Genomic DNA, 144,179 nt, shown 5'->3' with positions numbered 1-144,179 from the left:
CAATTCCTAATGAGTTCAATTAATAGGCAATAATAAGGTATTAAGCAAAATATTGTTAGTTCTTAGGATCTAAGATTTAGAGGGGTAAACTGGAGGTTGATAAATGCTACTTTTTGGTCTGATGTCTGTTCAGTATTCTCTGTGAAGGACATCTAGGAAAGTCTGACTTAAAACTAATTTACATGTGTACAATATTAACTTGTAAACAGAGTGTCTGTCAGTATCAGGAGGAAGGTGACATATTCAAAAAAGTGTCTCCAGAATGTCACCCAATGAGTATTTCGGGAAAAAAAGATCTTCAGATAGATGAGTTAATTTCTTTAACAATTATAACACAGGGATTCTCACAGGGAAGGACCACCTGTTCCTATAACACACGACTTGAAATTTAGTTTGTCAACTTTTAACATCTATTTTGGCAGTTCAGGGATCTGTTTTGTTTGTTGATATCCTTCTATATTTGCAACTATTGTTTCCAAAATAGTTGAAACAATACTTAGATAAATGGACAGATGGATGGATAGAAAACAGATGAATGAGGTGTTGTGTAATGATTTATGTACAGGTCTTCAAACATAACCTTGAAAATATAAAAAGTAGATATTAGTGTTATTAGAGAATAATTCTATCCACATACAATTTTAATTGGCACAGAGCAATTGTCCACATTTACGGAGATACAGGGAAAATGTTTTGACACCTGTCATGATTGTAATGATTGAATCATGGTATTTATCATTTCCATCATCTCAACCATTCATCATTTATTTGTGGTGAGAACATTATAAATCCTCTTTTCTAGCTCTTTGGAAATAAATCATACATTATTATTAATTATATTCACCCTCCTGAAAAACGTTTAGCACAACAGAATTTAGTATTCCTATTAACCATGACCTCATACCCATTGAACAATCTGTCTTCATTCCTCCTTTCATCTTCCTTCCCCTGGCATCTGGTAACCACTATTCTAATCTCTAATTCGATGAGATCAGCTTTGACAGATTCCATACATGAATGACATCATTACGTATTTGTGTTTCTGTACTTGGGTTATTGTATTTAACATAATATCCTCCAGGTTCATCCATGTTGCCTCAAATGACAGGATTTTATTTTTTATGGCTAAATAGTATTTCAATGTGTATACATATATACTATGCTTTCTTTATCCATTCATCTGCTAATAGACACCTGGATTGATTCTGTATCTTAGCTGTTGTGAACAATGCTGAAATTAATACGGGAGTGCAGTTATCTCTTAGATATAATGATTTTATTTCTCTTTGATCTATACCCAGTAGTGGCATCGCTTTTTCAAATGGTAGCTCTATGTTTAGTTTTTTGAAGAACCTCTATACTGTTTTAGATAATGGACTTTTTTGGACTCTGACAAACAGTGCATAAGAGCGTCCTTCTCTCCACATCCTCACCAGTATAAGTTATCCTTTGTTGTTTTGATAACAGCCATTTTGTCTGGAGTGAGGTGATATCTCATTGTGGTTTTGATTTGCATCTCCCTAATGTTTAGTGATACTGAGCATTTTTCATATACCTGTTAGCCATTCGTATGTCTTCTTTTGAGAGAGGTCTATTCAAGTCTTTTGTTCATCTTTTAATCAGATTTTTTTTTCTATTAAGTATTTTGGGTTTCTTATATATTTTTGATATTAGTTTTTTTGTCAGATACATGGTTTTTAAATACTTTATCCTATTCTGTAGGTTTTCTCTTCACTATGTTGTTTTCTTTGTTATGCAGAAGTCTTTCAGTTTGATAAATCCCATTTGCCTATTTTTGCTTTTGTTGCCTGTGATTATGAGTTATTGTCTAAAAGATCTTTGCCCAGAACAATGTCATGGGCAGTGATTCTCCAGTTTCCTGGAGCATTTTCCCTTTGTTTCCTTCTATCAGTTTTATAGTTTCAGGTTTTAAGGTTAAGCATTTAATCCATTTTGAGTTGATTTTGTATGCGTAGGCCTCACTTTTGGGCCTTCATTTAATCAGTATCAGATTGCACCTGCTGGGCTTTATTCCTCACTTGGGCGGCAAAAACACTTTTGTGCCCTCACCCACCTAAACACAGCTGAAAAAGAAAACAAAAAGAGCCATAGTAAGCAGTCTTTATCTCAGGAGCAGATGTTACCTCTAGAAAGTGCTCCTGTGCCAGTACCTGCCTTCTATGGACCTCCACACTGAAGAATTCTCCCCATCTGAGCACTTACAGAGCAAACTTATAATTGGTCACTTTCCTGTTTGTTTCCCCCACTTCCTATAGATATCAAGGCAAAGCTGGTGCCAGGTTTGTCTCTATCCCCCACACCAAATATAGAAACCAAAAGCAAAAAAAAGGCACTTGTCATTTTTCTCCTGAATGAATATTAGGGCAGTAAATGGCTAGAGATCCTACTCACGTTTTCCCCAATGCAAATGCACCTTCTGGTTTATTATTGTTTAAGTTCTTTGTTTTTACTGATTCTTGAGTCAGTCTGGACTGAGATTGGGAAAAGGGGACATCAATAAATTTGTCTTTGGCTGAGAATATGTCTGTATTGTGTGGGCTGAAGTTTGAAACCTGTTGGTCCCTAGATCCAGAACTCTCCATCTCCCTTGCACATGTGGCTTCGAGGCTCCTTTGCAATCTGACAAGGTTCCATTTTTCTTGCCCACAGTAATTTTGTTTCAACTACCCAGGTCTTGAATGCTTTCCCTCAAGTCTGAGAAGGAAAATGAAACTGAGGTTCTTGCAGTATGAGACTTTTATAAGAAATACAGCTTACATGGGATGGAAGATTAAATAACAGAATACTAACCATAAGATAACAACAGGTTTCTAAGAAAGTGAGGAAAAAGAATACAAAGAAAGCAGCATGGAAGTGCTGGGAGCTCCTGACAAGAAAGTTGAATTTACTGTAAAGAAAGATACTTGACTTAACATTTTTTAAAACCAATGGGGAAATAGAGGGCAGATTAAGATAAAACCATTAGCTAATATTTATTGAGAATTGCACTTTCCCTACATTAATTGTTTAAATCCTTATATTAACCCTGAGAGCTACGGTTATTATTAACATCATTATTACTAGCACTTTCTCAGTAAGAAACCTAAGGCATAGAAAAGATAAAACAATGATTTGCTAAAAGCCACACAGCTGGATGATGCCAGGATTAGGTCCCAGAGCTTATAATTTCAGCCTCTAATTACCTTGCCTTATAAAGGATTAATTCTGAGAAATACATATTGCTAAATATAATGGTTTATGGTTTCTAGTTCAATCATTCGCTTGCTGTAATACTAACACCATTACCAAAACGACAGGAATTCAAATGTGTCATTGATGCAGGATTTCTCTTGGCCGCTTGACTGGACGCATGGCAGGGGCACACCCTGTACTCGGCCCATTGTGCTCAATCCCTTGGGATAAGGAGCACATGAGCAAGTCAGTAAAGGATCCAGTTGGCCGCTCTGGGCACTGACACAGAAACAAGCTTCAAGCAGGGGCTGCAGCCACATCAAGTGTGTCACCTTGAGGGAAACACAGCAGCACCCATGGGAGGGGGCCCACAGCCCTGAAGCCACGGAGGAGGTGTTACAGTGCTCCTTTAGTTCCGCCATCTGTGGGCTGTGGTGTGTTAGCAGCTCAGTTGGTCCCTTGCCTCATCACATGAAATGGTTGACCTCTCTGGCAAGGGAAAGGGCTGATGTGACAACCTTTTTGTGTACTCGCACTCAGTGGGTCCCAAGCTCTTTCCTGGTGTCCAAGAAAAATAAGATCACAGAAACAGTTGAAAGATGCTGAAAACAGATAATTTTATTGAGTGATAAACACAGCTCTTAGCAGAGAGGGGACCTGGAGAGGGGACTGGAATGGCAGGTTGTGAGTTTGCAAAAAAAGGGTAAAGCAAAGACACCACTCAAAGATGCACACGACAACATAGAAAACCTATTAGGAAAGGATAGGTATATGTAATATAGGTGAAGGGTGGGAATCCATCGGAGGAACACATGTCAAACAGGAAGACAAGTTCTCAGGCCAATCTGAGGATTTAACTGGTAGCTTGGCTTTCAGGCTTTCAGCTGTCTTCAGCTTGGAGGTGGGGTTTCCCCAGGTACCCACCACTATCTGCCTAGGCATTTGGCTGCCTCCTGCTACTATAGCCATTTCCCTGTTTTAATGACTCCTCATAAGGATTCTTGTTAAACATCTAAAACGAGACTACCACCACGCTGGGTGCAGTGGCTCATGCCTATAATCCCAGCACTTTGGGAGGATGAGGTGGGTGGATCACTTGAGCCCAGGAGTTTGAGATCAGCCTGGGAAACATAGCAAAACCCCACGTCTAAAAACAAGCAAAAAAGTCAAATCATCTGCCACTTCACCTCTCCCGACGTCTGCTCCAACCACAACAAATACTGACTTTGCCAGGCTTTATAGCAATTTTGTTCTTTCCCAAAACGTAGGGGTTCTGCCTAGAATTTCTTAACCACCCTTTTTGCCCAATTCATTCCTGAGTTAGCAGGTAGTCAAAACATTTTCTTAGAACTCCTAATGCATGTTCACTTTTGTCTTAGCTGTGTTTATACACTATCTTTGTATTCAATGGCCTGTATCCCTTTAAAGATAATGTCCAGTTTTACCTCTCTAGAGATTATAGTAGGTTCTCCCTAGATGTTCAGCATTAAATGAAAGGATGCTTGGGAGCCTGAGACTTAGGCATTTTTCCTAAAGTAAATCCTCTGAAGTGTCATGAATCTCAATTAAAAAGTAAGGTAAGCAGGATTTGCAGGCAATTTCCTGTACTAGAACTTCAAAGTGACTCTAATTATTGTTGAATATGCTGAAATACTTTGAAAAACAGAAATTCTGGCAGTTTTACTCTATTTGCCACGATTTTGAATGCACAGTTTAAAAACCAGGCAGAATAGCAAAGCGAAATTATCAAATATTATTTCAAAACAGATTAATGAAATGAGAAAGTAAATTAACTAGATTTAATTGACTGAGGATGTAAAAAATAGCTGTCATTAGGTAATTTACCAAATTTATTCAAATGATCAGCTCCTGGAGCCTACACAGAGGCACAGGAATGTGCTGACAATGAATAGCTGCCCATAAATATACTTCACTCTCTAAAATAGGTGATATGTAAACATACGGAATTACTTATACCTGTCAATAGAAGGAGGTAGAAAATGAGATATTTTATTGTTCCCATTTTCATGTAATGTCTTTTTCCCCTACAGACAAACACTAAGGAAACTATAAAAATAAATCTATCCACGAAACGACTGGCTCACAGGATTCATTTTCACTGTAGCCATAGTTCTCCATCTCAGGACGCCATACAAGGTAAACAAAGCAATAGGATACAGAAGTACCTGTGTAACTGCCTTCTCCTGTTTTCTTTACTTTGTGCTTCCACAAATCTTGGCTATATTATACAATTCTTTTTTAATCAACTGAAAGGACTAACGTAACATATCTTTCTTCTAAAATGGCTTGGTTTTACTGATGACAAAAGTAAAACATATTAGAAAATCCCAACAATACAGAAAAGTGTAGGGTTGAAAGTAAGGTCCACAAATAATCCAACACCCAGAAACACTGATTATTTAACAGTTTAATGTGTCAGCTTCTAAATTCTTAATGCACACATGTAATGAGCACCTATATTTATTTTAAGAAAAATTGATTTCTTCTACATGTATTTTCTGAAACTCGTTTCTTCTTAACAATATATAGTTACTTCCCATGATAACGCAATGCATCTACCAGGTTCCATTAATAGGTAAATGCCATTTCATCTTATAGATAAGGCTATTTGTTATAACCATTGCTCCCAGATTTAAATAACGTTGCTGTGTTCGCATGCATATGTGTGCATGTATGTGTGTGTGTGTGTGTGTGTACCTATAAAAATATTTTTAAAGGATAAATCCTTAAAAAGGTATAGGTTAAATTATATTTCAATGTAATTTTTAAAACGTGATGGAATTTGCCAAATGCCCTTCATAGAAAGCCATATAAATTTATGCCCCTCTAAATAGTTAATATCAGTGCAGTTTTACTCATTATCCTCCAGCTTCTAGAACGTCCCTGGATATTTATAGGCTTTATTGTTCCCAGTGAACGCAATTTTCTATCGACTTTAAAATAATTATTTTATTGTTTTTCTATTTTTTTGTGAATACATTCTCAAAAATGAAATATGGAGTATAGTTAACATCCTTTCATAACCAGAAATCAGGTACATGTCTATTTCTCAGGTTTTATTATAGTAGCAGAATCAAAATATCCTTTATATAAGAATTATAGGTATCTCATAATTGAACCATGTTGATGTTATTTTGTTCATGATACTGCTGAAAATAAAATGATTTCTCCTATTACATAATAAATTAATATATATTATATGTTTTTATTCTATCCCATTCTACTGTTGTCACTGTTTCTTTATAGAGAAGTGATTGGGTTGCTATCTATATATTTGTTTGCAATCAGCAAATTTGATCAGCTTTAATATCCTGACAATATTTTCATATGTTTCTTATGTATATTTCCAGGTACAATTCCATGCTTCCTTCACATCATGCTACATTTATCTCCTGGCATTTATAATATATGAGACACTATATTTTTATAATATATAAGATACTATATTATAATATATAAAACAACATAGAATTCTATTTTCCATAAAATAATATATAAAATGTAATGTTTTTAAGCTGTTTTATGTTCTTCCTCAATGCTGTTGACTAATGGCATTTGGAAGAGTAACTGGTTTCATTGAGGATTTTCACTCTTCAGCATTATATAATAAACTGATTTGTCTTAATGACTTTTGGTTTGTATTGATCTGTGTCTTATATTAATATTTTAATATATAATTTATGTTTGCTAACCATCAGCCTTACATTAAAGACATATCCAAAACAGCAAAGGCTTTCACTTTTGCTTCAATATGTTCAGGTACCATTTAAGCGTGTGTGTATACATCTAGATATAAAAGGCCACATACAGTTCTTGCTTCATCATACAACTAATCTTTTAAAGGTAAATTTATTTCAGTTATCCTTATTGTATCAGAAGGCTTTATTTCTTCAACACATATAGTCCTGGGTTTTGTCCAATATTTTCCTATATATGTAATATCTGCATATAATAGCATGTAGGCCTGCGTTTTCTCCAGGAGAACTGCCACACAGCTCTTCTAATATTTAGACTACCAAAATTTAGAATTGTAACCTAGTTTTACTAGTGACTACTGTTAGAAAATATTTTCTCAATTATAGAAATGAAAATTAGAACAGTCAGGGTTCTGACAGGAAAGCAAAAGTTACTTGTTTGTGGTAGAAAGAGTGTTAATACAGGAAATTGGAGGTTCATTCAGCACTGGATAGAATGGGTGATAGGAAGTGAAGCAAAAGAAGGTCATCTCAGCTACCTGCAACACCAAAGACTCTTAAGACTCTATTAAAACCATCTTCATCATCCCAACTGCCAACAGACAAGAAACAGTAAATTTCAAGAACTTCCTTGAATTTCAAGACTGGTAGGAGAGCTGCCACACACTATCCTAGCTGCCTGAAGCACCCAGTCAGGCGAACTCTAGAGTTTGCTATCTGACAACCTGCCACTGTCAAAGAAAAATAAGGAATTTTCCTTGGCTTTTTCTTTTTCAGCAAGTTCTTCTCATTGAACGACTAACCCAGAACTAAACTCAGAAAGGTATTCTGGGAAATTTATCTATAAGCTCTTCTCTGATATACAGAATAATGAAGGTGAAAAAGTACATGGGTGAAGAATGAGCAAGAGTCAGGAATATCTAATGTCAGAAACAAATGATATGCTTTCATTCTGTGTTCCCACCCAAATTTCATCTCAAACTTTAATCTCATGGTAGAATTATAATTACAATCACTTTGTGGGAGAAGACTGAATCATGGGGGTGGTTCCTCGATGCTGTTCTCATGCCAGTGAGTGAATCCTCGCAAGGTCTGATGGATTATAAGGGGCTCTTCTCCTTTGACCTTTCCTCTCTTCTGTTGCCCAGTGAAGAAGGTGCCTGCTTCCACTTCTGCCATAATTATAACTTTCCTGAGGCCTCCCCAGCTACACAAAACTGTGAGTCAATTAAACCTCTTTTGTTTATAAATTACCCAGTCTCCAATATTTCTTTATAGCAAAGACCTGGAACCAACCCAAATGCCCATCTATGATAGACTGGATAGGCAAAATGTGGTACATATACACCATGGAATATTATGCAGCCATCAAAAACGATGAGTTCGTGTCCTTTGTAGGGACATGGATGAACCTGGAAACCATCATTCTCAGCAAACTGACATGAGCAGAAAATCAAACACCGCATGTTCTCACTCATAGGTGGGTGCTGAACAATGAGAACACATGGACACAGAGAGGGGAGCACTACACACTGGGGTCCGTTGGGAGGGAATGGGGGAGGGACGGCGGGGTGGGAAGGTGGGAAAAGATAGCATGGGGAGAAATGATAGATACAGGTGAGGGGAAGGAAGGCAGCAAACCACACTGCCATGTGTGTACCTATGCAACAATCTTGCATGTTCTACACATGTACCCCAAAACCTAAAATGCAATTAAAAAAAAGAAAATAGACTAATACAGAAAATTAGAAAATTGTTACTGGGAGCTGAGTACTGCTATAAAAATAAGCTGAAATGTAGAAGTGACTTTGGAACTGCATAACAGGCAGAGGTTAGAACAATTTGGAGGGCTCAAAAGAAAACAGGAAGGTGTGGGAAAGTTTGGAACTTCCTAGAGACTTTGGAAAGCTTTTGACAAAATGTGCATAGTTATATAGACAATGAAGTCCAGGCTGAGGTGATCTCAGATGGAGATGAGAAACTGATTTGGAACTGAAACAAAGGTCACTCTTGCTATGCTTTAGCAGAGACTGGTGGCACTTTGCCCCTGCCCTGGATATCTGTGGAATATTGAACTTGAGAGAGACATCTTAAGGTATCTGCTGGAAGAAATTTCTAAACAATAAAGTGTTCAAGAGGTAACAGAGTATAAAAGTTTGGAAAATTTGCAGCCTGACCATATAGTAGAGGAGAAACATCCAATTTCTGGGCAGAAATTAAAGCAGGCTGCAGAAATTTGCATAAATAATGAGGGGTCAAATGTTAATAGACAAGATAATAAAGAAAATGTCTCCAGGGCATGTCAGAGACCTTTGCGGCAGCTCCTCTCATCACAGGGCGAGAGACCTAGAAGGGAAAAGGGTTTCATGGGCCCAGCCCAGGGCCCCACTGCTTTTTGCAGCCTTGGGACTTGGTACTCTGGGTCCCAGCTGCTCCAGCTACATCTGCGGCTAAAAGAGGCCAAGGTATAGCTCAGGTTCTTGCTTCACAGGGTGTAAGCCCTAAGCCTTGGCACCTTCCACATGGTGTAGGGGCTGAAAGTGCGAAAAATTCAAGAATTGAGGTTTGGGAACCCCTGACTAGATTTCTGGTTGTGCCATGCAAAGCCACAGGGACAGAGTTGCCCAAGGCTGTGGGCATCAGCGCACCCTGGATTTGAGACATGGAGTCAAAGGAGATTATTTTGGAGCTTTAAGATATGGCTGCCCCACTGGATTTCAGATTTGGAGGGGCCCGACGGTCCCTTTGTGTTGGCCAGCTTCTCCCATTTTGAATGGGAGCATTTATCCAATGCCTGTAGACCCATTGTATCTTAGAAGTAACTAATTCGCTTTTGATTTCACAGGCTTCTAGGCAGAAGGGACTTGCCTTGTCTCAGATGAGGTTTTGGAATTGGACTTTTGAGTTAATGCTGGAATGAATTAAGACTTTGTCTTTGGGGGACTATTGGGAAGGGATGATTGGTTTTGAAATGGGAGGATGAGAGATTTGGGAGGACCCTAGGGGAGAATGATATGATTTTGCTCTGTGTCCCCACCCCCATCTCAACTCAAATTAAAATCTCCATCTGTCAAGGGAGGGACCTAGTGGAGGTAATTGGATCATGGAGGTGGTTTTTCCGTATGCTGTTCTTGCAATAGTGAGTTAGTTCTCACAAGATCCGATGGTTTTATAAGGAGCTCTTCACCTTTACCCTTCTTGTATTCTGCTGCCCTATGAAGACAGTGCCTGCTTCCCCTTAGACCATATTTGTAAGTTTCCTGAGGCTTCCCCAGCCGTGCACAACTCTGAGTTAATTAAACTTTCCAGCTTCAGATGTTTATAGCAATGTGAAAACAGACTAATACAGACATTAAAATGAAGAACAAACTAATACCAGATGCCTCTTTATCCCTATCTTCCTGGAATTCCTCTTCTTTCTTGAAAATTCTACAAAAAATTTCCAAGCTATTATCAATAAACTATTTTTACATTATGAAGTTTACATTTCAAAAATTGCATTACGGAAAATACAGTCTGTTTGTTGCCAAAACTACCTTCATGCTTATGTTTTAAATCCTATCTTTAACTTGATTGATATTATACATATGGCCACTAATTTGTCATTTTATTTCTCCATTTCCAAGTTGTTTTTATTAAGCTTCATTTTTTGTTGACTGGATTATGTCTTCAGATATATCTATTTATTGCATAAACTATTTTGTTGAAGATACTGGGAATATTTATTCATAATTACCATTGTCTGTTCTCATGTCTATAATATTTTATCTATTACTTTCAGTAGTTTTTTTCTGTTTTTACTTATTTTGTGTGATTTTTTCCTCAAATATTTTAATTATATCATTAATACAGATGTTTAGGACATTTGTTTTGAACTTTGTTGGCTCTATTATGACTTTTTTTTCATTTCTGTCTGTAAATCAAAATAATATTATAGAGAAAGGATTATACACACATAATAAAATACTTTTTGAGATGTGATGACATATATAAGAATTCGTGGATCTAATTTAGAAATGTAACTTTCCTAGATTTCCATTTTTTTTCACTTATTTTTATCTGAGAGGTAAGGTAGTAAATAGAAACAGAAAATAAAATTGGATGAGTTCATAGTTAGGGTCAGAGAAGTTATCATAAGCAGGCATTTCACTTAAGTTAGAACTTAAATCAAACATAGGTAGTATAGATGAAGTCATTCTGAGTTATTTTGTAGAAAAAGCCACTGAAAGACCTTTTACATCACATTTAAGATAAAATTAGGTAATAGTCTATGCATTATAAAACTTAATTACAAAACATATATTGTGTATACTTTAAAATATTTAATAGTGGAATCAAAGGTCCAAAGACTTGGTTTACTAAAGTGAAAAAAATCATTAATCAATGGAAGTGTTTTATTCTTTAATCGCCCTTTTAGAAGGATATGCTGACTTATAAAGTTATTGACTGTGACTTCTTTAAATTAAAACATTAAATGCCACCTTAGCTGATACAACTTAAACAGAAATATCGGGCTGCTCATCAGCAATACCATTCTCTAACATTAGTTAATGAAATCTAGGGCAAGGACAATCATGTAAATGCTAAAACAGGTTATGCCAATTATGTAGCAAACAGGAGGGCTCTCCGTGAATATTTAAATTGTGAAATACTTCAGCTCTCAAGACCTCTCAAACCTTCTGTTTTCCAACTGCTACCTATCTGTATCTACACCATATATATGTATGTATATGTATGTGAGGTAAAATTCTGGGTTTTTTTTGGTTGTTGTTGTTGTTGTTGTCATGTAAACTACAGAAGAACTGACTGTTGGAGAGGAGTGTGCAGCAGAGAGAGCTGAGTGAAGGACATGGTTCAATAAACTAAGCCTTTGAAATTTTGCAGGGTGTGGTGGCTCATGCCTGTAATCTCAGCACTTTGGGGGGCTGAGACAGGTGGATCACTTGAGGTCAAGAGTTCAAGACCAGCCTGGGTAACATGGTAAAACCCCATCTCTAACAAAAATACAAAAATTACCCGGGCATGGTGATGTACACCTGTATTTCCAACTACTCGGGAGGCAAAAGAATCATTTGAATCTGGGAGGCAGAGGTTGCAGTGAGCCAAGATCTCACCACTGCACTCTAGCCTGGACGACAAGAGCACAATTCTGTCACACACACACACACACACACACACACACACACACACACACACAAATTTAAAAGTTGTTCCATGTAGAAATGGAGTTAAACATATTGTTGGTGCCCTTATGAGTATTTGTGAGGTTAAAGAGGAAGAGGAGGCTGGGCATTGTGGCCCATGCTTACGAATCCCAGCACTTTGGGAGGCTGAGGCATGCAGATCACTTGAGCTCCAGAGTTCGAGACCAGCCTGGGCAACGTGGTGAAACACGTCTCTACAAAAAATATAAAAATTAGCCAGGCATGGTGGAATATGCCTGTGGTCCCAGCTACTGGGAAGGCTGAGGTGGGAGGATTGCTTGAGTCCAGGAGGTGGAGGCTGCAGTGTGCTGATATTGTGCCAGTGCACTCCAGTCTTGGCAGGAGATACAGATCTAATCTCAAAACAAAAATAGAAAACAAAACAACAACAAAAAGGAAATATCCAAGTGAGTGCTGTTCATAAATTGTTTTGCAAGTCTGTGTAGGTGGAATTCTCACTTTAATGTCACTTAGCGGTGAAATGAACCTAAGTAGAGAATTTTTGAATTTTTGGCAAATATGAACCTATAATATTAGGTTAACAACCTTAACCATTCCAATATAGCATTTTTCAAACAAACACTGTGATAAGAAAGTGATAATGTGTTTCAGTAATTCTTATTATCCCTATTTCTGAGTTCGATATAAGTTAAATCTTGCTTGACATGTGGGGCATTTCTATCCTGAGAACTATTTCTAAATGATACTTCCAATATTTTTTTCTTGAAGATTCAATATAATACCTGATCAGCACTTGTTTCAAAAATCTCACATTAATAGAGAAAGGTTTTATACGTCACTAAACTTGGAATCCTTTCTAGTTCAACAGACTCGAAAAATATCTGTCACATTTCTATGAAGATTATGTGTCAGACTCTGATCTTATCCCTATTTACCATGCTTTTAGATAAAAAGTCTTCGTGGGATTTTGGATTTTTGTTTTAAAATGTTTTCTTTTACCATTTTGGCCTGACCCATTCTGCTACATTTGATCATATGTATTATGAATATTTACTTCCCTTTCTAAAGAAGAGATGAATAAAATTGAGGCATTACTCATTATCAGCACCTGCAGAACTGGCCAGATTTCTCAAGCCAAGAGCAGAGTTGAACACTGATGCAAATTCACTGAGTGCACTAACCAAGCAGTTAAGTGCAGAAAATGAACGCCAAAGGCAAGCTGGTGACCCATGTGAAAGGAGAAGTGGAGTCCTAAGACTGAACAATTCAGTTTGTAAGATTTGTCATCATAACAGAAGTAGGTGTCTATGGGCCAGGCGTGGCGGCTCCTGCCTGTAATCCCAGCACTTTGGGAGACTGAGGTGTGCGGATCCCCTGAGGTCTTGTGAGTTCAAGACTAACCTGGCCAACATGAGGAAACCCCGTCTCTACCAAAAATACAAAAAGTAGCCTGGCATGGTGGTGCAAGCCTGTAGTCCTAGCTACTAGGAAGGCTGAGGCAAGAGAATCACTTGAACATGAAAGACAGAGGTTGCAGTGAGCCAAGACGGCCCCACAGCACTCCAGCCTGGGCAATAGAGCCAGAACTTGTCTCAAATGACTGACTGATCGAATGAATGAATGAATGAATGAATGTAGGTGTCTATGAAGGAATAATGAGAGAGGCCAGCATTATCATTAGTGATATTAACAAACAAGTAAATTGGACAATAGTCATTCAGAAACCACAAACTGATTAGTAGTATAAATAGCTAAGGGTAGAGCTATGTTAGAATGCACAGATGGAATGGTAAGTTGAGAAGCACTTTCTAAATTCTAATTGAAAGGCAGACATGCTCTAGTATGAAGCCCAATATCCAATCACTTGGTAACTGTGGTGCTCACACTTAAACTACATATTGATATCACCTGGGCAAATTAAAGACAATCCTGAGCCTTCATTCTAATTAGGTCTTGATACCCTCTGTATCAAGACTTTTAACTTCCCTAGTTCATTTCATTACACAGCCAATGTTAAAATCACTTTTTTTTATGGTGATCTCTCATCATCCAGAAATAAGAAATATCAGTTAAAGATAATTTTGACATTCTCTTAATGTTGTTTCCTTATTAGATTTTGAAATCTAATTATTGTTATAGATTAAAAATCCAGTGCTAGCTATTAAACATATTGTTTATCACTCATGTACTTATGTGAAGAATGATTCTGTTAATTGAATTTATACAGAATCTGGAGTCAAACAACTTGGATTTGAGAGCAGCTTTGGTTCCAAAATTTTGGGCAAGTCATTTACCATTTTGCGTTTGTTTCCTAATAGGGAAAGGATGCCAAAAATAATACCGAGCCTGACTTCCTTATGGGGCAATTGTGGAGTTTCATAAAATATATGTCTGTAAAAGTGCTATGTAACCTGTAGACTTCCATAAAACATGTGTTATGATTACTCTGTATACCAATGGCATCTTTATGACTAATCAGCCTTTATTTTGAAATGGAAATTATTTTTATTTCCTCTAAAATATTCAATATTGTACTGAATTTTTTTTAGAAGCTTCTAGTGCATTTTGTAAGAAGAAAGTATTTATAAGGAAAGCTCCTATTTTAAACATCAAATTAAATGAGTTAAAATTCACATGCAGTAATTTTCACAGCAATAAATTTACGGAGGACTTTTTTGTTGTATTTACTCAGGTTGTCTACCTGAAATATGTAACCAAGCTGTACTCTTTTTATCTCTTTCTATTTCTATCTGTCCAGAAATTTTTTTCTATTGTAATTTTCTCATCCCCAAGCAACCACTGATTTGATTCTGATCACAATTAGTTTTCTATATTTTAGAATTCATGGAAATGGAAATATATAGTAATCATTGATTTGTGTCTGGCTCATTTTGCTCAGCATAACGTCTGTAAATTTATCTATGTTGTGTTATGCATGAATAGTTTGCTCCATTTGATTATTCCATATTATTCTATTGTACTTATAAACCAGAATAGTCTTTCAATTCACCTTTCAATGAATATTTAGATGGTTTTCTAGGATTTTTTTCTACTTTGCATTAGGTTATTAGGAGCAATCGTTTGCAAATCTTTTTGTGGACATACGTTTTTCTCGAATCCTGCAAATTCCTTTTGAAATCTCCAGGTTATGTGTTACATGCATATTTAAGCTTTAAAACAAACTATCAAACTGTGAAAGTAGTTGTGCCATTTTATATTCCTATCAGCAATATATTAGAGTTCCAAGTGTTAAATGTCTCTTAAAAGTTTACCAATGTTAGGTTTGAGTTTATAAGAATTCTTTATATATTCTTAATATAAATCATTTTATATATAATGGATATAATTATTTTCATTCTATGGCTTGTCTTTTTACTTTGCTGAAAATGTTTTTATAAATGAGAAATTTTCATTTTTATCAAACATACTTTGTGAGAAAGATTTTAAGTGTAAATTTAAAGGGTTTAGTAGCTACAAAGTGATTCAGAGTTTCTATTTCACTTTCAGCCAGGTAAACTGTTTCTCAAGGATTTCACCCATTATATTTAAGTTGTAGCATTTACTGACATAAAGCTGGATAGAGTATTTCTTCATCTGCTTTTATTGTCTGGAGAAATTGTAGTGGCAAACACATTTTCACATCAGATATTGGCAAATTTTGTATCTGTTCTTTTTTTTATTATTTTTGGCTATAGATTATGATTTTACTAAGCTTTATTTTTCATATATTATTTATTTCATTGATGCCTACTCTGACATTTACTACTTTTCCTCCATATAAACAACCTAAGTTTTTTTGATATGTATATCAAAATCTAAAAATTTTGCACTAATCACTACTTTCTACATCTCACACATTTCAGAATATGGTTTCTATTATCATACAATTTATTATGTTATTTTTTTGAGATAGAGTCTCACTCTGTCGCCCAAGCTGGAATGCAGTGGTGCAATCTCAGCTCACTGCAACCTCTGCCTCCCAGGTTCAAGTAATTCTCCTACCTCAGCCTTCCAAGTAGCTGGGACTACAGGCACACGACACCACGTCCAAATAATTTTTTGTATTTTTAGTAGAGACATTGTTTCACCATGTTAGCCAGCATGGTCTCTATCTCCTGACTTCGTGATCTGCCCACCTTGGCCTTACAAAGTACTGGGATTACAGGTGTGAACTACAGTGCTCGGCCTATGTTGTGTTTTTATAATCAATTAGTTCAACATTTTTTAATACCTTTGTGACTTCTTTTTTGATTCATGAGATCTTTAGAAGTGTGTCATTTAATTTCCAAATGAGGGGACTTTCAGATAGCTATTCATTACTGATTTCTAATCAAATGTCTTCAGTCAAAAGTTACGGTATAATAAGATTGTTGTTTTAAACAAACAAAAAAATCTTATTCTTGGTGAAAGTTCTGTGTATACTTAAATACATTGTGTATTTGGCAGCTATTTGGTGTATTATTACCTAAATGTTAATTTCAGCAAGTTAGTTGTATTTTTCATTTAATTTATATATTAATTTTTTTCCTATTTGTTCTATCAATTACTGAGAAATTTGCATTAAAATACCTGTGTATCTAGAATTGAGAAAACTTACGAATAAAGAGCCTTGGATGTAATTTTAAAGAGTTGGAAAACATTAAATGCCATTTGAATATGTGTGCATTGAGTTTTGGTTATAGGAAAAAAGATTAAGTCCAATAAAAAATAGTCCATATATGTATACACACACACACACACACACACACACACACACACACACACACACATTTTTTCTTTAGAGTAACACAGTATGGACATATAAAATCCATATATATGTATTCTATAAGATATATATGTCTTATTACAGGTGTGAGTGTTGGCTCATTCCTGAAATTCTAGCATTTTGGGCGGCTGAAGCAGGCAGATCACCTGAGGTCAGAAGTTCAAGACCAGCCTGACCAACATGGGGAAACCCTGTTTTTACTAAAAATACAAAAATATTAGCCAGGTTCAGTGGCAGATGACTGTATTCTCAGCTATACAGAAGGCTGAGGCAGGAGAATCACGTGAACCTAGGAGTGGGAGGTTGCAGTGAGTGGAGATGATGCCACTGCACCCCTGCCTGAGTGACAAAGTGAGACTCTGTCTCAAAAATAATAATAACTATAAATAAAAAGAATAAGAAATCCCAAATCTTCAAGATAGTTCAAATTTGACATGCTTTGAAAAAATGGGATGTATAGCCAGCCACCATATTCTCTCACTCTTCAAATAAAATCCAAACTCCTGCCTACCCCTTGACCCTATCTCCTACCATCTCCTCCCTCAGCCTGTTCAGACCACACTGCTCTTCTGGCTTTTGCTGAACACTCTTGGTTTCGGCCTTCCTCTGCCTCCGATTCTCAGCTCTTCCTGGTCCCTCTGCTCAGATCATGACACCAAATCTCCACAATTACCACCTGATTTGAAATTATTGTGTCTATTTGTTCATTTATATATTATTAATCTTCCCTGCTAGCAAGTCAGCCTTCAGATGGGCAGGAACAGTGTCTGCCTGCTTCACTCTTGAATCACCACCATCTAGTACTCAGCCTGGTGTAAGCGGGCACCAAATACATATTTCTTTCATTGAAGGAACATGAGAAGGATATCCATCAAAGGTGGCTAAAATCAAAGTGTAATAAAAACCTAAAATGCAATTTAAAAAAAAAGTGTAATACTTACTGCCGAACTAAGCACCATCTCGACTTAAAATGGGAAAAACTGGCAGATGGGAGTGGAGGCTGAACAGAAATTAGAGTCAACGAGGTCCAAAAGAAGCTATGTTAATAGTGCAACAAAGGTATAAAATGTTAAATTAAGGTAGGAAATGGAGAATGAAAAAACATCTGACACATTATATTTGTAAAATAATATTAGACTGACTTAATGATAAATAACTTAGGGAGATGTGTTCAAAACATTGATGTTGAGGAACAGGTTTTTAATGCATGCTATTGTAACAGATTCCAGAACAATTAGAGAAAAGGGAAAAGCAGGTTATGGGAGCCAGTGCTAACAAGATAATGGCTCATTAAGTTTGTGTTAAATCTGTTGCATCTATTGAATAAGATTTTGGATTGGGGGCAGTGGGTCATGCTTGTAATCCCAGCACTTTGGGAGGCGGAGGTGGGCAGATCACGAGGTCAAGAGACCATCCTGGCCAACATGGTGAAACCCCACCTGCACTAAAAATACAAAAAAATTAGCTGGGCATAGTGGTGCAGACCTGTGGTCCCAGCTGCTAGGGAGGCTAAGGCAGTAGGATCGCTTGAATCCGGGAGGCGGAGGTTGCAGTGAGCCCAGATCGTACCACTGCACTCCAGCCTGGGTGACAGAGTGAGACTCCATCTCAAAAAAAAAAAGAAAGAAAGAAAAAAAAAAGGAGTTTCTTAGCAAGCAACCACTGTAGCTACCGAAGTGTGTGTGTTTGTAAGGCCTTGGCAACTCTGTCAGAAGAATAATGCTTACAAATTGCAGAACGGAGTGAGAATAAGCAGGGTACTATTACATTTTTATGTACGATGCTTTTTTACATGGTATTGATAAACAGTAAATGGGTGCATATAGGTGTGCATTTGTGTGTGCGTATTTTATAACCATGCATGTATATAGCACAGACTTTATAAAAGCCATCATACAGTTCTCTTGGCCTTTGGTAATTTACCCTAAATAATAAAATGTTGACAGGCCACATTTAGGGGGTAAGAAAATGAAGCATTAGCTCTGTTATTCATTAGTAAAACCGTTATTTCACAAATAAGATACGTAAAGGTTAGAACATTGCATTAAGACATAATTAATAAATTATCAGGACTAAGATGCTGGGTTTTTTCCCCCTTTTATTTCATTGCTTTTTAATTATGTTAAATATAGCCTGAGAGGAAAGCAGCTGAATCCCTGATGCCACTCCAAACAGTTTCTGATAAACTAAACATGGCTAAGTGGTATTTAAAAACATTTAAAATGATATTTATATTTACTAAATGATATCTGAAATCAGACACTTTGTTAGGAGGCAGAGCAAAACAGCCTAGGGAATAGTAGATATCTGTCTCTAAGGAAATATCAGCCCCAGGAATGAAATTAGAGAATCATACTGTAATTTTAGTTGAAAGTGAAACAAGAACTTGTAGCTTTTATATTATTTAGTACGATTGAGCAATCTTGTTAGGGCTGTATTTCAGTCCCATAACCATATATTTGTTGTATAATTTCAGAAACAGATTCCAAAGCAATTTAGATGATTAAGGAAATTGCTTAATCTAAGCCCGGTGTGTGATGCTCTCTTCCCTGTGTCCACGTGTTCTCGTTGTTCAACACCTGCCTATGAGTGAGAACATGTGGTGTCTGATTTTCTTTTCTTGTATCAGTTTGCTGAGAATTATGGTTTCCAGATTCATCCACGTCAACTTGCTCTAATTATTAACGCTAAATTTCAACATTTCAAATTTTAAAAATTGCTCATTCTAAAAAAAACAATCAATATTAGTTATCTACATTGCCTTTTGGATTACACATGAAATTAACATCCTGTTATCTGATTCATTCACTCTATCTCCAAATTCTTCCAAAGGGTATTTGAATTAGCGTACATAAAAGGAGATGGAATGGTAGAATGAAAACTATTAATGTAGAAACATAAGAAAATAAATGAAACATATGTGCCAAGGGTGACAAACGTGACAAATAATATCCAGATACGTAAGATGCTTATGAAAATATATAAACAACTTAGACATCCTAGTAAGGACATAAGATTAATATTTTTTAATGCATGTACAGTTTCATTTTTACTTTTTACTCTGTTTTACATTAGGAAATGGAGGCCCCTGTGGCAGAGTGATAGGAAAGGATTTAAATTACAGGCAGCTTGACACCAAAGCCCCTGTTTCTCCCTCTGTAATATGGCGACTGCTCCTCTCCCCTACTCTTCTCAGTAGCTTTAATGTGACTTCTCTTAATACATAACACCAACTAATTCATAAAGTCCAATGTTTATTAATGTCACATTTGTTGAAGATGTATTTGGAAACTTGTTTTAACCCCTCAATGATCTTAGAATATTAGAACTTCAGAAAATAGAAGCTAAGAACTTGAAAATAACATGCTAAATGTCATGTAGCAAGATAGAAAATGAAGAATATTTCTCAAACTTTGACTCCTGAAGAAAGTAGTGAATTAACTGGGGTGTAATCTCAAATATCGTCAATCTGATAATCAGCTGGCATATTCTGTGTATGAAGTCACTTGATACCATACAGTTGCAGGTGTTCCCTGAAAAACACACGGCATGGAGATCAGAAAATACCTACTCTTGTAAAGCTGACTTCAAACATTTGTTGCATGAAATGACGGCAGTGATAGTAGAAAGAAAAGGGAAGACAGGTAGTCATTGTAGTTGAATTTAGTTAATATAGATATGACCATTTGTCTGTAGAATGATATCTGAAACTTAATATATTTAACAATGCCTAGTTACCTATATCTAAATAACCGCTATCCACTCCCTCTCTTTCTTCCATAGTGTAGAAAATTAACAGAAACAGTACAGAACATTTTACTGAATCATATGGCTAATAAAAGTCAAAAAAATGTATCTGGTAGCCAGAGATTAAAACTAGTTTCTTTTGAACCCTGCTGTATAAGATCAGCTACGTAATTGGTGGAGCCAGTTACAAAATGAAAATGCAGTTTCTCCCATTCAAAAGTTATTAAGAATTTCAAAAAGATGAAAGCAGATCCTTGAACTGGTCCCAAGCCCCTGGGTGACTGTTCAAACTTTCAAACTTTATGCCCTTATAGTTTTCCCTGCTCTTGGGTGAAGTTTTCTATTATTAACCAGGTTTCCATTACACACACTTATAAACACTTCTTTTTCTTTACATTATCTGCCTTGTAGAAGTGAATTATTTAGTGTTGGGAGGTTGCACAGTTTGAGACATACATTTTTAATTTTTAAAATGCTTTTTATTGAATTACAGAACCAATTTGCTAATGAAAGAGAGCAAAGCTGCATCCAAATTTGCCATGTACAAGGCACAGCATTAAGAAAGTAATTATAGATCTCTATTCCCCTAATTACTCTAATTCAACCTCTTGAACCACATCAAAGCTGCTATAATTTATCATCATCTTACAATCTAGGCACTGAGATTTCCTTCATTGGAAGATGTCTTTTCCTTTGCCTAAGGATACTGCTTTAACTAAAGACCCTTCTTATTTCTCCTTACCAGAGATTAACACAACTGTAAAATCTCCCATTTCTGGAAATGTGCCTCTTACTACTATTCTTTTCAAGAGAGTTTTGGACTATATTGAGTGACTAAATTTTTGTATGTTGTTGAGTAAAAAAGGCTTCGTAAAGAAGAAAATTTAATGGGGACATAGAATCTGACATTAAGTTTTAAGGTTGGAAGAGAGAATAGTGCATATAATCTGTGTTACAATTCCTTACAATTTTCATTTTGAATAGTGCAATGCTCACTTTTACATGTCAACTTGACTGACCAAGGAATGCACATTTCAAATATTATTTCTATGTGTCTATGAAATGTTTCTGGATGATATGAACTTTTGAATGGTTGGACTAGTAAAGTAGATTGCCATCCTCAGTGTTAAGTGGAAATCATCTAATCCACTCAGGGCCTGAATAGCACAAAAGGCAGAGGAATTCATCTGTTTGCTTGAGTTGGGGCATGGATATTCCCCTGCCTTCTGCACTCCTGGTTCTCTGACTTTCAGACCAAGACTGAAATCTCTACTACTGGCTTTTCTTGTTCCCAGGTCTTTGGGCTCAGACTGAATTTCACCATCAGTTTTCATGGATCTCCAGCTTACAAGGACGGATCATGGAACTTTTAACCTCCTAAGTTATAGGAGCCAACTGCTGCTAATAAATCCCTTCATATATGTACCTGCAGGTTCTGTTTCTCTAGAAAACTCTAATATTATAGAAATAGCTAATGAATACGTTAAGATGAAACTATCATGGTCTTGAGTTTTAATACATGTACAAAAATAAATAATATATACAAATAATGGAAATAAAGTTTCCTTTCTGGTTGGAATGCAAAAAGCTAGAAAGTACATCATTCTCATCTTAACATCTTAAAAAGACACAACTGGTTTTAAAGGCAGAGGAAAGTTACTCAGTTTTATAACTTAAATTACTGTGGATGTATATGGCGGGGTCTAATAAAGTTTGCTTTTATTATTTAATTCACTCCCAGATAAATTCTATGTGTGTATTTTACTGGTATAAATTGAATTAACTTCTCTATATATGATCAATAGCATCTTAAATATGGGTTAGTCTATTAAAAAGCAAATTTCACAGTAAGTGTTTAAGTGCTATGGTTAGTTAAAATGAAAGGTTGTTTGTCATTTTTTTTCTCATGAAATTAGTAACTTCTGAAATAGAGAAATACCTAGAGAATTTTTTTAATTCCAAACCTTTTCACAGCCCATAAATTAATGCTCCTCATCTTTTTTTTTTTTAAATGAATAATTAACTGCCAATGTGGACCTCCTCTGATTCCTTTATTTTTCACATTCTCTTTGTTGAGGTAGATTTTACATAGTGAAAATTTCTTTTTTTTTTTTTTTTTTTTTTTTCTTTTTTTTTTTTAATTGCATTTTAGGTTTTGGGGTACATGTGATGAACATGCAAGATTGTTGCATAGGTACACACATGGCAGTGTGCTTTGCTGCCTTCTGTCCCCTCACCTGTATCTGTCATTTCTCCCCATGCTGTCTCTTCCCACCTCCCCACCCCCCGCCCCTCCCCCATTTCCCCCCAACAGACCCCAGTGTGTAGTGCTCCCCTCCCTGTGTCCATGTGTTCTCATTGTTCAACACCCGCCTATGAGCGAGAATATACGGTGTTTGATTTTCTGCTCTTGTGTCAGTTTGCTGAGAATGATGGTTTCCAGGTTCATCCATGTCCCTACAAAGGACGTGAACTCATCGTTTTTGATGGCTGCATAATATTCCAAACACCTTAATCTTCATATGGAACCAAAAGAGAGCCCGCATAGCCAAGTCAATTCTAAGCAAAAAGAACAAAGCGGGAGGCATCACACTACCGGACTTCAAACTATACTACAAGGCTACAGTAATCAAAACAGCATGGTACTGGTACCAAAACCGAGATATAGACCAATGGAACAGAACAGAGGCCTCACAGGAAATACAACATACCCACAACCATCTGATCTTCGACAAACCTGACAAAAACAAGCAATGGGGAAAGGACTCCCTGTTTAATAAATGGTGTTGGGAAAACTGGCTAGCCATGTGCAGAAAGCAGAAACAGGACCCCTTCCTGACACCTTACACCAAAATTAACTCCAGATGGATTAAAGACTTAAACATCAGACCTAATACCATAAAAACCTTAGAAGAAAATCTAGGCAAAACCATTCAGGACATAGGTGTAGGCAAGGACTTCATGACCAAAACACCAAAAGCAATGGCAACAAAAGCCAAAATAGACAAATGGGACCTAATCAAACTCCACAGCTTCTGCACGGCAAAAGAAACAGTCAGTAGAGTGAATCGGCAACCAACAGAATGGGAAAAAATTTTTGCAGTCTACCCATCTGACAAGGGGCTGATATCCAGAATTTACAAAGAACTAAAGCAGATGTACAAGAAAAAAACAAACAAGCCCATTCAAAAATGGGCAAAGGATATGAACAGACACTTTACAAAAGAAGACATACAGGAGGCCAACAAACATATGAAAAAATGCTCATCATCACTGGTCATCAGAGAAATGCAAATCAAAACCACATTGAGATACCATCTCACACCAGTTAGAATGGCGATCATTAAAAAATCGGGAAACAACAGATGCTGGAGAGGATGTGGAGAAATAGGAACACTTTTACACTGTTGGTGGGAATGTAAATTAATTCAACCATTGTGGAAGACAGTGTGGCGATTCCTCAAGGACCTAAAAATAGAAATCCCATTTGACCCAGCAATCCCATTACTGGGTATATATCCAAAGGATTATAAATCATTCTACTACAAGGACACGTGCACACGAATGTTCATTGCAGCACTGTTTACAATAGCAAAGACCTGGAACCAACCCAAATGCCCAACGATGATTGACTGGATAGGGAAAATGTGGTACATAGTGAAAATTTCTATTCTTTAAAATAGGGCTCATTATTTCCAATATTCTCCCAGAAGATTTAAAAATACTCTTGATTTCAGAAAAAGAGATCAGAGATCACCTCCCAAAGTATTCCCCAGAACAGTAATTTAACCAGAACACATTCTCCCCTAAAATAGCTGGAAGGCAATATGCTTTAGTACAGAGCCACTAGTCTAGTTGTCAGGGGATGTGACATGTTATTTCAGGTTGAGAGCTATAGAATTTGTTTTTCATCTCAATCCTTTTTTTTTTTTTCCCTCATAAGTTTTATTCAAGGAAGAGATTATTCCTAGCTTGTCAAAATAAATTTGAAATGTTCCAGTAGAAATATCTACAAATAATTTAAGCTTTTAAATAGGTGAATTTGTACATATAGATGCTTAGTTTTTTAAATCTTAACCGATTAATTACTTTTTGATATTTCGGGGTAACCATTTTCTGCTGTTCTGAGGCTTTAATTTCAGGATTAGTTTTTCAAGTCTAATTAACCATGGACACACAAGGAGTATAGTTAGTAACCACACTATGTGATTTTGTTTGCAAACAATTAAAATACTTTTTTTTTTCTTTTTTAAGTAGATAATATTAAAAGGACATTTAAAAAAATCACTTAATTGGTGGGAAGATCATGGAACAGTCTCAAAAAAGAAGAACGAGTACATGGAGGCAAAAGTCATGCCACAAGACTAGTCTGCTGAGGAAAACAGTAGCACCAGAGGAAACTAAAACAGCACTTTGCTCCACTATGACCACTTTTTGTGGAAACTACATTTGGTGGCTACCACTTCTGCCTCTTCCTGATTCCACCGTCTCTGCTTCTTTCATCACTGGCTTCCAATTTAGAATCTTGGACAAACACAGACAGTTACCTATCTCTTTCTGAGTGGTGCTTGAAGGCCTCCTGCTGAAATGATAATTTATGCAAACCATGAAACTCCTATTTTTTTCCTTCAATGGAGGATGCAACAGTCCTGTAGCATGATTACATCTGAAAATACATTTTATCTTTATTTCTGGGCTACTAGTGACACATTAGGCTACAAATTACATGATGATGAAATGGCAATAGTTTGTAGGTCTCTGAATGGTGTTTATATTATAATCTGACCTGTAATTTGCATAATTAATATGTAAAATGTCTAAGTATGGTAAAGCAATTTAAGTTACAGGATGCATCATGGCAATAATATATTTCAAGGGTTTATTTCACTAGACATATAATAATTGTATATATTTACAAAGTACAATGTGATGTTTTTATACATGCAGGTATTGTGGAATGATGATGAAATTAGGCTAATTAGTATGTCCATTACCTCCAACATTTAAAATTCTTTCCTAGTTATTTGGAAATATTTGATACATTATTATTAACTATAGTCACCATGTTACACATTAGAAGACCAGAAAATATTCTTCCTATCTAACTGAAAGTTTGTACCCATTGACTAATGTCTCTTTCGTCCACATCCACTCTCCATCCTGGCCTCTGATAACAATCACTCTACTCTATACTTCTATGAGTACAACTTTCTCAGATTCTACATATAAGTCAGATCATACAGTATCTGTGTCTCTGGGCCTGGCTTATTTCACTTAATATAGTGTCCTCTAAGTTATCCATGTTTTACAAATAACAAAATGTTCCTTTTTAAAAAAGATGAAAAATTTTCTATTGTATATATATATATATATATATATATATATATATATATATATATATCACACTTTAAAAATCTGTTCATCATTCATTGGTAAACATTTAGGTTATTTTCACATCTTGGCTATTGTGATAATGCCGTTGTGAACATGAGAGTGCCAACATGTCTTTGACAAACGGATCTCAACTCCTTTGGGTATATACCCAGTAGTGAGTATCATATGGCAGTTCTGTTTTTAGATCTCTGAGAAATCTTCATACTATTTTCCACAGTGGCTGTACTAATCTACAGTACCATCAACAGTGTATAAGGGTTCCCTTTTCTCCATATTCCCGCCACCACTTGTTATCTTCAATCTTTAATATAATAGCTAATCTAATAGGTATATCACTGTGGCTTTAATTTGCATTTCTCTATGTTGAGTATTTTTTTTTTCATCTATCTGTTGGTCATTTTTATGTCTTCTTTTGAGGAATATTTATTCATTAATGTCGACTAATGTCTTGCCAATTAATAGGGTTATTTGTTTTATTTTTATTGAGTAGTTTGAGTATCTCACCCGTTTTGGAATATTAGCCTCTTATCTGATCTATGGTTGGTAAATATTTTATCCCAATCTGTGGGTTGTATTTTACTCTATAAATCATTTTCTTTTCTGTGCAGAAGAGCTTTAGTTTAATGCAATCCCATTTATGTATTTCCATTTTCAATGTCCATGCTTTTAGGGTTATATTCATGAAATTACTGCCCAGACCAATATTAAGAAGACTTTCTCTTATGTTTTCTTCTAATAGTTTTTATAGTTCCTGGTCTTACATTTAAAACTTGTCAGTCCATTTTTACATTGCTGTAAGAAATGCCCCAGGCTGGGTAACATATAAGTAAAAGAAGTTTAATTGGCTCACAGTTTTGTAGGCTGTACAAGCATGATTCCAACACCTGCTTCTGGCAAGGGCCTCAGGAAGCTTACAATCATGGAGAGGGGGAAGCGGAGATGATGTGTAACATGGCAAGCGCAGGAACAAGGCAGGGGTGGGGTGCCACACTCATAAAACATCAAACCTTTCAGGCACTTGGAGAAAGAACTCTCATCATGAGGACAATCACAAACCACTCATAAGAGATCTACCCATATGACCCAAATACCTCTCTCCAGGCCCTACCTCTAACACAGGAAATTACATTTCAACATGAGATTTGGAAAGAACAAACATCCAAACAATAGCCTTTTGAGTTGATCTTTGTATAAGGAGAGAGAAAAGGCTCCATTTCATCTTCTATAAGTGAATACCCAGTTTTCCCCAACCTCATTGTTTTAAGAGATTGCCCTTTCCATTTGCGCCTTTGTCAAAAATCAATTGATTGTAGATGTGTAGGTTTATTTCTGGGTTTTCTTATCTTATTCTGTTGGTTGACATGCCTGTTTTTATGCCAAATATTACTATTTGGAGCTGTTTTTATTATTATTATTTTGTAATAGATTTTGAAATCCCACAGAGTGATACCTCAAGCTTTGTTCCTTTTGCTAAAGATCATTCTGTTCATGCAGGGTCTTTTGTGGTTCCATATAAATTTTAGGATTTTTTCCCATATTTATGACAAATACTGGAATTTTCCTAGAAATTTCAGTGAATCTGAAGATCACTTCAGGTAGTACGGCTATTTTAACAATATTAATTATTATAATTCATGAACACAGGACAGGAAAGATACATCTTGGCCCTATAAATATAGTAATTCCATGAGCAATAGAAGCCTTAGAAGAAAAAATGCTGCTCATCTATTTTCCACGTTGACTAGATAATAATGATATTCTTCTTCATTCATTAAGTTTTGCCCTAATAACTTAAGTTGTTTGAATTGATATTAAAGTCAAATATAAAAATAGGCACATTACTTTTTATTCTTATTGTAATTCTATCTTATTTACATAGATGGTAAAATATCTACCTTTTACCATTTGCTGCCTTTAATCATGAAATTATTTTTCTACCATCAGATAATATTATATGTCATGTGCATAGGTAAACATTAAGGTATGACATGGCTATAATTGGTACTTTTTAATAAATAATATAACATCTTTTCTATAGCAGAACATTAAGAAAAAGAATGGAAGTCTGAAGGACAAGAAGAATATTGGAAGATTAAATAGGATTAAAAGGGATTTCCTGTTTTTCTATATCCAAGAGAAATGGAAAGAGATACAGTAAGGAATTATAGAAAAAGAAATTGAATTTCCCTTTCACTAATTTATGACTTTTCTAAAAAGATGGTTCCTCGATCAGAAATAGGCTAGACTGCCACCATATAATTCATTTCCTCAGATAGATGTTAGGTAATAAAAACCAGTCAAAGACATAGCACTTCAAGTTAAAAGGGAGAAAATTATTTTGAAGGTATTGAGAAGAAGAAAAAGAAGTCTTAACATTTGATTTTTGGAGTAGCTTACCATTGAGGTCACTTCCGCTCCACTATGGAAATAAAGTACTAATGGATTAAGAAAACAGATTTTGCAGGCTGAAGTCACTCAAAATTTTTTGGTGTCTAAGCATGCAGTTTATGTATTATATAGACTTTTCTGTTACTCAGAGTTTATAAGACGCTTTATAAAAAGGGATTTATTTCATTTTCAGTCCTTCCCAGAAATGCTGAGAAAACAGAAATATGAAACCTACAGCAACAAAAATTCCACAAAATCAATTTGCTAGTGTTTTCCAAACTTATAAATATGAGGTTGTGACATTTACATAAATGCTTTTGGGGGTTAAGAGGAGACTTCAACTATAGTTAGAAAACATTAGACTGTGAGAATATTGAATGAAAGGTGATAAAACATGACGTGTGTTATCAAAGAGCAGAGCCTTCTCACGTGGAAATGCCAGAAAAGCAAGAGAACAGACTAACCACCAGAACTTGGGTTAGGTCTTCATAAAGCTATGGATACGCCCCAACCTGCAGACGTCTGTTTTCTTGTGTTACTCAGTGAACTGGTATTTTTAATTTTCCCGATATTCTTAGGTGGCCATTATTGCTATTATTCCAGCTGTGATACCAACAAGTGATAGCAAGGTTTTTGCCTTTGGGAAGCTCTCAGTGACGAGGTCAGCTGAAGGATATATTACGTGGTGGGCATTTGCCTTTCCTTTTCTGTTAGGGTCTGTTAGACTCCAACCCACTATCATTTGGTTGACTATAGAACTTAACACTATTTAGATTTGAATCCCTCAAATTCTCGTTATCTATTTATTGCCCTATTAAAGAATGTTGTTAACAGGTTTTACCTTTGACTAAGGAGTAAAATGGCATTTACATTACATTCTAAATATTATTCCACCAATTAGCAAATTAGAATATTTCATTTTCTATAAAATTGTTATGCTGTATTTCTTCTTATACTCTAAAAAACAACAACAGGAACTGACACCTAAGTTAGCCAAATTTTTGGCTACTCTTGATGAAATATCTCTTGTGGAAGTGCAGGAAAAAACCCAGAGACTGCAAGACTTTCCAAGATAAGTCACAAAGTACTCTGTCTCTGTTTTATAGAAAACAAAGGCCAGTTAATTTAACAATTCTTGATATAAAATTTAGGCAGTAATTATGTCCTTGATTACTATTTGGAGTATAATGAGATGCACAGAAGTATTATGTATAATTTTATATTTAAATCTATGACTTAGATATAAAAAGTACTCTTCTGTTACATTTTCCTCTGGAGTCTAACTATCGTCCTTCCAAGATAACGCAAATAAAACCTATTATACTTTAACAATGAGTATCCTGAGGTTTTCTAAAGTCCAAACGATTAGAAAATTTAACAAAGGGAAAATTTTCAACAGAACTTGGAATAATAATGAGTAGTATAAAAAAAAGACTATATTAAAAGTGAGAGTTTAGTATCACATTAAGCCTTGGCAACTCAACTAGGGATTTACAAAAAGATAAACCAACTCTGGGTGTAACAAAGCCACACTATTTCTTTTTGTCCTTACAAAATTGCTGCATTGTAGTTCATCTGTTATTTGAAATCAGACTGACCAACCTGGGAAAAAAGGAACATATCCTCCAATTGAAACAGAATACATTTATCTTCTACTTAAAGATACAACTGAAACATAATAGCACAAGGATAATCTCCTTTGAGAGAGGAGCCCTGATAAATACTGAGAACAGTTAAGGGCTGCAGTTATGTGTTATAGGGGGTGGAGCTAGTAGACAGATTACTGGGCTGGGCGTTGGAAGATTGGATTCTATTTGTGTGTCAGGAATTATTTTACTTTGTGACCTTGAGCAAGCTGCTTAAGCTCATTTTTCATAATTTTCCACAAGCATAATGAGTATAGACTTACTTGTTCCTCCATTCCAAAGACTTACTGAAATGCTCTTTCAGAAGAGTGATGGTTTACTAATTTCATTACTATTACTTTTAATATTTCACATATTCTCCCTAGAATACTTATGACAATAATTCAACAAGGCTTTCAAAGAAAGTTATACACTAATATCCTGTGGTTATCACAAGTGATAAGAGTTGCTGTTCACCTTAGTAGTTGTATAAGTAATAATAGGATCAGTCATGAATGTCTTATACAGCAATTTTGCTCATTAAATTAAACAGTTCATTTCCCAAATTTCACACTTCATAGAAATTGCTTTTCTGCCTAATCAATCTTGTCATCAACCAAGCAATTAGCTTGTCCATGGATATTCTGGGAGTTGATCTGTCAGGGTGTTAGGTTTTCTTCTGATAGATAAAATATTGTTGATTAAAAAATCTATAGTTCTGTAATTATGTTTCCTCCCAAGGAATCAATAACAGGCGTGGCTTGACCACTTAATTATTTGGAAAGATTTCCATAAAGTAACTTATGTAATGCTCTTTTCCATTACAAAGAATAAAACGTTTTCTAGTTCATATTATAAATATCAGTTTTAGAATATTATTAACATTAAACAGTTTGAATCATGTATGCTTTGCTGCCAGAAAGGGTGAGACTAAAAAATATTAGCCTTGAAACTTCATGGCTGGCCATGGGAATGGCTCCAATCTTATTCTTTGTTATTCTTATTCTTAAATTTGCTTGAAACATAAATAAAATTACAATGTGTATTTCTGGGGCTCTAGACTATTTACATACAAATTGTCCAATTTGTTCTAGATGAAAAAAATGGTTCCTTTATAATTCTGATTTTAGAAGTTGAAGTACTAGACTTCTAAATGAAATTTAAATCTATTCTCCATTTCTTCAAATAATTAATTATATCTAATTACATGTATTTAGCCTTTTTGGGAATTACTCATCTTTATTTCCCCAATGTGTCAAACATTATCTGAGAATAGATAACTAATAATTATTTGAGAAAAGAATGGATAGACATGTATTCACAAGTCGATTTACAACTGGACTATTCTAGAGTCACAAAGAACATTCTTTCTTTACAATTTTCTTCATATTATTGTTATACTTCAAATTCCTAGGATGCCTGCCAATTAATGGTACTATATTAAAATGTAACATGCAACTTTCTAAACTTTAAAGATATCTACAAGAGAATTATTTATCAGTTTCCATCACCGCTAAATTCTGGGTGCTAGTATTTCATGAGCACCTACTATGTCCCAAAGATTTTTGTAGACATTATTTTATTTATGGATATATGTATTTAATGCATGTGTGTGTGTGTGTGTGTGTGTGTGTGTGTGTGTGCATGTATACATGTATTTTGTATAATATACTTGGTTGTTAATCCTCATTGGAAAACCAGGTATATTGTACAAAAAGCCACTATTTTTCTTTAGAGAGAAGGAGGAAATTTGGCCAAATCAATGGCAGATAAGTGCCATAGACCAAGTTAAACCTAAGGACCATTTTGCTAAAAATCCAGGGCCATTTTCACGTTCTTTGACTACCCTGCTTTTTCTTCCCTCTTCCTTTAGGGTTATGAAATAATCTACACTGGCAATTTCTGCAAGTTTGACAAGTCATCTGTCTTTTAAAATCGAGGCAAGACAAGAACATTAAAAAACTGTTTGTGAAGAGATATGGATAAAACTAAATTGGATTTTAATAAATCTGTAGACCAATCTTAACAATGATCTAGGCCTTGGGAGCAGAACCAGAAGCCTGACCAGCATGTACAGTTTAGCCCAGGCTTTGTACTCTAACAAATGCTATTTGGATCTGATTAAATGACAGTGAAAGGAAAGGTAAACAGCATCTCCTGAATTTAGAGATCAGGGCACATCACATAGTGAGCCTCCCACTGGCTCCTACCCCACTTCTTTTACAAATACAAATATAATGAACTGTAAGAGAAAGCTCATATTATGGAGACTGAGATATAAAAGGATATCAGTTAATGGCATGCATTTTGGAGACACACAGTCAGCTCCTGGCATACCAGCTGAATTCCACTGTGTCTTAGTGTCCTCATCTGTAAAATGAAAATAATAATAGTAACCCCCGGTAAGGTGGTAGGTGTTCATTTTAATTTATTCTCTTTCTGACTTAATGCTCCTGAATTTTCATAAGTATAAAGTAAGTCACAAATGTCAGCCAAGAGAATGTGTAAGGAATGAACCAGCAAGATATAACAATATTTGACTAAGAAATAGTGCAAAGGGTTTATGAACTTATTTTTGCAGTAACAAACATAATCAGTACAAGCAGACAAGGGAAAGCCTTCTTTTTTCTTGGCTTCTGACAATAATATTTATCAGAGATTGTTAGTTAAGGTAGTCAAATTAGGTTATATACAATGGATGACTCATTTCATATCAATGTTTTAATCATGATCCTAATACTGTTGGGATATATATGTGCAGGGTTGCTTGGGAATTCATTGACATAGTATTCTTAAGTCTCTTTGCATAATGCCAGGTAAAAATAACAATCATATTACTTTATGATATTAATGGTATTAAATAAGATTGATATTAAAATGATGTTAATTTACTTCTGATATGCAATGTCTGACTAGTTTCTCAATATCTACCAATTCTTCTATGTTTAGCTTTTTAATTCCTCAAATTCGTAATTTACTTTTGATTGTCCTCAAAATACCTGATACTTCAGGTAGAAATAGCCTATCACTATATTATGAGATGATCATTATATTATAAGAAATAGCTGATCATTGTACGAATTAACAATTTGTTTAACATTTAGTAAAGTGCTTATACAAATTTTACTATTGGGAGCATTTAGCTTATATGGATATAAAAATAGATTCAGAATTCTAAATTTGAAAACAGAAGGTCATTCCTGCTGGAAAACTCTATGCTTCCTACTGACGGAAAAGCTCTTGTGCTCTTAGATCAGATTTGTGCCACCAGGTTCCTTCCCATTATTCAGGTGTCTGCTTAAACGTCACCTTCTCTAGAGTCTTTTCTGGATCACTCTATGCAAAACATACCCCCTCACTCCCTCTTCACGAATTTATATTCTGCATAATATTATTAGTATCTGAAATGTTATTAATAATGTGTACGTTTATTTTCTGTTTTGCCTTCTAAATATTAGCTCTGGAGGTGCTGGTCTTTGTTTCTCCCTTCGCTGTGTCTTCAGTGTATTAGACTGTGGTTGACACAAGCAAGGGTTATTTATATTTGTTATATTTAGTTATATTTGTTAATCTACAATTATTTCTATTCTATTTGTTAATTTTTGATTAACAGAAATAAAATTATTTATATTTATATTTGCTAATTATATTAATTTATATTTATTATTTAAATTTATATTAGTTAATTTATGATTAAATGAATGATTTTCAGCTTTAGGACAGTTTCAAAGCTATATGACTTAGGTCAGTTGTACAATGTCTCTGAGGCTGTTCTAACATTTAGTTTAAACATAAGCATAACTCACACCAGTTAGAATGGCAATCATTAAAAAATCTGGAGACAACAGATGCTGGAGAGGATGTGGAAAAATAGGAACACTTTTACACTGTTTGTGGAAGTGTAAATTAGTTCAACCATTGTGGAAGACAGTGTGGCGATTCCTCAAGGACCTAGAAATAAAAATTCCATTTGACCCAGCAATCCCATTACCAGGTATATATCTAAAGGATTATAAATTGTTCTATTATAAGGACACATGCACATGAATGTTCATTGCAGCACTGTTTACAATAGCAAAGACTTGGAACCTACCCAAATGCCCATTGATGATGGACTGGACAGGGAAAATGTGGCACATATACACCATGGAATACTATGCAGCCATAAAAAATGATGAGTTAGTGTCCTTTGTAGGGACATGGATGAACCTGGAAACCATCATTCTCAGCAAACTGACACAAGAACAGAAAATCAAACACTGCATGTTCAGACTCATAGGTGGGTATTGAACAATGAGAACACATGGACACAGGGAGGGGAACATCACACACTGGGGTCTGTTGGGGAGACATAGGGGAGGGACAGTGGCGGTGGGGAGTTGGGGAGGGATAACATGGGGAGAAATGCCAGATATAGGTGATGGGGAGGAAGGCAGCAAACCACATTGCCATGTATGTACCTATGCAACAATCTTGCATGTTCTTCACATGTAGCCCAAAACCTAAAATGCAATAAAATATATATTTTTTAAAAAAAGAATAACTACCTCACAAGTGACTTACAAACATTGCATAAAATTAAACAATGTGTACTGTGGTATCTTTCAATTAGTAGGCCCTCAGTGTATATTTGTTGCTGTGGACACATAGACTATATATTTAACAAAACAATTCAGTGAGGTAGATAATATTTTATTACACACACAGTTATGCACATATTTACGAAGTAGAGAAATAGAAGCTAAAAGAAGGCAAGCTAGCTGTTGATCATCACACAGTCAAAAGTGATTGCATCTCAGTTTTAAACCTACACATTCTTAACTTGAACCTCTTAACTTGCTCGCTGAGGCAAAGGGGGACTATTTACCTACAAACTGGAAAAGGTAGTAGATAATACATATGACTGTGGAACTCCACTAAGCTCACCAGTTCATTTCACCTTGATGGCCAATAGTCATTAAGCAGAATGGATTTAAAGCAATGGCCTAGAAATCGAAGGCACTGTGTAACCCATTACAAATCTCTCGAGCCATCTTGCCTGCCAACAGTTTTTAAACATTCTTTTGATTTTGAAGTTGCTTTGTCATAAAATAACATTTTGGAAATTGGTAGAGAAAAATAATTTAGCATGTATATAAGCTTTAAAACTTTAAATTTCACTGTAATGACTAGAAAGGAGCAATGGTAACTTTTTGCAAAATCCAATTACATTTTGTTTTCAGTCCAGGGCATGAGAGAGACAGAGATTTTAAGGTGAAAATGGTTTATTTGTGCCTTCTATGCAACTAATTTTTTCCTCTTTCCATATCTCATTTTGCTCCTTCCCTTTGTACTTTTCAGTGCTACTCATATTTTCACCCTTAATTACCAATTAACATGTAAATAATTGTATGATGATGAAAATGATACTGTGGCTCTCCCTCTCTCTTTCGAGGCAGCCTTGCAGATAAATTGTGGGAAATCGATTCCTGTTGAAGTGAATAGATGGCCTAGTTTTGCCGCAATATTCAAGTTTTTCCCCTTCAGTCAATTCCCAGTGGTCCAGTGATTTATCTACCTTTGTTAAATTTGGTGTTCATGTCCTTTTTACCAGTAGCATGGAATTTTAATTAGCTTTTGATGAAATGTATAAGGATGCTTTCTAAACTAGAAATGGAGAAAAACAACATTTTTTCTGCCTTTACATGTCAAGATTTCTGCAAGCTAGTAGAAGCTAAAAGGAATTAATAGTTTCTGTGTTTTTCACTAAATATACATAGGGTTCAAAATATGACAGTCTCTTGGTTATATCGTGAGAAATTGTAAATCCTAGTAGTTTTCTAAGTATGATACAATGTGTTGAGGAAGAAGTAAATGCCTATTTATAATTATTTTTATAATCTTAAAATCATTTTAAACATGTAGAAAATGTGCAAGAATTAAATAAGAGGACTGAATATTCATTGTACAGATTTATTCATTTTTAGCATTTTCCATGTTTGCTTTACTATTCTCTATTTAAAACCATAGAATTGTTTTATAAACCCAAAATATTTCAGCATGTGTTTTCTAAGATGAAGATTGTTTGATTACACATCCACAATACAGTTGTCAAATTCAAGAAATTTAATATCACTACACTTGTTTTAACTCTCTGCTAAATATGCCAATTTTTATCAATTATCCCAGTGATATTCCTTATACTTATTTTCCAGTACAAGTTCTTATCTAGGTTTATGAATTCTATTTAGCTGTCACGTCTGTTTAGTTTTCCTTAACCTTGAGCAGTTCTTCATATTTTTTGTCTTTCAAGCAATTTATATTTTCAAAAAGAATACAACCATTTTTTTTATATATTCTAACTCAAATTGGCTATTTCTGATGTTTCCCAATAAATGGATTCAAGTTATTTGGGATGAGACATTCTATAAATGATATTGTATCTTTTTTTAGAGTATCACCTCTGATAGTATATGATTTTTACTTTTATTGGTGATGCTGATTTTGATTGCATGGTATAATAATTATCTATTATTGAATAACAATATGGCCACAAAATTAGCAGCTTAAAATGCGTAGCCATTTACTATGGGACAGCTTCATTGGGCCAAGAACCTTAGCATGGCTTAACTGAGCCCTCTCTTTCTGGATCTTACATTGGTCTAATCAAGGTGTTAGTCAAAGCTGTGGTATCATTTCAAGGCTTGACCGCAAAAGCATCTTCCCTAAAGCTCATATGATAATTGGAAGAATTCGGTCCCTTGTCGGCCGTAGGACTGAGGGCCCAGTTTCTTGCTGGCTAAAGGTCTGAGGCTTCTCTCAGCTATATGGACCTCTCAATAGGGTAGTCAATAATATAGCAGCTTGCTTCATCAAAGCCAAGAAGGAAAAGAGTCTACTAGAGCAAGATGGATTACAATTGCATGTAACATAATATTGTAAGTGATGTCCAAAACCTAACTTACTCTATTCTATTGACTTAAAGGGCAGGTCCTGCCTGCATGTGAAGAGATGCAGCTACAGATGTCATAGCTATGAGGAGGAAGGTATAATGAATTGGGAGCCATTTAAGAGTCTATTTACCATACTTCATTATGGAACAGTAGTCCCCACTTCTCCATTGAATATATATTCCAAGACCCCCAGTAGATGCTTGAAATGGATACAGTAAAACCCAATATACACTGTGTTTTTTTTTCCCTTACATTTATACCTATGGTAAAGTTTAATTTATAAAGTAGGCACAGTAAGACATTAAAAACAACTAAGAATGAAATAGAAGAATTATAACAATATTCCAGAATCACCACTCTTGCACATTCAGCCCTCATTAAAACTTGAACACAAGCAAATGAACAGTTGATTTGATCACCAAGATGACTGCTAAGTGACTAATAGGCAGGTAGCCTATAGAGCACGGATACGCTGAGTGAAACAGAGGATTCATTACCCCGGCAGGACAAAGCAAGATAAAGCAAGATTTTATTATGAGGCTCAGATGGGCAATTTATGTTTTTTTTTTTTAATTTTTTTTTAATTTTTTTATTTCTTGGGACAGTGTCTCAGAATATCTCACTGTGTCACCCAGGCTGGAGTGCAGTGATCATAGCTCACTGCAGCCTCCAACTGCTGGGCTCAGGTGATCCTCCTGCCTCAGCCTCCTGACTAGCTGGGACTGGGCTCACACCATTACACCTAGCTAATTTAACCTTTGCAGAGATAAGGTCTCACTATGTCACCGGAGCCAGTGTCTTGAACTCCTGGCCTGAAGTAATCCTCTGCCTTAGCCTCCCAGAGTGCTCAGATTAAAAGCATGAGCCATTGTATCAGTCTGGACTGTTTATTTTTGGAATTTTTCTTTAATAGTTTCGGACTACTGTTGACCAGAGTTAACTAAAGCTGCAGACAATGAAGCCACAGATAAAGGATGCTATTTCATCTTCTGATTCCTCCACCACTTAGTTGCTGCTCTCCTCTTGTCATTAATAAGAAATTTGTTGGGGGTGCTATTGGAGACTGTAAATATCTTCTTCCTCAATAGCTTTTCCACTCTATAGTTTTATCATCCATTAATAATTTTCACCAGAATTACTGCATTAATTCTAAAATAGTAATTTTCCAATTTCTCATGTAATTTGTATGTATCAGTCAGTATTCTGTTGTTAGAAAAATATTTGTTTATGGTATACTTGTCTTTTTATTTACCCACCATCGATACAGACTCAGAAATCATTTTATTCAAGGAATTTTAATCTATGTGTGTCAAGATGGAACCTGTGTCAAATTACTAATAAAGTATATTTGACATAAGACACACTCATTTGAGTGCACTGAATGGCTGATAAACTTTGAGAAAAGCATACAACACAATCAAAATATAGAAGATTTTTGCTGTGCTCAGAGTTCTCTGTTGTCCTTTTGCATGTTTGCTGAAAACTTCCATTCTATGAAAAAAGATTTTTGTATCACTATATATTTTTACCAATTCTAAAATTTTATATACATAAAATTACCCTGTACTTCTTTGTGTGTGCCTGGCTTCTTTTGTTTAGCATAGTGTCTTTATCATTCATCTATACTAACTTTTACTGGTCAATCAGTACTTTTTATTGCTGTGAATATTATTCTATTTTATGAATGTACAATTCATTGATTCTTTCTCGATGGCATTTTGATTTTTGGAAATTTTTTTGTTATTATGTGTAAACCTATTATGAATATTTGTACACAATGGGTTTAGTGGCACATTCCTATAATACTAGCTACTCAGGAAGCTGAGGTGGAAGAATTGTTTGAGGCCAGGAGTTTGAAGCCGCAGTGGGCTATGAACATGTCTGTCAATAGCCACTGCACTCGAACCTGGGCAACACAGCAAGATCCTCTCACAAAAAGAATGAACATTTCCAGACAAGCCTTTGTGTAGACATATAGTTTTATTTCTCTTGGGGAAATACCTAGAAGTAAAATTAATTGTTCTAATGGTTAAGTGTGTGTTTAATTTTATATGAAATTGCCAAGCTATTCTACAAAGTGGTTGAAACATTTTACATCTCCACTGAGAGTGTATGAGATTTCAGTTTTCTTCACATCTTCTCCAATGCTAAGTATTGTCAATCTTTTAAACCATTGTTATGGTTTTGTGCTGGTGTATCATTCTAGTTTCAATATGCATGTTTATACTGAATTGACTATTAATGTTAAGTTTCTTTTTATGTACTTACATTGGCCATTTGTGTAACATCTTTAGTGGAGTCATTGTTTGAATATTTTGCCCATTTTTATTGGGTTGTTTTTCTTTTATGATGGAGTTATAAGTTTATAATATATTACATGTAAATTTTCAGACAATGTATTGCAATACTTTTACCCAGCCTGTATCTTGTCTTTGGTATTTTCCTTAGCAGTGTCTTTCAGAAGGCAGAAACTTCATTAACTTCATTAACTTTCATTTTAATGAAAGTTTATTTATTTATTTTTTTTACTTTTTGTCATGTCAAAGACAACTTTGCCTACATTATTTTGGCAACAATTTTCTCTCATATATTCCACTAAAAGTTATGTGGCTTTATGTTTTACAATTCATTTTATGAACTATTTTAGGTTACGTTTATGACAGAAATTAATGGTCAAAGTCCTTTTATTCCCAAATGAATATGCAGTTAATACAGTGCAGTTCATTTAAAAATTTATCATTTTCCCCATTTACTTACCATGACACCTTTATAAAAATAAATTTATACTGTGTGTGCAGTTTATTCATATATTATCTGTTCTATTTCACTTATCTTTGCATTTATCTTTATAACAGTATTACATTTAATTAAGTGCTTTTAAGTTAAAGTAAGTTTTGGAATCAGATAACATAGTGATCTTTCTTCTTCTTTTGTAAAAATCATTTTGGTTATTCTAAGTCTTTTGAAATTCCAAATAAATTGTAGAATAAATTTGTTTATCTCTGCAGGTGTGTACACACACACACACATGCACACACACATGGCCTGATTGAACCTTTTTTTTCTTGTTTCTTAAACTTGTATTTCAGGTTTGTTACACATGTAAACACATGTCATGGAGGTTTGTTGTACATATTATTGCTTTTTCTTTTTTTGAGACAGAGTCTCATTCTATCACCCAGGCTGGAATGGAGTGGCACAGTCTCAGCTTTCTGCAATCTCTGCCTCTTGGGTTCAAGTGATTCTCCTGTCTCAGACTCCTGAGTAGCTGGGATGACAGACATAAGCCACCATGCCCAGCTAATTTTTGTATTTTTAGTAGAGACAGCGTTACACCATGTCGCCCAGGCTGGTCTTGAACTCCTGACCTGAGGTGATCTGTCCACTTCAGCCTCCCAAAGTGCTGGAATTACAGGTGTCAGTCACCGTCCCTGGCTTGTACATATTATTTCATTATCCGGGTATTAAGCCCAGTACCCAAAAGTTACCTTTTCTGCTCCTCTCCTTCCTCTCACCCTCCTCAGCTCAAGCAGACCTCAGTATCTGTTGTGTCCTTTGCATTCCTAAGTTCTCATCACTTAGCTCCTACTTATAAGTGAGAACATGTGGTATTTGGTTTTCTATTCCTGCATTAGTTTGTCAAGGATAATAGCCTCCAGCTCCATCTATGCTCCCGCAGAAGACATGATCTCATTATTTTTCACGGCTGCACAGTATTTCGTGGTATATATGTACCACATTTTCTTTATCCAACCTGTCATTGATGGGCATTTAGGTTGATTCCATGTGTTTGGGATACAGGAGTGCTGGGAGGGGAAGAGTGTGGCCCCTTTAAATGATATGGAATGGGGAAAGGGAATTGCTGGGTAGAGAAAGGTGGGTCCCTGGCTAGGGCTCCATCCCCACAGACCTAGGTGAGGACAGGCATTTTCTGCCCAAATGTTGCATTTCCCGAGACCACTTGGCCTGTCACGCCTCCATCTTGGGCCTGTAAAAACCTAAGACCATAGCAGGCTGCCTCAGAGGCGGATGGACATGTGAGGAACACATGGGCGGAAGAGGACCCAAGGGGCTGGTTGTGGAGAGCCTGCGAGCAGCAGAGCATGCCAACAGGCACCTGCCGGCCAGCAGGCCACCCACCGGCAGGACGACGTGGAATTTGGCTGGAGGGGTCAGAGAAGAGTGGGGCCACCAAGCTCCGGGACTCTAGGGGTAAACCATCTTCCTTCTGGCTCCCCCATCTGCTGAGAGTTACTTCACTCAGTAAAACCTTGCACTGATTCTCCAAGCCCGGGGTGAGCCGATTCTTCTGGTCCACGAAGGCAAGAGAACCCGGGATAAAGTCCCGCTGTCCTTGTGATGAAGAATGAGGTCTAACTGAGCAGGTTAACACAAGCCGCCTATAGATGCCAAGCTAAAAGAGCTTCCCGTAACACATGCCCTCTGGGGCTGCAGTTGTAAACATTTACCTCTCGACACTGCTGTGGGGTCGGAGCCCCACATTCTGCCCGTCTGTTTGCTCCCCTAGAGGTCTGAGCAGTGGGGCACTGAAGAAGGGAGGCACACCCCCATCACATGCCCTGCAAGGGGAACAAGGGAACCTTTCCTCTTTCATTTGCTGTGAATAGTGCTGCAGTGAACATTCACGTGCACGTATCATTATGCAATAACGATTTATGTTCCTCTGGGTACACAATTAGTAATGGGATTGCTGGGTCAAATGGTAATTCTGTTTTGAGCTCTTTAAAGAATCGCCATGCTGCTTTCCACAATGGTTGAACTAATTGACATTCCCACTAACGGTGTGTAAGTGTTCCCTTTTTCTTTGCAACCTCTCCAGAATCTGTTATTTTTTGACTTTTTTATAGTAGCCATTCTGACTGGTGTAAGATAACATCTCATTGTGGTTTTGATATGCGTTTCTGTAATAATTAGTAATACTGAGTTTTTTCTTTTCAGATGCTTGTGGGCTCCACCTGTGTCTTAAGAAGCGTCTGTTCATGTCCTTTGCCCACTTTTTAATGAGGTTGTTTTACTCGCTTAGCAGTATGTGTTTTTTGTTTGTTTGTTTGTTTGTTTTGTTTCTCGAGATGGAGTCTCACTCTGGCGCCCAGGCTGGAGTACAGCAGCACAATCTCTGCTGACTACAACCTCCGCCTCCTTTCAAGTCATTCTCCCTGCCTCAGCTTCCCGAGTAGCTGAGATTAAAGGCGCCTACCACCACACACGGCTATTTTTTGTATTTTTTAGTAGAGACGGGGTTTTTCCATGTTGGCCAGGCTGGTCGTGAACTCCTGACCTCAGATGATCCGCCCACCTCGACCTCCCGAAGAGCTGGTATTACCGGCATGAGCCACTGTGCCCGGCCAACAATATGTATTTTGAGTCTTCTGATTCGTGAGCCTGATTGCTATGTTTATCTATTTACATAGATATTTGATTTCACTGGGTTTTGTAGTTTTTAATGCACAGTTCTGATAAGATAACTTTGTTATACGTATTTTATATTTCATATTTTAGTTGATGGTTTATATTTAACCTCAATTTCCAATTGCTCATCATTAGAATATAGAATTACAATATTTTGTGTATGAACAACCTTGTATTTTGCCTACTAAATTCAATTAGTTTTATCATTTTTTGTGTAGATTTCTTAATACTTTCTAAATGTGTAATTAAGTCACCTGAAGCATCTTCTTATAATCTCTGTTTTATTATCTTTTCTTGTGCCACAGTAAATACTAAGACTGCCAGGGTAATTTAATCCTGATGTTTTAGGGAAGGCTTTCAGTCTTTACCATCGTGTATGATGTTAGGTGTAGGTTTTATATATTTGCCCTTTGTAAGTTTGAATTAATGTCCTTACATTATTACCAGTTTTTTTTTTAATTGCATTTTAGGTTTTGGGGTACATGTGAAGAATATGCAAGATTGTTGCATAGGTACACACATGGCAGTGTGGTTCACTGCCTTCCGTCCCCTCACCTGTATCTGTCATTTCTCCCCATGCTGTTTCCTCCCACCTCCCCACCCCCCCGTCCCTCCCCCATTCCCCCCCAACGGACCCCAGTGTGTAGTGCTCCCCTCCCTGTGTCAATGTGTTCTCATTGTTCAACACCCGCCTATGAGTGAGAATATACGGTGTTTGATTTTCTGCTCTTGTGTCAGTTTGCTGAGAATGATGGTTTCCAGGTTCATCCATGTCCCTACAAAGGACGTGAACTCATCATTTTTGATGGCTGCATAATATTCCATGATGTATATGTACCACATTTTCCCTATCCCGTCTATCATCGTTGGGCATTTGGGTTGGTTCCAGGTCTTTGCTATTGTAAACAGTGCTGCAGTGAACATTCGTGTGCACATGTCCTTGTAGTAGAATGATTTATAATCCTTTGGATATATACTCAGTAATGGGATTGCTGGGTCAAATGGGATTTCTATTTTTAGGTCCTTGAGGAATTGCCACACTGTCTTCCACAATGGTTGAATTAATTTACATTCCCACCAACAGTGTAAAAGTGTTCCTATTTCTCCACATCCTCTCCAGCATGTGTTGTTTCCAGATTTTTTAATGATCGCCATTCTAACTGGTGTGAGAAGGTATCTCAATGTGGTTTTGATTTGCATTTCTCTGATGACAAGTGATGATGAGCATTTTTTCGTATGTTTGTTGGCTTCCTGTATGTCTTCTTTTGTAAAGTATCTGTTCATATCCTTCGCCCATTTTTGAATGGGCTTGTTTGTTTTTTTCTTGTAGATCTGCTTTAGTTCTTTGTAAATTCTGGATATCAGCCCCTTGTCAGATGGGTAGACTGCAAAAATTTTTTCCCCATTCTGTTGGTTGCTGATTCATTCTACTGACTGTTTCTTTTGCCATGCAGAAGCTGTGGAGTTTGATTAGGTCCCATTTAACTATTTTGGCTTTTGTTGCCATTGCTTTTGGCATTTTGGTCATGAAGTCCTTGCCTACACCTATGTCCTGAATGGTTTTGCCTAGTTTTTAAGGAATGTTTACCATTTATGAGAGTTGAAGATTTTGAAGGTGTTACTTCTGCATCCATTGAAATAATCATATAATTTTTTATTTTTCATGTGTTCATATGATAAGTTGCATTAGTCTGTTTTTGAATATTGAATATTTCATTTTTGGGAAAAAATCATCCATATGGTCATGATGTATAATCATTATACATAATGATATATAATCATATATGATGTATATTTATATATATGATTATACCTCATATATATTATATGAGTACACCTATATATCTATCTGTATTTTATATACACTATATCTGTGTTTTTATATACATATGTATTGAATGTTTGCATTTATGTTGATAAGTATTAGTCTCTAATTTTCTTATGTTTTTTGTTTAATATTAAGGATAATGCTGGTTTCAAGGAATGAGTTTAAAAGTCTTCCTGCCTCATCTAATATTTGTGATAAATTGTAGAGAATTTGTTACATTTCTTCTTTAAACTGTGTTAGTATTTACTAGTGTGCTTTACTAGTGATTTACTTGTAGTGAGAATTTTAATTACAGGTTAATAAGCTTTGAGAAATACTGGTTGTTCAGAGGATCTAGTTATGATTGGAACAGTTTTGTAATTTTTGATTTTTGAAGAATTCGTAAATTTTGTATGTTGTCTATATGCTCACTTGACCTTTTTGTAACTTTCCTTATTGATTGTGGTTGAGTCTAGTATTTTCAAAGATGTCTTTCTTTCATTCCTAATAAATCTGGCAAGAGTTGTATCTGTTATACTGACCATTACAAAATAGATTTTGATTTAATGGAATTTTCTATTATTTGTCCAGTTTATATTTTATGAATTTCTGCTCTGACTTCAGGTGGCTGAAGATGCTAGTTGGTTAGTAAGAGATCAGGTGAATATGGCAGATGAGGCAAAACTTCATAGCCCAATTAGTTCAATGCTTGAAGAGTTGGTTGTGCAACGTGCAGTCATGTGTTATCCTGGAGAATTGGGCCCTTTCTGTTGACCAATGCTGGCTGCCGGCATTATACTTTTCAGTGCAGCTCATTGATTGGCTGAGCACGCCTCTCAGATGTAACAGTTTCACTGGGATCAGAAAGCTGTAGTGTATCAGACCAGCAGCAGACAACCAAACAGTAGCCATGACCTTTTTTTGGTGCAGGTTTGACTTTGGAGAGTGCTCTGGAGCTTCTTGTTCCAGCCACTGAGCTGGCCAATGCCAGTTGTCATATAAAATCTATTTTTCTTTTCTTTGTTTCTTTTTATTTTTTAGTTCTGGGGTACATGGGCAAGATGTGCAGGTTTGCTACACAGATAAACATGTGCCATGGTGGTTTGTTTGCACCTGTCAACCCATCACCTAGGTATATAACTTAGCTATATAAACACCGTGAACCAGCTTCTTAAATGATCTGTTTCTCAACTTTCTGAAAATAATAGTTAAATTATAAATACCAAATTTCCCCTCTGTGGGTTGTTGAAAGGAATAAATTGATATAAATCACCTCGTTTGTTGTCCAGTAAACCATAGGCACATAAAGAATAGCAACTTTCAGTTACTCAGCCACTGGATTTAAGTTGCAATGCAGTGACCATTGCACTGATGTGACCATTGTCTGTGATAGACTGGGAAAAATATACGGATCAAAATCAAAGACAAAGACAGGGAGAGTGTTCGAACAAGTAACCTAACTGAAAGGGTGGGTTTCAGAGGTGTGACTGCAACAAACCTAGGAAAATCAAACAAGAATGAGGATCACGGCATGAGGCCCAAACTGCAGGTTAGTTGCTTCTGCCTTCGTGTGACTAAACCTGGAAGTCAGTGTTCAGGAGATCTATTTGGTTCCTATTTGAGGAATGACTAAGAAGTTTTCCTCTTTTAATTTTCAATTAAACTTGATGGGAATGCATAACTTCAGTTAAGGGACCTCATAGGTTTCTGGAATTTAATTTAATATGTTCACAATGGTAATAATTCAATGCCAGTACACACCACATGTAAACAATCCATAAAAGCCAATGTGATTTGTATTCCCTTTAGATAACTGGTCTAATTCATAGCTTATAATTTTTAAAGATAGAGGGCTATTTTTGACAGTTTAATTTTAAAACTATATTATGTGCATCTTTTACGATAAATACTAAACTAGAATTGGGTATACACTGCGCATTTGTAGAAATTCAATTTTGTAATCAAGTTTCTAATTAAAGAAAACTTCTAAGAAGAGCTTATAAGAAATTAAAGTTTTGAAAAATACAACTTAATGGACTATTCAAATCTCACATTAATAAGCCTAGTGAGTTTTTAAATACGTATTATCTATGTTCTTGCACATGACCATTTGGATCATTCTAATTAAATGTAATTACTGAAAAATGTGTATAGCTCGACACCATCTGCCAATTCCTGATGTTGATTCACAACTTATTAACATTTCTTGGATAAAATCCAGAGACTGCCAAAGTAAGAAGAGTACTAAAGTCAGCAAAACAACGGTCAGATTTTGGCATTCCGCTTTCTAATCCTTAATGAAAAAGGCGATTTACTTAGTCTCTTTGATCTTTTCCATTTTATTTGAAAACAGTGATACTAACAAGAATCCGGTGCTATTGTGAGACTCAAAAACAAAGTACATATCATGAAATCTGGGTAAAGCATAATTTTAATAATATTTTGAATATGCACACATTATTTCATCAAGGTATTTGCGAAAAAAACAAGCGCTACATGTATTGACCTCATATTTCTTTTTTGTTTGTTTGTTTTATTTTTTTTGAGACAGAGTTTCGCTCTTGTTACCCAGGCTGGAGTGCAATGGCGCGATCTCGGCTCACCGCAACCTCCGCCTCCTGGGTTCAGGCAATTCTCCTGCCTCAGCCTCCTGAGTAGCTGGGATTACAGGCACGCGCCACCACGCCCAGCTGATTTTTTTTTTTTAGATTTTTGGTAGAGATGGGGTTTCACCATGTTGACCAGGATGGTCTCGATCTCTTGACCTCGTGATCCACCCACCTCGGCCTCCCAAAGTGCTGGGATTACAGGCTTGAGCCACCGTGCCCGGCGCCACATTTCTAATTTAAAGTTTCTTGTGGGTTTAAACGCATCCCCCGCCAAATTCCAATGTTAAGTCCCAATTCCCAGTATCTCAAATACTTAACTACATTTGGAGATAGGGTCTTTAAAAAGAGCTATTTAGTTAAAATGAAGCATTTAAAGTAGGACCCTGATCCAATATGTTTGGTATCCTTATAAGAAGAAAGAGAGACACCAGGGACTCATTTGCACAGAGAAACAATCATGTTTTCTGCAGAAAACAAGAAACAAAACTCAGAGCTATGGTTGTAAGACCAATACTTGTTTATATATCTCTACTTACATAAAAGTGTTATCCCAACCAATAAGGCTTACCAGTACTCACTGTGACTAGCTTTCCTTTTGTCCAGCTTTCCCAGAAAAATCCCTGTAATTGTTCATTAAAAGTTGTATTTAAGGGTGAATCATGCCATCACTCTAACAAGAAGCTCTTGCTTTAACTGACACTGACCTGACATAAAGTTCATATGTGCACCTGGGAAAAAACTGACGGAGAGAAAGCTGATTGACAAGCAACAAATCACATTTTGTTTTTTCCTGTCGCTCATCACCTGTTCAGAATCATGTGAGTGATTGCATCAGCATACAAAGGGTAAAGGTAATGTCTTCTTTTTCAGATATATTTATTCGCTACAATGCTTTTTCAGCATCTTATTTCACTGTGGCTTTCCTGTGCCCATCATTTTTTCTGCAATCTTTCACTACCTCAGAATCTGTAAGGCTTTAAGTTCTAACAGGTTATAAGCATGGCTAGGTAAAATTAATGATGAACTCTTTTACTTTTTCTGGCTCCTACATCAAATATCTAGTTCTTTTCCTAAGAAGATATAATAATACTCATTTTATATATTAAAATATCTTGGATAGTCATTCAAAGATACCCATTTTGATAACAAAGCAATTTCATTTTATTTTTTTTATTTAAAACTTTTCATAGAATTGCAAACCTCAAAAATAACATAAAACTATTTTTCTAAAACCTAAGGCTTAGTATTTAATAAATTGTTGGCTTGAATAGATTCTATATTAGGCTATGTGCAAAGCACTCTATTTTAATCTCTCATTGAAGCACTGCGAAGACTCAAATTCAAGAATGACTCAAGAACAGTTTCATATTGCATACCAGATACACACAAACCTATACACTCATAAACAAACAGACAACCCCACCACCATCATTGCCACAGACCACAGAACCTCTTCCTTTATGGTATTGCCATGTCTTAGGGCTCCACAATCAAATCCCAGCATATCTTTATCATTCTGTGTAACTTCGTTGTAGATTCCATCCATAATGTTTATCACCACCATTTCTCAAACTCTTGATCCCATGTCTTCCAAGCCTATCACCTGAACAGTAAACAGCTTTTTCCTTTTAATCTTTCTACTTCTGTAACATCCTGAAAATAACTATAGATATTTTTTGCTCATTTTGTTTAAAAGAAATTTTGTTATAATTTGAAAACAAGGTTGATACATTTTAACAAACATGAAGGATCTACAAGTCTCATGAAATAAGACAGTCTTGTCAGACAACTTGGCTAAGCTGGTACTTGTCTAAATGGACCCACCGCTGTGCAAAGCATATTCATCTCAGCTGAAACTCATTTCTGAGAATCTCTGTTCTTTTCCCTTTGTTCTAGGTTAATATGAGCGAAAATAAAGAGGAAAGGAAAAAAAGAATAAAGTTGTGTGAGATGTGAGATATGTAAGTGAAGCACTAGACACTAGGCTTAGAATGCCTCATTCACTGTCAGAGACGTGCCAGTAGTTTCCAGTTTGCCCTAGTTCTTGCCTGTGCCATGTTCAGTTTTTCTTATCAACTTTCGTCCATGGTGGCCAACAGCAATGCAAAGCACATGCCCAAATTACGGAGGCTTTCATTATGAAGACGTTGCAATTGCGATTTTTTGCAGTGACTAAAAAAAAAAAAAAAAAAAAAGCTACAGTAGTGAAAATAATGATATAATTGAATATATGGCATATAGTAGATTACTTCTAACTAGGTACATTGAAGAACTTGGAGAAATTCTATAACTGCCCTGAAAGAAACCATAGTCTACTATAGCAACAGAAGTGTTTTCTAAAAACTAAACAAACTCCAGTCACAAACTTCTACAGGTCATTCAATTATTCCACAAATCATATTCATAATCTTGCAGAGGATAATGTACAAGCTAAGGTATTGACTGGGAAGAAACCCCTGAAACGTGCTACAATGGAGTCATTGTGGCAATTTTTAAAATACGGTTTTTAAAATTTTATTGATGTATAATATTTTATTTATTTATGGAGTGTGTATATTTTTTACATGCATAAAGTCTATAATGATCAAGTGAGTGTATTTGGGGTAGCTATTCCTTTGAGTAATTATCACTTCTATGTGTTGGTAACATTTCAAGCTTAGGACTCTGACCCCTTCCATTGTGTTGACCCTCTTTTGCTAGCACAAGCCACCCTTTCTCTACATGTGAAAAGGTTAAGCGCTCCTTGAATGCAATGGCCTCTGCTAAGAGAATTGTCCTATGTGGGCTGCTGACCTCCATGATCAGCACTTCCCATATCACTTTCCATTGCTTCGAAACTGGAAAAAAAAGTTTTAGGCAGTACTGATACCTATGATAATGTGGAAAAAAAAATACCCAATTGAATTAAGAATTGGGGTAAGAAAATATCCAACCAGAATTTTGAAACTGCCTACTGGCTTCTATGAAGTATTTAACTATCACCTGCCTGTCATCTGATACAGGGAAATAAACAAAAAACAAACACTTTAGCTTTCAGCAGAAACTAGGAAATATGTTTCCATGTAAGAACCTGCTGGGTTTGAAGATAAACATATTTCACACATATCTCAACAAAAGAAATAATCTCAGGCAAAATATCAAAGTCATAGCTCTGGCAGTAAAACATGGTGTTAGGGTTAATATCCCAAAGGTGTGGCCATAGTGCTCTTTTGTAATACCTAAAAAAGATTTAAGATGGTGCTTCATAAATCGTCTCAGCTAGACACAATTTTCTAAAAGAATTTTATGAGCATGGCCTGAGACCCTTTCTTCTAGATAAAAGAGCTTCTAAAAGTCTTTAAAGTGTTATTCCTTAGCAACTTGACCCTTAGCTCCAGGTAGAGAGGCCTCTCAAAAATGATTGTGGTTATGGCTTCTCTTTAATGAAGTAAATGGTAATTTGATACACAGAAAGTTTACAAATACTTCAAAGAAGCGTATACAGTTTGAAAATAAAGTTAGAAAGTTCGAAATGCAGAGAGATCTTTGAGCCTCCAACTTCCTATAGGCAGGAAGCAGCCCAAACTAAATGGACCATTTTTTAATGGAAAATTTAAGAGTTTAGAGCCCAACAGGCAGAGCTTTGTTGAGGAGAACTAGGGAGTGAAACTGGCGAGTAATCAATGGAACAGTGGCAACTGACAACCTGGCTGGATTTCAGCATTGCAGTGGACCAAGGCATGCTCCATTCCTTTCACTTTTACATCCCACTTGTTGTTGTTATTGTTTATTCATTTCTCCTGTACTTGTTTCCCAATTTTAGGTAGTTTATGTGGGGACAGAAAACTTGTTGTTCTAGTTCATAAGTCTTCCAATCAGAACGAGCACTAACTACCCAGGAAACCTCCTTTACACCTTCAACTTAGTTAACTAAAGATGTTCTACTGTTGGCAGAAAATGTAAATTCATATAGCCATTACTGAAAACAATGTGGAGGTTTCTAAAAAGGATAAAATTAGAACTGCCTTATGATCTAGCAATCCCACTTCTGGGTACATATGAAATCAGTATGTCGAAAGCATATATCACTTCCAGGTTCACTGACGCATTAGTCACAAGATACAGAATCAGCCTAAGCGTCCATCAAGATGAATGGATAAAGAAGATACACACACACACACACATACACACACCCAATTCATCCTTAAAAAGGAACTGCTGCCATTTGTGAAAACATGGATAAAACTGGAAAATATTATGCCATGAAATTTTTATGTGCTCTCACTTATACGTGGAATTTAAAGGTTTGAACTCATAGAAGTAGACATTAGAATGAGAATTACCTGAGGCTGCAGGTGGAGAAAAAATAAGGAATGGGGAATTGGTCAAAGGGTAAAAAACTTAAGTTAAACAGGAAAAATAAGTTTTGAGGTCTACTGCACATGGTGACTATAGTCAATAATACCATATCGTGCTTTTCAAAATAAGAGAGCAAATTAAGAATGTCTCATCACAAAAAACAATGTGATGGATAGATTAATTAGCTTGATTGAGTCACTTTACACTGTATACATTATATCAAAGCATCACATTATGCCTCATAAATGTATACAATTGTAATTTGTTGATTAAACATTAATAAAATGAAAAATAAAAGTAAATAAATGAAGACATTCTGCACTTCATGACTGAGCCTGATGCCACAGTAGAATGAGGCGTACGGGGTTCATGGGTCTGATTATTTTTTATGTGACAGGTTACAAATCTCTGGGAACTAGAAGGTAAACTGTGGCAGCCATCTCCAAAGATGGTCTATGGTTTGAAATGACCAACAGAATATGGTGGAATTCACATAACGCAGTCTTTGCATTTAAGAGGACTAGCAGCTTCTGTTTCATCTGTCTTGGGACTTTGGATTTTGGAAACTTGTCCTTCACATACAGTCTAGCTAACCTACTAGAGAGGCCGACCATGTGCAGAGCCCATGCAACCATGTAAAAAGGAGAGGTACTACAACGATGTGACAAGAAGGACAGACCCAAACACTTCAGCATCTCAGTTGAGCCCCAAGATGACCACAGGCAACTGTTTCAAAGACTTCAAGTGAGGCCACCAAAAGAACTGACCAAGCTGTTTCTATCAAACCACAGAACCCTGATAGATCAGGAAATGAATGACATAAATATCCACTTAAATAAGTTTAAGAGTAGGTGGTTATACAACAATAGATAATATTTTTTTCTCACTTATTATCTGCTGAGATGATAAACAGAAGTTCCTGAATTTATGTTTTATTTTTGAAGTTACATCAATACTCTTCCCTGACCCTAAATCATCCAAGATATTATATAGGTATGTACCACATAGTAATTGATGTTTCACTCAGCTGTAGAATATATACATTCTTTTATATGTGTGTGTGTGTGTGTGTGTGTGTGTGTATAGCAGTATATATAAATATATATATTTACATATAATGTATATATTCTTTTACTTTCTTTTTAGACATATATATATATATGTATGTATGTATACACATATATTCCTTTTATTTTCTTTTTAGAGATAAGATACTGCTCTGTCACCTAGTCTGGAGTGCAGTGGGACAATCATGATTCACTGCAGTCTCAAACTCCTATGCTCAAGCAATCCTCTGCCTCAGCTGTTTGAGCACCTAGAACTATAGGCAAACACAATGGCTGACTAATTTTTAAAAAATATTTGTGGAGATGAGACTTCACTATGTTGCCTAGGCTGGTTTTAAACTTCCAGCCTCAAGCTATTCGCCCACTTTGGCATCCCATAGCACTGAAATTGTAGGCATGAGCCACTGAGCCCTGGCAGAAAATATATTTTTTTAAAGAGCTATAAAATGTGTTTGTGTTTTAAGCTAAGTGTTCTTTCAAAAGGGCCAAAAAGTTAAAAAAAATAAAAATAAAAAGGCTTATAAAGTAAAAAAAAGTTACAATAAGTAAAGGTTAACATATTATTGAAGAAAGAAATGTTTTTTATAGAGTAGCCTAAGTGAACAGTGGTTATAAAGTCTTGACTAGTAGACACTCATGCCCTAGACCTTCACTTTCACTTACAATTCACTCAGTGACTTACCCAGAAAAACTTCCAGTCTTGCAAGCTGTGTAAGTGCCCTGTAGAGGTGTACCATTTTTTATCTTTTAAACTGTAGTTTTACTGTATAATTTAGCATTGTGTTACAATTGCCTACAGAATTCAGTACAGAAACAGTACTATACCAGTTTGTAGTGTGGGATAAATAGGCTATAACATATAGCCTAGGTGGGCAGTAGGTTATATCATGTGGGTTTGTTTACATATACCTTATGATGTTTGAATAATGAAAAAACTGCCTAACAATATGTTTCTCAGAATATATCCCCAATGTTAGGCAATGTATAACTATGTATCATTTCCTCCATGGTAATTAACATTTTTAGGATTAAAGCAAAATTCAAACATGAATAATGCTTCTTACTTCCACTGGATATTTTGAATCTCAGAGACACAAGCCTGAATGAGCCAGGTCATTAGGTCAAAGATTTGCTCTGAGTTGCTCTGAGATCATCACCTTTGGCTATAATGTGTAAAAGGGTAATGTTAACATTGTGATGTGATTTCTTGAACATAAAGAACTTTTCTTTCTTATCCCATCAAAATATTTTTAGCCTACATTTTTTTTAAAGTTTGAAATATTTGGAATATTTCAGAGCTTTTAATGAATCTAGTTAAAATTTTCTTCCAAAACACTGTGTCATTAATGTTAAATATTAAAACAGGAATGGCAAGTAGGTGTAACTTTATTTCTTCTTTACTTCCATACATGTGACAGACATTGTTAACTAACCATGCTCTTCTTTTCTGTTCAGCTTAGACCTCACTTTAGAAACCTTTCACAACACATTTTCAGAACAACTACTATTAGTAGATTAGGTTTGGCAGTGTAATTAAAAATTAATTTGCCATCCTTAAAGTAGAGGTGGTTTCATTGATATCAGCAATAAGAAAATTACGCATGTTGACATTGTTTGGCTCTGTATCCCTACCCAAATTTCATGTGGAATTTAATTCTCAATGTTGGGAGATGAGCCTGGAGGGAGATGATTGGATCACGGGGACGGATTTCCCCCTTGCTGTTCTCATTATAGTGACTGAGTTCTCATGAGATCTGGTTGTTCACAAGTGTGTAGCACTTTCCCTTTGTCTCTCTTCCCTAACACCATGCACTTACTGGCCGTTTGCCCTTCTGCCATGATCATAAGTTTGCTGAGGCCTCCCCAGCCATGCCTCCTGTACTGCCTGCAGAACTGTGAGTCCATTAAATCTCTTTTCTTTATCAATTACCCAGTCTCAGGTAGTTTTTTTTTTTTTTTGAGACGGAGTTTCGCTCTTGTTACCCAGGCTGGAGTGCAATGGCACGATCTCAGCTCACCGCAACCTCTGCCTCCTGGGTTCAGGAAATTCTCCTGCCTCAGCCTCCTGAGTAGCTGGGATTACAGGCACGCGCCACCACGCCCAGCTAATTTTTGTATTTTTAGTAGAGACGGGGTTTCACCATGTTGACCAGGATGGTCTTGATCTCTTGACCTTGTGATCCATCCACCTTGGCCTCCCAAAGTGCTGGGATTACAGGCTTGAGCCACCACGCCCGGCCATCTCAGGTAGTTCTTTACAACAATGTAAGAATGGGCTAATACACATTTTTACAACAGTATTATTTCATACTGTTTTTGAAATTTCATCAAATAACAGAGTAAAAATAATTAAGAGAAAAGGAAATAAGGACATGAAAGAATATACAGTAAGCAACAATATTATTGTCTCCATTGTGCTCTGACACCTTGAGATAGAATGAAATTTGAGCAAAAAGTTTAATTAGAAGGCATTATAAAAAAAATCTTAAGATTAGTCAATAGTTTTGTTATTTTAGTGAAAAAGAGTGTATTCTAATGATTTTAATATATAATAGCATTACCAAGATATGGATAGGAAGAACTAAAGAAGAAATACTTAAAATTTTACTCCAATGTACAGAAGAAAAATGGAATGAGGTAAAAACATATTAAATATGTTTAGGTGATGATCACATATCCCAAAAATAGCAATGCTTTCAAATTAATCTGCTCTGTTAATGTGATCATAAAATAATAATGACTATTATTTTGAGTACCTAATATGTAATCCTAATCATTTTCTGGAGTAATCATGAATTCTTGGTGTTTTATCAAGCTACATTTATTAAGCTATTTTAATACAGACATAGTAATAGGCAGAGAACAATGCAGGTTAGAAAACTTAAAAATAGACCTACGATGATAAATACGTCAGTTCATATTTATAAGGAAAGTGTGGGTTATTTGACAGCTGGCACAGGAATAATTGATTAAGTATTGTGAAAATAACCTTATATTTATACCTGGAATTCCATACTAAACAATGCCAATTAAATAATATGTACTTAAAACAAAAAAAAATCATAAAATGTAAAAAGGAACATATGAGAAAATTTATAGATAATTTTAGGGTTTACTCCTTATTTTATAATTAAAAACAGAGACCAATTTACTTCAATGTTAAGCACATTTCATTAAGTCTGTCAGCTCACAACAGCTCTCTTTTCTTTTGTAAGTGCCTTTCTAACTGAGCTCACAGAGATGATAACTTAGCAACTTTTTAAAAGAATGATATATTCCTCAAATAATATGTTTTTAGGGGATCTGTTTCTATGAAAGTACTTGAAAAATATAGAGAATGATAACTATTTGCTGATCAGTGCTTCACTAAGCAGGACTCAGTGCATATTCTCCCAGGAATGGGAAAAGTTAATTCAGAGCCTGTTGATCACATTCTTCTTATAGCTAGAACACGCAAAGATGATGAGGAGGCCAAACACTTCCCCGAAAACTCAAGAGATACTTGATCCTCAAAGGTAAAGAAAATGACAAGAGAAAATTCAGAACTAGAGGTTTAAATATCCAAATATGGAGAAATTACTTTAAAAAGTGTAGTGTATTCATTAAATATATTACTGTTCATTCAATAAAGAGAATATTCTCAAAACAAGTAAACATCAAGGTTGAAAAAATTTCCATTGTGTAAAAGAAAATCTAAGGACAAGAGAACAATACACAATTGTTTATTTTTATGATTGATTTAGTAATTAGAGTTCAATGAAAACCCTGGTATGTTAGTGAATCAGAAGGAGCCTTTGGTTGGATAAGTAAAAAAGTAACTTATACTTGGAAATATAAACTTTCAGTTTTACACACACACACACAGACACACACACACACACAGACACACACACAGACATACACACATACCTTTGAAGCCACACTGAAGCCATATACTGATTTACTAGTTATAATAAAATATGTCTTTTTCAAAAATCAAGCCTTTATTTGAATAAAAAAATGTAATATCTATCATCATGGCTAAGTTTTTTCTTGCATTTTGCTGATTAGAATCCCATATCATTTCCCAACATAAACTACAATCATAATACATATCCTACAACATAGAGTTTAGTATTTAAAATATACCATTAAATTAAACGTACTTGCAAAGTATAGAGGAATCACCTAGATTTTTATAGATGCTCTCCTTAACCGTTTCCTAAAATTAATGCTCCAAGTTTTTATACAAACCTTTTTTTAGAACATTTCATTGAACTTTTATAGAAATCATTCCTTCTTTTCATGTGCATATTTTACTTTTGACGTAATAGGTAATTAAACTATATACTTGTATTAGCAAGCATAATTAAAAAAAAATACCTTTTGCTCTATAAACAAATATAGCTAACTTTGGAACACAGTCCAGTTGTGGAAGAGAAGTGTTCAGGTTACTGTAGCACACAAGCCATGAGTGTTCCATGTTTAGCATACTTGTCTTCAAGTGGAGCAGCTGAGAGTATTGAGGTAGGAAACAGAGGACTTGTTTTCGGTCACAACTTTGCTGCTGACCAAAACAGGATCTGGTTTCAGGAAGGACAAAGTGAAGAGACAGGAACCAGTAGATGGTTTAAAAAAAAAAAAAAAAAAAAGCCATCCCTAGCTGTCCTCATTGCTCATTAGCATAAGACACTCCTACCAGCTCCATGACACTTTACAAATTCTATAGCAGTGACCCGGAAGTTACAACCTCCTTCCATGGCAATAACCAGGAAGTCACCACTAACTTTCTAAATATATGCCTACCAACTCCTTTTTCTACTAAAATTTTATATTCTGTAAAAAAACACAGAATGGGATGAACTATTCAGCAAGGAAGTTTCTTCTTATTCCTCAAAGCTAACTGCTAGTAGGACCTTATGAGGGTACCTTTCCTGGAAAGTACTAAATAAACTACTCCTCAATTTGCATGGGCCTGCCCCCTAATTTGCATGCAGTTGAAAGTGAATATACGTGAATATAAATACAGTTGCTAAGAATCCATACTTTGCAGATACTGGAACCACTGCCTATGATTAGCTCTGCTCTTCAAGGAGCAGTACCGTTCAATAAAATACTGCTATCACCATGGGCTCATCTTTGAATTCTTTCCTGGGTGAAGCTGAGAACTTTCCCTAGCTAAGCTCCAATTTTAAGGCTTGCCTGCCCTGCATCAGTAACAGGTAACCTCTCTATCACTTAGGATGGCTCTAATTGGAGAAATACAACACTGCAAAGCCAAAGCCATTTGTCTGTTTATCGCCCACCAAATGCACAGTGTTCAGGAATGCAGACTTAATGGTATGTAACACTAGGTTTCCGAATAAAGTATAAACTCAGTAGAGTACAAGGAAGAAATGACTTCAGGAATAGTTAAGAGGCAGGATAATAGGGTCTGGAAGCAGCAAACCTAAGGCAGTCTCATGGTGACTGGATATCAGAGGCTGCTCCCTTTTCAAACTCTCCTTTTGCTTTATGATAGTTGCTGCCAGGCAATTGGAAAATCATACTACCTCTGACTGGTTCCCTCCTGCAACCAATCACACTGGTCGTGGGCCTACTCTTCCCCTCTGGCAACCTATCAGATTGGTCACGAGCCACTAAAGTGAACCAATGGGAAACCTCTAGAGGGTATTTAAGCCCCAGAAATTCTGTAACTCGTGCTCTTGAGCCCATTGCTGGAGCCCACACCCAACATGTGGCGTGGAGTCTCATTTAAAATAAATCTCTGCTTTGGCTGCCTTACTTGTGCATTTCATCCAATTCTCTGTTCAAAACGCCAAGAATCTGAACAACTACCCTCACCCAGTAACAGTTTTTTAAAAAATTTTATATTGCATACATAGTGTATATACGGCAAATGTGTAGAACATAATTGCACAGTTTCACAAATATTACAAAACGAAAGGCGTGTAATAATCCCCTGGGTCAAGAAATTCCTGTCACAACCTTACCAACACAATGCCTCCCTCCCGGCAGTTTACTACTGTCCTGATCTTCAGAATCATTTGGGCTTTCCTTTTTTAAGCTGACTTCCACAACTTTTTAATACAAGTTTTTAAGTTTGAATAGCATAATTTACTTTTTCCTGTTTTTAACATTTATAAACATGGAATTAGTACATCTTCTTTTTAATCATTATGCATGTCAGACCCAAATGGCTACATGTGGCTAATAAATAACTAATTATTTAAACAATCAATGTAAGATCTAGAAATTTAAAAAAACAAATTCATTGATATTGCCAGTATTAATGTAACTCTGAATTTGTATGCTCAGGTGTAGTCTTATCTCAAATTGTTTTGAAAGTTTTACTTTATAACTAATAGTTTATGTATCTACACACTAAAAACACATTTATCCTATGTTAACATGTATTTTAACTGTAAGATTAAAATTTTACAAATGTCAAAATATAAATGAAATTATAACCCTTAATTAACATTGGTAATTTCTACAATATGTATAAATGTTCACAATTCTTGTTTTACATATTAGAGACTTTTTAAAACTATGCAACATAATTGTGAATTATTTAACATGATTTATTTGCCTAAGGATTTTATTAACCAAGCTTGAATTTAGCCTTTACCTAATTATAAAACATTTAAATGATTGAAATTTATTGGTGTGACAAGCATTTGTAATTCTGAATTTAAGACACACCAACTTTCCACATAGATTGCTGAACTTTATTCAATCCAGAGATGAAGTTTTTAACTAAATACAAACTACTGAAAATGATTGTGCCGGTTCTTGCCTATCAGTATTTATTAGTTTTTGAAACAAAATGATTGTTTTATTAATAGACTGCCTCTGTAGCATATAGAAATCAGACTCAATATATGAATCAAGTTATGCAAATGGAAAAGAAAACATGTATCTTAAAGTTTTTCTATGAACTACTTAGCCACACTTTTTATTTTCGATAATGTTATAGATTTGAATAGGTGAAATTGGAAATTGGGGATTGGAGCTGGAGCAATTTAGAATTCTGAATTCCACAATTAAAAACTGATATTAATCTAAAAAGTTAGGTTAAAAATGCCTTATGATTACTTACTAAACAACTTAATGCAGTACAAAAATGGTAGGTTTAGCATCTTTAATTTCAAAAGTTAAGTCCTAAAGAGCTTTAGAATCACTTCAGTTTCACCTCACTCTTGGCTCTAGTTCTTAAAGCAATTACAAACCAACCCCTGCATTTCTTATGAAGCAAGATAAAAGAATGCCTACTCAGTTATTTTGTAAAAATGATTGTAATTTCTTCAAAATATAATGCCTCCTTAGAAAGCAAGTTTTAAAATAATTGTAACCAAACACCTTATTATTTTTACTAAATCTGAGAAATACAAATTTTTCATGGTTAATTCACATAGAACTACTACATCTAAGTTGTTATTAACATTTTCTTAGTAAAGTCTAGTTGATCATTTTGTGAAACTATAGTAGGAAGAGTATGGCTAGTTATTACCACACTGAACAAATACATAGCTAGACAAAAATGAAATACTAAAGTAAATTCACATTAATAAATTATAAAACTTTATCTCCAAATGGCAAGAAAATTCATGAATTAAAGGCATACCTACATATAAATACGTTATAGAAAAATTACAGCCAGGATTAAAATAAATGAGAGTTTTAATCTTTTGGTATTGTTCAGTTTTACAGTAGAGAGATGCCTCACTATTCAACTGAAACCTATTTTTTTAAATTTTTCAATATCTTAATTCTACATTCGATAAAACTTACAATAAATGTTCACATATCTTACCCACTCTTCTTCAACACCAGTTAGTTCATCATTCTGCACATTTTAACATACTTTACAAAGTAGAGTATGGCTTATAATGTCAAAAATTCAGAAAACCCTATAATCAGACATTATGGGACCATGAAACACTGTGATACTAATTCTATTAATTATTAAATGTGATACCTGTTCATGATACATTGCTAATTTAAAAATTTAAGTTTACATAACCAGAGGAGTATGTTAACTATTATTCTAATTTGGGACTATGTTACTATGTGTTAGGGTATACATAGTAAAAGATATAAGTATACAGACATGACAGAGTTAACAATGAATATTTTTGTGATAAAATTTTATTTTACTCCTTATAAGTTTCTCTGCTATTGATTTGTCATTAATATGTATTAATTTTAGGGTAAAAAACACAAAGGTAATTTTATTTTTAAAAATTTCTGGCTGGGTGCAGTGGCTCATGCCTGTAATCCCAGCACTTTGGGAGGCTGTGGCAGGTCGATCACCTGAGGTCAGGAGTTTGAGACCAACCTGACCAAAACGGAGAAACCCCATCTCTACCAAAAATACAAAAATTAGCCGGGTGTTGTGGTGCATGCCTACAATCCCAGCTACTTGGGGGGCTGAAGCAGGAGAATTGCTTGAACCTGGGAGGCAGAGGTTGCGGTGAGCTGATATTACACCACTGCACTCCAGCCTGGGCAACAGGAGCAAAACTCTATCTCAAAAAAAAAAAAAAAAAATTCTGGGGAAGATATTCTTCATTATAATTTCTGGTATGTTGATTCAGATATTACAAGCTCTGTCACACATGCACATAAATGTTCTTTATATAAATAAGCGTAATGCCTAATATATGGCTTCAATTCCACTAGCTTTCAGATTTTATTAAAAAGCATATAAAAATGTTTGAATCTGCATTTTCAATATGGTACATGAATTTTCTTTTCTTAATCTTAATTTATTTACCCATTTATTTTGTTATATTTAACTTCCCCCCACAAAACTCATTCATTTTTGTTATTCTATGACTTCTACTCTTATGAGAAAAAATTAAGTATATTTAATTTGTAAAAGAATTTTACCATAGTCTCCCATTTTTTTTTCTAGTATAAATCGATTCTGTAGGAAAAGGTATTGATGGCTTTGCTAACTCTAAGAGTCTATACATTTTTAAAGTGGTTGGGTTAATAAAATAAAATCAGAAAATCTGTACCTATGGTTAATGTACAAGTAAGCATTTGTTCTAATAGTAAATGGGTAAAAGAAAAGTCATTGTATCACATAAAGCTTTGAAATAAAGGGTTTTATTTTATAAAGGATAAATAATAAAAATTCTAAGTAAAATTCAAGAAAGCATCTGGCAGACAGACAGAAACTCCATTTTATAGTGAAGAGTGGTAAATCATGCATTTTCCTAAACTGAGTAAGTTTTTGTTTTGTTTTAAGCTCTGTCACCCAGGCTGGAGTGCAGTGGCACGATCTCAGCTGACTGCAACCTGCGCCTAACGGGTGCAAGTGATTCTCCTGCCTCAGCCTCCGAGTGTTGGGGATTACAGGAGCCCACCACTGTGCCCAGCTAATTTTTTATTTTTAGTAGAGACAGGGTTTCATCATGTTTGCTATTCTGGTCTCAAACTTCTGACCTCAGGTGATCCACCCGCCTCGGCCTCCCAAAGTGCTGAGATTACAGATGTGAGCCACCATGCCTGGCCTAAACTGAGTTTTAGAATACTTTGCCTGGATTACCTTTGTAATCAGCATTTGTAAGTTTGTTATCATCTTCCATATTTGGCTCAATATTTCTGTTCGTTGTTGTTACTGGTATTTTCCTAAAAGGCATTTGTGACTTAAATCTCTCAAATTATTGTCAATAAGTATTGTTGAATCTTGTGGCCTACATTTTGACTACAGTTTTAGCAAAGACAATTTATGACCTAACTTTTATATTTGTCTTAAGTGCCTTAATTTTATTAGTGCATTTATATTTTTCTTGCAATTCTTTCTTATATGACTCCTGTTAGCCTCTCCCCTCTCCCTTTTATTTCTAACATTTAATTTGACATCTTATTTCATTCTCCTCCTTGAACTTTCCGCTTCTACTTGATAAAAGTCACATCTTCTCGCATTCTGTTGAGAACAGAAATTGTGCCATGGAATTTTCTACTTGATGCTACAGTGAGAAGTTTTTAGAGGTATGCTTTTTTTTTAAATTAAGATTTAAGATATATTTTGTTTCCCATTGCTGCAATTTTTAATGACCTATTTATATTTTCTCTTTACTCTTTTTCTTATTTGGCAGAATTCACTTGTGTTTGACAGCTGGCAAGGTTATGAATATTCCATCCTAACTAAAGTGTAGTTCTCATAATCCCCACTTGTGGCTGGGACCAGGTGGAGATAATTGAATCATGGGGGCAGTTTCCCTCATCCTGTTCTCATGATTGTGAGTTAGTTCTTACGAGATCTGATGGTTTTATATGGGGCCTCCCCCTTCACTGGGCACTCATTCTTCATACTGCCACCCTGTGAAGAATAGTGTGTTTACTTCCCCTTTTCCTGAGGCCTCCCCAGCCATGCTGAACTGTGAGTCGATTAAACCTGTTTCCTTTATAAATTACCCAGTCTCAGGTTTGTCTTTATTAGCAGCACAAGAATGAAGTAAGACAAGGATCTTGACAGTTTAAAGGAGTACTGGTCAGGTAGTTTGTATGGTATCCCCTGATTGGGGTTTGCTTACTGTTTATCTCATGATTATACAGGGTTCGTGTTACTACAAGAATATCACAGAGGTCAAGTGTCATTCTCATCACATCATATCAAAGGTGCACACCATCATTATGACCAATGTCTATAGATGTCAACCTTGATCACTTGGTTTAAGCTGGTGTTTGTTAGATTTCCTCCCTGCAAAGTCAACTTTTCGTTTCTTCCTTTTCATATTGTAGTTTTTAGACAAAAGTCATCATGAGTAGCTCACACTTACACAGTGGGAAAATATGCTCTACCTCCTTCAAGGTGGAGTATCTATATAAAGTATTTGAAAAATTTTCACATAGGAAATTTGTATATGTTTCTTCCTTTATTTACTTATATTAGCATTGCTTCATAGGTATTGATTTTCTATATTTTATATATACTATAATCCAATAGTACTTACCTATTTTCTTTCTCAAATTGTTTCATCTCTAACCATTGAATGTCTGTTCAGTTAGAGCTTGAATCCCTGTGACACACAACCAAGCTTCATTTTTTCCACTCTCCTACTTCTATCAGTACAAGATGCTAGACTTAACTTGCAAAATTCCTGTCTCAGTCCTAGAGTTAAAGATTCCTGGGAGGGGTCCTGATTCCTTTTACTGGAGAATGGTATTTTAAACTATAGGCATGTGATATATCCATTATTGGTGATACATTATTGCTTCTATGCCCTCTCAGGAGACAGAGCACAAAGAAATATGCAGGTTGCTAATCTAAGGACTCAAATTCTCACCGCCCCCCCATGCACACATATCTATTTCTAGATGTTAGCATATATATATATATATATATATATATATATATATATGTATATAGATAGATAGATACATATATACACATATATATGTATATATATATAGATAGATACATATATATATATACACATATATACTATATATATATAAATCATATATATAACTCAATGTTAGTTCATATTGATGTCCCTAACTTTAATACATTACTACATGGGACATTCTAGGCTACCCATCCTAGTTAGAGTAACCTCTTGCCCCAACAGTGAGAAACAAGGTTCCCATTATTAGTCATCATTCTTTTATTTAATTTTTCAGTTCTGGATACATGTACAGTGGTTTCAGAAATGTTAATTCATACCACCATGGAAAACACCTTTATTAATAACAGTACATAGCTATACATACTTATTTTATCCTTAGTTTTATGAACCCTACTCATTTCAAAAGTATTTGGGTCAGCAGCTTATTTCTAACCACTTCAGTGATGTCGTTTTATGCATTCATAATACATTTAGATTGCTTTATAACACTCTGCATTCTAACATGGGATTTCTTACCTCCTAGATAATTAGTTCAAAATTTGCACATATTAAGGTTTACTTAAAGTTACAAAGTCTTTGATGCTTTAAAGTTCTAGGGTTTTTGACAAATGCTTAATGTCTTGCAAGCACCTTGATTGTATCATACAGTATAGTTCCACTGCTCTAGAAAAATACCCCGTGCTTCACCTATTTCTTTCTCACTACCCCTGAGTTCCTGGAAGAGATAATTTGTTTATGGTCTTTTTTGTTTTCTACAGAATTTCATCTAATTGGAATTGTAAAATATGTATCTTTCACAGACAGTCTTCTTTAACTTAGTAGTATGCATTTTAAGTTTCATCCATGTCTTTTTGTGGGTTGATAACTCTTTTTGTTATCAATAAATAATATTATATTGTATAAGTGTACCACAGATTGTTCATTCATTTACTTATTAAATAACATCTCAATTGGTTCCAGTTGTTTTTCACGATGAGTAAAACTACTGTAACATGTGTGCAGATTTGGGGGAGAACATAAATATTCAAATCAGTTGGGTAAAAACCAGAGTGCAATTGCTAGATTGTATGGTGTAACTATTTTTAGCTTTATAAGGAACTGTCATACTGTCTTCCTAAGAGGCTGTACCATTTTGCATTCCCACTAGCAATGATGAGACTTCCTATTGCTTTATAGTCCCACCAGCAGTTGGATTATCATTTCTTTCTAATTTTAGCTATTCTAAAGCTATCTAGTAGTATCTAACTATTGTCTCATTTGCAATTCGCTAATAACGATAATGTTGAGTGTCCCATCATAGGCTTATGTGCCATTTGATGTCTTTAATTAACCGTCTCTTCAAGTCTTTTGTATATATGTATTCTGTAACATTCTTCTATTTGATTTTATAGGAAATTTACAGCAGATTTTCTAATTTGTGAAGAAAGTCAGTGGTAGCCTCATGGGGATAGCATTTAATCCATAAATTACTTCGGGCACTATTGTCATTTTCACTCTATTGATTCTTCCTATCCATGAGCATGAAATGTTTTTCCATTTGTTTGTGTCCTCTCTTACTTCTTTGAGCAGTGGTTTGTCATTATCCTCAAAGAGGTCCTTCACATCCCTTGTTAGTTGTGTTCCTAGGTATTTTTTTTCTCTTTGTAGCAATTGTGAATGGGAGTTCACTCATGGTTTGGTTCTCTGTTTATCTGTTATTGGTGTATAGCAATGCTTGTGATTTTTGCACATTGATTTTGTATCCTGAGACTGCTGAAGATGCTTACAAGCGGAAGGAGATTTTAGGCTGAGATGATGAGGTTTTTAAAATATACAATCATGTCATCTGCAAACAGAGACAATTTGACTTCCTCTCTTCCTATTTGATTACCTTTATTTCTTTCTCTTGCCTGATTTCCCTGGTCAGACCTTCCAATACTATATTGAATAGAAGTCATGAGAGAGGGCATCCTTGTCTTGCACTGGTTTCAAAGGAAATGCTTCCAGCTTTTGCCCATTCAGTATGACATTGGCTGTGTGTTTGTCATAGACAGCTCTTATTATTTGAGATATGTTCCATTAATACCAAGTTTATTGTGAGTTTTTAGCATGAAGTGGTGTTGAATTTTGTCAAAGGCCTTTTCTGCATCTATATAGATAATCATGTGGTTTTTGTCATTGGTTCTGTTTATGTGATAGATTACGCTTATTGATTTGCATATGTTGAACAAGCCTTGCATCCCAGGGATGAAGCCGACTTGATCATGGTGGATAAACTTTATCATGTGCTGGTGAATTCCATTTGCCAGTATTCTACTGAGGATTTTCACATTGATTTTTATCAGGGATATTGACTGAAATTTTCTTTTTCAGTTGTGTCTCTGCCAGGTTTTGGTATCAGGATGATGCTGGTCTCACTAAACGACTTAGGGAAAAGTCCCTCTTTTTGTATTGTTTGGAATAGTTTCAGAAGGAATGGTACCAGCTCCTGTTTGTACCTCTGGTAGAATTCAGCTGTGAATCTGTCTGGTCCTGGACTTTTTTTGGTTGGTAAGCTATTAATTACTGCCTCAATTTCAAAACTTGTTATTGGTCTATTTAGGGATTAGACTTCTTACTGGTTTAGTCTGGGGAGGGTATGTATGTCCCAGAAGTTATCTATTTCTTCTAGATTTTCTAACTTATTTCCATAGAGGTGTTTATGGTATTCTCTTATGGTAGTTTGTATTTCTGTGAGATCAGTGGTGATATTCTCTTTATCATTTTCTATTGTGTCTATTTGACTGTTCTATAGCTGAGACAATCTAAGTAAAAAGAGCAGAGCTGGAGGCATTATGCTACCTGACTTCAAACGATACTACAAGCCTACAGTAACCAAAACAGCATGGTACTAGGTACCAAAACAGATATATAGATCACCAGTGGAAGAGAACAAAGACCTCAGAAATAATGCCACACACCTACATCCATCTGATCTTTGACAAACCTGACAAAACAAGCAATGTGGAAAGGATTTCCTATTTAATAAATGGTGATGGGAAAATGGGCTAGCCATACATAGAAAACTGAAACTGGAGCCCTTCCTTATACCTTATATAAAAATTAACTCAATATGGATTAAAGACTTAAATATAAGACCTAAAACCATAAAAACCCTGGAAGAAAACCTAGGCAATACCATTCAGGATTTAGGTATAGGCAAAGCCTTCATGACTAAAACACTAAAGGCAATAGCAACAAAAGCCAAAATTAACAAATGGAATGTAATTAAACTAAAGAGCTTCTGAACAGCAAAAGAAACTATCATCAGAGTGAACAGGCTACCTACAGAATGGGAGAAAAATTTTGCAATCTATCCATCTGACAAAGTGCTAATATCCAGAAGCTACAAAGAACTTAAATAAACTTACAAGAAAAAAACAAACAACCCCATAAAAAAGTGGGCAAAGGACATGAACAGACACTTCTCAAAAGAAGACATTTATGTGGCCAACAAACATATGAACAAATGTTATCACTGGTCATTAGAGAAATGTAAATCAAAACCACAATGAGATACCATCTCATAGCAGTTAGAATGGCGATTGCTAAAAACAGGCTGGAGACAATGTGGAGAAATAGGAGTGCTTTTACATTGCTGGTGAGAGTGCAAATTAGTTCAATCATTGTGGAAGATGGTATGGCAACTCCTCAAGGATCTAGAACCAGAAATACCATTTGACCCACCAAACCCATTACTGGGTATATACCCACAGGATTATAAATCATTCTGCTATAAAAACACATGCACACATATGTTTATTGCAGCACTATTCACTTCTTGGAAACAACCCAAATGCTCATCAATGTTAGAATGAATAAAGAAAATATGGCACATATATACCCATGGAGCACTATGCAGCAAAAATAAAAAAGAGTTCCTGTCCTTTGCAGGAACATGAATGAAGCTGGATACCATCATTCTCAGCAAACTAACAAAGGAACAAAAAACCAAACACCACATATTCTCACTCATAACTAGGAGTAGAACAATGAGAACACATGGGCACAGGAAGGGGAACATCACACACCAGGGGCTGTCAGGGTGTTGGGGTATAGGAGAGGGATAGCATTAGGAGAAATACCTTACATAGATGACAGGTTGATGGGTACAGCAAACCACCATGGCACATGTATACCTATGTAACAAACCTGCATGTTCACATGTATCTCAGAACTTAAAGTATAATAAAAAAATGTTTAAAAATTCTCCTATTTGTTGATCTTTTCTAAGATGAAATCTTTGGTTTTATTGACTTTCTGTACTATCTTTTGAGTCACCACTTAATTTTCTTCTCTAATCTCTATAATATTCCTCTGCTTGCTTTATATTTAATTTGCATTTCCTTTTCCACATCTTAAGGTAAAGTTTAAGTTATTGATTTGAGATTTCTTCTGCTTAAATATACATACTTGTATCTTTAAATTTCTGTCTAAACCCCACTTTAGACTCCATTTAAATTTGGTATGTTGTGTCTTTATTTTCATTAATCTCAAAGTATTTTCTTATTTCCTTTTAATTTTTAAAAATTCATTGACTACTTAGGATTGTGAAGAGTTTTTTTTTTCATTTTTAATTTTTTACGAATTTTAGTTTCCCAAGCTTTATTTTGTTATTTATTTCTAATTTCATCCCATTGTAGTTAGAGAACAAATTTTGCATTATTTTTATTAATTTAAGTTAATGGATGTTTGTTTAATGACCTAACATACAGTGTTTCTTGAAGAATATTTTATCTTATGAGCAACTTGAAAATAATGTACATCACACTATTGTTGAGCAGAGTGTTCTATAGATGTCTATTTCTCTAGTTATTTTCTAGTAGTAAATACTTTAATTTTGATATCCTGCTTGGTTCTATGTATTATTGAAAGTAGGGTTCACTGAAATTTCCACCTATTATTGTCAACTTGCTTATTTCTCTCTTTAGTTGTCAATTTTTATTTTATCATATTTGACAGAACTGTTGTTAGTTGTATATGTGCTTATAATTGTTAAGTCATTCTGATATATTTACTCTTTCATTATAAAATATCTTTCGAGACCATCCTGGTCAACATGGTGAAACCCCATCTCTACTAAAAATACAAAAAAATTAGCTGGGCATGGTGGCGCATGTCTGTAATCCCAGCTACTCAGGAGGCTGAGGCAGGAGAACTGCTTGAACCCAGGAGGCAGAGGTTGCAGTGAGCTCCGAGATCACACCATTGCACTCCAGCCTGGGGAACAAGAGCGAAACTCCGTCTCAAAAAAAAAAAAATCTTTATTTCTAGTGACTTTTAGGTATATTTTGTCTTGCATTAATATAACCACTCTACCTTTCTGTAGATGGTGTTTGCATGATTTACCTCTTTTATTCTTTTGAGATTTACTTTACATTTCATCTATTTGCATCTTGAATCTCCAGTAGAGAGTTAATAGTTGGACCTTTGTTTTCATTCCAGTCTGAAAATTACTACCTTTTGATAGGATTATTTAATCCATTAACATTTGAAGTTATTACTGACACAGCTGTGACACATCTGTCATTTTACTTTTTGTTCCTTATATGTGTCATGTCTCTTTTGTTCCTCTTCTTAACCCTTACTGCATTGTTTTGCATCAATGACTATTTTCTAATGTAACATTTTTAATTTCTTTAGTGACATTTTTTACTATAGCATTGAGCTATTTTCTTATTGGTTATTCTAGAACTTACCATGCACACCTTACTATCAGAATCAACTTTAGGTCATCCAATTTAGATACTATTTCTTATTTACTCTATTGTGATATTTGGGTCTTCCTAGAAATTTCACCTTTGTTGTTTAATTTGCTGGCATATAATTTTTTTGTTGTTTCATTAAGGTCTGTAGTGCTATAGCCTCTTTTACTCAGGATTAGCAATTACTATAGAATCATTAGTAAACCGCAAGTCTGAGTTAAGATTGACATTTTTCTGGAAAAGTATTAAATACACAAGCTATAATTATTGAATGATGAATGGAAGTTGAAGGACAATAGTTGTTAAAATCCTCTTTCAAGATTGAGGGTCAAGCATTAGTTGGTTGGACCAAGCAGAAGGAAAAAAGGCTATTTTTAATGAATTGCTCCTGAATCACTATAATTCACTATAGAACTGGAGGCAGGTAAAGAAAAATTGATATATCTCTAAGGCAAATATTGAGACAGATTGTGGGTACCTAGGTAATGCATTTTAATAAAATGACAACACTTTCAAATAAATTAGACACATATAAAATGATTATATTTATGACTTCTGCTCTACCCCTTAGAATTATTATGAACTGCATCAAAATGTCCAAGTTAGAGAAATTTATATCTGAAAATGCTAGCCTCTTGTCAACTGATGGAAAAAATTTAAAGCTTTGTGAGGATCTAACAGAACTTCCCCCCTAAAATTACTATATCTGTATACACACTATCATGAATAATTGCTTAATAAAGCAGTTGATGGAAGTAGTTGTGATGTGTTGTATGTGTTTGTGTATAACTCTGACGTGCTTATTTTAGTGTTACAAACAAGGCCTATAGTTGGAATGTTACACAAATATGTCAAAACGCATGCAGTACTTAAAGAAGGTGGGACAGACAGAGGAAATAGACTATTTTAATTATTTAAGACAAGATTACTCTGAATTATCAGGATTCATTTCAGCAAAAACTTCTAATTTTATTTGAAATATAAAAGATATATTTGTAAGTTGAAGGTTGAAAAAATCAGTATGGACTTTCAGTCTGTTCCTGAACTGCAATAAGAAACAGTGGGAAACATTAGGTTTAAACCAAAATTTAATTTATAAAATTATTATTAGTCCTATCAGTATGTGGTATATTAGCTTTAGCAGCATGATGTAACTAAAACCTGATGAAAAATCTTATTATTAATAAGAGTTTGGGAAATTATATCATAAATTGAAGAAGGTAGATCTATCTTACAGAATTTTTCACAATTTTTAAGTCTCTAATAAGTTTCAATGGATTATTAAAATTTAAAGTTGGTTCATATAAATAATTTTAATATAATTAAAATTTTAGTAAGTGAAAATCAAATGTTATTGCAAGGTAATATTTATGATAACTCAAATACCAATTCCTTCCACACGCAAAAATAACACTAAAAATTGGTGAAGTTTCAATCACCAGAAATTCTATCAAATAGTATTTTAAATTGTCTGCTTACTTGGCCTACAGTCTGGGTTAACTGAAAGTTCAATTTAATATTCCTATATTATAGTCCTTCTTTTCAGCCAAACAGCATGACATAACAGTAAAATAAGCTACTAAACTGTAAGAATTATGTGTGAGGAGAACAAATAAAATATAATTTTCTACATGAAATCAATCAGTCATGGTAAAAGTAATAATGAAAGACGTAAGATGAAGTGATACAAAAATAAAAGCATGACATCTAGAATCAGTTTGATCTGGCTTAAGTAAACTTTAATTTTTATATCCTCAATATAATATAATAAAGTCTAACTAATGTGGCTATTATAAAGATTAAATTAGGCAATATTTTAGGTCTTTGGATTTTAATATTCAGCACACGAGAGAGATTATCTCTCAAACTTCTTAATATTCTAGTTTTCCTTTCAATGTTACTACTATTTATAATATAATGCATCTTAGCATTTACTGTGCTACTATACATCTTATAGTACTATTACTATATATTACATACATGACTGGTAGTATACAGGAGACACAGAAGAAAAGTGATTCTTTCCCTTTATATCACCCTAATGTCCATAAGAAATGGTTATATCCATCCATTACTGTAAAGTAAATCACCTGATATTCTGCTTTATGATATATAACTATTAATTGTTATATATTCAGCACTCACGATATGTCAGTCATATTACTGTGTACATGACAGACTATTTAATCTATGCCTTCCCCTTCATTCCTAAATATAAACCCTTTTAGGGCTCATGATCTCTAGTCCTACTCTCTTCCTCATTTTTATTGCTACTACCTACTGCCCTAAAATATTCTCTCTCTAGTTTCCGGCTTCCAATTTACCTTTGATAATTGATTCTTATTACAGCACCTTCAATGACCTCAAGAACCTAGAATATTCATACCTGTATCTCTGGCTTGCTTTCTTTCAACTCTAATGAGCTTCGCTTCTAATCTACTTAAACCATCTGCTCTTACAGATTACTTAGTAAATATCACTACACTGAAGATTTTCACCTATGACTTCCTTAATTCCTATAATATCCTACTATCTCTCATCCTAACTTTCAACTTTCCATTATCACGACATATTCTTTAAGTCTATTGAGAAACTCTTTTGTTTGCAAAATCAAACAAAAACAGTTTTGTAACCTTTTGTAAAAAATTCTATATACTGTATCTTTGATAAAACCTTTTGTGGATTTTATGATGGACAGTTTTTTAGATGATTCAGGTTGTTTTTTTGGTTTTTGTTAACTTGGTTTAATTAACTCCTCATTAAATAAAGATTTTCCTGAGTGATATCAGCCCGAAAGCAAGAGAAATGAGATTCTTTGCCAACATCACAGGGCACCTCGTTAACATTAGACTACTCAATGTATGTTAGTTTAAATGGTTAACTAATACAAATTTGCATTACTCTTTCAGTGTCCTGCCAAAATAAAAAGAGTTGGAAGAGAGTTGGAGCTATAAGTGGCCTCAGCAGAAGATGTTTGACAAGAGTTCTTTGATGAATCTTTTGTTGTGTGCACTGTATGGGAGCTCATTTTGCATATCCTGGGTTCTTTGACCCAGGCAGCACAACAGTTACAAGTTGTATCTGTGCCCAGCTTCCTATCCATTGTAGAAGGATGGTGATACTGCCACAGCAAGGACAAAGTAGTTGCTGCTGCTGCTTTAGGTTAGCTGCTGCCCCATTATATTTAGTCTTTTAGGAAAAATAGAGTGCTCCTTATATGAACCATGCTTACCACTTCCTCCAGTCCTTACTTATTATAAGTTGGGTGCTATTAGAGTGAGGTTTTGTGTATTTACATTTTCTCTCCACTGTTTTTAGGAGAAATTGCTACAAAATAGCTAATTTCCCACTTTATTGCTTCCTCCAAGTAGAAGATTCTGCCACAAAGACTACAGCTTTTTAAGTTTCAGGGTACCTGAGAGTCCTCTTTAATACTTAAATTTCAGTTACTCACTTCAGTAGTGATCGTGGAGCAGGAGGAGTGGATTACTTTGCCATTAATGTCATATGTAGAAGTCTCAAGTATTTTTAAGGTTCCTTACAATTATTTCCAAAGATAACTTTATAATTACCTCCAATCATTATAATTTTTCTTTAACTTTCAGTTGTTCAAAAGAAAATTCTGAAATCATCTAAGTTTAATCAAATAAAATCATTTATTATGGTAATATGCATGTTCAAAAGAAAACTAAATAAAAATGCTTGTTTAACAAACATGATTTTTAGATAAAGTGTTATTTATTGAGTTTTTTCTATGATATAGACATATATGCTATTATATATTCTATTTTAAATATCTTTTATATAGATAGAATATATATTCTATTGTATATATAGGCTGTTGGCTTATATCTCTAAAATATGCTGAGTTTAATCTGATTGTAATTTTAAATTGATATAAGAACCATGTTTCAATAATTTTAATTTTTGTTTTTTAAAAAATTTAAATTTCTAATTGACAGATAAAATTATGTGTACTTACTGTGTGGAACATGATGTCTTAGGACACATATACATTATAGGTTGGTTAAATCCAGATAATTGTTTTGTGCAATGCCTCACATTGTTATTATTTTTGTGGTGATAACACTTAACATCCACTATTTTAGTATTTCTCAAGATTACAATATATTGTCATCAACTATAGCCATCATTCTGTACAATGGATCTTTTGAATTTATTTCTTCTATCTGACTGTCATTTTGTATTCTTTGACTAGCACCTCCTTCTCTTCCCCACAAAACAGCCCCCAGCCTCTGGTAAGCACTATTCTACTCTCTGTTTCTATGAGATCAACTCTTTTAGATTCTGGATACGAGTGACAATATTCAGTATTTGTCTCTTTTTCATGCCTGGCTTATTTCACTTGACATTATCTGTAATTCTGAAAATTCAGATGTATATGTAGACACATATACATACACACGAGCTAAATTAAACTGGAAAAATAGGAATGAGATGTAGATTCCATCTACAATGCCAAAACTGTACTGTGAAATGCGACTATCTAGATTTTGCAATTTTTTATCATCAGGAGAGATTAGGTAAAGGACACATAAGATGTTTCTGTATAACTGTATGTGAATCTAAATTATGGTAAAATACAAACTTTAATAAGCATTTTAATAAAATCTAAACAAAACCTTCCTAATATAAAAATGAATAACATTCACCTAAATTCTAATTTTCTTTATATACAATTAACATATTGAATAATTTTATAGAAATGGCTCATTTTTTATACTATCTATTTGATATTACTTTTGGCCTGAGAAACTTAAGATTATTTCCTTTAAGATTATTAAGCAAATAATTTATATATTTATCAATACACTCATAAACAAATGTCTATTTTTATGTATATGAACACATAGTATATTATTCCATTTTCACACCGCTATAATGAACTACCTGAGTTTGGGCAATTTATTAAGAAAGGAGGTTTACTTGACTCACAATTCTGCATGGTTAGGGAGACCTCAGGAAACTTACACTCATGGCAGAAGGTGAAAGAGAAATAAGTGCCTTCTTCACAAGGTGGTAGGGGTAGGGGATGGAGAAAGTGCCATACTTTTAAATCATAAGATCTCATGAAAATTCACTTCCTATCACAAGAATAGGAAGGAGTAAACCTCCCTCATAATCCAATCACCTTCCACAAGGTCCCTCCTTTGACATTTGGGGATTACAATTTGAGATGTGATGGGTGGGAACACACAGCCAAACTATATCATTCTGCCTCTGGCCCCTCACAAATCTTACATGCTTTTCAAATTTGAAAACAAATCATTCCTTCCCAACAGTCACCCAAAGTCTTAACTCATTCCAGCATTAACTCAAAAGTCAAAGTCCGAAGTCTCCTCTGAGACAAGAGAAGTCCCTGCTGCCTATGACACTATAAAATCAAAAGCAAGTTATTTCCAAGATACAATGGGGGTACAGGCACTGAGTAAATGATCCCATTCCAAATGGGAGAAATTGGCCAGAACAAAGGGGCTACAGGTCCCATGGAATTCCAAATCCCAAAAGGGGAGTAATTACATCATAAAGTTCCAAAATAATGTCCTTTGACACCATGTCTTAAATTCAGGGCTAATTCAAGAGGTGGGCTTTCAAGGGCTTGGGTACCTCTACACCTGTGGCTCTGCAGGGTACAGCCCCTGCACCTGCTTTCATAGGCTGGTGTTGAGGGCCTAAGGCTTTTCCAGGTTCACAATGCAAGCTGTGAGTAGATACACCATTCTGGAGTCTAGAGGATGGTGTCCCTTTTCTCACAGCTCCACTAGGCAGTGCCCCAGTAGCGGCTCTGTGTGTGGGCTCCCACCCTACATTTCCCCTCTGCACTGCCCTAGTAGAGATTCTCCATGAGGGCTCTGTCCTTGCAGCAGACTTCTGCTTGGACATTCAGTCATTTTCATGCATCCTCTGAAATCTAGGTTGAGGTTCCCAAAACACAACTTTTGTCTTCTCTGCACCCACAGGCTCAACACCACGTGGAAGCTGCCAATGCTTGGGGCTTGCACCATCTGAAGCCACAGCCCGAGCTGTTCCTTGGCATCTTTTAGTCATGGCTGGAGTTGGAGTGACTGGGGATGCAGGATGCCATGTTCTAAGGCTGCAGAGAGTAGCAGGTCCCTGTGTCTGGCCCATGAAACCATTTTCCCCTCCTGGGCTCTAGGCTTTTGATAAGAGGGGCTGTGGTGAAGATCTCTGAAATACCCTGGAGACATTTTCCGCATTATCTTGGCTATTAACATGTGGCTCCTTGTAAATTATTCAAATTTCTGCAGCTGGCCTGAATTTCTTCTGAGAAAATTGGTTGTTCTTATTTACACATGGTCAGCTGCAAATTTTCCAAACTTTAGTGTTCTGCTTCCATTTGAAACGTAAGTTCCAAAATCAGATTATCTTTTTGCATATGACTATATATTTTACAAACACCCAGGGTGTATCTTGAATGCTTTGCTGCTTAGACATTTCTTATACTACATACCCTAAATCACCTGTCTTAAGTTCAAAGTTCTACAGATCTTTCCTCTACAGGGCAGAGGAAAATGCTACCAGCCTCTTTGCAAAATCAAAGCAAGAATGACCTTTATTCCAGTTTCCAATAAGTTTCTCATCTTTACCTGAGACCACTTCAACCTGGACTTCATTGTCCATTTCACTATCAGCATTTTGGTCAAAACCATTCAACAAACCTCTAAAAATGTCCAAACTTTCCCATATCTTCCTGTCTTCTTCTGAGCCCTCCAAACATTTCCATTCTCTGCCTGTTACCCAGTTTCAAAGTCTCTTCCACATTTTCAGGTATTTTACAGCACTGCCCCAAATTCCAGGTACTAATTTTCTGTATTAGTCTGTTCTCACACTACTGTAAAGAAAAGAGGTTTAATGGACTCACAGTACTGCATGGCTCGGAAGCCTTCAGGAAACTCACCCTCATGGAAGGTGAAGGATAAGCAAGCACCTTCTTCACAAGAGGCCAGGAGAGAGGAGAGATGGGGGAAGTGCCATAACTTTTAAACCATTATATCTTGTGAGAACTCACTATCATGTGCATTCATTATCATGATAATAGCATGGGGGAAACTGCCCCATGATGCAATCACCTCCAACCAGGGCTTTTCCTAGACACCTGGGAATTATAATTCAAGATGCGATTTGGTTGAAAACAAAGCACCAATCCCTATTACATAGAAAACCTGACAATACCGCGCTCCAGTTTCTGTGAGTCATACCCTTATTAGATCTGTTATAATTTACATAACTCATTGCCTCTATTAAACTTTTTAATGAATATATACTCATAAAATTCAGTGGCTCTGATTTCACAGATATTTCTAAGTACATTTTCTATTCTTAGCAGCAACCATTATTGATTTTTTTTATATAATCCATGCTAAGATTATATGTATCTGTATCTTTTGAGAGATTGTCAGCTATTGAAGGCAAAATTTATATAAATGAGACAAGATCTTAAAACTGAAATATACACATAACCTTTATGGCTCTATTTGTGTGTGTTTGTATGCATATCCATTATAAATATATTGCATATTTTACCAAACTCATGTCAAATTAGATGTGTTCTATTAATATTTATTATCATATGTGTCTGTCAGGATCTTAAAGGGAAATGAATGTCAAAATGAAATTGAATAATTTGAAGAGAGTATAATAAGGCATCTGTGCAGGGTATAGGGAAACCACAAAGATATTGCAGCAATTTGGGACTAGTAGCAGTGAGGCTATGCTATTAACCTCAAGACTGAAAAGACAAGGGGAAGGAGCAGAGGAGTTTCAAAGGTGCCTTCCTGACAGGAATGCAGCCCACCCTGAATGATCTGCAGGGAAGATGCCAGAGGTATTTGTACCTTAACCTTCTCCCCCTTATTGGCATTTCCGAGTACTGCTCTCCTTTGGCTAAATCCGATAGGAAGCCAGAGGGCAAGAGAACAAGCTGATATAATCAGCATAGGTCAGTTTCCTGGGCAGAGTCGGATGGAAAGAAAGAGACTTAATCTTGAGACGTAAATGAAATACAGATAGCACATCATGTTTTTATTTGATATAAGAAAATAGTAATATTCTTACTCTTGAGGAATCCAAAGCCATTTGATAATGATCATTTTAAACTTACATGAATATGGCAAAACAAAATAAGGCTGAACACTAAAATTATATCAATCAGGGCTGGACAAATGTGATTTTTTTTTTTTAACATGAAGCACCTACTCTCCCTATCTTGCCCCCAACAATAAAAATAATGTCATTATACTAATATTTTAGAAGTGCTTTCACTATGCTATAAAACATTCCCAATTCAATCATTCAGTTTATCTTTTTTGAGCACTTTCTATGTGCCTAGAATTATATTAGGTGTTGAGACACAAAGATGAGTAAGCCTAAGTCCCTAGGTTTATATATCTCAGCGATATTTCTTATTCTTACCTTTAGATTTTCTATGTCACCACCCTCCATTCCTTGACAGTTGATGTATTTATATGTATACTAGTTTGCATGCTTCATTCTTATATTGTATTTTTTTCTTTGATTTTTAGTTGACACATAGTAATTGTATATATTTATGGGATGCAAAATGATATTTTGATACATGTATAAAATGTTTAATGGTCAAAGAATGGTGGTCATGCATCACCTCCAAGATTTATAATGCCTTTATGTTGAGCACATTCAAAATCATCTCTTCTATTTAGATTGCATTTTAATCTACTTCTTTTCCAAAGGGGATTCATATTGAGTACTCTCCTCTTAGCTGTTTCTGACAATTAGACTGAGTAACAGGGGAAACAAGTTTACAAGGTAGTCCAAAGATTCCAGGTAAAGCTGATTATGTCGTCTTTTGAGTCCAAAAGAAAAAAGAGGCACAAGTCCAGAATTTTTGCTGATCTGTCAGTATAAGCTTCTCTGAGCCTTCTCTTCTACCTGTTTTGCCTTTATTTCTCAGACCATGTTTACTGTTTATGGTCACTCTATTATTATCACCCTTTCTCTATGTTCGTTCTGATTATTTTCATTATAGTAATATCATTTTGTTATACATTTTATTAATATCGATCACTCCTGCATGTGGAATTTGTTCAGATACCTGTATATAGTGGTCTCCAGAAAAAGCAATATAAGCTGCAAGATAAGAGGGTATATCTAATGAGTTAGTAATTAGGTGGGAATTTTGGTTTTTACTAAAATTACTCCTGTAGACCTGTCTCTGTGTGCAGGGGTATATAAATAGTTAAGATTTAATCATAGTGCCAGCGGGACAGTTCTAGAAAAGAAAGTCCATCATTCTGCCTTTTGTAAAGCCTAGGATGTGAATTGGGAAGATGAGCTGTAAATCTTAGCATCTATAGTGATTTACCATTCTATTTATTACCCCTGCTGTTATGATTGACCACTGGCCATAGGAATCTTATTAAAATTCCAAACTAAATATGTATATTCATGCATATTACCCCCATCCCCTTCAATCTAAAACCTAGAGCAGCCACAGACAACCCCTCCAACTCATTCCTTATTTGTCCCCAAATTTATGCACAATGATATGCCAAATTAACTGGAAGATCCTAAGAATTACATCCCTGTTCATATCCTTATGAGTTTTCTCATGTTCTTTGCCTTAGCTAGAACGTCTTATTCTCTGCACCCAACTGCCTAGTGCCAACCTAAACTGTATGAATGAGTTAAAACTTTCCTTTGCTGAGAGAATCTATTCTATTTTCTAAACAAATTGGGATAGCTTCTCCCTTTAGTGTCCCCATTGGAATCTAAATGCATTTCTTCTTGCAGTAGTGTTTGTACATTTTGCTTTCTGCATGGGCATTTGTATCTCATTTACCATATCCTTTATATTATGATTTATACAACCTTATTCTTTTAGCCACACATCTTTTGATAGATGAGTAGTATCTTTTTATTTTTGTGACTCTCGTAAGACCGTGAAATTATTAGGAATTAAATAAATATTAGCTGAATAATTACATCTGCTAGAAAGTTTTCTGAAACCTCCAGAAAATATGGTGTTGTAAAAATTATTAATAATTCTGCCCTCCCATCACCATTCACAGATAAATTATGTGCATTGTTTATATATTCCCGTTATTTTATTGAAAAATTAGCTGAGGTAGGAAAAGCATGAATAATTTAGTTTCAGTTATTCTAGTGTATTCTGCCTTCCTAAGAAAGAAAATGCAAGAGAATGTAATAGAAACAAAGCAAACTTTGTATTGATTCTTACTTTTGTGTAAGTTTACTAACATGACTATTTTATAGAGTTTACTAATAAATCTAGTAAGAGAATAATTAAACAAAAATTTTCAGATCTTTTGTTCTAACTGTAAAAGTATAATTAAAGTCATAAATCAGTAGAGTTTTTTTTTTTTTTTTTTTTTTTTTTTTTTTTTTTTTTTTTTGCTATGAGATACCCTTATTTCCCCTGCCAGCACTTTCCAAAGCTTTCATACCTCTTGCTTCAATCAGTAACACTAGATTTTAAAGTTCATCGAACCTTAATTTCAGAAATATCTCCAATTTACTGTTAGGATATATAGTGATTGAAAAAATAAAACTATGTCTGTATTACCATAAGGTGCACAGTTCTTGAAGATAGAGTAATGAACCTACTTTTATGAGTGATTTTCCTGTAGTTGATTCTTAGAGAAATCACAATACTGTTGAGCTAAGAACAGGTAGATATAAGAAATGATGCATAACTGGAGATATGTATATCTCTATATGTCAGACTGTTTATATAACTTTGAATATATTAAACATTGTTGAAATTTACATTATTAATTCCCACAATATTGAAACCACATAATTAACTCAATAAAGCATGAGAAGTATATATAAATGATCTTAAAGAATAAAACAAAGACAAAAGTAAATGTATTTTTTATGCAACGTTGAAAATGGAAACATGGAAAGGGAAGTCACTGAGTGGGAGTAAATATTCAAAGGCTTGTTCAGAATAATGTGTACAAATACAACTAAAAACCAGTAAGAAACTACAAATCAATAAGAAAAGATAGAATTGGCAAGCAATTTAGTAATTGGTTAAAAAAACTTGAATAGGCAGTTTACAGAAGAGAACATTCAAATGGGTCATAAGTATACACAAAATGTTAAACTTTATTATGTGTTTAGGAAATACAATTTAAAATCACAGTAAAGTAAAACTACAGTGTTTCATACATCTAACCTTCCATGTGTATTGAATTACTGATGTACATATAAGTAAAACTAATTCACGTATACTGTTAAAATGTGGATTTTTCAATATGTCAAAATTATACCTCAAAATATAAAGAAAAATGCAGACACAAGGAGTTAGATCACTGGAGAAACAAAAATGAACTGTGGCTCTGGGAATCTCATTTTAAGAAGTTTTTCACTAATCTATGAGAGATGATATCTATCTATCTATCTATCTATGTATATATATTAAACCTTACTTTCTCTCATATGTTCTTCTGTGCTTTGTATTTTTCAAAAATCTTCCTTTCAAAGTGAGATAAATGTGTGGGTACAGGTTAGGCACAGAATATAAAAAAGCAGAATGACCATTTAGCAGCAGATGCCCTTGAAGGAGGAAGTTAGGAAAATAGGAAGGAAGGAGGAAGACAGGGAAAAAATAAGAGAGAAGAAGAAAAGGAGCTAGGAAGGGATGCAAGAGTAACAGAATAGACAATTTAATTAGTTCTTTCTACTTTGAAAAATCTATTTTAATGACGTATTTGGGTTGGGATTCAACCATCTGTAATAAATACAGCTTGGATACAAAATCCAATATAGTTATAATATATTTGTAATTTTATATTCTAAGTAATTGGTTCCTATTTAGATATTAATATATCAACTATATCATATCCATATTAATTCTAAGATTGATTTGTTAATGTATAATTTTGAGATTTAAAATTTATCAGTATTTCATTAAAGAAAAATAGATTAAACTGCTTTAATGCCTAAAGTCTTTGTAGTTTATTTTCAAAAATATAGTTGAAAAAACAACCACAAATTTAGGTACATTTTAAGCATTATTACACAAATAAAATAAAAAGCAATGTTTGACAGTGTTTAAACAGTTAAAACATTACCTGAAGTAGCACATTCTATATTTATATTCATGTACTTCCTGATAATTTATGATTACTCAGATACTAAAGCAACAACCAATAACAAATTGGTCCACAGAATAGCCCTAACTTAGACACCACTGAGTTTACCTTCTATGGTGGCTATAAAAGACCAAAACAACAACCACAGAAACAACCAGAAATCAAGACCCAAAATATACACAGGCAAACCAGCGTTGTGCCACGCAAACACACTATTAGGCATTCACTGTGACTGAAGTTTACTTTAAAATGTAATGAGTATCATCAACTATTATCCACATTAAAAAATTATACCTAACTATGTAACTGTTTTATGAGATTGCAGGATGCTCATATTGAGGTTGTCTTTCTTTCAAATTGTCCCAATTATCCTCAGTCTTTCATCAGTATTATACTATCTGCTCCAACTGGCTAGTCTTTCTTTTCCTCTATCTTCTTGCTGTAAAATTAATGAAAAACATGTCTTTTCCAAATCAACCTAAAGGGCCATCAAGGGAAGACTGGATAAAGAATATGTGGTACAGATACACCATGGAATACCATACAGCCATAAAAACAAAAGAGATCACGTCCTTGGCAGGGACATTGGTGGAGCTAGAAGCTATTATCCTCAAAAGTTAACACAGAAACAGAAAATCAAACACCACCTTCTCACTTATAAGTGGGAGCTGGACAACGAGAACACATGGGTACAGGGAGGGAGACAACACACATTGGGGTCTGTTGGAAAGGTGGAGCCAGGGGAGGTAGAGCATCAGGATAAATAGCTAATGCAAGCTGGGCTTAGTACTTAGGTGATGGGTTGATAGGTGCAGCAAAACAACATGGCACATGTTTAGCTATGGAACAAACCCAGACATCCTGTGCATATACACTGGCAGGTAAAATAAAATTATGCAACAACAAAACATGTCTTCTCTGTGTTTCAGAATACAGATACACTTTGACTAGCAATGGGGTTACATCTAGATAAACATCACAAATTGAAAATATTCTAAGCCAAAAGTGCAATTAGCACACCTAACCTACCAAACATCATCGCTTGGTCCCTAGAGTACTTTAAACGTGCTTGGAAGACTTACATTTGTCTCCATTTGGGCGAAATCACCTGTAGACTCATCTCATGATCCCCTGGCTGACTGGAGGCTGTGGTTCACTGCTGCTGCCCAACATCACGACGGAGTATCATGCTGCATTACACTAGCCCAAGAAAAGATAAAAAAGCAACACTGGAAGCAAAATTTTTACTGAATGCATATTGCTTTTGTACCATGATTAAGTTAAAAAAATCTTTGCTATGTCAGGGACAATCTGTCTATTGTATTCCACTGGTGTGAGTGCCATCCTTCCAGACACTATTTGTATTATTTCATGGTAGCTTATATTGTTTATTATGGGAAGTTGACTGTTCAGAGATTTCTGACGATATTCTCCTTTAACTTCACTCTCCCAACTTGTTTTTACATTTGAATCTATTATGATTGCAACTGCTTAAAGCCTCTCAACCCTTCAAACTGTCATCTTTCAAGTCTCACAAAATGTTTCTTTTTCTGGAACGATTAAACTACTGCCCATTTCAGGTGACTTATTTGACCCAAGCTCTTCCTATATCATCAGTACAAAGCTGATTTGTCAATTTTTCTGAGGGGTTCTGTCACTTCTACTTAACCTACTTTATCCATCTTGATTTGAATTAGACTTAACATATGAACACCTCTACTGGATTCTTCTATCCTCAGGGAAATATCTTTAGTTTTACAAAGTTTCTGGGCTTTTTGTTTTCTTTTTTCTTCCACATATCTGGTAATAAATTCCAACTCATGCACCACGGTGCCAATTTGCTAGTACAGAAACTTGGCCATTATTATTCCGCACCTACCTCATTTTAATACTTCTGCAGCTGCAAAAGTTTATCTCCTTTACCAGAATTAGGTTCACATGAAGGCAGAAACTCTGTATTACTGTCTTTTTATTCTAATGTTGAGAATAACACTTTGTGTAGCACTGTAAATTGAGACAGTAAGACACTGGCCATAATGAAACTTCATCATGTGTAATGACGGCAAAGACTACCTGTGGTCTCCATGATTACTGCAAAATAGAATGTTACTAAAAGTAATGGAGGCGGGGCATGGTGGCTCATGCCTGTAATTCCAGCACTTTGGGAGGCCAAGGCAGATGGATCATTTGAAGTCAGGAGTATGAGATCAGCCCAGCCAACATGGCAAAAACCCATCTCTCCTAAAAATACAAAAATTAGCTGGGCATGTTGGCACATGCCTGTAGTCACAGATACCTGGGAGACTGAGGCAGGAGAATCCAATTGAAACCCAGGAACTGGAGGTTACAGTTAGCCTAGATCATGCCACTGCACTCTAGCCTGGGTGACAGAGCAAGACTCCATCTCCAAGTAAATAAATAAATGAAATAAAAAATAAAAAAAACAATAGAAAAGGGACTGAAAATTAGTTTCATATGGTAATCTAATTCTTCTTGGAACAGGCATGAATTTCTGTATATCCTGGTTAATTTTGTTGAAAATTCTAAATACTTTGATTAAGTGATGCTGCACAAGTAAGCCTATGCAATATTGTTAGGTAAAACAGAAATACTACAAAAAAAATGGATTCAGGAGACTCCCAGTTTCCAGTCTGACAAGTAAAAGCTTGGAAGTTGTTGCTTCTATGCTCAAAATAAGAAAAAAAAAAAAAAGCTGAATCTGAAAATCAACAACTTTCTCAGACCCATAAGAGAACTGAGGTCACAAAGCAAGCTGCTGTCCCCAAAATTGTAGGGGCAAGCAGTATAGAGAGAATCACAGTTAACTAAGAGCAGAAGCCCAGCGGTAGAGCCTGTGCTCATAGAAACACAGAGTTATGATTGACAAATTGAAGGAAGCTCAGTGTGGATGATCTCAAAAATCACTAAGATTCAGTCACGGGAAATGGGGCAAGTGGCACACTTTTATAAGGTTTACCTTGAAATCTACCAGGTTCTCAGAGAGAGGATTTGGAAAAACAAAATCTCTTCATGCCTCTAGCATGGGGAGGTTAGTAGTCATTGACATTCTATTCCCAATAACAAAAGCCTGCTTTCAAGAAAAATTACATTTAAAAAAGCAAAGCTTCTCAGTTTTGATATTTATGCGAGGAGAATTTCCTGTAAAACGTTGGGAGGTATATCTTGCTTATTTTAAAATGTGAGAAGAAATGTAGTTCAAGAGAAGAACTGTTAAGCAAATGAGAATCAGAACTTAATTATTAGGGAAATTAGCCATTCAGATTGCAAAAGATGTTGTAATTAGTATAATTACAGTCAGAAAAACAAGTTTTGGAGAGAACTTGAGATAACTTTTCGCTAATGTTTCAGAGAATAAAAAACAGAGTATTCAGTCCCATAAAGGTCTCTTTGAAGAGATTAACCATATGTCTTAGAGATTGTCATCTAAGCAGAAACCAGGATTAGAGATTTGTGTAATAAAGTGAATCTTGATATACCCCAGTGACTACCAACATGCTTGAGAATGTTATACAAAGATACTGCCAGGTTTGAATTGAAAGCAACAGAGGGAGTATGAAAATTAAAAAATAATTAAAAAAAAAAACTGTTGGGTCCCTAAAATTCCATAGGTTAGAAAGCATCTAATAACACGACTCACACGCAAAAACATGCTACCTTTTATGAGAATGGATCTATGGTCCCCAAAGGATCAGTCCCAGGCCTTAAAACCAAATAGAGTGTGTCAAGGCAAATTTTGAATTTACATTAAACAGGTGACTTCATTTGTTTTGTTCCATTTTCTCCCTTTTGGAGCAGAAATGTGCATAACTGTTATTCTAGGTTTGTTCCACCACTATTTTCAAAATCTGTAAGTTGTTTTGTTTCACAAATCCCCAAAGCCTCACTCATACTTAATTTAGATGATATAGATAATGAGTTTGGGAACTGTTGCCTTGACGGACTTGTTTTACACTAAGTTGGTGAAGAATTTCAGGGACCTTGGGTTGAGGTAAATACATTTTGCATGTAAAGAAGATACTGATCTTTGGGAACTGAGGATACACTGTAGTCCACAGACCCCCAAAGATGTTCATGTTCTAATTTTTTGAACTTGTGAACATGTTACCTTCCTTGGAAAAGGAACATTAGGCTTGCAAATAGAATTAAAGTTGCTCACAGCTGGCCTAAAAATGAGGAGACAATTCCTAGATTACCCAGCTGGACCTAATGTAACCACAAGTGCACTTAAAAGTTAAAGACAGGGGTGGAAAAGTTCAGAATTAGGAACTGTGATTATGAAAGTGTAAATTAAAAACTCAAATTTTGAAAATATTTTAAAGAGGTTTATTGTGAGCCAATATGAGTGACCACAGCCCAGATAAAAGCACAAACCCAAGAAGCCTTGAATAAGTGGTCCTGAGATAGTTATGGTGCAATTTGGTTTTATATATTTTAGGGAGACAGCAATTGTAGGTTAAATTATAAATCAGTACATGGAAGATGTGGATTGATTCAGCCCCATGAGGTGGGTTACCTTGAAGCAAGAGTTCACGGGTTGTAGGTGGATTCACAGATTCTTTAATTTGCAATTGGTTGAAAGTGTTAAGCTTTGTGTAGACTTGAAGTAAGTACAAAGGAATGCTTATGTTAAAACAAGGGGTCTGCTATCTGTCATGTAATGTACCGGAGTCTGGTTGGAAAATAATCACATTATACCGAGTTAATTTAAAAAATCTGCTTAGGGAGATTTTATGGTTTTGAGGACGTGACTTAATCCTTGCTTAGGATGGCTCCAGGTCTCATATATAATATAGTTTCTTACTACCACTATCTATTCTGCCGGTCTTATGATCTCTAGGTAACTTTAATGCTGGTCAGTTATGCCCAAACTCCAAAAAGGAGTGGGTGTAACAAGACAAGTCCTAACTTCCTCCAGTCATGGCTGGATATATAGTTTTTAAGGTTTTCTGGAGTCCCTTTGGCCAAGACGGGGGCTTAAGATTTTACTTTTAATTGACAAGAGTGAGATCAGAGTGATGACATAGGAGATGGACTCTACATTCCTTTATTAACTTTGAAGATGGAGAAAGAGAGACATGACCCATGAAATACAGGAAGCTTCTAGTACTTCAAAATGTGTGAAAAAGTATCTCACCTAGAGCTAGAAAGAAACACAGCCCTGTTATGCTGTTGAATTCATCCTGGTGTGACCTGTGTCATACTTTTGACTTAAGAACTGTAAGATAACATGTTTGCATTTTTTTAAGCTGAATTTGATGTAATTTAAATTTGAGGTTAAGCTGGGCTGTTTATATAATTATGCAAAGATATAATTATGTTTAAATTATAACATTTTATATAATTATAACTTTAAATAATATAATTTATATATAATCTTCTTGTATAGTTGACCCTTTCTTATCCCTGATAATATCCTTTGCTCTGAAGCATATCTTGTCTGAGATTAATTTGGTTAGTCCAGGTTTCTGCTGATTAGAGTTAGGATGGCACATCTTTCTCAATCTTTTTTAACATAGCTGATTCTTTAGAGTCTTATTTTGTTTTCCTTTTTGAGGACAAGAGATGTTGGGTCTTGTTTTTCCATTATAAGATTATCTTGCTTTTACTTGCTGTGTTTAGATTAAATACATGGAAAGTGATAACAACAGTTAGATTAATATCTTCCATGTGTGTAACTGTTTTCCATTTGTTGCATTTGTTCTTGGTTTCTTATCTCCTTTTTCACAGCCTTCTCAGATACTGAGCATTTTAATATGGTTCTATTTTACCTTCTTTACCAAATATACTTCTTTTTAAAATAATTGCAGTGGGGGACTTCTGTGGATCACAGTTAACAGGAGGCAAGGCTAGATTGCAGTTCCAGATAGAGCAGCATGCAGAGGCTTGCATTGTGAATTTTAGCTCCAGATTGACTGCAAGAACAAACCAGCAAACCTGAGAGGACCCACAGACCCTCTGAAGGAAGTACACTGCTCTTGCAGGACCTGGGAGACACCCCAAGTATTGTGACTGCCCCAAATGCAGAAGTGGGAAAGGGAGACCCTTCTTTACTGAACATGAACACACACCCCCACTGAAGAAGCTAAATGTCTGTTTGCAGGAGACGTTCCCAACTTTACCTGGAGCTGAGTCAAGATGGAGAGCCAAGCTGAGCAAAATGCAGGGGTGGAGGAGGCAGCAGGGAGGCCCTGGGCGCTTGCTGAATCCCCAGGCAGCCATTCCTGCCTGGCACCACAGGGATCAATCAGGAGGAGGCCAGAGGAGCAGGGGATAAAACCCCACTGAGGAGGACTTTCCTAACTGAACTTTGTAACAACTTTGTAACAGTTTGAGCAGGTGAGAAGTCTCCTGGCCAGAACTCAGGTGAGGTTGTGAATCCAGCTTGCAGACTTCACAGGTGGGGGAAGAACTAAAGCCCTTTTCTTTCCCAGCTGGGAGGCGGAAAGCCTCAGTTAAGTTTTCAAGCCCACCCTCTGCCTGGAAACAGATTCCAGGCTTTGGTTTGTGTGGGAGCTGGGCGAGGCCTGTGACTCCCAGTTTTCCCCACTTCTATGACAAAACAAGGCTCATCAACACCCCTCAAAAATCACAGTAGTTCGCCAGCAATGGATCCAAACCAAGGAGAAATCCCTGACTTAACTGAAAAATAATTCAGGAGGTTAGTGATTAAGCTAATTAGAGAGGGACCAGAGAAAGGCAAAGACCAGTACAAGGAAATTAAAAAAAAAAAAAAAATACAAGAAGTGAAGGGAGAAAAATTTAATGAAATAGATAGCTGAAAGAAAAAACAAACAAAAATTCAGTAAACTTAGGACACACTTTTAGAAACGTGAAATGCTCTGGAAAGTCTCAGCAATAGAATGGAACAAGTAGAAGACAGAAATTCAGAGCTAAAATACAACGTCTTTGAACTAACCCTATCAAAGACAAAGAAAAAAAAAAGAATAAGAAAATATGAACAAAGCCTCCAAGAAGTTTGGGGTTATGTTAAATGATCAAAACTAAGAATAATTGATGTTCCTGAGGAAGAAGACAATTCTAAAAGCTTGGAAAACACATTTGGGGGAATAATTGAGGAAAACTTCCTCAGCCTCATGAGACACCTAAACATGCAAATAAAAGAAGCACAAAGAACACCTGGGAAATTCATAACAAAAAAATCTTCACCTAGTCCTATTGTATTCAGGTTATCCTAAGCATATGTGCACCTAACATTGGGGCTCCCAAGTTTATAAAAATAATTAATAATAGACCTAAGATATGAGATAGACAGCAACACAGTAATAGTGGGGGGCTTCAATACTCCACTGACAGCACTAGGCAAATAATCAAGACAGAAAGTTAAGGAAGAAATAATGGATTTAAACTATGTCTCGGAACAAATGGACTTAACAGATATATACAGAACGCTGTATCCAACCACAGAATACACATTGTATTCAACAGCCCATGTAGCTTTCTCCAAGGTAGACCATATAATAGGCCACGAAATGAGCCTCAACACATTTTAAAAAGTTGAAATTATATCAAGCATTCTCTCAGACCACAATGGAATAAAACTGGAAATCAACTCCAAACGGAACCCTCAAAACCATGAAAACACATGGAAATTAAATAACCCACTCTTGAATAAGCATTGGGTTAAAAATAAAATCAAGATGGAAATTAAAAACTTACTTGAACTGAATGACAATAATAACACAACTTATCAAAACCTCTGAGATACAGCCAAGGCAGTGTTAAGGTGAAAGTTCATAGCCCTAAATGCCTACATGAAAAAGTGTGAAACAGCACGAAAAGACAATCAAAGGTTATGCCTCAAGGAAACAGAGAAACAACAGAAACCCAATCCAAACCCAGCAGGAGAAAGAACATAACCAAGATCAGAGCAGAACTAAACAAAATTGAAACAAACAAACAAAAAACACTACAAAAGGTAAATGAAACAAAAAACTGTTTTTTAAAGGATAAATACGATTGATAACATGGGGAGAAATGCCAGATATAGGTGATGGGGAAGAAAACAGCAAACCACATTGCCATGTATGTACCTATGCAACAATCTTGCATGCTCTTCACATGTACCCCAAAACCTAAAATACAATATATATATATATATATATATATATATATATATATATATATAAAATACAAATTTTAAAAATAAAAAATATGTATATATAAAATTTTAAAACTAAAAAAGATTGATAAACCATTAGCAAGATTAACCAATAAAAGAAGAGAGAAAATCCAAATAACTTTACTGAGAAATGAAAAAGGAGATATTACAACTGACACCAGTGAAATATGAAAGATCATTCAAGGCTGCTATGAACATCTTTATGCACATAAACTGGAAAACCTAGAAGAGACGGATAAATTCCTGGAAAAATACAACACTTCTAGCTTAAATCAGGAAAAAAGAAATACCCTGAACAGACCAATAAGAAGCAGCAAGATTGAAATGGTAATCAAAAAATTATTAACAAAAAAATCCAAGACCAGACGGATTCACAGCAGAATTCTACCAGACATTCAAAGAATAATTGGTACCAATCTTTTTGACATTATTCCGCAAGATGGAGTAAGAAGAAACTCTCCCTAATTCATTCCATGAAGCCAGCATCACCCTACTACCCAAACCAGGAAATGACACAACCAAAAAAGAAAACTACAGAGTGATATCCTGGATGAACATGGATGCTAAAATCCTGAACAAAATACTAGCTAACTGAATCCAACAACATATCAGAAAGATAATCCACCATGATCAAGTGGGTTGCATACCAGGGATGCAGGGATGGTTTAACATGCACAAGTCAATAAAGGTGATTCACCACCACATCAACAGAATTAAAAACAAAAACCACATGATCATCTCAATAGATGCAGAAGGATTCAACAAAATCCAGCATCCATTTATAATTAAAACCCTCAGCAAAATTGGCATACAAGATACATACCTTAATGTAATAAAAGCCACCTATGACAAACTTAAAGCAAACATAATACTGAATGGGGAAAAGTTGAAAGCATTTACCCTGAGAACGGGAATAAGACAAGGATGCCCACTCTCACTTCCTCTTCAACACAGTATAGGAAGTCTTAGCCAAAGCAATCTGATAAAAGAAAGAGGTAAGAGACATTCAAATCAGTAAAGAAAAAGTCAAACTGTCTCTGTTTGCTGACAATATGACTGTTTATCTTGAAAACCCTAAGGAGTCCTCCAGAAAGCTCCCACTACTGATAAAAGAATTCAGCAAAGTCTCCGGATACAAGATGAATGCTCACAAATCAGTAGTTTTTCTATATACCAGCAGTGACCAAGTGAAGAATCACATTAAAAACTCAAAAAAATAAAATAAAATACTTAGGAATATATCTAACAAAGGCGTCAAAAGACCTTTACAGGGAGAACTGCAAAACACTGCTAAAAGGAATCATAGATGACACAAACAAATGGAAACACATCCCATACTCATGGATAGGTAGAGTCAATATTGTGAAAATGACCATACTGCCAAAAGCAATCTGTAAATTCAATGCAATCCCCATCAAATACCACCATCATTCTTCACAGAGTTGGAAAAATCAATTCTAAAATTCATATGGAATCAAAAAAGAGCCTGCATAGCCAAAGCAAGACTAAGCAAAAAGAACAAATTGGGAGGCATAACACTACCTGATTTCAAATTATACTATGAGGCCATGGTTACCCAACAGTGTGGTACGGGTATAAAATTAGGCGCATAGACCAATGGAACAGAATAGAGTACCCAGAAATAAGCCCAAATCCTTAGAGACAACAGATCTTTGGCAAAGCAAACAAAAATGTAAAGTGGGGAAAGGATGCCCTTTTCAACAAATGGTGCGGGGATAATTGGCTAGCCACATGTAGGAGCATGGAACTGCATCCTCAGCTCTCACCTTATACAAAATCAACTCAAGATGGATTAAGAACTTAAACCTAAGACCTGAAACTATGCAACAGGCGTCCCCAAACTATGGCCTGCAGGCCACATGCGGCCCCCTGAGGCTATTTATCCGGCCCCCTACCGCACTTCAGGAAGGGACACCTCTTTTACTGGTGGTCAGTGAGAGGAGCACAGTATGTGGCAGCCCTCCAATGGTCTGAGGGACAGTGAACTGGCCCCCTGTATAAAAAGTTTGGGGACACCTGACTTAGAAGCTTAGAGGCTTTCTAATGTCTACCCAGAGGAAAAGAAATCATTATTCAAAAATGATACTTGCACACACATGTTGATAGCAGCACAGTTCACAATAACAAAATTGTGGAACCAGCCCTAATGCCCATCAATCAACAAGTGGATAAAGAAACTTTGGACATATATATGATGGAACACAATTAAGTTATAAAAAGGAATGAATTAACAGCATTTGCAATGACCTGAATGAGATTAGAGACTATTTTTCTAAGTGAAGTAACTCAGGAATGGAAAATCAAACATTTTATGTTCTCATTGATATGTGGGAGCTAAGCTATGAGGACACAAATGCATAAGATTGATACAACGGACTTTGGGGACTTGGGGTAATGAGTGGGAGTTAGGCATAGGAAAAAAGACAACATACACAGTACTGTATACATTGCTTGGATGATGGGTACACCAGAGCCTCACAAATCTCCACTAAAATACTTACTCATGTAACCAAGTACCCCAATAACTTATGGAAAAATAAAATAAAATATTGTTGTGGTTACTTTCAAGGTTACATGACACAATTATACCTATTTAAAGTTCACCTTCAAATATCACTACATAGCTTCACATGAAATGCAGGTATATTATAACCGAATGTTTATTACAAATTTCTAGTACTTATCCATTGTTCTACAATTACAACATTGTTCTTATTATTGCTTTACATAAAATGTAAACTAGGTCAGTTATGATTAAGAAAAATAAAATATTTTATATTCATTTATTAATTCTCTGCCATCCTTTTTTTATTACGTAGATCTAGGTTTTGATCTACATAATTTTTCATCTGCCTGAACAAATTACTTCAACATTTTTTTCAAAGATCTGTTGGCAATGATTTCCCTTGCTTTTTTTTTTTAAATATCAGAGAATGTCTGATATGGTTTGACTGTGTCCCCACCCAAATCTCATCTTGAATTGTAGCTCCCATTATCCCCACAGGTCATGGAAGGGACACAGTGGGAGTAACTGAATTATGACTGTGTTTCTTTCTTGTGCTGTTCTTGTGATAGTGAATAAGTCTCATGAGATCTGATGATTTTGTAAAGGGCAGTTCCCCTGCACATACTGTCATGCCTGCATCACATAAGATGTGCCTTTGTTCCTCCTTTGCCTTTCACCATGATTGTGAGGCATCCATAGACATGTGGAACTGAGTCCACTAAATTTCTTTTTCTTTAAAAATTACCCAGTCTCAGGTATTTCTTCGTAGCACTATGAAAATGGACCAATACAGTAAATTGGTATGGAGAGTGGGCCACTGCTATTAAGATAACTGAAAATATGGAAGCGACTTTAGAATTGGTTAACAGGCAGAGGTTGGAACAGTTTGGAGGGCTCAGAAGAAAAGAGGAAAATGTGGGAAAGTTTGGAACTTCCTAGAGACTTGGCGGGCTCAGAAGACAGGAAGATTTGGGAAAGTGTGTAACTTCCTAGAGACTTGATGAATGTTTTTCACCAAAATGCTGATAGTAACATGGACAATATAGTCCAGGCTGAGGTGGTCTCAAATGGAGATGAGGAACTTTTTGGGAACTGGGGTAAAGGTCATTCTTCTTATGCAAAGATACTGGTGGCATTTTGCTTCTGACCTAGAGACCTGTGGAAGTACAAACATGAGAGAGATGATTTAGGGTATCTAGTGAAAGAAATTTCTAACTGTCAAAGTTTTCAAGAAGGGGCAGAGCATAAAAGTTTGAAACATTTGCAACCTGACATGTGGTATAAAAGAAAAAACCATTTTCTAGGAAGAAATTCAAGCCTGCTGCAGAAATTTGCATAAGTAATGAGGAGCCCAGTGTTAATCACCAAGACAAGCAGGGAAAGGTCTCCAGTACTTCGTGGAAGCCCTTCCTATCTCCCATCACATGCCTAGGAGGGAGAAATGGTTTTGTGGGCCAGGGCCAGGATCCCCCTGCTGTGTGCAGCCTAGGAACATGGTGCCTTGCATCCCAGCCACTCCAGCCATGGCTAAAAAGGGCCAAGGTAGAGTGATGGCTGTGGCTTCTGAGGGTGAAAGCCCGTGAAACATTAGAATAATCCATGTGGTGTTGAACCTGCAGGTGCATAGAAGTCAAAAGTTGAGGTTAGGGAACCTCTGCCTAGATTTCAGAGGATGTATGGAAATGCCTGGATGTCCAGACAGCTGTTTGCTGCAAGGTCATGGAGAACTTCTGCTAGGTCAGTGCAGAGGGGCAATATCAGGTGGGTGACCCTACACAGAGTTCCCACTGGGGCACTGCTTAGTGGAACTGTGAGAAAAGGATCACCATCCTCCAGACCCCAGAAAGGTAGATCCACCAACCAGCTTGCACTGTACACCTGGAGAAGCCACACTCAACACCAGTCCATGAAAGCAGCCAGGAAGGAGGCTGTACCCTGCAAAGCCACAGGGGCACACCTGCGTTAAGACCATGGAAACCTACCTCTTGCATCAGCATAACCTAGATATGTGATATGAAGTCAAAAGAGCTCATTTTGGAACCTTAATGACTGTCCTGTAGGATTTTGGGCTTGCATGGGGCCTATAGCCCCTTTGTTTTGGTCAGTTTCTCCCATTTGGAACAGGTGTATTTACCCAATGACTGTACCTTCCTTCTATCTAGGAATTAACTAACTTGCTTTTGATTTTACACGCTCATAGGCGAAAGGAACTTGCCTTGTCTCAGATGAAACTGTGGTTTGTGGACTTTTGAGTTAATGCTGAAATTAGTTAAGACTTTGGGGGCCTGTTGGAAAGGCATGATTCATTTTGAAATGTGAGGACATAAGATTTGGGAGGGGCCAGAAGGGGAATATATATGGTTTGGCTCTGTATCCTCACCCAAATCTCATCTTGAATTGTAACTTGCATAATCCCCATGTGTCGTGGAAGGGCTGTGATGGGAGGTAATTGAATCATGGGAGCAGGTTTTCCTGTGCTGTTCTGATGATAGTGAATAAGTCTCACGATATATGATGGTTGTATAAAGGGCAGTTCCCCTGCATGGACTATCTTGCCTGCTGCCATGTAAGACGTGTCCTTGCTCCTTCTTTACCTTCTGCTATGATTGTGAAGCCTCCCTAGATATATGGAACTGTGAGTCCATTAAACTCTCTTTTTTTGTAAATAACCCAGTCTCAGGTATTTTTACATAGCAGTATGAAAATTGACTAATACAAGGTCTTCATTTCTCCCTTTTCTGGCTATGCAATTGTCATTTGGTGTTTGCTTTTTTAAAAAATTTATACATCAAATATTTCACTCCTCTATTTTCTAGTGTGCATGGTTTTGGATAAGAAGTCCACTACAATTCTTATCCTTGCTCCCACCTCACCAAACATGGACTTTTTGCAAAACTGCTTTTTTGTTTTTAGTTTTCTACGTTTAACTATGTGTCTAAAGTATAAAGATTTTAATATTTATACTGCTTGGTGTTCTCTGAGCATCCTAGTTGTGTGGTTTTGTGTCTGTCATTAGTTATGGAACATTCTTGGCCATATTGCATCAAATATTTCTTCTGGTCTGTATTCTTTTTCTGGTCTTCCACTTATGTGTACATGACACATTTAGAAATTGTCCCACAGTTCTTGGTTCTTTTTCTTTTTAAATTTCCATTCTTTTTTCTCTTTGCATTTTAGTTTGTAAAGCTTCTACTTACTTATCTTCAAAGCTTCCAATTTCACTATTTCTTTTTTCAGCCAAGCCTAGTCTAGTATTGAGCCCATCCATCAGAAATATTCTTCATTTCTGCTAAAGTACATTTGTTTTCTAATAAAGTAATCTCTGCTTATCTTCAGTTTCACTGGCTATGGCTTCAGTTACCCTCAGCCAATTGAGGTCCGGAAAATATCCATGGCTCAGCATAAAACAAAGATCTAGGGACACCCGAAGCAGATCATGATTCACCTTCTGATATATCCCCAGAAGGTCAATAGCACGCTAATGCCATGTCACAGTGCCTACATCATTCACCTCACTTTATCTCATTACATAGGAATTCTACCATTACACATCATCATCTATAATAAGAGTCAGTAGGGTACAATATGTAGAGAGAGAGAATGCATGTGTATGTGAGATAAAGACCACATTCACGTAATTTTTATTAGAGTATATTATTAAAATTATTCTATTTTATTATCATTGTTAATCTATCACTGTGCCTAATTTATAAGTTAGACTTTATTATAGGTATGTACGTATATGAAAAGACATAGTATATATATATATATATATATATATATATATATATATATATATATATAATGCTATCTGCAGTTTCAGGCATTCACTGGGAGTCTTGAGAACGTATCTCCAGATAATAAGGGTATTAAATAGAATTTATTGGCCATTGGTTTGAACTGAGCGTCTGCACTAGGCCCAACTGGCCAAACCAGAATGGAGTTATTCATACTAATGTTATCAAGCTAAAGCTATGTTGTTTTTATGACCATCCCAGAAATCCTCCAACTGAGAAACAGCAACCAGACCCCAAAATAAGCTGTTTTAGCTTCTTCAATAAGGGTGTTCCCTCTCTTATAACCTTTATAAAGAATGTAACTTTGAAATGACCAATTAGCTTTTTGTTCTGCTTACTTCGGCAATTCTCTGTCTATAAAACCAAAATCCTCTGCCCAGCTCACTGGAATACTCATTATATTTTTAGAAATGAGATGTCTGATTCTAGAATTGCAAATGAAAGCCGATTAAAATCTGTAATTACATTTGTTATAATTTTGTCTTTTCACACAGGGGGAAATATTATATTTCTTTTGCATTTTTTCTTGTAGTTTCTATCTACTTATATTACTCATTTGTTCTTGCATGGGGTCTACGTTTTCAATTAGAATCCTTAACATAGTAATCAGAATTTTAAATTTCCTACCCAATAATTCCAATATCTGTGTCATATATGACTCTGGTTCTAATTATTGTCTGTTCAGACTTTGTTTTCTCTTGGTTTTTGTCATGTCTTGTAACTTGTTTTGAAGACCAAATATATTGTGTAATTTCATAGTAAGTGAGGTAAATAGACCTAGTGTGAGCATTTTTGTTACCTGGCTAAGAGTTATACTGTGTTTAATTTTTTGTAGCTGTAGGTACCAGTGGATTCAAATTTCTCTGGAGTTATTGTTTTTTGTCTCTTCTCTGTGGATTTGGAGCATCCCTAAAAACTTCTTTTTAGAGAGTGTATGTGTCTTGAAACTTTTTCCATTGCCATCTACTGTTATTGTATTGGAACCCTATTGGTATGGTAATAAATTGTGGGAGAGACAAACTCCTTAATCTTCTAAACATATCTCAGTCTTTTAGTCTGTGTCTTTGGGCTGTGGCCTTCATAACAGTTTCTTCAGCCTTCCTCTTTCATTAGGTGAGACAGGGAGAGGAGAGGGGGCTGGAGTCAGAGAAATACCCTGCCCTCTGCTGGGATAAGGCTCTAGAAAAAAAATCTTTTTCCTGGCCAGTAGGTTTTGTTATGAAAAATCTTTTGTAATGATTACCCTTTCCCTCTCCCTGCCTAAGAAAGAAGGGTAGTCTTGGGTCTTTAACATGAGAACCAGGTCATATTCCTGGAGTTAAGAACACAAGAATGAGCCAGGCATGGTTGTTCACACCTGTAATCCCAGCACTTTGGGAGGCTGAACCGGGCAGATCACCTGAGGTCAGGAGTTTGAGACCAGCCTGGCCAACATGGTGAAACCCTGTCTTTACTAAAAACACACAAAAAATTAGCTGGGCACGGTGGTGGGCACCTTTAATCCCAGCTACGTGGGAGACTGAGGCAGGAGAATAACTTGAACCCAGGAGGCAGAGGTTGCAATGAACTGAGATCATGCCTTTGCACTCCAGCCTGGGCAACAAGAGTGAAACTCTGTCCCCTAGCCCCCCCAAAAAGAATACAAGAATGTTGGAGTGGAGGAGTCCTAAGATTTCAGCCTGTAAGACACTTTTCAAAAGACATATATGAGGCCAACAAACATATGAAAAAATGCTCATCATCACTGGTCATTAGAGAAGTGTAAATCAAAACCACATTGAGATACCATCTCACACCAGTTAGAATGGCGATCATTCAAAAATCTGGAAACAACAGATACTGGAGAGAATGTGGAGAAATAGGAATGATTTTACACAGTTGGTGGGAGTGTAAATTAATTCAACCATTGTAGAGGACAGTGTTGCAATTCCTCAAGGATCTAGAAATAGAAATTCCATTTGACCCAGCAATCTCATTACTGGGTATATACCCAAAGAATTATAAATCATTCTATTATAAAGACACATGCACACATATGTTCACTGCGGCACTGTTTACAATAGCAAAGACCTGGAACCAACCCAAATGTCCATCCATAATAGACTGGACAAGGAAAATGTGGCACATATATACCATGGAATACTACGCAGCCATAAAAAAGATAGGTTTGTAGGGACATGGATGAACCTGGAAACCGTCATTCTCGGCAAACTGACACAAGAACAGAAAATCAAACACTGCATGTTCTCACTCATAGGAAGGTGTTGAACAACGAGAACACATGGACACAGGGAGGGGAGTATCATACACTGGGGTCTTATTGTTGGGGGCTTGGGAGGGACCACAGAAGGTGGGGAGGTTGGGGAGGAATAACATGGGGAGAAATGCCAGATATAGGTGACAGAGGGATGGAGGCAGCAAACCACATTGTCATGTATGTACCTATGCAACAATCCTGCATGATCTACACATGTACCCCAGAACCTAATGTACCATAAAAAAGAAACATATTCATGTTAGTCGACATTTGGTCTCTAGCAATTTGTCAAAATTACCATTTAAGTGTTCCTACTAGTTTATAGCTCCAGTGAATCCTGTTCAGGTAAACAGATCTTGGTTCCTGCATCCTTTGGATGCATCTGGCTCTCTGGATTCACGGTGGGAGTTTGTCACGAAACCTAAGTAAGTTCCCTAATGGGTCCAAGCAAGATCATTGACTTTTATTTTGTCCAGGTTTTTCTTGCTGTGTAAAAGAGAGTAACATTTTCTAAAGTCTGTATACTTCAAGTTTAAATCAGAAATCTTTTCTTTGATTTTTAACCTGCCTGGTTACTTTCGATATCTTCTTTACCTCAATTATTTATTAATCCAATTTTTAATTTCTTTAAACAATTTATATACAGTTATTTTACATTTTATAACTAAATATTTGGATAACTCGGTGTCTAAATACATTGTTTGCCGTTGTTAATATCAGTACTGATGTTAAAGTTGCTTCTTTTGGGAGGAAATCTGAGTTTTGATTCTCCTGAGTTTCATTAGGCATTCAAATCTGCAGCTGCTTCCAGTGAATAATCTTGACTTGAGGTTTTTTCCTGGCCTAAAGGGAACTAAATATTCTGTCACCTGAACCGTGTGAAAGCAGGCTGTCGTTTCTTATGCTTGGGAAAGACTTATATTTTCATTTTCTTTTTAGAGCAAAATTACACGTTTTGTTTATGATTTTATTTTATTTTAGGCTCCACTTGCACTGAGATTATAGCCACTGCAAGGAGCCCCTTTCAGGTTCAGCTATTGACTTAGGCTATATATCTCTATAGATCTACATTCCCAGGACTCCTTTTTTTCCCAGTGTACCTTTGGTGTTTGAGTTTGGTTTATATTCTTGTTTTTGATCTTAGTTTATTTTGATGAATCCTTTAGGGATTTCTCTCAATTTTATGTTAGTTCACCAGCACATTTTCAATGTTTAACTTTTTTTTTGGTAAAAATCTTTATATTTTCCAGGAGATGTTCTTATTGTTTTGTCTATGCCCCTATGGAAACTGAGTTCCTCATTAATTCTTCAACTCTAATTGCCTTCTCTCTTCAGAATTACAATAAAAATGTCTTCCCAAGGTCACCAGGGAGAAGATAATAATTCCTTTGGCCACTCGACTTTTGTTTCTTTTTAAAAGCATTTTCTCATCTGTGATCTGCAGAGTTGACATTGCCCCTATTTTTGAAATGCATTTTTTTTTTTTTGGCTGCCTGGCTAATAACTTTTTCATTTATTCCAGGCAAGCTTCCTGATTGTCAGTATACTTCTTACTCAAAATAAAGAAAATGTGAAAAAAAGAAGGAAAGGAAGAAGAAATAGAGAGAAAGAGAAAAAATACGGAAGAAAAGGAAGGAAAGGAGAAATAGAAAGAAAGAGAGAAAAAGAAATAGATAAGGAAGGAAAGGAAGGAGGAAGGAAAGAAGGAAGGAAGTGCTGTAAAATTAGAAACTCTTATCCAATTTTGACCATCATCTAAAGCCATTATCTAAAGCCATTCCTTCTTTATAAAATACTACATGTCTTCTATATTCTATACAATTTCATTTCTTTCCACTTTCATTGCATATTTTGACAGTACCATGCAGTTTCAAAATAAATTTTTGTTCAATTTTTTCATATGTGTTATTCTTGAACCAAACACATATTAAAGACCCTGAAAGCTGGGCATATTAGTTCATTCTTGCCCTGCTAATAAAGACATAAATGAGACTCAGTAATTTGTGAAGAAAAGTGATTTAATTTACTCACAGTTCAGCATGGCTGAGGAGGCCTCAGGAAACTTACAATCATGGCTGAAAGGCAAGCAAACATATGGTGGCAGGAAGGAGAATTAGAGCCAAATGAACGGAGAGGACCTTTATAAAATCATCAGATCTGTTGAAAACTTACTCAATATTACAAGAAACAGCATGGGGAAACTGATCCCATGATTCAATTACTTCCCACTGGGTTCCTCCCACCACACATGGGGATTATAGAAACTACAGTTCAAGATGAGATTTGGGTAGGGACACAGCCAACCATATCACAGAGATTACTGGGTTCATAAACAATGTGTCTCTCAGCCACAAAACTTAGGAGAGTGCACACTTATGAAGCCATAATATTTATATTCTAAGTTAACTATTCCTGGCATATAATTCATACTGAAAAGTTTGTTAGACTTGATGATGACTTACTATTCTGCCCAGATAATCCTTAAAGGTGACACACATTCCTACTGCCAGTCCCCTAGTTTCTCTGACACCATCCATTGTTTTGTTCTCACTCCACACAACCCACCTGGATCCACTTGCTGTTCCTTGAACATACTGGGCATGCTTGCACCTCAAAGATTTTGGCAGTTGCTGAGTTCTTTACTTTCTATTTTTCTTTATATAAAAATGGCTTTCTTTCCTATCACTTTCTGGTGGAGACTTCTTAGACGGTATTCCCCATATCCTCAATTTTCACAATCATCCTGATTCCTTCACCACTCATTTCTCAGAAATGTGATATTTTGAAATAAATGAAATATTATCATTTTACTCGCTTACTGTTTTTTGAGTATTTTAGTTTATAGCCTTTTCTACGTTGAGGTCTCAGTCTTCTTCAAAAAGCTGATAAAAATTTAACCTTTCTCCCCTCGAAATGCAAATAAATCGCTACTCAGGAAAATTTCAATATAACACATTGAATATCATTTCATTTACATATACTTTCTTACAATTAACTTTTAATGAAAAATTAATAGCCATTTCATTTAAAAAGGAGCAATATGTCCAAGTTGTGACAATTAAAAAACTAAATGTTATTTTAACTCTGAGTCAACATCATTAAGAAATTCATCCTTTGCCTTGAGTAGGTAGTTTGAGTTATGGAGCCATGTTTGATATTGCAATGCAATTGTATTCTCCATATTTGTTGTGTTAAAAAATAGATTTAATTTTTAGAGAAATTTTAGGCTAATGGCAAAATTGAACAGAAAAACAGAGAGTTCTTCTGTATCTCCTGCCCCTACACAAGAATGGCTTCCCCCAGTATCAATATTCCACACCAGAATGGCAAAATTATTACAACAGATTAACCTACATTGCTATTATCACTGAAAGTCTGTAGTTAACATTAGAGTTCAATCTTGATGTTGTACATTCTACAGATTTTGACAACTGTACACTGACATGTGTCTATCATTATAGAATTATACAACATAGTTTAGCTGACCTAAAAATCCTCTGTACTTTGCCTATTCATCTCATTCATGACATTTTGCTTTTTATTTTGACATCTTTTTCCTCAGTCACAATGTAATAACTATTTTGTAGTACTGAGCTGAAGGAGCGAACGGAGGCTCAGATTTAGCTTGTGCTCTGCTCCTTTAATTGAGCACCCTGGCACCAGGTTATATCTATGAAAAGAAGACTTTTTCCTGATTGATATTTAGTATTTTCCTGCTACGCTTGATCCTCAGAACTGTGTAATTAAAAAAAAAAAAAAAACAAAAAACAAACAAATAAAAAAAACTCTTACAATGTGCTTTACCATAAAAGATAGACCTATGTCACAGTATACCAGAATTATCTAAACTCTAAACTGCCATATTGTTGAATTTATGTTGCACATGTTCCTTTGTCCACAAATAATTGCAGCCATATTAGAAAAGCCAACATTTCATTCTGTATGTATCAACAAAGAATTATAAAAATCATATAGGTTATTTTTTGATAGCATATGATTAGTAATAACTCACTCATGTACCTGCAAATCTAGACTAGGCTCTGCTGATGAAACTTGGTGCTGTAACATTATATCTGTCCTCCTTCTAAGGCTGATGAGCTGCGTGAGTGTTTTTTCACTAAAGAAATTACAAACGTGCAAGAAGACAAATAGAAACCAGCCGGTAATCTTCAAATTTACCTTGCAGCATATCTGCCAATATCCCATTGGCCAAAGCAAGACATTGAGAGGCCCGGTGAGATGAACTGTAGAGTTATGTGATAAATGATATGTGTGCAGGTAGATAAGACACTAATGCATACTTCATAGCATGCATCTAATGTACTAGATGACTAGCATCTGACATAAATGCATATTTAAATTTTTACATTATAAGTAAATGTTCAAAGATTTAGCTAGTATGTACAATTATTTGCAGACTTCAGTTTATGCATTTAAAAGGCATTGCCAGTCAACTGCAGCCAGTGGAAATGCTTTGTCAAGCACTGGGAAGTTTGCCTATCCACCTTCATTTCCTTCTTGTTGAGTGACAACCTGATAAATAAAAGTAAGAAAGAAACATTTCAACAACACCCATGATGTCAACAAACGACTAAAAAGGAATAATTTTTCCCTTGAGTAAAATATGACAAGCCATGCAAAAACTCATCTTTTCATAAAGTTGGTTCTTATTTTCTTTCAAGTGCAATAAAACAACACATTTACTCTAAATCTAATCAAGTATTTAAAGATGTAGGTTGTGGAAAGAAAGAAAATATTTGTTTAGTAGAGAAGAACTGAATATTCTCTTTTTGTTCTTGACAGCCTCTTGAAAATATCCAGGCTTGTGTGATATCAATCTTTATTTCAATAAATAAGTTGGTTTTAGGAATTCTGAATCCAATGTTTGCCAATAGCAAAGGCTAAAACTTACAGGGATATCTGGACTTATTTTATGCATAAAAGCAGCAGAATCACAGTTTAAAAATCATTTCTGGGGCCCTGTCTGCAGTCAGAGAACCAGTATTTTCATGCCGAGTGGTTTTGCGAAGAAATAATATAAAAAAAATACACGTTTACCTCTTTAAAGACACACTGAGTTTTGGCATTTCTTAAAGTGGATCAATTAGGAATTCTGTTTTGCTAGTGTAAGTAAGAATATAAAGCAGCTGAAAATCAGTTTTTGGCTGAATGGAGAACTGTCAATACAATTATACAATCAGATGGTGAGAGTAGAGGTCAGAGTTGAACTTTTCTTTTGCTTTTCTGTGAGATGCTTCCAAGTATTAGAATATATGGCAGATATTTAAAGGTTAACAGACACCTTTCTTTCTTACATTGTCACTCATTTTTTGCAGTGACTTTGAAATAAGTGCTTCTCCGAAGTCAACTATTGAAGTGTGCAGCTTTTACTGATACCTTTGAATCTATCTGCATTCAGGAGGGTGCTTGATATGTTCTGAAGACTGAGTCACCATAACAGCTGGTCTTGATCACCTCAAGGTGACCAGTTCTACCATTACCAGTGAGGGAGCTGAGCACACTGTTGTCGTTAACACTTCTAGAAACTGCTGGCCTGCTCCCTGCCATGCTGTGACTTCAGCAAGGGATGGAGCCCTACAGTAAAGAGAAGTGGGTCTCAAGATATTAGAACATTTAATGAAAGACATTTGACAATTCATACCACCCACATGCTCACTGATTCTCCCAAGGTACTCTACACTACCCAGGATGGCAGACATACTTCATTAAGGAGTTGGTGCTGAATACAGCTCATCAACTCAGACTTTTCTACCCTTATGAAGAATTCCCTCTGGGGCACTCCATAATCCTTTCCTGCAATCAGTAGGCACATATTTTTAAAAATCTGTTTCAACTATCTTCAACTGCTTCAAGTCATGAAACAGCTTAGTCATTCCCAGAAAACTTGTTGCATCAAGAGGCTCCCAATTGTGTCTGATGGAATACAGTTAGAAACTTTCAAAGTGGCTTTGGAGGCAGTGCTTTTAGTTTTATGTTTCTGCTTGACCAAATTCAACTTTTATGATGTTCCTTCCTGCCTTTTCTATTTCAGCATCCTTCTCACTTAAACACTCGGCAGGGAGATAAAAAGAATTTTACAAGAGGGACACTTTCAAGATGGTTCTTTAGCTTTGTTGGCTTCTTGCTTTTATTGGTAAAATCATTGAACACAAGGAGTACTGTGACTTTTGTGACCTAATAACAATGGTAATAAAAATAAAATCAAAGTTTTATAAAGTATTCATATTTTTTCTTTGACACTTTCTACTAAAGCCAGGCCTGTTGAAGTAAATAAAGATATCCATAATATTAATAGCAAGGCACAGTCACTTTGCTTTAAGGTAAAAGAAACTATAGGATTCATACATGACAATGACAACTGATTACAAATTGCTACTGGCTTCATGATGAAAACTCACCTAACATTTACTTAAAATAAAAGTATAGCATATTAACATAATTTTATAAAACTTTTAAAGATTATTCCAAAGGATGAGTTAAAGATATAAATGTTTGGCCGGGCGCGGTGGCTCAAGCCTGTAATCCCAGCACTTCGGGAGGCCGAAGCAGGTGGATCACGACGTCAAGAGATCGAGACCATTCTGGTCAACATGGTGAAACCCTGTCTCTACTAAAAATACAAAAAATTAGCTGGGCATGGTAGCATGTGCCTGTAATCCCAGCTACTCAGGAGGCTGAGGCAGGAGAATTGCCTGAACCCAGGAGGCGGAGGTTGCGGTGAGCTGAGATGGTGCCATTGCACTCCAGCCTGGGTAACAAGAGTAAAACTCCATCTCAAAAAAAAAAAAAGATATAAATGTTTCATGTTTTTACTTGCCTTGGGTTGATGGGAGCATAGAAGCCTTAATCTGATAATTATTTTCTCTAACCTCATTTCTCAGAGGATATATGCTCATTTTGTAAGTCAGACATTACAGATTTGAATCCTAGCTCAATAAGCTGCTGAAGGCCATCTTAAACTAATTCCTTAACTTTCTGAACATTAATTTTTTCACATTTATAATGAAAATAAATTTGATGTTACAATTTTTATATAAATGACACTGTATATATACACATACAGATGTAAAAACATATATGACTTTAAATAGTGTCATATACATAAAAGCATTCCATAAATTATATTTGACTCTTATACAAGACATGGCATGTAACAGATATTCTTGAAAGATTTGTTGTTTAAATTATACAACTATTATTATTATTGCTATTATTGTTTTATTTCCCCCTACTGCACCCAAGTAACATGGATGTACTTTCTATTATATGCATACAGTGTTCTTTTTGGTTCCTTACACTTTGCATGCCTTTTCTTTCCTTTAGGAAAGTATTTCCTATATTTTTCTACCCAGCTATTATTTGATATACTGCTATAACTCATCTTCAGTGTTGTGTCATCTTTGACTTTATTTGACCAAAACCTTGGATATCTCAGTTCTCATATATTGACTATAGGTGTAATATAAAGTGTTAAAGCAACATACACACATTCTTTAAATGTTGTCTGCTGATGATATCCCTCATTTGACTATGAGCTCACTGAGGGAAAGAGTTATGAATTGTTCATTTTTCTCAGCGAACTAGCATGCTATATTCTGATGAATAATGGCTTATTTTAATATTTCTTTTCTTTGCAAATTAACACTATTTTCTCTAATGCATTTAATATTGTCATTCTGCCCTGTATCTAATATTTACCTTGAAACTATACTGGAATTAATGAGATGCAGAAGAAGAGCATAGTCTCTGACCCTACATTTCAAGCTTCATTTCATGAAATCTATAACATTTAATGGTAAATGAGGAAGTAATTTGACTGAATATCACTGCAATAGCAATTCAAGCTATTGTGCGTTTTGCATTTCTCTGAAAGCAAAGGACACATTATATTCCATTTAGGACAATCAGTATTTTGGTATCTGTTTGGAGAAACTATGAATGTTCTGTCACACATATAATTTGAGTTGTTTAAAACACAATTTGTTTTCAGATTGAGGATTAATACTATGGTGATCCTTAGAAAATTAAACTGATATTCCTGAATATGTTTTTGTTATAAAGCATACACTTTAATAAAACGGTTAATCATATGACTACTATTTTCAGAGTCAAATACAGGTAATTTCTTTTAACAGTAAAAAAAAAAAAAAAAAAAAAAAAACTTCACAAAACACGTTTCTTAGTTTGCTCTTTCATTGCCCAGTGTGACTACTTATATCTTACACAGGCCCATAATGTTAGGAACCTTCATATTTCTCCCATTGAAGGCAGGGACTTTCAAGCCATCCCTATGACCAAATATTTATTTAACTTCCGTGACCAAATCCACATTTCCTACTTGATGTCATGAAAGTCCTCTGCACCCATATTATTATATCCTTACATAATTATGTATTGCAGAAAAAGAGAAGGTTCTAATTGCATTAAAGATATATATTGATTCAGGTACGCTCATTTTTCTAGATTCAAGGTGAATCATCAAACATAATTTCCGAGTATGTATTCTGTTTTCCTTTACCCTAAACTGTATGTAGAGGTCAATAATAGGAGTGCTTAGTAGGTAAAGAGTTTTCTTAAATTTACCTCTCAAGAACTAATACTCTTTTTTTGGAATGTGACTAGTTAAAATCACTGTGGAATGATATCTGTTGTTAGCTTTTCTTATGTGTTTCTTACAGTATTAAAAACAATTATTAAATATACATGACCATAAATATACCATATTAACCATTTTTGAGTGCACACTTTCAAAGCATTAAGTGGATTCACCTTGTTGTACAACCACCACCACCATCTAGAATTTCCTAGAATTATTTTTATCTCGCAAAACTCAAACTCTGTACCTATTAAACAATAACTCCCCAACCCTACTTATCACAGCTCCTGCAAATAATCATCCTATTTCCTGTCTCTATGAATTTGACTGCTCTCAGTACCTCATGTAAGTGGAACCATACAGTGGTTGCTCTTTTGTGACTGGATTATTTCACTTAACATAATGTCCTCAAGTTTCATCCATTCTCTAGCATGTGTGATTCTGTGATTTTGTGGTTATAGACATATTCTATATTTGCATGGTCTGATAGGATAAGCACTTGTCACACATGGCTCTTGAACACCCAAAATGTGTGTAGTATGACTTAAGATCGTATTTAAATTTAAATTGCTACATGTAATTAGTGGCCATTGTGTTGGATAGCACAGATCTATATAATCTGCATTAAGTGTTCTTCTGGTTTATCAATTTGAGATATAATTTTTACCACTATGCTGTATTATGGTTTAGCTCATATAATCTTCCCCCATTCAATCATAATCATTTTTAAAAATAAGTTTCTTTCTCAATGATCTTCCTAACTTTAAAATAGTGTACCAATTACTTACATATTTCTTTCAACAACTGGAAACAGAACCTGTCAGATGGTATTCATTCTCCTGCCTTTTCTTATAGCTTTCTTTACTTTGATTTTTATATGTCCACAAGGTTTGTAATAGTAATAATTTCTTCTGCAATTCTTTTGAACTGGCCAATATTATTTACTGCAAATTCCGATATGCATATTTATCTCTCCTTTCTTGTACTGATTTTTGTTTTCTTTTTCTGGGAACTTTCAAATCAATATTCTTCTGAAACTATTGAAACTTATGGCTTTTTGTGCAACTTTTTAATTTAATTTAATATTCTATAAGACTTATGTTTCAGAAACCTCTCTGCAATCACCTGCTCTTCTCCATTTTCAATATGGGATCAGTTGTTCTTAAATCTGCCAGACAGCTCTCAAGTTGACCTTTCCATGTTGTGCTTGCTAGAAATCTTTACATTGTTTCTCTATATCCCACATTTCTACTGTTGTTCTTAGTTTTAATTTACAGTGGTTTAACTTTAAGCAACTTTCCAAAAAGAATGGGTATGCCAGAGGTAAACTTTCTGAGTCACTTTCTATTTTGAAATGCCATTGTTTTACCCACACACTTGGTTGCAAAGTTGGCTTATACAGAATTCTAGGCTGAAGACTTTTTCCCATAACACTGGAATCATTGATTGATTGTAGTTTTGTCTCACTATTGATTTTGAGAAGCCAAAATGCCATCTGTATACTTCTTTGTAGGTGATCTGTTTTTTATCTTTAGCATGTATATATATATATATATATATATATATATATATATATATATATATGTATATATGTGTATATATATGTGTGTGTGTATGTGTATATGTATGTACATATATATACATATAAAATGTTTGTTAAGTTTTTGTTCTATTTGTTTGGAATGAGCTATGTCCTTCAAGCTCAATGAGAGACCATACTTTTTCTTTATAATTTATGCCACCTCAAACCAAACTTCCTGGCCTTCTCTGGAACATCTGGAGGTAAGCTGTAGTATCTTTTTAGACAACGCATGCATATTAGAGTAGGTCTTTTTATGTGATGTTTATATTTCTAAAGAGTGCAGCACTTCTAAAACTCTACTTCAAATAATAAAAGAATATTAACAACTTTTTTTGACAACTTTAACTAAATAAGCACACATTTCAATAGAAGTTAAATTGTGTCCAACATTAGCATATCGTTTGATTGACTTGCTAATTATATAATCTTATCTCTCTTACCTCTCTCTCTCTGACTCTCTCTCTCTTTAAAAAGGGTTTTTCTCTCTCTCGGTCTCTTTAAGCTATGGTAATGCATCATATCCAACAAAGCAATGTAGAAATAAAAAGTATTTAAATGTTTTAAAACTGTAATAATGGAATTTATGATATGTAAGCCATACCAAGCCCCAAGCAATATTTCTTTCATATATTGAATTAACATTTCTATCAATTTTATCAAAATATGGTATCAGAATCCTAGGAGGATATTTGGATTAATTACCTTGACTACTTAATGGTACCCACAATTTTTCCTGTCCCATGCTTAAGCTCAGTGAGGAACTATCTCCTGTTAATACCAACTCCCAAAGTGACAATCCACTGTTAATACTTGCCACTGATTATACAAAAGATGTATGCAACTATTCAACTTCTTTGCTTTTTTCCTTCCTTCCTTCCTTCCTTCCTTCCTTCCTTCCTTCCTTCCTTCCTTCCTTCCTTCCTGCCTTCTTGCCTTCCTTCCTTCTTTCTTCAATGTCCTCACCTTAAACACAGGCTTATTTTCTTAGGGTAATTAATAAATAGCTTTATACTTATAATAGCTTCAGAGAAAACCCAATTAGCCCATCTGCTGTATAAATAAGATATTTATGAAATGCATTCAAAGACTAAAATCTAGAGCTACAAAGTCCCAATTTTTATTTTTGCTTTTCTATTAAAATATCGTCACAAAGAAGATGTAATCATAAACTAAAAGAGCACAGAATCCCGGAGAGAGAAGAAAACTAAGATATTTTTCTAGTATTAGAAAATTCATCACCTCAATTTAGAAAAGGAAGGTCAATAAAGAGCAAATGCATCATCACTTTCCCTAAGGTATTATGTCAAATTCTTCAAACGTTAAGTTTAAAGTTCTCCAGGTAATTTCAGACTTTTAATGTAATATTTTTCTTCACCTATTGGTAATTTATTCCAGTTATTTCTATCTCATCTCATCAGCAGCTCATAACTGATTCAAAACTGAAATACTTTTCTAGATGTGTCTCTTTTGATTTTAGTGTCTGTCAGTGGAATTTTCATAAGGCAAAAATCCTGCTGGAAGAGGAAGTGCACATGACAATATCTGAAAATCTGGCTAAATTTGAAGTTGCTCAGAACAAAATTACAATGACAACTAATTTTTAAATTGCACTTGAAGATTCTAACCATTTATTTCCACATGGGCCCAGCTTATAATGGGTTTAACATATTAAATATCCTCTAAAGATTACCTAATTTTTATCTTGAAATTTCTCATATGAGGCAAAAAGTTAGCTTATCTGAGAGGTTATATTTTCTTCAAACTCTTAGTTTCAAGTTTCCTTTGAAAGGATAGATTTTCTAAAATGAGAAACCTGACTTGCACTTGAAAATGTGTCTTGATTTTTAAAATGTTTAGCCTAACAAGTTTCTTCCTGTTCACCCATATGTCACAAAAATCATCATATTTCTATTCTTTATATTGATTAGATTTCAGATAGGGCCTGAGTTTTCATCTTTTCATGATGTTGCCTGGATTTTTATCAAGCCTATATTCTCTTGTGATTAATTAACTCAGAATTCTATTTGAATCTCTTTCCACGTGCATCTGATGGATGGAATTTGTTTCCTGTTGGAAGCTTCTGTTGGGAAACAATAAATAAGCTCAGAATAAAACTTCAAAATTAATTAAAATGTATGGCGTGCCTTGGGGGCCATAGCACCATGGTATCTTAAGCAGACTTTCCTATTATATTTCCATTTTTTTCTCTAGATTGTTGGTGGTAAAAATAGTTAAGAAGCTTACAAATAATTCTGCTCATTTTCAAGGCACTCAAAAATATCATTTTCAGTGTAAAAAATAGAGAATGGCACATTTTCTCAGTTGTTTTTGAAGATATGATTTTGCTACACATTTAGCAATTGTCACCTTTGTTTCTAAAACTAAGGAAAACAACTTAATAATAGGTATTATTTAACATTTCAAATCTTTTCTTCTAGCTATTTTCAAATACACGAAAAACTATTTTTTACTATTGTAGTCCTACTGTGCTATTGAACACCAGAACTGATTCCTTTCATCTTACTGTATTTTTCTATCCATTAACCAACCTCTTTTTATGCCCATCTTCTCCATAGCCTACCCAACCTCTGATAACCATCATTCTACTCACTACTCTGTTTTGATCATTACATGTAGTATGCATATATCAAAATATCTCATGTACCCAATAAATATATACAACTATTACATATCAATAAAAAAATGGGGCCACTAAAAAATAGTTAACTGATGATGAATATAACAAGTACCTCCAGAGTGCCATCTAAAAATTAATGCTTTTTCACTGGAGTCTTGGAGACCAAAGCCAGTGCTTTCTGTGTATCTGCAGATGTGTGAATGTCAGTGTGTATTTGTTCATACGTTTCAAGGCAAAACTGAACCCCATGTCCTTCCTCATCACACACTATCATTCAACATGTTCTTATATGGGCTGCTCTCCCAACTAGCTAGCATGATCAAGTCACTGTTGTAGTGAATCGTGGATATGAGTCATGTCACTTAAGTAGGCTGTGGCAGCAAGATTATTGAAAAATAGCATTCAAGTGATGAACAGCTTAAAACAATATATACCTTAAATATGTTGATGCATCAACTCAGTAATTAACCATCAAGATGTCAAGGTATAGGGCAGCTTCAAAGCAATTTAAGAGGTGAAGCCTGAGAAATCTGTTGTTTAGATGAGAGCAATGTGTTAATTAATGGTAATTTTTTAATATTCCTGGACTCTCGTCTACCAATTATGGCACCATTGAAAAATTATGTAAGTTGTATTCCTTTATCCACAGGCACAATCTGCATTTGTAATAAAGGTTGTTTTTTGGAATCCAAATGCTCTTCTATCTCTCCCTTCTCTATTGACCAGGGAAAGCTCTAGGAGCTCAGCTCTCTGAGATCCTCCAGGCTCTACTCAAATGCATCTTTCAGTATAAAGATTAGCTTTCAGGATGATCAATGCTACATTATAAAGAACAGACTCTTATATAGTATGCCCCCTAGGAAACAGATCACAAAAATAGACACTGATGGTGGGCAGAAATTTACTGATTTTATTGACTTTATTTTTTTCCTAATGACTGTTAACATTGAGAGTTTTCAACCTGATGCTTGACTCGGTTATTCTTGTACAAAAGTTTGTTAGCATGTCCTACTTCTCCAGTACTCTGTCATTCCACCACCATCTAATATAAATTATGAGACTTGGGAGGTGGGTTTGTTGTGGAGATATTTGGAGAGAATGTTATCAGCAAAGGAAAAATAAATCAACAGCTGAAACTCTTTTTTTTTTTTTTTTTTTTTTTTTTTTTTACTGAGAACAGTCTCCCAAAAATCTCCTTGAAAATTCTAAGCATTTCATCATCCTTGGCATCCTTCACAAATCCTTAAAAGTCTGGGCTCTATTATATATCTTGGATCTGGGGAGCTTTCTACCACACCAGCATCATTATTTCAGGAGAAAAATACAGAGATTGCATGTATCAAACACAAAACCTGTGGAAATTGATAAATCAGAGGTTTTTCTAAGTAACTTGGTTTTCTTGGTAAGGAAATTCAAGTTGAAAATTAAACAATACCTAATTATGTGCCATATGTTTTCTGACCCTTACTGTTCATGTGGAGAACCCTATTTCCCCAAATCCAGTAAAGATAAATTTAAAATGTTACTTTTTTTCTTTCTTTTTGTTTTTTGAGACAAAGTCTCACTCTGTCTCCCAGGTTGAAGTGCAGTGGTGTGATCCCAGTTAACTGCGACCTCTACCTCCTGGGTTCACTCGATTCTCCCACCCAAGCCTCCTGAGTAGCTGGGATTACAGGTGCGTGCCACCACACCTGGTTATTATTATTATTATTTGGATTTTTATTAGAGAGAAGGTGCACCATGTTGGCCAGGCTGGTCTCCAACTCCTGACCCCAGCTGATCTGCCTCCCAAAACATTGGGATTACAGGTGTGAGCCACTGTGCCCACTCAAATATATTCCTTCTTACTATTGACTTCACTTACAAAAAAATCCTGTGCTTCTCTGTCTTATAAACAAGCCTCAATCTACTTTAATTCAGCATATTCCCTATTTAAGGCAGAATACTCAACTATTTTGGAGGAAGAGGAAAATAATAGCATAAAAATTGGGGTAGTATGCTACTGGTTATTTTCCTTATTTGCCTCCTTCCCCCCAACTTCATTATTTACTTTCTCTTTCCAGCTTTGTAAAAATAAGGTCAGACTCTATGGAATATAACTTTATTCATATTAACTTTACAGTATTTTGATTGGGTTCAACTAATGGGAATTGCAAGCAAAGATCAGAGCATGGAAGGCAAGAGAATCAAGATATTTCTTGCATGCAATCTACTTGTTATGATATTAGCAGTATATCCCCAAGGCTACAGTGACTGCCATGAGGCCTTCCTGTCAAAGTTCTATGTCTCACTTAGCTTCAGTAACCCCATTTACACTTTCATTCCATGACTCCTAAGCATGGTAATGGCGTCTCCATTTGAGTTTCTGAATCCATTCTGATGGATTTATGACACTTACTCTTGAAGTAAGCTTCCTCTTCACTATTCTAAAAGTTGATTTATTGGATTACATGGATTTACTCAACAACATTGTCTTGCTTTTTTAGTTTGAATGTTATTATGAATTCCATGAGTTTTCTTTGCCTTAATGAGTAATTAGGAGGTGTTTTCTTAAAGTCTTTTTTAGGAAATGTTAACTAGGGACCTACTTAAATCTTTTTGCTATTTTGAAAAGAGTATATTTGAGTATCAAAATAAGAGTTTGTTTTCAAAATTTGGAATAAATATTTGAAACATATGTATGACCTTGCCATTTCTCTGCTTAAAATGTGTCAAAGCTTGCCTTGCTCATAGGATAAAGTTGAATTCCTTCTACAGCTGTGCTTCTCCAAGTGTGGTCTGTGCACCTTCGGGGGCTCAAAAGATCCTTTTCTACATTCTGCATGTTGAAAACTATTTTCAGAATAATGCTAAGATAGCATTCACCTTCTTTATTGTGGTGACATTTACATTGGTGGTTCAGCAACATGAGCCCACAAACTGTTTATGTTTTAGCATGAATCACAGCAACAGTGACAAACTAGAGTAAATAGTCCTTATATACTCTACCTTCTTGAACTTGCAGAAGAAAAAGTAGAGAAAAAAAGCAAATCTTAAGAATATACTTAATAAAGGAATAAAAGCTATTAATTTTATTAAACTTGAACCCTTGAGAGTATGTCATTTTCTCTGTAATGCCATGGGAACTGCATATTAAGCAGCTCTCCTGCATACCAAAGTGTGGTGACGGTTTCAAGGAAAGGGATTTATGCAATTGTTTAAGTTGTGTAGTACATTAATGGCTTTTTCATGGAATGCTGTTTTACATGGAAGAAAGACTAAGAGAAAAACTTTCATTATTCAATCCTGAGTATTGGCAGACATGGTCTCAAAAATGTCTAAGCAAGTCTGCCACTTCAAGGGAAACAATTGAAGGTACATGTTGCCAATGGCAAAATTTGATTCTCCAAGAAAAAACGTAGAATCTTGGAAAACTTGTATCCATCATAAGCTTTAAACTTTTCTAATAATGCCTTTTCTGATAATGGTGATGTTGATAGTAATGAATGACATTTAAAAAAATTTGTATTGTGAAATGAGTCACTTTTTGAAGGATCTGCAAATAATTCAGTGATCCTATAATTTTCAGACAACTAGTGCAAAATGTTTTAAAATCATGCATGAGTAGAAGATTCATTCAATATGTAAAACAGCAAAAAAACTTAACTTGCATGGTTTTAGATTTTGCATTGAAACAAATCCTTCTGAAACTTCTGCTTATCAAATTTTGATGCATTTTTTAAGAATATCTACAATAATTTGAAAGTCTATTAGAATCCTTTTCTCTTAACTACACACAAATGTGGGTGAGATAAAATTTACTTCACATATTTCAACCAAAAAATATTTTAACAAATTAAATGCAGATACCTGTATGAACAAATAGCTGTTTTCTATTAAGTCACAGATTTTAAATAGCTTTTAAAAAAATATAAAACGATGTCACTCCTTTTACTAAGTTTTATGTTTTTAAAAAGGTAGCTATTTTGAAAATAAAACATACTATTTGTGTTAATGCATACAGTTTTTATTATTATTAACTATTAATAAGTTGTAATTTGTTGTTTTAATGTCTAACATGGCAACACTTATTGCTATAACTCATTTAATCAAAAGTTGTTGAGGTTCTCATTGATTCATAAAATTGCAAAATAGTCCTGGAACTACCATATATGAAAAATAAAATATGTAATATTTCATTTGTATCTATTTCTCCAGCCTCATTTTCCACCCATACCTACCTCTCTAAAATTCAGAAGCATCAGTTGTACTGTTGCCTGACATAACCAACTTTCTCTACTTCAGTGCTTGACAGATTTTTTTCCCTATAACTGAAATGCCCAGGTGAGTATGCAAAGATTAATTTTTCTGACTATTGTTGATTTCTGTGGTTCATTTGTTACAATATAATTGGAGTGTGTTTGTATACCTGGAATCTGTGGAAATGTTAAGACCCCAGATATTTACTTTTCTTATTTCTTCTTCATTAAAATTTATAGGCTTTGAGTCAGGGAGGATACTGGAAATGAATAGTTGGGTCAATTTCAAAGTATCAAGCATGATTTGATTTATCTCTAGAAGACTAGACCTTCCTGATTTAATAGAGACAAGGAATGGCATTTATCTTACAAAGTTTTAAGGAAATTAAAATTAACGAATTAATACAATGCTGAGTACTATATATGGGTGCTATAAATGACATTTATGGATGATAAAAAAAATCCTTGTAAAACTAAACTGTTGTGACAATAAACAAAACAGATACAGAGGTGTCTGAAAATTCTCAGAAATAATGTAGCTGAAAACAGTTCTAGAAGCCAAGATCTAATCCTCAGGTACCTATGTACCCATGTACAGAGTAGCCTATAAATGAGAACATTCAGCAAAAATTGTCAAAATGATCCTGTGGAAATCACCACAATTAGTGGAAATTATTATTATGGTAAGAATAATATATGCCTTATCCAGAAGAAATGGACAACTTGTGGAGGATATCAACAGCAAAACAAGAAATAATTCATCTTGGAAATTCACAAAACCGATAGAGGGGAGTAATTAAATATTTCAGGGTGAATATAAAATGGAGGGACACAGATATGGTATTCTAATGAAGAATATGGGACATTCGAAACTTCTTTAAAAATACTTTAAGAGAAACTCAACGGGGTGAGGTTATTTGATTATAGTAACTGAAACAATTGACTTTGAAAATAAACCATACATTTAGAAAAATGTATAAAAAAGTATCTATAATATCTTTACCTTAATGCAATTAGGAATGTCATGGTGATGTCAGTTCAGTATTTCTCCTGTTCTCAATTGAAAAAGAGGCTCTTAGGTCAACTGGTTAAGTTTGCTGTCAAACAAAGGACTCTGCAGCATTAAAAAAAAAAAAGTCAAGGATCATAACAACTAAATGCAATGTGTGCTGTATAAGATACTAGAATGGTTTCCTGCAATCTTTTCATACGGGCAAGAGTACATGAGGGTGGTAACTGCAGTGTTATTTTGCACAAGACACTTTGTATTTTTATTTTTTCACTTATTTATATATCTTGATCATTTAATTAACGTGAATTAATATTTAGAAATATAGTATCTATAATGTACAACATTATAGATACTACATATAAGGGGAAATCACCACCAATTCTACTATTCATTAAATTAAAACTAACATTCAGCATTTACCATCAGTATTTCTAATAGTTTTAAATTTTCCAAACTATTATTTGTTCAAATTATTAATATAAAATATATTTAGAATTAAGGAAGAGTTTCAAACATAGTGCAGAAAATTTCTTTATACATATCACTCAGATTCCCCTAACATTAACATCTTATATAACTGGTGTACAATGATCAAAACTATGAATTAATGCTATGATGTCATTAATGAAGCTACATCTATTATTCACATGGCATCAGTATTTTTTCATTAATGCTTTATTTTGGTTCCAGGACTATTTAGTCATTATTTTCTTCTTAGTCTCCTCCAGTCTGTAATTTTCCTCAGTCTTTTCTTGTCATTCATAACCTGGACACTTTTGAAGACTATTGGTTAAGTACTATAATGAATGACTCTCAATTTGATTTTACCTAGTTTTCATCACAATAAGATTGAGGCTATGAATTATTGAAAAGAATATCACAGTGATGTATTTTAACATAATTGAAAATATTCTAGTTAAACTATATTAATACTTTATTTTCTCTACATATTATGTCATAACATTTTTCTACACATCAGCAACACATTTTATGGGCATTACTTTTCCATATGATATAATTACAGAGAAGTAATAAATGGATCACATATATTAATATATTCATAATAAACTAATATATAATAATGTGATGGCATGATTTCAGATAATTTTTAAAAGTCAGTTACAAATTATTGATGATGTCTAATTTCACCAGGAAAGATTAATTGGGTAGGCAGAATCTGAGATGAGCTTTCCAAAGTATGGAAAATACTGCTAACCAGGAAGAGTAAAATTTTGTATTATAGGCAGTGAGAATGAGTCAGAAATATATTGGGACTAGAGATGTGGAGGATGGTATAAACATGCTATAAAGACATTATCCAACAGATTTTAAAATCCTTTAACAAATATTTTATTATATTCTAAAAGCATAACTACAAAATAACCATCATCTTAATGACATTAATAAAATTAATTGAGGCCTCCCAAAATTAAATGAGTTTTGCTAAATCACTCTGTAAAAAGTACATGAAGAGTCAAATATGGATAATTTGAATTTCTAATTTTATCATCTACCATTAACTTGGCATAAATTGATGATGTACTAAAAACTAATGCCATATTAATTATGTCTTCTCCCTTTTTGAATTCTTATTTTGATTTGTCTCTTCAAAATAGTTAAAATGATTTTTGTTTTTTTAGAAATCATATTTTTAAGCCTTTGAATACCAATGAATATTTTATTTTTATTGTTTTCACATGTAAGAGAAACTTGAATCAACAAATATTTTGAGGTTGACTACTTTTCATCAAAATGCTACAGAAATTGCTCTTATTGAATTCAGAATTACTGAGAAGTCTAATATAAGCCTGATATTATTATTTTTAGAACACCCAGTGAGATATTGAAATGAAACAAATATAAGCATAGGTTGTTGATGCATATTGCTTTTATTTAATACTTATCAGGCAATGCGCTTATGTGTTTCATAAAACTACACACTTATTAATTTACTTATGATTTTCTCTCATTGCCACTGTCATTTATTTGCCCAGTCACCCTTCATGCTTATCCATAGGTAATACTTGTTAGATTTTTGTATATCCTTCCAGTATTTATATACATATGTATATGTGTATATATATGAAAATAAATACATATTCTTATTTAACAATCTTTTTACATAAAATGTAGTCTAATATTTATACTATTCTACAACTAGCTTTTTTACATATAAAATAAATATAGACTATATGCCCACATAGATTTTTTCTTTCTTTCTTTTTTTTTTTTTTTTTGAGACGGAGTTTTCGCTCTTGTTACCCAGGCTGGAGTGTAATGGAGCGATCTCGGCTCACCGCAACCTCCGCCTCCTGGGTTCAGGCAATTCCCTTGCCTCAGCCTCCTGAGTACCTGGGATCACAGGCACACGCCACCATGCCCAGCTAATTTTTTGTATTTTTAGTAGAGATGGGGTTTCACCATGTTGACCAGGATGGTCTCGATCTCTCGACCTCGTGATCCACCCTCCTCGGCCTCCCAAAGTGCTGGGATTACAGGCGTGAGCCACCGGGCCCGGCCGATTCTTTCTTCTTATTTTTACAACTGCTTAGTCATTTATTATATTGCCTGAAGAAATCTGTGTATATTAAGCCACGGGATATTATTTTGTGATCATAAATGTTAGAATTAGGGCTCACATAATTATTGCTTTATGTAAATAAATGTACAATAGGATAATGAAAAATGTTGTGGGGCATGGGTCAATTATTCCATGTACAGAAATATTCTGCCTTTTGCATCTGTCTGATATCCTTGGCCTCTGATCATCAAATGTCATTAATGCACTACATTCATTGTGACAAAGCAAGTCTAAAGATTTCCAAAGTAATTCAAGAGGGTGCTGTTGTCCCTGTTGAGGACTTCTTTCCTTATTATAGGATAACTACTACTGAAATTTCTTTCTCAGGTGTCTTTGACAATTAATAACAAACAAAACAGGCTTAGGCTACAGTAATTAAAAGAATGATTTGGTTTGTATCTACTTTTTATTAGTCTTGCCAAACAATCAAATGACCTTTTGCCAAGGTCATGGTACCTAGAAAGAAGGTTACAAAGTAAGGCAGTGTATCAACTAGGTCTGTTCAAAACATTTTTTCCAGTTGGAGGAATGCTGAGTTTGGGAATGGCTGAAAAATGTGTCATCTGGATGACATTCTGAGATTGATATAGATGAGTAAAATGCTATACTAGATGATCTTCTGACACTTTTATGTTACAGTTCTGTAACATGAGATATTTCCTACAAATTCTATGAAAACTCCAAGGATTACTGAAGGAAATAGATTCCAATTACAATGTACTTCCCATGCTGCTATTCCAAACAATCATTTGCTTTCATACATACAATATTTTTGATAACTAAAAGGTTTGCAGATTTAAGGTTGTCATTCTTTCACTCACATTTTGCAACTGATTTTAAGAAATAAAAAGATGTGTTATGTTAACTTTGCTTGTTCTGAGTGATGTAGATTATAGTTTCCATAACTAAGCACAATCCAATTAAAGTCATGCATTCAGCTCTGAAATGTGACACTGAATCAAACATTAGACATTTTAATTCATACTTTAGTGCTTTCAGGTGGTTTTATAAAAACCATTAGTCATTGTAAGCTATTCACTGCATTCAGTAATGTAAGATCACATATTTTCTCTACCTACCTCTAGAAATAACATCTATTCTGCTTGTTGCTCTGATTACAGTTTTGTAAAAGAAAAATACAGAATCGTAATTTAATTTTATATTATCCAATTTCCCTAAATATTCCTTCTTTTGAGATATACATGTAGACATACATTCTCATCATGAAATCAGTGATTTTAAAGTTTTACAAACCAAATAATTTTTGATTTTTAAATTAAACTAGTCATCATTTTATCATAAGTATATACAAATTTTGCAAATGCTGCTCATATGGAATGTTGGCATTTTATATTGAGTTTGTTTGCTATCACCTTGATAAAAATGTTATCTTATTGCATTGTATATTATAAACCTTAAAATGCCTAACTTTGGAATTAAGAATATTTGAGAAACTTTCTGTCTCTGCTAATAATTAGCTGAGGAAATCTAGACAAGTTATTTAAAGTTTCTAAATTTGTATTTTCTTATTTATAAGATATAAATACAAACTGCTTTCTTTCATAGCTAATGAGTGGAATCATTGTGATATGTGTCTATTTTTTGTATATATTACCCCTTGGTAAATGGCAACTCTTGTGACCAACCACTTCTCCTCTATGAGACTATTTTTAAAATTTCAGCTGTAATGATACATTTCATCCCACTGTATCCAATCATTGTCAGTTGATTTCTTTCTACCCTTAGGCAGAAAATAAAATTACTAAAATGTATTTCATGGTTCAGCGGTCTGAATCAAGCATATTGTAAGTGGCTCTCAGTCCAACATACAGAGTTCTTGCTGTGGAGTACTTCTGCTCCCAATACATACTGAGGAGAATAATTCTTCATATATTCTATACTTTTAAATATCAGAGACATTTACAATATAGATGACCTCTTGCTGAGATGATGAAAAGGTTCTTTATTCATAGTCACCAAAAACTGGAAACAATCAAAATACTTCACACAATGAAGATTCTCATGTGCTGGTGAGTCACATTTCATAATCTGGGTCTGTTACACATGTGTGTTCATTTTGTGAAAATTTGGTGAGCTATATGAAACATTTACTATTGCTTCATGTAAACTGCACTTCAATAACATTCCATGCTCATGGTTAGGAAGAATCAATATTGTGAAAATGGCCATATTGCCCAAAGTAATTTATTGATAGATCAATGCTATCCCCATCAAGCTACTGATGACCTTCTTCACAGAACTGGAAAACACCCCTCTTAAACTTCATATGGAACCAAAAGAGAGCCCACATAGCCAAGACAATCCTAAGCAAAAATAACAAAGCTGGAGGCATTATGCTACATTTCACACTATATTACAAGGCTACAGTAATCAAAACAGCATGGTACTGGTACCAAAACAGAGATACAGACCAAGGTAATAGAACAGAGGCCTTGGAGGCAACACCACACATCTACAACCATCTGATCTTTGACAAACCTGACAAAAACAAGACACATGCACACGTATGTTCATTGCAGCACTGTTTACAATAGCAAAGACCTGAAACCAACCCAAATGCCCATCCATAATAGACTGAACAAAGAAAATGTGGCACATATACAATGTAGAATACTATGCAGCCAAAAAAAATGATGAGTTTGTGTCCTTTGTAGGGACATGGATGAATCTGGAAACCATCATTCTCAGCAAACTGACACAAGAACAGAAAATCAAACACCACTTGTTCTCACTCATAGGTGGGTATTAAACAATGAGAACACATGGACACAAGGAGGGGAGTATCACACACTGGGATCTGTTGTGGGGGGATAGGGGAGGGATAGAAGGGGTTGGGGAGGTTGGGGAGGGATAACATGGGGAGAAATGCCAGATATAGTTGATGGGGGATGGAGGCAGCAAACCACATTGCCATGTATGTACCTATGCAACAATCCTACATGATCTCCACATGTACCCCAGAACCTAAAGTACAATTTATATACATGTTAAAAATATTATATAGATCTTTTCTAGGTATCTTTGTTATCATTTTCTTATTTAATTCCATTTAATCAGAGAATATACTTTGTATAATTTTACTCATTTTAAATTTGTTTAGACCTGTCTTCAAGATCAAAATATTGCATGTCTTCATGAATGGCCCATGTGATTTGCAAAGAATGTGTATTCTGTTGCTGTTGAGTGGAGAGTTCTATAATGTCAAGTCGGTCAATTTGTTGAATAGTGTAATTCAAGTCTTCTATATCTATACTGACTTGTTTCTACTCTTCATCGATGATTGAGAAGTATACTAAAATTCCCAGCTATATTTGTGAATTTGTAAATGTTTTTAAGTCCTATCAGTTTTACCACTATGTATTTTAGAAGTTCTGTTAGTTGGTAGATTTAAATTCAAGATTTTAAAAAAATTCTTAACTGAACTTTTCATATTCTTAAAATGTTCCTCTTTATTCTATCCTGTGCTTGGAAATATCTGATATTGATGTAGCCACTTCAGTTTTTGTGATTAGTAAGTTAATTCTGATCTCATAAAGTAGGTTATGTAGTATTCTCCTGTATTTAAAAAAATATATAGAATTGGTATTATTTCTGGTATGCATTTTATGCTTTTAAATTGTTTTCTCATATTTGAAATTATTTTCTTAAAATATTTTTCAACATTTTTGTTTTGCTTTTTCCCATTCTCACTTTTGAATGCATTATTTAGGCTAGTTATATCTTTTGTAATTATCCATATAGTTGTATTTAAATCTACTATCCTGTTACCATATTTATTTCATTTGTTTCCTTTACTTTTTTCTATTTTCCAGTCTACCTTTATATATATATATATGTCATACATGTGATTCCCTCCTGTTATCACCAGTGATTTATTAGATAATTTAGCTTTTTTATATTTTTATAGAAATAAGTTTACAATATACATATTTATCTTACCCACTTGCCTTCAAATAACAAAACCAATGTGCATATACGCTAATAACCTAATTACCTAATGTTCCATTTCCCTTTTCTATCCTTTGTACTACTAGTGTCATATATTTTATTTCTACATGTGTAAAACCCAAAATACTCAGTTACATTTTTATAGCCAACTCTCTTTGAAGAAGATTAAAAAGTAGAAGAAATGTCAATACTCTTCACATATTTATCATTTATGGTGATTTTCTTTCTTTCATGATCCAAATTTTCATCAAGTATCTTTTTCTTATGTCTGAAGAACTTCTTTTAATGTTAAGAAATATTCTGCTGGCAATGCCTTCTCTTAGATTTTGTGTCTTAAAATGTTTTATTTTCCTTTAAATTTGGAAAGATATTTTCTATAGCTATAGAATATTGTTTACAGTTATTAATTTTTTATTTATTTTATCACTTTAAAGGTACTATTTAATTGTCTTCTTGCTTTGCATAAATTTTCACAGAAAGTCTATAAATGGTTTTGTTTTTCTATTTTGTGTCTTTCATAGGCTGCTTTTATGATCTTTCTCTTTATTATCACTTACTTACAATTTGATTATACTGTATCTGGAATATCTTATGTTTATGTTGTTTTGTGTATCTGTGATATGGTTTGGCTCTGTGTCTCCACACGAATCTCATCTAGAATTGAAATTCCCACATGTCAGGGGAGGTACATGGTGGAAGGTTATAGGATTATGGGGGCAGATTTCCTTCTTGCTGTTCTCATGATAGTGAGTTCTCAGGAGATCTGATAATTTAAAGGAATGACACTTTCCCTCTTGCTCTCTCTCTCTCTCCTACTGTCATGTAAGATGTACCTTGCTTCCCCTTCCCCTTCCACCTTGATTATGAGTTTACTGAGGCCTCCTCAGCCATGCAGAACTGTGAGTCAATTAATCCTCTTTCCTTTATAAATTACCCAGTCAAAGATAGTTCGTTATAGCAGTGTGAAAACAGGCTAATACAGAACGTTGGTACTGGGAGTGAAGTGCTGCTATAAAGATACCTGATAACGTGGAAATGACTTTGGAACTGGGTAATGGACAGAGGTTGGAACAGTTTGGAGGGTTCAGAAGAAGATAGAAATATGTCAGAAAGTTTGGAACTCCCTAGAGACTTGTTGGATGATTGTTATCAAAATGCTGATAATGATATAGACAATGAAGTCCAGACTGAGGTGGACCCAAATGGAGGTGAGAAACTTATTGGGAACTAGAGCCAAGGTCATTCTTGCAATTCTTTAGCAAAGAGACTGGTGACATTTTGCCCCTTCCATAGAGATCTGTGGAACTTTGAACTTGAGAAAGATGATTTAGGATATCTGGTGAAAGAAATTTCTAAGCAGCAAAGTATTCAAGATATAGCCTGGCTGCTCCTAACAGGATACAGCCATATGTATTTACAAAGATATTTGAAATTAGGACTTATGTTTATAATGTAAGCAGAGCATAAAAGTTGGAAAAATTTACAGCCTTTATACCAGTGTGAAAATGAACTAATACAATCCCATAGGGATTTGTTGAATGGCTTTGATCTCTGAGTTACCCTTTTCATAAAAATTCCTTCTAACTGTAATTTTTCCCCATTAACAGTCCTATCTTCATTTCTCCTCTCCCTCATACATTGTATGCATGTACCAAAATATCACATGTACATCACAAATATGTATGATTATTACATTTAAATTTTAAAAATATATTAGAGCACTTTTAGTCATTCTTTTTTAGTTTTCTCTTGATTCTCCCTCTTTATTCTGTACTCAAATTACAGTTATAGACATAGTTGACAACTATATTTTATATTTTAATATAAATTTATATGCATTAATATATTTTTCCACACAGGTCGCTGAAGCTGTGTTCATTTTTCTCTCTGCATTATTTTGGTTAGATTCCATTTCTCGTTTTTTTTTTTTTTTTTTTGAGACAGAGTTTCGCTCTTGTTACCCAGGCTGGAGTGCAATGGCGTGATCTCGGCTCACCGCAACCTCCGCCTCCTGGGTTCAGGCAATCCTCCTGCCTCAGCCTCCCGAGTAGCTGCGATTACAGGCACATGCCACCATGCCCAGCTAATTTTTTGTATTTTTAGTAGAGACGGGGTTTCACCATGTTGACCGGGATGGTCTTGATCTCTTGACCTCGTGATCCACCCGCCTTGGCCTCCCAAAGTGCTGGGATTACAGGCTTGAGCCACTGTGCCCGGCCTTGGTTAGATTCCATTTCTATCTTCAATATTCCATTTCTATCTTCTATCTTGATTTTTTTTACCCTAGAGTCTCTCATCTTATTTGTTTCCTAATATATTTTTCATTTCAGATATTGTATTTTTTTCTCTAGAAGTTTCATTGTTGCTATCTTGCCATTTTTTTACCCCTTCTCTCCTGTTTTGTCCATAGCTTTCTCTGTATTATTATACATATTTTTGATATAAACATGTAATACAATATGAATATGCAAAATACGTATGTTTTAAAAATTTTTAAGTTCTTGTCTACTTTTTATTATTGTAATGAGTCTTATTTTCCCTGCTTTTTTGCATACCTGACAAGTTTTAATTGGATTAAGTATTGAATTTTAATATTGTTGAGTCTTAGATTTTGTTGTATTTCTTCAATGTGTTAGACTTTGTCTTGGCACCCTGATGTTACCTGTGGATTTATGTGATCCTATCAAAGCTGTCGTTGTAGATTCAGAGAGCCTTTGTTCTCCCACTAATTTAGCCCCATTATTTAGTTGCAAAACTTCTGAGGAATTACAAAGTTATTGGTGCCAAAGCTGATGGGGCCACAGATCCTGTTTTATGTGAGTTCAGAAATTTCTCAGCCTGTGCTTTCTGTTAGCTTTTTCCCTGGCCTGATGGAGTTTCAGCTCCTGTGAGCGCAATCAGTACTCATTCTAAAACATAAGGACATCACTCTGCACATCACAAGAGCACCCTGCTCTCCAGTACTCTGACCACAAATGCTCACCAATCACTTCTGCCTCCTTGAACTCTTATCTCTGGCTTAACAAGTTTATGATATTTACATACTTCCTCTGGATCCTTCCTCCCTCCTCAAAGCCTGGAAACTGCCTTCAGCCAGTAACGTGGACATGAACAAAGACCCACCTCATTTTTCCCCTTCTACCAAAGTGCATAATCCTTTGCTGCCTCTTTTTCAGTGCCTGAAAAAATGTGGTTATATATATATATATTTTCATTTTTACTGTCATTTAAAGTAGAGTGGCAATTATCAATGCAGTTAATACTTTATGGATAAAAATAGAAGTCTAATAATTCTGTCCTTTGAAACAAGCAATGGACTTATAAATCCCTTAACAAATTATTGCTTGGATCTAGAAGATTTCAAGTCCTTTCTATGAGAAATAGGTACTTCTTATTTTTTTCAAATAAAAATCAATTGTTTCAGTGTATTATTTGCCTTAATTATGGCTTAGGTGTTCAGTTAGCACCAGCAATTTTTAACCTAATTCTCCAAAATGGGGACAGTTAGATGATAGCATATGTCATGGGTAAGAAATACTGTCTATATAGTTGAATATATAAGTAGCTAAGTAAGAGGGATGAAACAATCTACTATTTCTTGTATATTTCTGATTGGCACAAAATTTGAGTCCAAGATGAGTTTGGTTTCCCTTCAAATGAAGACTGGTAATTTAACACCTAGTTATTACATTCCATGTATATAACAAGATTTCATATATATCTAATGACATATCGATAGAATGAAATGATTTCTCCTGGTAGCTCTGTCAGTCTTAATTTTAACAACCTGTTTTTTTTACTTGTCACTCACAAAATATTTTTATTAAGGGGATGAAAATGCTCACCATTGTTGAAAAAGTTCCAATACATACAGTCACAAAATTGTTACCACTCTCATGAGTACTGGGTGCACTCATTTTATTTGAAGCTTAAAAGTTCTAGGCTTACTTGTCCATTAAAGTTACCAATAAATTAGTAATAGTTTTGCACACTGCAGGTATAAAAACACTTTATCAAACTGGTATTTATGTATATAAGGTTAATGAATAAATAAACCACTAAAAAAGACTCAATGAGTTCTAAAATAAAGCACCAACTCATATATATTACAAATTTGAGCCATTTGTGAAAACTTATGTTTTAACTAAGATTAACTCCTGCTCTCTTTCCTCCAAATCTTGCAAATTATTGTTCTTGGAGTACTTCTTCTGAAATACTGTATAGTCCTGTTCCTATCATTTCCCTTGCTGAATGAAGCATATTAATAAAACTCTGTGTGTTTGACTACTTATGTTTGTCCTTATCTTTGGCTGACCCTATTATTTTTTTAATTTTTTTCTTATTTATTTATTATTTATTTATTTACTTATTTTTTGAGATGGAGTCTTGCTCTGTCACCAGGCTGGAGTGCAATGGCGCAATCTCAGCTCACTGCAACCTCCGCCTCCTGGGTTCAGGCAATTCTCCTGCCTCAGCCTCCTGAGTAGCTGGGATTACAGGCACGCACCACCATGCCCAGCTAATTTTGTGTATTTTTAGTAGAGACGGGGTTTTACCATGTTGACCAGGATGATCTCGATCTCTTGACCTCATGATCCACCCGCTTCAGCCTCCCAAAGTGCTGGGATTACAGGGGTGAGCCACTGCGCCCAGCCTCTTATTTATTTTTTAATGATACTTTAAGTTCTGGGGTGCATGTGCAGATCATGCAGATTTGTTACACAGGTATACACATGCCGTGGTGGTGGTTTTCTGCATCCATCGCCCTGTCATCTACATTAGGTATTTCTCCTAATGCTATCCCTCTCCAATGCCCCCAAGCCCCTGCTATTTCTCCCCTAGGCCCCCACCCTCCAGGCCCCAGTGTGTGATGTCCCCCTTCCTGGCTGACTGGATTTAAGAAGTAACTTGCTCCAAGGAAGTCAGTAGCTTTCTTTCACAGAAAAAAATCCTACTTTTCCTATACATACATTTTAATTGGTTCTTATTCCTATCTTTGGTTTCTGAGTAAAATAGGCAATTACCCCCTGCCTTCCCAAGTTTTCTATAATGACTTTAACTAATGAGCCATATTAGAATATTCTCATTAATTAAAATGTTTGTTATAGTCATGAAGTCCTCACCTATGCCTATGTCCTGAATGGTAATGCCTAGCTTTTCTTCTAGAGTTTTTATGGTGATAAGTCTTATGTTTAAATCTTTAATCCATCTGGAGTTAATTTTAGTGTAAGGTGTCAGGAAGAGGTCCAGTTTCAGCTTTATGCACATGGCCAGCCAGTTTTCCCAACATTATTTATTAAACAGGGAATCTCCTTTCCCCATTGCTCATTTTTGTCTGGTTTGTCAAAGATCAGATGGTTGTCGATGTGTGGCATTACTTCTGAGGCCTCTGTTCTGTTCCATTGGTCTGTATCTCTGTTTTAGTATCAATACTGTACTGTTTTGATTACTGTAGCCTTGTAGTATAATTTGAAGTCAGGTAGCGTGATGCCTCCAGGTTTGTTCTTTTTTGCTTAGGATTACCTTGGTAATGCAGGCTCTTTTTTGGTTCCATATGAAGTTTTATGCAGCCATAAAAAAGGATGAGTTTATGTTCTTTGCAGGGACATGGATGAAGCTGGCAACCATTATTCTCGGCAAACTGACACAAGAACAGACAACCAAACACTGCATGTTCTTACTCATAGTGGGTGTTGAACAATGAGGACACGTGGCCAAGGGGAAGGGAACATCACACACTGGAGTCTGTTGCATGTGTGGGCCTATGAGAGGGATAGCAGGGGGTGGGGAGATTGGGGAGATATAGCATTAGGAGAAATGACTAATGTAGGTGATGGGGAGATTGGAGAGATATAGCATTAGGAGAAATGACTAATGTAGGTGATGGGGGGAAGGAGGTATACCATGGCATGTGTATACCAATGTAACAATCCTGCAAGATCTGCACATGTACCTCAGAACTTAAAGTAAAACAATCTAAAAAAAAAAAAAAAAAAAAAAAAAACCTAAAAAAAACAATGTTTGTTATAAACTGAATGTTCATGTTCTCACTCTCAAATTTATTTGTTGAAGTCCTAACCCCATGTGATGGTATTTGGAGAAGATACAAGGGCTTCTATTCCCTCTCTTCCTTTCTTTCTCCCTATCCTGCTTCCCCAGTTCCCTTTCTGGACTCTCCCTCTTCCCACCTGTCTCTGTCATGTTAGGACATAGCAAAAAAGGATTCATCTGCAAAGCAGCAAGAGAGCCATCACTGGAACTTGATCATGTTCATGTTGGCTCTTTGATCTTGGATATCTAACCCACAGAACTGTGAAAAAACAAATTTCTGATGTTCATGTCTCTCAGTTTATGGTATTTTCTTATGGCAAGTAGAGCTGACTTTTTCTCTGTATAGTGAGATTACATGTGATTCTCATTTTTTTTTTAATTTTTACATTCACTATTGCCCATAGTGTCTACAAAGCAGAAAACTCTAAAAAACTGTAAAATGAAACTTGTTACCCCATTGACCCTATTCCCATGCTGTGTGCCCTTGTTTACCCGCAAATAATAAGCAGAGCCAGTACCTGGGGCTTGCTATGGACTTTCTCTCCTGTTCCTACCAAGGCAAACTCAGCCCATTCATTCTATTTCTAATGATTCTGCTTAAGTCCAGTCTTCATTTTCTTTCTTTTTTTCTCCCAATGATTGGCCTCATTATTTGGTCTCTTACATCATTCAAACTCATTTCCCACAATTCAGACACAAAGATGGACTTCTCTAAAACACGAATCGAGCCTTTTTTATTCTCTCGTTTAAATTTCCTTTAAAACATCCATTCACCTACAAAATAAGTATCAAATTTTTCATCATGGTTTATATAATGTAGTAGAATACATTCCACAGGAAGAAGTTCCATAGCGTTTCTAGCTCTAGCTCTACTTTCTATGACTACTTCATTGGGATGCTGACAAGTTGAAGTCCTGTGACTTAGTGAAGAAGACTTAGATCTGAGTGAGTGCCAGCCTGAAGTAATTATTGCACTCATGGCAGGGTATGTCTTGGCATACTCATAATCTTTTTCTTTCCTCCTCAAGAGAGGTAGGCCAATGAGGTAAGAAGATGTTTAATTACTGGTGGATTACTTATATTGGAGGAAAGTTTTTTTGTGTGTGACTGAGGATTATAAGCAGTATATGCTCTGGGGCTCTAGAAAAGTCTAACTGAAAATCATGGATGTGCTGAATAAAAGACTGGTATTATTATAAATATGATAATACCATTTTTCTAAATTTTCCAGTTATCTAGTATTTCATTCAAAAATTATATACTGAATACTCCTGTTTACCAAGAACTCAGATCCTTGAGACAAGAATATTAGTTAGAGAAAGCATGAGGCAGACACTGTAATACGTATAACATTAAATAATTAATGTCATTGTATATAATACATTACTATATGACAATACCAAGTTTAAAAAATTCAAATTATCTGAAGTTGCCGTGTTAGGAGAAAAACTTCTGGCACACCATTTATCATATCTGCCTACCTAGACTAGAAACAGCATTTTGCAAACTACTGTTTGGATTGCAAATGTTGCTGATTTCACAGAGTACTGTAGGAAAAATAATTGCTTCATGAATAATAATTGAAATAACGCATATTTACCACTTAAAGGTGAGGGGTTACCCTTGGTATGTTTTATATTGTTTTGTTTTTAGTTACACCTTAGGTATTTTCTTAGGAGAAAGGCTTTTGCCAGCTAAAGAGACCTTGGGCATTAAGTACATTCTTAGATTCATAGGGGAGGCTGAGTCTTTGGAAACAGGAGAAAACGTAAAGATGGAAACAGTAACTTCTCACATTAAACTTTGCCAAACAGGTTTTATATTCTTGTTGCTGAGCTGCCGTATAGGACATATAGCTCTCTATATATTATACTTCATTTTCTAGGGAGTTAAAAAATTGCCTCTTTATTATGTCAAAGTTATATTAATGCAAACTGAACCTTTTTTTAATGATTGGTTAATTTTTACAGTTAGCAGTTAGTAGAGTTTCAAAAGACTTACTTTAACTCTTATATATTAATATCAGAAAAAGCCTGAAATTGTTCATTTTGGGATTAAACATGTAAAAGTTATTTGAGGATTGTAAAATCAGCTAACTATAATATTCAGTATAAATATTGTTTATTTTAAAATATCATTATCATTGTGGGAAATTTTTTGTTAACATATTTGGGTTATTTAATATGTAAATACATTATTTATTTTTCATTAAATTCAATCTACATCCAAGTGACTTATATTTTGCCTATCAATAACAAAGGTGATAAACACATGCTAAGACAGCAACAGACAAGCATTTTGAATGCTAAATCAGATACATACTTCCTTGAGTTTTCCCCTTCAAAAACACATTACAACAGGCTAGCCATGTGCAGAAAGCAGAAACTGGACCCCTTCCTGACACCTTACACTAACATTAACTCCAGATGGATTAAAGACTTAAACATAAGACCTAACACCATTAAAAAAACCCTAGAAGAAAATCTAGGCAAAAACATTCAGGACTTGCGTAGGCAAGGACTTCATGACTAAAACACCAAAAGCATTGGCAGCAAAAGACAAAATAGACAAACAGGGCCTAATTAAACTCCACAGCTTCTGCATAGCAAAAGAAACAGTCATTAGAGTGAATTAGCAACCAACAGAATGGGAAACAAATTTTTGCAATCTATCCATCTGACAAAGGGCTAATATCTAGAATCTACAAAGAACTAGAACAGATTTACAAGAAAAAAACAAACAAGCCCATTCAAAAGTGGGTGAAGGATATGAACAGACACTTTACAAAAGAAGACATACAGGAGGCCAACAAACATATGAAAAAATGCTCATCATCACTGGTCATTAGAGAAATGCAAATCAAAACACATCCTCTCCATCATCTGTTGTCTCCAGATTTTTTAATGATCACCCTTCTAACTGGTGTGAAATGGTATCTCAATGTGGTTTTGATTTGGACAGTAACTGTAAGTATAGAGGAAAATGACATTTGTTAATTTTAATTGCAACAACATTAAAGTATTTTGAAACCATTTATTCCTTATTTGGTGTTAAACAAACAAACAAAATTAAAACACAAATGTCACATGGTTAACAATTATCCTTTGGGAGCAAAAAGCAGAACCTGAAATTTAAAAGCCCCCTTTTCTCATACCGTATGCTAGTCTTCAAACAGATATGGCAGAGAAAAAGCTAAGTAGGCTGTTCTTCAGGGGAATCATCAAGGAAAACAGAAGAATAGATTAGAGCACTTAAATTGTACATCTACAGCTGCCTTAAATGCTATGTGCCCGTTATTGCATTTAAATTTGTGGGAAAGAACTGGCCGATTAATCACACACACACACACACACACACACACACACACACACACACACATATTTATTTTCGGATAAATGGAACAGCTGTTGGTATTTGTGGTTTAGAGCAAAGATGCTTAAATCCTTCTTGTCATTATGCTACCATCAATAATACTTTTTTGAAACTGTATTTATTTCTCTTGCACAAATTTCTAATAGCAAGGTGCCACAATTCAAATGGATAAGCCCAACATGAGCTTCTTACAAATTTTTTTTTTCGTGGCTGCCACACTAGATCCATGGCCTGGAAGTCTTTTCTCAAGTATAACTCGTACCACTCTGATTCTTTGGAAAAAGATTACTAAATTTGTGGGGTTTTCAGGTGTTTGACTTCTCTTTCTTCCTACAGCTTTTCTTTTCTTTCAGATTCACAAATAGCAGGCAACTGCCCTTTAAATGCAGCACAAATCAAACATAAATTCTGTGTTTCAAACAGATCTTGTTGAAAATGCTAAATATGTCATGTTAGATGTGAAACTTTCAACAAATAATTCCATGGACCTTTATTTGTAAAAGTGGAGAACATGCCACATTGGCATCGGTAAGAAAATAGTGACTATTTATTGTGTATATGTACCTGTCACTGTTCCAAGGACCCTACATTAACTCATTTAGCTTCCAAAACAGCTAATATTATCTCCTTTTCTGAGATAAGAACAATCAAGCTCTGAGAGAGGTTAATAACATTCACTGCTAGAGGTCACAGAGTTATAGGTTTCAGACACAAGCTTCAAAATTAGGAAGTAGAAAAGACTTAGCTTAAAAACATGATCTCGCTGGGTGCGGTAGCTCACACCTGTAACCCCAGCATTTGGGGAGGCTGAGGTGGGCGGATCACAACGTCAAGAGATCGAGACCATCCTGGCCAACATGGTAAAACCCTGTCTCTACTAAAAATACAAAAATTAGCTGGGCATGGTGGCGCATGCCTATAGTCCCAGCTACTTGGGGGGGCTGAGGCAGGAGAATTGCTTGAACCCAGGAGGTGGAGGTTGCAGTGAGCCAAGATTGTGCCACTGCACTCCAGCCTGGCGCCTGGTGACAGAGTGAGACTCTATCTCAAAAAGAAAAAAAAAAAAAAAGAAAAGAAAGAAAGAAAAAATTATCTCTTTAGCACTTAATCAGATTTATTGCTGAATTAGTTGTGATATGACAATGCAATTTTTATAATTTAATAAAATATTATCTTATTAGCTGTATTTTGCTGACTTTCCTTTAAATATTGGACCTTAGTCCTAGAAAAATAACTAAAAGCAAAGCATAATAATTTATTTTCAAATTTATAGAAAACCAATATTGATATTATCAGGCAAAATTATTTAGGTATTCTCATACATAGCACATACATATCTATATAGTTTTTAAATTGAGAAACAAAGCATTAAATGTTGAAGGGTATAAGATTTCTCCATATCTCAGAAAATTAACATGGATATCCTAAGATTTTACTGTCTTTCGTAATTGATAATAGTTTAAAATTTGAAACAAAATATGTTTAATTTGTGCCTTTTAATTCATGCATAATTCCATAGATACAGATATTTATAGTTAAACTTTCATTGTAAAATATAGCATTAGCCTTTAGAAAAAATTACAGATGCTTTAATTTACATTAGAGCATTCATAAAAGGCATAAAACAGAGAAAACAAAGTATTTAATTTTCAAAAAGATGATAGACCTGCTATTTTTATGTTTATGCTACTTAATATGATCTTCATCATTCACTTACAGATCCAGAAAAATAAATTATATTTTAAACACAAGTGAACTTGATATTTAAAGAATTTATATCTGAAATTTGTTAGTAACAAATATTCATTTCATAATAGAAAGGTCATCATAAATCTAGGTTTATTGGATAAACTTAGATTTTAATACACTGTTCATAAGAAGACAAACAACAAGAAAATAGGCCTTAGATGATTTTAAAGAGGCTAATCTAAAGCCAATTACGGACTAGAAAAATCAAGTATATACGTTGTTTGAACTGTATTCATAAAAAGCATAATAAGGTTCTGAGTGAGCCTCTGAAAGGTCTTTTTTAAAATCTTTTTTTAAGTGAAAGAATTGGTATGGATGTTTCATGCTCATTTTCACAATTCTCAGCTTCACCTTTCCCTACTTCCTGACTGAGGGAGTGAGAGATAAGACGTTACTGTACTATAGCAGAAATAGAAAATAATCTGCTTTGATAATACCATCACATGTATCTATGATGTGAACTGAAGCCAATAATGCTTATGAAGAATCCTATGTTTACCTACAATATAATAAACTTCATTCATAAGTCTGCACTTTGGAAAAATAATTAAGCAAATAAAGCCAATAACAATTAGAGAAGGAAAATTTTCAGAAAAAAAGACTATACATTTCACTGGTTGTCTAATAACACCAGGTGCCATTCATAATTAATATAAATCACATTGAGTCTCTCGTCAGATGGACAAAATCAATTTAATGCACCTAACCACTCCATTCTTTCCATCAAATCTCTTTTAAATTATTAATGTCTATAAAAGAAAGAAAAACTATCTCAAGACAAACAGGGTATGTTCTATCTTAAAATAGTGGAAAGGTGGTATGTTTACTCTATCTATCAGAAATTTCTTCAACTACAGTTAAAGTTGAAAAGTTGATGAGAAATTTCCAGTACCCAATTGAGAAAAATATTAGCAGCAAAGGATATTACATAAATAAGTCATTAAAAATAAATTCATTCACAAGGATTATAAAAACATACTATACAGACTTTGTTTTATAACTATGCAGCATGAGAAATTAAAGGTAGCAGTATTTGTGTAGTGCCTCACAATTCTGTTATATAAAACAGCACAATGGAATAGATTAAAATATATAAATATTTAAGTGGAATATCTATAACCCAAGTAATTGTATGTTTTTGCATAATGGAAGACAGGAAAATAAATGCTTTAGAAGTTCATTCTTGTAAAATATTAAGTCTTAACAGATACCTTGTGATTTCTAAGAAATGTATAGATAAAATGAAATATATAGTTAGGATATATGAAAAAGACAGACTATAAAACAAGGTGACAAAATAAGCCAAACAAAGTGTTAGAAAGAAAAGCATGAATGTGCTAAATTGTTTGTATTACAAGGATGAAGACTGATATTATGACAAATTGCATGTCATAGAAAAGCCTTTTCAACCTTTCAAACCATAAAGATGTTTGTGTATTGGCTTATATTTTCAGATTATTCACAATTTAAGGAACTTTAATGTTGATTGATTTGGTGGCTCAATTTTATTTTTCTTCTCTTTTTACTTTGCGCCATCAGTATTAGTTGTAGTAGCAAGACATCTGTTCAAAAAGTGGAAATTACTTGTAAAGTATTCACAGAAGAAAAAGGATTAGTTTCCTCTCCAGAATTCATTTAAAGCTCTGTAGCTCTAAGACAAAGCTTTGTTGGTGACCACAACACTCTAACCACAACCAAGTTGTTTGCAATCAGAAACTATTCCTTTCTGCTCTAATCTAATACTTCCCATGACTGGGTATATATGCTTATTTTAGCAACAATCATCTTGTATGTTCTACAGTGCTCTGAATACTCACAACACCCTTTTCATCTCTGCTAAAACATTGCTAAAGCAACAGATTTGCTGGTTGCTGCATATCTTCTTCCCAAAGCATTCTTATCCCATTCAAGTTAGGGGTCCATGTTCACAAAGGCATGTACTATACTCAACCACGATTCCCAAAGACCAACAGATCTATTTCTCAGCTACTACTTCTCTGTATTTTGGCTTATTTGGGCACTTTTCTCTCTACCATTCCTCAGCCAACTACTCAGCCAACATTCTCTCAGTTCAACTTTAGTACTTGTGAATAGTAATTGTGGATATGGCTTTTTCTCTCCTCCTCCTTCTCTTCCTCTATTTTGCTTTTTCTTCTTTATCTTGATTCTCCTCTCTATTGTTTCCTCTTCTTTTCTTTCATCCTCCTCTTTTGAGAAGGTTTCAATTTTTATTATTCTTAATAATACCATTCTTAATGGGACTTCCACCAAGATGGCTGAATAGGAACAGCTCCGGAGCGCAATTCACAGTGAATGCAATGTGGAAGGTGAATGTTCTCTGTATTTTCAACTGAGGTACCAGGTTCATCTCAATGGGACTGGTTGGACAGTGCATGTAGCCCAAGGTGAGCAAACCAAGGAAGGGTGGAGCACTGCCTCACCTGGGAAGTACGATGGGCCGGAAGACCCCCCTCCTACCCAACAGAGGCCATTGGGGAATTTTCCTGCCACTCTGGCACTCTGGTTCAGATACTGTGCTTCTCCCACAGTCTTTACAGCCCACAGACCAGGAGATTCCCACTGGGTTCATGAGCACTGCAGGTTTCCAGCACAAACCTGGGTAGCCATTTCAGCTGGTGCCTGGAACACCTGCGAGACAGAGCTGCCCATTCCCCTGAAAAAAAAGGGGGCTGAAGGCAGGGAGCCAAGTGATCTGGCTCAGAAGGTCCCACCCCCACAAAGACCAGCAAACTGAAACCTACTGGCTTGAGATTTTCACAGTCAGCACAGCAGTGTGAGCTCAAATCAGGATGGCGGAGCTTGGTGGGGAAGAGGGACATCCACCATTACTGAGGCAGTCTGCCATTACCAAGGCAGTTCTAACCTTACCTGTGTAAACAAAACTGCAAGAAAGTTTACACAGCAGCTGGGCAGAGCATGAGGCAGAACACCTCTGCAGGCAGACTGTGACTAGACTCCCTCCTTGCTGGGCAGAGCATCTTTGAAAAAAGGCAGCAGCCCATCAGGGACTTATAAAGTCCTACCTTCCCAGAACAGAGCACCTGGGAAAAGGGGCAGTTGTGAGTTCTGTTGGAATAGAGTTAAACACCCCTGCCCAGCAGCCCTGAAGGAAGCAATGGAGCTCCCCAGCACAGCACCTGAGCTCTGATATGGAACAGACTGCCTCTGCAAGTGGCTCCTTGACCCCTGTATTTCCAAAGAGACACTTCATATAGGAGAGCTCTGGCTGACATCTGGTGGGTACCCTTCTGGGACAAAGCTACCAGAAGAAGAAACAGGAAGTAATCCTTACTGTTCTGAAGCCCTAGTGGGTGATTCCCAGACAAGCAGAGTCTGCAGTGGACCTCCAGCACTCCTTCAGCAGAGGGGCCTGGCTGTTAGAAGAAAAACTAAAAAACAGAAGGAAATAGCTTCAACATCAACAGAAAGGACATTCACTCAGAGACCCCATCTGAAAGTCACCAACTTCAAAGACCAAAGATAGATAAATCCACTAAGATGGGAAGAAACCAGCACAAAAGGATGAAATCAACAAAAATCAGAACACCTCTCCTCCTCCAAAGGACTACAACTCCTCACCATCAAGGGAATAAAACCAGATGGAGAATGAGTTTGACTATTTGACAGAAGCAGGCTTCAGAAGATAGGTAATCACACACTTTTCTGAGCTAAAAGAACATGTGCTACCCCAATGCAAAGAAACTAAGAACCTTGAAAAAAGGTTAGATGAAATGCTAACAAGAATAAACAGCTTAGAGAAGAATACAAACAACTTGACGAAGCTGAAAAACAGATCATGAAAACTTCGTGAAACATACACAAATTTCAGTAGCCAATCAACTAAGCAGAAGAAAGGATATCAGAGACTAAAGATCAATTAGATTAAATAAAATGAGAAGGCAAGATTAGAGAATAAAGAGTGAAAATAAATGAACAAAACCTCCAAGAAATACAGGATTATGAGAAAAGGCCTAATCTATGTTTGATTGGTGTACCTGAATATGATGGGGAGAATGAATCCAAGCTGGAAAACACTCTTCAGGATATTATCCAGGAGTACTTTCCCAAGCTAGCAAGGCAGGCCAACATTCAAATCCAGGAAATATAAAGAACATCATAAAGATATTCCTCAAGAAGAGCAACCCCCAAGGCACGTAATAGTCAGATAGATTCACCATGGTTGAAATGAAGGAAAAAACGCTAGCAGCAGCCAGAGAGCAAGGTTGAATTACCCACAAAGGGAAGCCCATCAGACTCATTGCAGGTCTCTTGGCAGAAACCCTATAAGCCAGAAGAGAGTGGGGGCCAACATTCAACATACTTAAAGGAAAGAACTTTCAAGCGAGAATTTCATATCCAGCCAAACTAAGCTTCACAAGTGAAGGAGAAATAAAATCCTTTATGGACAAGCAATTGCTGAGAGATTTCATCACCACCAGGCCTGCCTTACAAGAGCTCTTGAAGAAAGCATCAAACATGGAAAGGAACAACCAGTACCAGCCACTCCAAAAATAAACCAAATGGTAAAGAGCATTGACACAATGAAGGAACTGCATCAACTAACGGGCAAAACAACCAGCTAGCATCAAAATGGCAGGATCAAATTCACACATAACAGTATTAATCTTAAATGTAAATGGGCTAAATGCCCCAATCAAAAGACACAGACTGGGAAATTGGATAAAAAGTCAAGACCCATAGGTGTGCTGTATTCAGAAGACCCATCTCACGTGCAAAGACACACGTAGACTCAAAATAAAGGAATGGAGGAAGATTTACCAAGCAAATGGAGAGCAAAAAAAAGCAGGAGTTGCAATCCTAGGCTCTGATCAAACGAACTTTAAACCAACAAAGATCAAAAGAGACAAAAAAGAGCATTACATAAAACATTTTTAATTGGCTTTATTATAGCTTATGAATTTTCAACAGAAAACACATCTCTTTCTGCCTTCATACAGGATTGGATATTTGCTACAACCTTCTTAGTGTGCCACTGACTCCTATCAGTCATGCCTTCTTCACACCACTCGGTCTACTTTGAAACTCCTAACCTATTGCGTTTTGCAATGCAAGCCTTTCCATTTGCTGTTCCTTCAGGCGGGAACATCAGATATCTGTCTGAGTGGCTGGTTCATTCACTTACATTAGTTATTAACTCATAAATCAGTTTCCATAAGTAACCTTCCTTGACTAATCCATGGAAAAGTACAAGTATACTGTCAATACCCTATCCCACATTCTTTTCACCTTCCTTTATGTATTGTGTTTACTTTTCGTCTCTTCCATAGGAATAAAACATTCCTGATGGCAGGAGTTTTACACCTGGTGTTTCAGTGTTGCAAATGCAATGAAGAGAGCATTGCCTGACTTATACTAGACTTTTAAGAAGTTCTTGTTTAATGAATAAATACATTTCATATGAATGAATGAAACAAGTCAGTAATACTTAAGTATAGTTTCAATAGGTACAAATCCTATTATCTGCCTAGCCAGAAGACATATAAAAATATTTACTATCAAAACATTTTTGCTTGGCTTAATAATTTAAGTTAAGCAAAGTTAAAAGATACACCTAAGTTTTATTGATTATCGTGTTGGAAAATATATATCACAGAAAATGGGTCAAAAGAAGAAATCAAAATAGGTCTCCTTATATTATTTATTATAATAATAAAGATATAATATATTTGAGGGAAAGTTAAATACATGTAAAAACAGCTTTACGATGACTAGAATTCTGATTCTGACTCAATACTACTTTTAAAATTTAAATAACTATGAATACTATATTAATATATCTATATAAATGTGTGTGTGTGTATACACACATTCTTGTATGTGCCTATGGGCCATGAAGCCATTTCCTTTCCAAGAGATTCTTCGGAAATACTCTATTCGTCTTTTAGTATGTTTACTTTCATTTGTTATGGAGGCCAACATTAGTTCCTATAAAAAATAGATATTGTATGCAAGAGTATTTCTATTTCTTACAAAGGACCCTATGGCTAACCAAATCAGACCACTGAGAAACAAACTGTTTGGTTCAGGTGAAAAAAAATTAAAGAAACCTATGAAGGACGATATCAAGGGGAAGTTAGACATTTAGAATATTGCAGTATAATTTTTGGTTTCTGCAATATTCTAATATTCTAACTTACCAAGACCTGATTAGACATACCTTCCTGTCTTTTAAGCTGTCTGAGAGCTGCCTATCATGCTGGCATATTTCCTCACTTTGTAAGTATGCAAATTTTGAGTCACTTGGTGCTTTTTCAGAGCACTGCTTCTGTTTATTTGGGAAATTATTGAAAATTTCAAAGCCGGGAGTAAACATTCTAAGTAGTTTATATATAGAGTTAAATTTAAAAATGTGAAGGAACTTTAGGACTAGAAAATTATTGTGAAAACGAAAATTGTCATTCTAGAAATAAGGGCAAAAAAATCAGTATTAGAAAGATATTAAGCAAAATAGGTATTAATATGTATTAATTCCAGTGAAATATTGCCTTCCAATTAAATACATTCTGCTTAATAGTCATTTGACAACCACAGAGGCCTCTCATTTATGAAGTCATCTTCACTTACTGAATCAGAGCCTAATTTAGTAAAGCACCATGTAGAAAGACAGTTATTCATGAATTCACACAAAAGCACTCGGACTCCTACCTATAGAGGTCACCAGATAGTAACATTAATTTCATAATCATAAAAAGTAGCCCTATACCATCACAGAGGCGAAGAAATGGGATCAGTTATTTGGTCTTCAATTAATTCTTAGATGGTCTTTCTTGTGGTTGCTTTCTTCAAATTATAATATTGACATGTTATTATATATGACTTAATTTTTCTAACATTTGCACTCAGAAGCAAATAATGGGCCCAAGTTAGATGAGTGAATTGAATGAATGAATGAATGAATCATTACAATAGAATAACACTTAAAAAAAAAAAAACTTTTCTCTTGTACTATAGCATATACTATCTACCAGTAAATCTAATAAAGAAGAATCATGATCCTTTTTCTGTTGAGAAAATAGTCTTGGGAATGCATTTCAAAAATACTTCCCAGGTTTTAAAGGTCTTTTATATTATCATTGTTATTAACTGTCATTTTATTTCATAACCCATCTCTGTCTCTTCGTCTCTTCAATGATGGCAATAATGATGTAACCATTTACATAACACATAAACCTTTTTTTTTTTTTTTTTTTTTTTTTTTTTTTTTTGAGATGGAGACTTACTCTGTTGCCCAGGCTAGAGTGCAGTGGCATGACCTATCTGCTCACTGCAACCTTTGCCTCCCTTGTTGAGGAAATTATTCTGCCTCAGCCTCCCATGTAGCTGGGATTACAGGCAGGTGCCACCATGCCTGGCTAATTTTTGTTTTTAGTAGAGATGGGGTTTTACCATATTGGCCAGGCTGGTCTCGAACTCCTGATCTCAAGTGATTTGCCCACCTTGGCTTTCCAAAGTTCTGGGATTACAGAACACATAAACTTTTTAATTGTTCCAAGTTACTTCTAGTCAAAAACATCATCTTACTAGAAAGTCCTGGTGTTGCCTCTCAAATTCCCATTAAACTATATAAAAATAAGATACAAATTAAAATGGATAACTCAAAAAAGAAGTCTGAAAACCTATGTAATGCCTGAATATGAGTGCTATTTTCAGTGACTATAAGACAAAAATATTGAAGTCAGAATTATTCTCAGTGGTTAACATAAGTTATACTACCTTAAAAAACAAGTCTGTTGGAGTGAAAGAACAAAGGGGCTGCTTCATCTTTCTGCCTCTTCCTGATATCTGGTTCAGGCACTCAGAGTCTGTATCAAGGAGATAACTGGGCAGTCAGCCAGCGACTTCACAAGTATTGATTCTTTTGGAGACTAGAGCATTGCGCCTCCACCTTAACAAGTTCTTCTCTTCCCACATCATTTTGCTGCCTGAAATACTTAGAAAACAGTTGGGTAGGAAGTGAATGAAAGAACCGAAGGGAGCAAAGTGAACCCTAAGTGGCTAATGCACAGTGATGTGTCATTTTAACAAGTATATCATTTAGAAAGCATTGAAATTATGAAAAGTATTGTAACCTTGAATGCAGATTAAACATTTTTAACTGTCAACCACACTATAAAGAATATTTATTCATTTTTCTAATTATCTTTAAATGGTATAGACTTTCCAATAAGACATATTTCAAGGTGCTGGTTCTCAACAGAGAAAACCTTTTACAAACTCTTAGAAACTCTAGAAATTTTACAAAACTTAACAAAAAATTTACATTCTCTCCCAGCAGTACAGGGTAAAGTGAGGATATCACATATCTACTGCTTCCAAATACCTGATATACAGAAAAGTTATTCCTACCTTGAAAATAATGATATGACCCATATCCCAGCAAGGTGCTTAACACTTAGCTGGTAGGGGGGTAAACATGAGCATTTAACATTGGCAACAAATTTCCTTCATGAAGTGAAGATAAAAGAAAGTTATTATTGGAATGAGTGGGCAGGAAGCCAAGGACAAACAACAAGATAAAATACGATACTGAGTTTCCCTGTGGGAAGGATAAAGAATAGCTGAAAAGAAAAGAGAAGAGAAGCCACAGAGAATCCAGAAAATTTTAGGCCGAAGAAGTTGAAGTTGCTATTAAAAGCCTTTGGCAAGCAAAAGCTCTTCATGAAACAGGTTTGCTAGTATTTAATTTGAAACTGTTTCTGTTGCTATGATACCATACTCACCTTTTCATCTTCTTCAGTAACATCTAATAAACAAATCAATTTCTTGGGGTGAAAGGGGTGCGTGCGTGTGTATACGCACAGACGCACATGGTGTTGTTTTGTTTTGCGTTATTTTTCCTCAAAAGCAAGAACTGGGCTTATTTTCAAGTCCAGACTGACATAATTCAGGGCAAAGATTTCATATCTAGGATGGCAAAAAAGTCCATTAAACAAGGAAGCAAATGTTTCGACCATGAGAACATGAATCATTTTTATCATTCTCTAGGACACTTAAAGATGCTTGGGGACAATTCTGGAAGTCCAGAGCGAAATTTTCTATTAAGTCAATCGTATCTATGCCTCAAATGGAAAGAAGGTTCTTGGACCTAAGTAACACGTGAGTTGCAATGAATAAACTGATAAATATTTACAGCATTGAATCATAGAGACCATTCCCTCATTTTACACATAGGAAAAAAGCAAAAAGAGATGAAAGTGATATGATTAAACACATCAGCTAGAAGGTGGCAACATCTCTGCTTTGTAGCATTTGACAGGAACACAGCTCTTCATAATATTCTGTGATTCAAATCCCTCTGGTTTAATAAGGTTACACATCCTGAATCTGCTTTAGATAGGAAATATTCTTGAGATTTTCTTTCTGAATGCATTTGAATGTATAAACAGATACAAAAGAGGTCATATTTCAAAAATCACAGATCAGAGTCCAGTGTTTTCTCTATGTATTTATCCTTTGTAATACATGCTTGATTAGCATATCAACTTGGATAGAGATGTCCTTCCCTGGAACTCTCAATATTAGTGGATATTTTTTACCTATGTTGTTAAATAAAACATATAAAACCAAAATAACTTTTCTAATCTACTGCTTCCTAAGGTTTCGATTAATGCTATCCTTAGGCAAGAGAGTTATTAGTAGCTGGAAAAAGGGAACTACAGTGCAGGTTCTATTATTGGAAATGCTGAAATACAGATAGGACTATGTCTGATTCTTTCAGAATTACTCATTTATATTATCTGCTTCCGTTCTTTTTCCAAGAAGCAGAATCAGGGATGATAAGAATAGCAGTAATAGCGTTTTCCATGAATAAAATGGACCAGGTTCCTATAAATAATGCATGTCAAATTAACTAGCTGCAACATCCTTGACATGCACAATCCTTTCTGGTTATGAGTTCTACAGACACAAAATGTGTGTTCCAAGTAAAAACACCACCATGCGTTGCCACTGGAGGCCTTCATTCTCTCCTAATCGATTGCTACTCAGTTTACACTAAGAAATTGTTCAGTAATGCAGTTTAAGTGTATCTTTATTTCTGTTTCTTTTCATCTTCATTAATATTACAAAATGTTAAGAATTATTCCCTGGAGATGAAAAACATGCTACCAGTTTCTGAAATTATTATGTAATCCATTTGAGCATTTTTTGATATACTGAAAAAGTAAAATATAATTTTAAGAGTAGTGGGTATAATTGTATCTA

Source organism: Saimiri boliviensis, chromosome 2 (genome assembly GCF_048565385.1).
Source record: "Saimiri boliviensis isolate mSaiBol1 chromosome 2, mSaiBol1.pri, whole genome shotgun sequence".
Taxonomy (NCBI): Eukaryota; Metazoa; Chordata; class Mammalia; order Primates; family Cebidae; genus Saimiri; species Saimiri boliviensis.
This window is presented reverse-complemented; position numbering follows the sequence as displayed.